The 133,104-nt window shown below is 35.7% G+C and overlaps 15 protein-coding genes, 1 long non-coding RNA gene, 1 other non-coding gene and 1 pseudogene across 26 annotated transcripts in view; 9 read left to right on the forward strand and 9 right to left on the reverse strand.

The window, feature by feature from the left end:
* LOC130747580 (pentatricopeptide repeat-containing protein MRL1, chloroplastic) overlaps window positions 1-6,042 on the reverse strand; it is a 10,019-nt gene extending 3,977 nt beyond the window's left edge. Inside the window, exons 1-13 of the mRNA XM_057600551.1 lie at window positions 5,633-6,042; window positions 4,579-5,323; window positions 4,173-4,443; window positions 3,853-3,916; window positions 3,625-3,769; window positions 3,435-3,550; window positions 3,184-3,312; window positions 2,900-3,073; window positions 2,603-2,767; window positions 2,276-2,416; window positions 1,439-1,538; window positions 152-260; window positions 1-64 (exon numbers count right to left, since the gene is read on the reverse strand). The exon at window positions 1-64 is cut by the window's left edge and continues 28 nt beyond it. Coding sequence (XP_057456534.1) covers window positions 1-64; window positions 152-260; window positions 1,439-1,538; window positions 2,276-2,416; window positions 2,603-2,767; window positions 2,900-3,073; window positions 3,184-3,312; window positions 3,435-3,550; window positions 3,625-3,769; window positions 3,853-3,916; window positions 4,173-4,443; window positions 4,579-5,323; window positions 5,633-5,947 — 2,538 coding nt within the window. The 5' untranslated portion in view covers window positions 5,948-6,042. The remainder of the gene's footprint in view (window positions 65-151; window positions 261-1,438; window positions 1,539-2,275; window positions 2,417-2,602; window positions 2,768-2,899; window positions 3,074-3,183; window positions 3,313-3,434; window positions 3,551-3,624; window positions 3,770-3,852; window positions 3,917-4,172; window positions 4,444-4,578; window positions 5,324-5,632) is intronic.
* Window positions 6,043-6,742: 700 nt separating this feature from the next.
* Window positions 6,743-9,355, forward strand: LOC130747581 (chloroplast protein FOR GROWTH AND FERTILITY 2-like). The gene is made up of 2 exons (XM_057600552.1): window positions 6,743-7,207; window positions 8,274-9,355. Exons 1-2 carry the CDS (start codon window positions 6,926-6,928, stop codon window positions 9,090-9,092), a joined length of 1,101 nt encoding a protein of 366 aa, XP_057456535.1. The 5' UTR covers window positions 6,743-6,925; the 3' UTR covers window positions 9,093-9,355.
* Window positions 9,356-14,392: 5,037 nt separating this feature from the next.
* Window positions 14,393-15,529, reverse strand: LOC130747582 (uncharacterized). The gene is made up of 2 exons (XM_057600553.1): window positions 15,058-15,529; window positions 14,393-14,969 (listed from the first exon to the last, which is right to left on the reverse strand). Exons 1-2 carry the CDS (start codon window positions 15,235-15,237, stop codon window positions 14,667-14,669), a joined length of 483 nt encoding a protein of 160 aa, XP_057456536.1. The 5' UTR covers window positions 15,238-15,529; the 3' UTR covers window positions 14,393-14,666.
* A 620-nt stretch (window positions 15,530-16,149) lies between these two features.
* On the reverse strand, window positions 16,150-20,290 carry LOC130747584 (CDP-diacylglycerol--inositol 3-phosphatidyltransferase 1-like). Of its 2 annotated transcripts, none has more exons than XM_057600555.1 (11): window positions 20,134-20,290; window positions 19,378-19,508; window positions 18,901-18,985; window positions 18,749-18,798; window positions 17,911-17,950; window positions 17,735-17,779; window positions 17,583-17,648; window positions 17,364-17,478; window positions 17,223-17,279; window positions 17,023-17,121; window positions 16,150-16,540 (listed from the first exon to the last, which is right to left on the reverse strand). In XM_057600555.1, the coding sequence occupies exons 2-11, from the start codon at window positions 19,442-19,444 to the stop codon at window positions 16,481-16,483; spliced, it is 684 nt and encodes a 227-aa protein (XP_057456538.1). In that variant the 5' UTR covers window positions 19,445-19,508; window positions 20,134-20,290; the 3' UTR covers window positions 16,150-16,480. The 2 variants fall into 2 exon arrangements, with proteins under 2 accessions (XP_057456538.1, XP_057456539.1); XM_057600556.1 differs by having other exon boundaries at window positions 20,129-20,285.
* Window positions 20,291-34,097: 13,807 nt separating this feature from the next.
* Window positions 34,098-35,399, reverse strand: LOC130743053 (probable BOI-related E3 ubiquitin-protein ligase 2). The gene is made up of 2 exons (XM_057595160.1): window positions 34,963-35,399; window positions 34,098-34,856 (listed from the first exon to the last, which is right to left on the reverse strand). Exons 1-2 carry the CDS (start codon window positions 35,182-35,184, stop codon window positions 34,296-34,298), a joined length of 783 nt encoding a protein of 260 aa, XP_057451143.1. The 5' UTR covers window positions 35,185-35,399; the 3' UTR covers window positions 34,098-34,295.
* Window positions 35,400-61,300: 25,901 nt separating this feature from the next.
* LOC130747587 (heavy metal-associated isoprenylated plant protein 26-like) lies at window positions 61,301-62,152 on the forward strand. The gene is made up of 2 exons (XM_057600560.1): window positions 61,301-61,461; window positions 61,606-62,152. Exons 1-2 carry the CDS (start codon window positions 61,378-61,380, stop codon window positions 61,990-61,992), a joined length of 471 nt encoding a protein of 156 aa, XP_057456543.1. The 5' UTR covers window positions 61,301-61,377; the 3' UTR covers window positions 61,993-62,152.
* Window positions 62,153-64,112: 1,960 nt separating this feature from the next.
* On the forward strand, window positions 64,113-66,557 carry LOC130747585 (WD-40 repeat-containing protein MSI2-like). The gene is made up of 6 exons (XM_057600557.1): window positions 64,113-64,460; window positions 64,547-64,858; window positions 64,972-65,115; window positions 65,526-65,650; window positions 65,858-65,953; window positions 66,134-66,557. The coding sequence occupies exons 1-6, from the start codon at window positions 64,146-64,148 to the stop codon at window positions 66,363-66,365; spliced, it is 1,224 nt and encodes a 407-aa protein (XP_057456540.1). The 5' UTR covers window positions 64,113-64,145; the 3' UTR covers window positions 66,366-66,557.
* Window positions 66,558-67,026: 469 nt separating this feature from the next.
* LOC130747586 (basic leucine zipper 19-like) lies at window positions 67,027-70,157 on the reverse strand. Of its 3 annotated transcripts, XR_009022429.1 has the most exons (5): window positions 70,006-70,157; window positions 69,003-69,864; window positions 67,939-68,003; window positions 67,472-67,536; window positions 67,027-67,325 (listed from the first exon to the last, which is right to left on the reverse strand). XR_009022429.1 is itself a non-coding variant. In XM_057600559.1 (4 exons), exons 2-3 carry the CDS (start codon window positions 69,823-69,825, stop codon window positions 67,975-67,977), a joined length of 852 nt encoding a protein of 283 aa, XP_057456542.1. In that variant the 5' UTR covers window positions 69,826-69,864; window positions 70,006-70,157; the 3' UTR covers window positions 67,394-67,536; window positions 67,939-67,974. The 3 variants fall into 3 exon arrangements, 2 of the variants coding, with proteins under 2 accessions (XP_057456542.1, XP_057456541.1); XM_057600559.1 differs by lacking the exon at window positions 67,027-67,325 and having other exon boundaries at window positions 67,394-67,536; XM_057600558.1 differs by lacking the exon at window positions 67,027-67,325 and having other exon boundaries at window positions 67,394-68,003.
* A 7,880-nt stretch (window positions 70,158-78,037) lies between these two features.
* On the reverse strand, window positions 78,038-82,431 carry LOC130747588 (protein kinase STUNTED-like). 4 transcript variants are annotated; one of them, XM_057600561.1, is made up of 11 exons: window positions 82,275-82,431; window positions 81,681-81,975; window positions 81,301-81,374; window positions 81,111-81,205; window positions 80,876-80,991; window positions 79,970-80,500; window positions 79,642-79,890; window positions 79,388-79,551; window positions 79,042-79,269; window positions 78,676-78,825; window positions 78,038-78,591 (listed from the first exon to the last, which is right to left on the reverse strand). In XM_057600561.1, exons 2-11 carry the CDS (start codon window positions 81,814-81,816, stop codon window positions 78,346-78,348), a joined length of 1,989 nt encoding a protein of 662 aa, XP_057456544.1. In that variant the 5' UTR covers window positions 81,817-81,975; window positions 82,275-82,431; the 3' UTR covers window positions 78,038-78,345. The 4 variants fall into 4 exon arrangements, with proteins under 4 accessions (XP_057456544.1, XP_057456546.1, XP_057456547.1 ...); XM_057600563.1 differs by having other exon boundaries at window positions 82,238-82,400; XM_057600564.1 differs by lacking the exon at window positions 82,275-82,431 and adding an exon at window positions 82,162-82,178.
* Window positions 82,432-84,067: 1,636 nt separating this feature from the next.
* TRNAS-GCU (transfer RNA serine (anticodon GCU)) lies at window positions 84,068-84,149 on the forward strand. The gene has a single exon. It is a non-coding gene; the product is annotated as a tRNA-Ser (tRNA).
* On the forward strand, window positions 84,096-86,048 carry LOC130747590 (phosphatidylinositol N-acetylglucosaminyltransferase subunit P-like). The gene is made up of 5 exons (XM_057600566.1): window positions 84,096-84,300; window positions 84,468-84,678; window positions 84,965-85,037; window positions 85,458-85,576; window positions 85,730-86,048. The coding sequence occupies exons 2-5, from the start codon at window positions 84,492-84,494 to the stop codon at window positions 85,852-85,854; spliced, it is 504 nt and encodes a 167-aa protein (XP_057456549.1). The 5' UTR covers window positions 84,096-84,300; window positions 84,468-84,491; the 3' UTR covers window positions 85,855-86,048.
* A 277-nt stretch (window positions 86,049-86,325) lies between these two features.
* Window positions 86,326-91,708, reverse strand: LOC130747589 (aspartic proteinase 36-like). Its single transcript, XM_057600565.1, has 10 exons — window positions 91,259-91,708; window positions 90,967-91,096; window positions 90,443-90,693; window positions 90,107-90,334; window positions 89,187-89,349; window positions 88,958-89,031; window positions 88,745-88,841; window positions 87,631-87,697; window positions 87,160-87,231; window positions 86,326-86,562 (listed from the first exon to the last, which is right to left on the reverse strand). Exons 1-10 carry the CDS (start codon window positions 91,498-91,500, stop codon window positions 86,390-86,392), a joined length of 1,497 nt encoding a protein of 498 aa, XP_057456548.1. The 5' UTR covers window positions 91,501-91,708; the 3' UTR covers window positions 86,326-86,389.
* A 2,080-nt stretch (window positions 91,709-93,788) lies between these two features.
* On the forward strand, window positions 93,789-95,306 carry LOC130745048 (uncharacterized). Its single transcript, XM_057597194.1, has one exon. It carries the CDS (start codon window positions 93,789-93,791, stop codon window positions 95,304-95,306), a length of 1,518 nt encoding a protein of 505 aa, XP_057453177.1.
* Window positions 95,307-99,614: 4,308 nt separating this feature from the next.
* LOC130747591 (uncharacterized) lies at window positions 99,615-101,892 on the forward strand. Of its 3 annotated transcripts, none has more exons than XR_009022431.1 (3): window positions 99,615-99,777; window positions 99,896-100,001; window positions 101,436-101,892. It is a non-coding gene; the product is annotated as an uncharacterized LOC130747591 (long non-coding RNA). The 3 variants fall into 3 exon arrangements; XR_009022430.1 differs by having other exon boundaries at window positions 101,451-101,892; XR_009022432.1 differs by having other exon boundaries at window positions 101,518-101,892.
* Window positions 101,893-102,114: 222 nt separating this feature from the next.
* On the forward strand, window positions 102,115-102,836 carry LOC130745049 (uncharacterized; annotated as a pseudogene).
* Window positions 102,837-105,071: 2,235 nt separating this feature from the next.
* On the reverse strand, window positions 105,072-107,117 carry LOC130747593 (ubiquitin-conjugating enzyme E2 28-like). 2 transcript variants are annotated; one of them, XR_009022433.1, is made up of 5 exons: window positions 106,731-107,117; window positions 106,420-106,547; window positions 105,975-106,079; window positions 105,340-105,544; window positions 105,072-105,255 (listed from the first exon to the last, which is right to left on the reverse strand). XR_009022433.1 is itself a non-coding variant. In XM_057600568.1 (4 exons), exons 1-4 carry the CDS (start codon window positions 106,798-106,800, stop codon window positions 105,401-105,403), a joined length of 447 nt encoding a protein of 148 aa, XP_057456551.1. In that variant the 5' UTR covers window positions 106,801-107,117; the 3' UTR covers window positions 105,072-105,400. The 2 variants fall into 2 exon arrangements, 1 of the variants encoding a protein (XP_057456551.1); XM_057600568.1 differs by having other exon boundaries at window positions 105,072-105,544.
* Window positions 107,118-108,027: 910 nt separating this feature from the next.
* Window positions 108,028-111,330, reverse strand: LOC130747592 (rac-like GTP-binding protein RAC1). The gene is made up of 7 exons (XM_057600567.1): window positions 111,081-111,330; window positions 110,223-110,310; window positions 110,020-110,129; window positions 109,878-109,941; window positions 108,865-108,929; window positions 108,648-108,713; window positions 108,028-108,560 (listed from the first exon to the last, which is right to left on the reverse strand). Exons 1-7 carry the CDS (start codon window positions 111,177-111,179, stop codon window positions 108,459-108,461), a joined length of 594 nt encoding a protein of 197 aa, XP_057456550.1. The 5' UTR covers window positions 111,180-111,330; the 3' UTR covers window positions 108,028-108,458.
* Window positions 111,331-115,878: 4,548 nt separating this feature from the next.
* Window positions 115,879-121,671, forward strand: LOC130747594 (beta-galactosidase 13-like). Its single transcript, XM_057600569.1, has 18 exons — window positions 115,879-116,150; window positions 116,439-116,534; window positions 116,640-116,752; window positions 117,054-117,120; window positions 117,231-117,323; window positions 117,591-117,734; window positions 117,978-118,072; window positions 118,180-118,285; window positions 118,388-118,591; window positions 118,687-118,854; window positions 119,047-119,225; window positions 119,454-119,563; window positions 119,708-119,817; window positions 119,915-120,022; window positions 120,329-120,433; window positions 120,527-120,672; window positions 120,777-121,122; window positions 121,231-121,671. The coding sequence occupies exons 1-18, from the start codon at window positions 115,965-115,967 to the stop codon at window positions 121,339-121,341; spliced, it is 2,487 nt and encodes an 828-aa protein (XP_057456552.1). The 5' UTR covers window positions 115,879-115,964; the 3' UTR covers window positions 121,342-121,671.
* Window positions 121,672-133,104: the final 11,433 nt, after the last annotated feature.

Here is a 133,104-nt window from a genome sequence, read left to right on the forward strand (position 1 = left end):
AGGGGCTGTGCCCTCCTTTTTGGCTTGAGAAAGAAGCGTTTGAGCTGCTTCTATATCGTCCTCCCTAAAAAGGTAGGCAAAATAGAAAATTGTTCTAGAGAGGACCTAATTTAAATCATTAATTACAACAAAATCCACACAGATGGCTTACTTCTCACTTGCGACTATAAGTATTGAGAACGTGATACTGTTTGGGCACAATCCTAGTCCTTTCATTTCTGACAAAACCTTCAAAGCCTTATGAAATTGATTCCCATCACCTGTACAGAATGTAAAATGTTTAGAAGTTCACTTTTTTCCCCATTAAACAGCTATACTTAAACAATGCAACTACACAGTTCAGGGAAGGGAAACTACTGTAGCAGTTCAAAAATTGAAAACAAAGTTGGAAGTAACCATATTCAGATAAAACTAAAACAGGGTTTTCACCCATGTCTATAACAGGACATGTTTTATATGAAAAGAAACGTCAACCAATGTCAAACAATTTTAACATTTACCTTAATTTGCACTTGTCCAAATTAGATCTTAATTGTTCATAGACTGTTCATAGCTATGATATTTTCTGGCATATTTAATGCTACATTTAGTTTTAGTTTCAATTAGCAAGCAGTTGAGTATAGTTTAAAGTTTGTTAAAGTTGGTTTCTCTAGTTAGAATTAGTTAAGTATACAAAAAAGAGTTCTGTTAAGGGAATCAGGCAGATTAGCAATTACACAATAAAATTCCCTCTTCTCTTTCAATTTCCCTCATACTTGCTATACACCTCTTCGTTTTTGTTCATTCTCTTTTCTTCTCATTTCTGGATTTTGGTCACCATGTGATAAGATATTAGAGTGATTGTCTTAGTTAACATTATAGTTTCCTAAAGAGTATTTTGGTTCTTTGCAATCAGGGTTTTAAATTTGGGTATTTATGTGTGTCACACGTATAAATTTTACCTTTTTCAGTTTCACAATTTAATTCGTACTTTGTTGTGGGTTCTTTGCTTATGTAAATAGTGGCTGGTTTCCTTGCCTTCACTTGTCGATGCTCAATCTCCTAACTTTGACTAGCTCTATGTCAAGGAATAATGTCTCCAAAGAGTTAGTTTTTAAAAAAACGTTAGCTTTAGTTGCAAAGCCATGTGATGCATCTATTAGGCCTCTTCTATCTCCATCTTATATAATTCTATCTCTCTCAACAATTCACTCTTTTTTTAGGGTATCAATTAATTCTCTTCAGAACGGTTTCCTTAACCAATTAAATTCAAGTTCCCCAATTTCACTTACCCTACTGCCTTGAGTGTCTTCCTTCAAATTTTCAGTTCATTTTAATAGGAAGTGTTTTTAAAGACATTGAACAGCATCCTAAATCAATCATTTAGTGGTGAAGGATAAAGATCCTGAATAAATGTAATAATAGATAAATAGAGTACAAATAAAAAGGTCAAACTTACAAAGTGCAGTGATCAAAGCATTTACTGTTGAAACTGACTGCACCAATTTAAGAGATCTAAGATACTCGTATAGCTCCTGAGCTTTCTGCCAATTTCCTGCCTGGAAAAAGCAATGGCCACTAGTTAGTTAACCACTATTCAGCATATGAATTCATGCAGGCAGCAAAAGAATTTAAATAACAAAAATTACATGGAAAAGAAACATATAAGCATGCTGTGGTTGTCTTAGGTCATATACTTGTTCTTCATATTTTATATTAATTTGTCTAAGTGCTTATCTTAGTATTAATTCAGGGTCATCAACTAGAACACAAAATCCTTAAATAGAACACTGAAAAAATAACACCTTACCAGCACACAGGTCCTTATATCTAAAATCAATAGCTAGAATGCCAGAAGAACTTGACAATTATAGTGAAACCCATTTCTCCTAATACATCATACACCCCTAAGTAGAAAAAATAATAATAGCAATTTAACATAATTAAATTTTCCTAAATTATAGACATTATTTAAAACACGAAATATCTATTTTTATTAAGCACTCGGAGGAAAAGCTTTATCATCGCCCATACTTATCCTACTCGATTTGAGCAGGATTACCTCATTTGAAATATACTTGTAGTCTAAGAAAATCCACTCTACTACCCAATAATTATACCTTCAATCCATGTCAATTCCTTTACCTACCAAACAACTCCTGACTTACCTTCCAGCAACCATTTTATTGGGTTGCATGACTAAGAATTCATGGGTAAGACCAAACTTATTTGTGATGACTCCATTTTCATGTGTGCCAATTTTTGTTTTCTTTTCATGTTACTTGACCAGAAATACCTTGCTACAGGCGCCCATCAATGAGCTATATGCCATTATTCCAATACATTTTCCTCCTTTACGGGCTTCTTGTAGTATATCGAAGGCAGCATCCAGCTTTTTAGCATGTCCAGCAACATCTATTAGTGCACTCAGAAGCATCTACACGATGAGTCAATAACTTTTGTTAGCAAACAATGGTACAGAAATGACAGAACCTTAAATGCAAGAATCAATTCAAGGAACCACCATACAAATAAAAGCAGTATTGTTATGTTTGAAAATTCAAAAAAAAACAGAAGATTTAAATAATCCATACTGCCAAGAAAACTAACAAAACAAAAATACCTCATCAGGGAGCACCCCTTTCTGGGTCATGTCATTGTATATGCTACATGCGAATTCCCAATCTCCAGTTTGGCTGCAAGAGTTAATGGCAATAGTATAAACTTCTGGAGACCCCTTTATGTTATATTTTTGCATCATGTTATACACTTCTTGTGCTCGTTCAACCTGTAGAAAACACATCATTGTTTAATTTTAAATTGATTTCATGTCAAATTGTCAAATACAGTGAAAAGTGACAGAAAACACACAAGAACTACCAAAAACTGTTGTAGGAATGGGGGAAGAAAGAAACAACACCTGACCAGCATTTGTGCATGCCTTCATCAATGCACCAAAAGTAATGTGATCAGGTTCAATGGGCTGTATTTCAGTTTCCATTTCTTCTAACACATCAAAAGCACGATCCACAGCTCCTGATTGTGCACATGCAGCTATAAGTGCATTGAATACAACGCGATCTGGCTTCACATTCTACTGCATATAAACATTACATCAGCATGACCATTAAGAATCATGGGAAGAGCTCAATTAATACCACTAACAATATAACTGTTTACAAAGAGAAGCTGCAAACAATGTACCTTTGACCTCATTATCCCATAAGCACCAAATGCTTTAGCTACTTGCCCAGCTCTTGCACAACCATCAATAAGTGCCCCATAGGTAAGAACATTAGCCTCCACTCCAGTATTAACCATCTTGTGAAACACCTAAGCATGTAGATTAACATTTTTACTAGATATAGAATGTAGAGAAAAATATCTTACACATATTAACACCATGCTATGATGAACCAATTGACAAATAACAAATCCGAGAAAGTGATATGTACTTCAAACATTAGATCAACTTTCCCACTCTTGGCACACGTTGATATCAGAGTGGTATAAAGTTTGCAGTCAGGTTCTAGTCTAGCATCCTTCAGAAGCCTCATAACTTGGAAAGCCCCTGAATGCACTAATAGATGTCACGCACTGAAAACATGAAAAGAAAGAATTGGAGGGTAAACAGGATCATCTTACCTTCTGAATCTTGGGAACTTGCGCAAACTGACATAAGCATATTAAATGTACTCAGTGTTGGATTTGGAATAAGCCTAATGTAATCAAAAGCTTCTTTAACAACTTTTTGTTTCTTGCATATGTTGAAAAACTTGGCATGATAAACCTACAACCAGAAAATATGGTATTTAAGAGAAACTTAAAATTGAAGAGCAGAATATCAAGTAACAGTCAGAAAGATGTGTGTACCTTAGTCATATCTAATAAACCCTTCGTTTCCATATCTTTAAGCAATTCTACACATTCATTTAACCTAACAAAATCATGACACTTTAGGATGAGCTCTTCAAGCTTAAAAGTAACAATAAAAGTAGACGTAGATGAGAGTGGACATCATGATCATGATATAGTCAACAAATGAGAAAGAGAAAGGGAGGAGTTTGACCACTGACTACATTGTTTCATTTAAAGCAAATCTCTGACATGTATAAAACTCCAATAAATATTGTTCCATACATAAGTTTATGTAATTTAGTTTTAATTGGAGGGGGATCAGGACAAAATCTTACCTCCCAACTTTAAGCAAATTATTATATCTGCTTAGAAGCTCTGAATGATCAATTTTCTGACTGTCATGGAACGTGGTTTTATCAGTTTCCTGATCAACATGCACCCTGATTGTGTGGCCATTCTGGGGCAAAACTCTGTTACTATTATGATCCATATATTTCTTTTCCCTGACTCTCAGGGATCTGCTGCCTTTCCTCACGTTTTGACTTACATGATGTAGAGGGTAGCCTTCTTTATGACCGGAAAATTTAACTCCTCCTTCAACATGCTCTGAATAAATAAATATCATTTATGTAAAAAGTTCTCTCTCAATTTTGGATTGTTCATCATGATAGTATGTAAAGATTTGACCAATTATATCATCAATTAAGTGATATCATAATGCATTTTCTTTCACGTAATTACCTGAACTATGTAGAGAAACATCTTTAGATAATCCTGAACCATTTAGGGTGGTGTTTCCTGTTGCTGATTGCAATCCTTTTCTAGTCATAAAAGAAGTATGAGGAGATAATGACTTTAAACTACTAAGTGGTGTCATAGAGCCGGTCACGGAGTTGTTATCCTCATAAAACATGTACAGCCCTTCCCTAACTGAATCACCAAAAAGGGCATCAGTGCTGATGGCACCAAGTTCAATTTTTTCTTCAACGTGTTCATCGATTGTCGTGAGTGCATTGTTTACATGATCAGAAGAAGCAGTATGCTCAGATTCGACCATATTTAAAGGCAACTCAGGATCCGAGTCAACCTTATCTTGACTTTCTTCTACTTGTAGTGCCATTTCCTCAGCAAAAGCTAGAGGCTGTAATGAACTTGATTGGAAAGCCACAGACATAAACGAGTCATCCAACACCTCGGAACCATTATTATCGAAACTAGGCGGCACAAGAGCAGACGAAGATGACTCTGATGCCTCATTCACCAAAGTCGCTTCCTGCACCATTGAAGACTTCAAAAACGGAAGGTGGACATCTTGGTCCTCAAAAACACTGTTCTCCTCCCCATTGTGATCCTTCAACTTGCCAATTTCACTCCGCGGGCTATCCCTCTGAAATTCCGGAAAACCAAGAATCTGGACTTCATCAATGACCTGGTTCCCAACATTACTCCCCTGCGGCGATAGCGCGAATTTGGCTTGTCCCCGTGTCTGCAGAAGTGAAAATATTAAGCAGAAGCTAATTATATAAACATAATATATGCAATCAATTCAGTATTCACAAACTACTTCACTGCATGATGATTTGCTCAAATTTGAATGCAGGTTTTGTCAGACTAGGTGATTCTTCTTAAGCATTTCACTATCAAACCAAACGAAATGAAAGTTTTGAAACATGCAATTTGCAGTTTCTAAGCAGATTCTGACTAAGATAATGTGAAGAACAAAGAATAGTGAATATAACATTGAAATGTAGAAATGCGTGATGGATCTGAAAATGAAGTGAGGTATGACAGTGACCTGGTTGAGAGTCTTGTTTCTGAAGTGGCGGAGGAGGGAAACGGCAGAGACGGTGACAACGACGACGATGACGATGAGGGAGTGAGAGTGGAAGGAGGCTTTGAAGACGAAGCGAGGGGAGAGAAGAGCTAGCTTGTTGCGTTTGGTTCTGGAGCGAAGGGAGAGACCTCCGGTGTGTGACGGTGGGCGGAGACTGTGGGCGCAGCCGAGAAAGAGGGTGCGGGGAGTGCATATTGAGAGAGAAGAGGTGGTGGTGGTTAATCGGAGAGGGTGACGGTGGTGGTGGTGGTGGTTGAGAGAGATGTTAACTTCCATGGATGGATGAAGAAGAAGTGAAGAGAGAGAGAAGGGAGAAGGAGTGGATTAGTAGAGTTGAGCATTAGCAGGAAGGAGAGGAGATTGTGTTGTAGTACCTCTAGAACCAGAAATTTACTCATCCCATTCCATGCTGATGTGGCAACTTTTTTTATTTTTAGAAAGAAAATATAAAATAAAAGTGGATAGACACTGCACTGCCTCTTGGTGAGTGAGTGTTGTTAATAAGATATCAAATATGTGGGATCAAGGTGTGTTGTTGGTTTATCTCACTCACGGGTTTAAACTTCTTTCATATCCACTTGCAAAGAGAATCAACAAAGAATTCATTTATTCCCATGCAGCAGCAAAAAAAACAGAATCAAGAAAGAAAAGGGTGAGAAAAAAGGAAATAGAGATGTGAGAATTGAAATTGAAGACATATTCTTTATCTCACCAAGCAAAAATCATATGTTTGTTTAATTAGCTAGGTTTTTAAGTGATGAATTAGATTTGATTTTTTATTTATTGGATTGGACGCCAATGTGTAATTTTTTTTTTTCTCAATTACTCAATTTGAGGAGTATTGTTTCTTTAATTTAATCTGATGTATTTGTCTTTATGACTCATTAATTTATCTGTTAATATTATAACAACTTAAAAATTTGAGGAGTAGTAATACATTCACAATCTATTTTTCTTTTCCATCTTATTTTTCACTATTTTTTCATCATATCTCTCTGCATTTATTATTATATCCCCTATCATATATTTTTTTCTCTTTTATTTCAATATGGAAATGGATGTGATGAAAGTATTCTGTGTGTAGTTTCACTTTCTAGTGTGAAGAGGTGTTGTGTATGTAATAGAAAAATGAAAATAAACCATGTTCTTGCTCCTTCCCATGACTAGTTCTTGAGACAACAACACTTTATCCAAATCCCACTGTTTCTCTTCTCCGCCGCTGAATCTTTACACTATTCAACACAGAGATCGAAGATGGATAGGCTTCTACTACAATCCCCTTCTCTCAACACCGCTATTCGCCGCAAACCCTTCACTCCGACCACCACTCGTTCTCATTCCACCGCTAGATTCAAATCATCTTCTTCCCCTTTCAGTTTCAGGATGATTTGCAAGCATCAAAACCCATCTCCATTTTCCTCTTCCACCACTCCCTGCTTCGCCTCATCGGTTCCACTCGAAGATTCTTCTGATGCCCACATACCCAAATCCCAACCCCTCAATCAGATCACTGATGGGGACTCGAAAAACCCAAAGGTACTTGCTTTCTGTCACAATTTGATTCTGTTTATAACTTTACATTGAATGCAACATCTGGGTCATTTTGAAGTAGATGATGATTCTATAGCATAAAAAGTATCTTCAAGAATATTCTTATGCTATGTTCCTTTGAAATAAAGCATAACCTGTTGTCATTGGTCTATAGTGAATCTGTATGATTGATTGTTAGTGTTATGCTGATTACTAAATTATATTCACATGTTTGATTCTGTGACTTAGAAAATTCGAATATTATTGTAAGTACATAAAAAAGTTACTCTCTTGACTTGATTTTTAAAAATTCCTTCCAAGTTGGGACGTTGCCAAAGAATGAGGGTTTGTAGTGCATGCATAAGCCTGTTATAATCTGAATGGATTCTTTCAGCTGATTTGTTCTCAAGGGTGGATAATCTTCTCTTGAAATTTAAGGTACTGTGCTTCTTAGGGGGTATAAGTGCGTCGGGAGAGCTTATTTGGGTTTATCTTGTAGCATAATTGCATAAATACTTAAACTAGTGATTAGTTAAGTTTATGGAATTATCTTATATCTACTTGGAAGCTCTTTTGAGCTTATTTTGGTAAGTTATCTTATATTAGCTTATGAATATGGCTTATAGTGGCTACCTATAGGGTTTTTTTTTTGCTTATTTCAATAAGTTTCATAAGCTTATGACTAAGTGCTTATGTAAGAAGTGTTTATTGCAATAGGAGCTTAATTAAGTTGTTTACCCAAACGCGCCTCATATATATTTATGCATTTGCCCGTAGATCATTGTCATACTTGGTGACTCATGTATAGCTGAATTGATACTCGGATACATGGAAAATTTCACTAGAATTAGAAAGTTACTTGGATAAAGTGAGCAAGTTTAACATTGTGGTTTGTTATTATTACTTATTATTCGTGATAATTATTTGTTATGAGGTTTATTTTGTTTAAGTATCTGAAGGTTAAAGGTTTGCATTCTGTAGACTCAAATGCACATAGTGATTTTGTATTAGATGTCTAAACATTCCAGTAAACCTTAAAAGTCATCCTTTATTCTTACTTTTTTTTTCTCAGGCAATAACAGCTCGGACATTTGTATTACTCTCTGCTCTTGTTATGCTTTTAATTCAACCAGCTTTTGCACCAGCAGCTTTTGCAACCTTCCAAAATGCGGCCAAGACCGGTGGTCCTGCACTAATCCGCAATGAGCTTGTAAGTAGTGCTTGGACTGGTTTCTTTGCTGGTTGCTTGCACACGCTATCGGGGCCTGACCACCTTGCAGCTTTGGCTCCATTGTCAATTGGCCGTACCCGGATGGAGAGTGCTGCTGTTGGAGCCCTTTGGGGTTGCGGCCATGATGCTGGACAGGTTATCTTTGGCTTAATATTTTTGCTCCTGAAAGATCGACTTCACATTGAAATTATTCAAACTTGGGGCACTCGAGTGGTGGGGCTTACCTTGCTAGTTATCGGTGCTATGGGAATTAAAGAAGCTTCAGAAGTACCTACCCCATGCGTTGCCTTGGAAAATGGCGAATGCAATGTCGGCGTCTATGAGTCACTTGATAATCCTGCAGTAGGAAAGAAGAAGATTGGTTTTGCTACTTTTGCGACTGGAATAGTTCATGGACTGCAACCAGACGCGTTGATGATGGTGTTGCCTGCTCTTGCTTTGCCTTCTCGCGTGTCTGGTGCTGCATTTCTCATCATGTTCTTACTAGGAACTGTAGTTGCAATGGGGAGCTATACAGTATTTATAGGATCATGTAGCGAGGCACTAAAGGATAGAATACCTAGAATCACTGAGAAACTCACTTGGGCTTCTTCTCTTATTGCAATAGCCCTTGGATTTGCCATCCTTATCAGCCAGTTTTTCGGGTTTAGCCTGTACTGATAAGTTGATACACTTCAATCAGCCATAAACCTTTTTTAGGAACATCTTTTGGTGTCAAGAAAAAAAGTAGGGACTTAGAGAGAAATTTGATTGTTCGGAACTAGTTCATCATTATGCAATATGTGGTATTGATTGCTATCTATGATTTGACTAAGCTTGTGAATGTACATAACTCTGGCAGATTCAAATATTCTGCTGCTGAGAACTATGTAGCTGTCTTATTTGCAGATTAAATTTGATATTACAATGTGCATTATGCCTCAGATTTTTCACTGGAGTATTGTTATGGTTGTGCTTCATCTTTAATGATTCTGATCTATTTCTCTTCACTGCATCTTTTTCCATCATTCTAAGTATAGCTTAAAGTATATGTGCTTTTTAATATTTCACTTTAGAGTGACCACAAAATGTGTAATTAGACAGAAATTTGCATGCACACCTTCCTTTTATGATGCATTTTCATTTGTTTTCACTGATTTGCCTACAACTTTAACTGAAAATCAAATTAAACCTGTGTATCTAATATGCTCTAGAAACCTGTAGCTAAACCATCAACACATCCATCCTAATCAATCGCTCCATCAAACAAGATGTTTACCATGCCAAAAGTTACACTGGATATGAAACATTATAGGCTTAATACATCAGAAGGCCCCTGTAATTGTAAAGGGAATCAAATCCAGGGCCTAGAAAATTTTTGCATCAAATTGGGTCCCTAGAAAAATTTTTTTAATTCAATTAAGGCCAAAGTGTGCCAGCTCTCAATTTTATCCCAGTCAGCATTTCCACGTGGCTTTTATTATTATTTTTTAATTTAAAAAAATAATTAAAAATTATTTTTAATTCCATCTCAGTTAAGTAATCAGAAAAAAAAATTAAAAAACTTAATAAATAACCTAATCTAATAATCTAACTAATAAACTAATCTAACCTAATCTAATCCCAAATCTAATAATCTAACCTAATCTAATCTAATAATCTAACCTAAAACAAAGCATCAAATTGAACCCAATCCCAAATTCCCAATTGAACCCTAACACGATTGAGAGAGAGAGCGAAGAACACGACTGAGAGAGAGAGAGAGCGAAGAACACCTTGATAACATCGAAGAACAACCACCACCATCACGATTGAAGAAGGCAAAGAAAACGAACTCCAACCGAGAGAGCGAAGAAGAAGGTGAAGATCAACAAACTCGAAGAAGCTGGTGCTGTATTTAGAAAGGTCGAACCAGGTATTACGAATATAGTTGTTGATTTGCGTATTAAAATGCTGTCTGGGATGTTCTTACTTCTTGTTGGGGATGAATGGTTGCTTACTTGTTCTTTGTTGGGGATGAATACTTGCTTAGTTGTTATTGGTTTGAATACTTGCTTAGTTGTTATGGGTTTGACTACTTGCTTACTTGCTATGAGTTTGAATACTTACAAGTTAGGTTTTCTTTTGCAGGAATGGCAGAAGGTTTGATCAAAACCAGAATCCACCATAAGGGTCATTTCAGAGGCATACCTTTGAGATATGTTGGGGGAGAGTCCATTGAAATTGATGGGGATGTTGATTTATTCTGTTACTTTTCCATCAAATCTACTGTGAAGGGACTTCTGGGATATCCTGATGATGAGTACAAATTGTGGTGGTCCTCATAAGTGAATTTAGCAAAGGGCTTGAAGAAGATACTTGATGATAAGGATGCTATGGAAGTTGCTAGGTATGCAATGGATACTGGGGGGGTGGTTGATATATACCTGGAACATACTGTGGAATTGCCTGAAGTTGTTAGGAATGAGATGCAAAAAGAAGATGCTGTGTTGGATGATGAAGATGCTGTGTTTGTGGAAGGGACTGAAGTGGAAGTGATTCCTATGACTCAGGAAGCTCCTACTGTTGCAGTGCCTGAAGTGGAAGTGCCTGAAGTGGAAGTGACTGAAGTGGGAGTGATTCCTATGACTCAGGAAGCTCCTCTTACTGTGCCTGAAGTGGAAGTGAATCCTGCCACTAAAGAAGCAAAGGGAAAATCTCTTGCTGACAGTGATTCTGATGACATTAGGATAGTATACTCTAGTGACAGTGACATTGAATGGAGCGGTGCTAGCAACATAGACAGTGAGGATGAAATCTGTAAAAACCTGGCCAATGATGGGTTTGATGATGTGGATGAACCATTTGATGTACAACAGGATGGTGATGGAAGAGATGATGTGAACAGAAACAGTGGGCCCAACAATGGTGTTCAAGATGGTGATGAAAGTGATAATAATGTTGGTTTCATTCCCTCTGAGGTTGCAGCCCAACATAACATTGATATGGAGTATGAGAGTGATGACCTTCTGAGTGATTATTCTTGTGATGAGGAAGATAATGGTTCCAGGGTCAGATACCAGAGGTTCAGGCAAGAGGACTTTGACAAAGACTATAAGTTCAGACTGGGAATGGAGTTTGCTTCCACAGAAGAGTTTAAGAAAGCTATCCTTGCACACTCTGTGATGAATGGGAAGGCTGTGATATACAAGAAGAATGACAAGAATAGGGTGAGGTTTGCTTGCAAACAAGAAGAATGTAGGTTCATTGCATACTGTGCCAATATAAAAGGGACTTCAACATACAGGATTAAGACACTTAATCCTGATCACACATGTGGAAGAACATTCAAGAATAGGGCAGCAACAGCTAAGTGGATTGCAAAGGTCATTGAGGACAGAATGAGGAACTCTAATGGGGTAATGCAAGTCAAGGAGATTATTCATGAGATGAGGACAAGGTACAGTGTTGGTGTCAGTTGGGGGACTGCTTGGAATGCAAGAAAAATTGCTAAGGAGGCTGTTGAGGGAGATGCCCTAAAGCAGTTCACCTTGATAACATCTTATGCAGCTGAGCTCATGAGGGTGAATCATGAAAACACAGCAGCTATCATTCTGAGATATATTCCCACCATACTTCAGCCTAGATTTGGTTGTTTTTATATGTGTTTGGAGGGATGCAAATCTGCTTTTAAGCTCGCTTGCAGACCATTTATTGGGATTGATGGATGTCACCTCAAAACCAAATATGGTGGCATCCTTCTCATTGCTGTGGGAAGGGACCCAAATGATCAATACTTCCCACTGGCATTTGCAGTGGTTGAAGCTGAGTGCAAAGAATCTTGGAGATGGTTTTTGAACCATTTGATGCGGGATATTAGGGATAATGGTGAGAAAAAATGGGTGTTCATCAGTGATAAGCAAAAGGTAACCTAAATTAACATATTATATTTACAGCCTATATTAAACCCGAGTCATCATGCCTTACTTAACTTACATTACAATCTGATTGTGTTGGCTAGGGGTTGCTACAAGTGTTTGCTGAGGACTTTCCTGGTATAGAGCACCGCTATTGTGTGAGACATTTGTACGCAAACTTCAAGCAGAAGTTTGGTGGAGGAACTGAGGTTAGAGACCTGCTGATGTGGGCATCCAAAGCAACATATAAGGAGCTGTGGGAGGAGAAAATGCAAGAAATCAAAAAAATCAATGAAGCTGCTTACTGGTGGCTGATGGCAATCCCTACAATACATTGGTGCAGGCATGCTTTTTCTTATTTCCCTAAATGTGATGTAACCATGAATAATTTGGCTGAGGCTTTCAACTGTACCATTTTAGTTGCTAGGGACAAACCCCTTATCACAATGTTTGAATGGATTAGGAAGTATTTAATGACCAGATTTGCTACTTTGAGAGAAAAAAGTAAAAAATGGAAGGGTAATGTGATGCCTAAACCTAGGAAGAGGCTAGATAGAGAGATAAAGTATAGTGGTAATTGGGTAGCAACTTGGGTTGCTCAAGGTCTATTCCAAGTTGAGCATGCTGGTTTTGAAGACCAGTTTATAGTTGATATAGATAAGCAATCATGTACCTGCAACTATTGGGAATTAAATGGAATTCCCTGTAGACATGTTGTGGCTTGCTTCAATGATAAGGGTCTTAAGCCTGAGAATTATGTGCATCAATATTACCTTAGAGCAACTTATGAAATTTGCTATGGGCACATGATTTCCCCAATTAATGGTGAGAATAAATGGCCAAAGATGAGTCAAGATGACATCCTTCCTCCTGAGATTAAAAGAGGGCCAGGAAGGCCCAAAAAATTAAGGAGAAGGGAACCTGATGAACCAGATAAGAAGAATCCAACCAAATTAAAAAGGGGAGGCAGTTCTTACACATGTGGTAGGTGCCACCAAAAAGGACACAACCAGAGGAAGTGCCCTTTGCCTCCGTCATCTCCACCACTTGATGATGAGCACATTGAAGAAGAGAATGAACCACAAAGAGAGGATCTCTCACATGTAATAAAATTAAGCCATGTTGCATCTGATTGTGCTTTTGTTGTGTAAAAATGTCTAAGTATGGTCTTTGTTTCTGTACAGGTCTTTGGCTCTATTACATCACAAGATGTGTCTGCTTCTGCTCCATCAACTCAAGAAGCTCCACCACCTCCACTGCTAGTGCAACCTGATTCAAGGGCAAAAAAACAAGCTCCACCACCTGCCACTGGAAAAGCCAAAAAACAACCAACACCATCTCAGCCTGCTGCAGCTGCCATAGCTACAAATCAAGCACCACAACCTCCACCATCTCCAGCTGCAGCTGCCAGAGCTAGACATCAAGCACCACCACCACCTCCAGCATCTCCAGCTGCAGCTGCCAGAGCTAGACATCAAGCACCACTACCACCTCCACCATCTCCAGCTGCAGCTGCTAGGGCAAGACATGAAGGAGAACCTGCTGCTAGATCTGCATCACAACCAAAGAAGCCTGCTGTCCAGCCCTCAAAGCCTGCTGCTCAGCCCACCAAAAAGCCTGCTACTAAGCCCTCCAAGCCTGCTGCTCAGCCCTCAAAGCCTGCAACACAACCCAAGAAACCTGTTGTTGCTGCTCCTAATCAAAGGGGAAAAAAAAGAGGGCCAGACAATGAGATTGGTCATTGGATTCCAGGAGACCAAGGAAAGAAGAGAGTTATCAAAAGGAGAAGATGGATCTGAAGAAAAAGAGGAGCACATGATGCTGCAGGACAACAAAAGATGCTCATATCTGTCTTTTTTTGTAATAGTTATGTTAGATATAGTTATTTAGTGGAACATGGGACCACATCACCAACTATTGTAATGAAATGCTTGGATGACATTACTTTGGCTCCATTACTTTTGTATTAGCTTTATGGCTCACATTTGCTATGTTCAAGACTCACATGTTTTGAGGTTGTGTTTTCTATAACAATTTGGCTTTTGTTTATTAAGCATTTACTTTACAATTATGCATCATGTGCATATACTGCCAAAACAGGGCAGCAAGTATACTTTATTGTGTGCATGAGTTATGGAACATTGCAGGGGAAAACATAACAAAATTGAAGACCATACTTTATGTTCAAAACAACCAGAACACATTGCATTTAATCATGCTGGATGTTGCATTCATTACATAGGACCTTTTGCATTCAATTCAATCCTGGCAAAATACAAAAGCCATACAATGCAGACAAAAGAAGTTCAACTTGGACAACACATAAGAACCTAAGCCCTAAATCCACCACACCCCATTCCTAGAAAAACTTTGACACTGCTACAGCCAAAGTAATGCCTAAAAAGAACAAGAGCACATTAATCTTCAATCCCTCTGTTTCCAGCTTCATCTTCATCATCTCAATTTTGTTGTCCTTCTCATTCATGTCTTCACATAACTTAATAATTGCCCTGTGCACTATTTCCTTAACATCTTCCCTCAAACTAGCAATCCTTTTTTCCATAATGTCATTTATGTCTTCATTCAGATTTGAAGAACCCTGCATACCATCTTCAGCAGCAACACCTTTATCCCATTCGAAAAAACCACAAGTCCCTTTCTCCTGGAACAATTGAAAAGTCAAACATTACAAGCAGAACCACAGCCAATCAGATGAATAATTATACATGAATCAGTAGAGAAGAAATTACCTTCCAATCAGGGCACCTCCAAAATAGCTTTCCTGGGTTATTCTTGGAATTGGATCGGTAGAGAATTACCTCTTTCCCACAGCCACAGGTCTTGCATGAAAGTGAGGGTGAAGGACAAGATGTGGATGAACGACCACTGAGCCTTGGGTTCTTCGATGCTTCGTGGTTCTGAGAATTCATCTCAGTCGACCCAACAAGCTTCGTTCGCTTCTCTTCTTGTCGTTCTTCACCCTTCGCTCAGCTCCTTCCTCCCTCCTGCAACTCTCTCGTTCGTGGAGCTGTCTCTCAATCGTGTTCTTCGTTCTCCTCAGTTAGGGTTCAATTGGGAATTTGGGATTGGGTTCAATTTGATGCTTTGTTTTAGGTTAGATTATTAGATTAGATTAGGTTAGATTATTAGATTTGGGATTAGATTAGGTTAGATTAGTTTATTAGTTAGATTATTAGATTAGGTTATTTATTAAGTTTTTTAATTTTTTTTTTCTGATTATTTAACTGAGATGGAATTAAAAATAATTTTTAATTATTTTTTTAAATTAAAAAATAATAATAAAAGCCACGTGGAAATGCTGACTGGGATAAAATTGAGAGCTGGCACACTTTGGCCTTAATTGAATTAAAAAAAAATTTCTAGGGACCCAATTTGATGCAAAAATTTTTTAGGCCCTGGATTTGATTCCCTTTACAATTACAGGGGCCTTCTGATGTATTAAGCCAACATTATATTACGTTCATATTTGGATTTCCGTTGAAGTTAACGTGTTAAAATCATACTTATCTGATTCACATTAAACTCAATGTGACTAGTTCTAACTTCTACAAACATTGAAATATGTGAAAAATTTGTGTTGGCTTAAACACCAAAACATACACGGTGCCACTGGATTGGCTTTGGGGATATGAAGATTAAATATGTAAATATATTCGACGTCTTTTTTACTTTTTGTAACATAAAACAAAATTTAAAGCCAGTCGAGACATACCATCCTTATTAGTTGCTCATTAAAAAAATGATCAACCGTGATTTTTCATATTATTGTGATAGTAAATAAGTACAAGCACAAATACTATTTTAACCAAGAGAAAATAAACTGAGAGAAATACACTGGATTTGAATATGCAAGATGTTCACAAAAAATGATTACAATTTAAAACCCGTGGAACACTATTAGCAGATAATATGGACTTGATTAGGAATTCAGAACTGAACAAATCATTGGTCAACAATAAAAGGCAACGAACCACCACATCCTACAGAAATTTGTGCTACTTGTAAAGCTAGATTCTTTAATTCATTCTATTTCTTTCATTACAAATGACAGAAACTGAACAGCTCAAGCTCAATTGCCACCTTGGGTATCGTTAATCTTTGAGCTCAAAACTTGTATTAAAAGGCAATGGACTTGTGGTTAAGGAAGAATCATCAGTTGCTGCGTTTTTTGTCCATGTCATAAAGCACACACACGTCTGCTGCTGTCTTCATCTGAAATCACAAGGGCCGTAAAGCAAATTAGAATGCAGGACTTAATTCAATGAACAACTAGATAAGTAAAAAAACATCCAATGAACACATGGTAAAATCACTCATTCAATTCTTATTCCAAGAAAGCCTTTACATAGCTAGTAGAATGTAAAAAACAAAATCTTTGAAGTCAATTAGCAGGTCACAATATGAAGTTCCCGAGTCATGCTAAAAGAATGTTTGGCTTACAGGAACTCAAAGGCTACAAATTTTCCATGACTATCACAAGATAAATATTCCAAACTGAAAAATATGAACAATTAAGTTCCGCTCAGTTTTCTTTGGAGTTTGGATTTTCTTTTGTTCTCTCATATGTTTTGCTGCTTTTTTTCTTCCTCTTTTCATTATGAGGTATGGGGTTGGTAAAAAACTAAATAGATACATTATACAGAACCTCGTCAATCATCATCTAAATATCCAGCATAAATGTATCATGAACCAACCTGAATAACATTTATAACTTGCTTGGTTGCCCATCCAAATAAAGTAGTACCAATTAGGAAAGAAATCAATGATATCTTTTGGAGATTACTCGATACAACCTGAAAATGAAAGCGTGAGAAACTGGGGTGATAGCAGGAGGAAACTCTCTAGAAACCTTACAGATAAGTAACAGCAGTAGAAACAAAGAGCGAAAACTTACATCCACCAATTTCCCTGTTTGAGTCTCCGAAAGATAAAACAGAGTTAAGTAAAGAACCTGTAAAATGTTACGAATAAGAACCTAAAAAATCTTCAATAAAAGGTGTTTCACAAAAGATCTAGACGATGGTATTAAAGTTACCTCACATGAGACGCAGCAGTAAGCCATAAACATCCTATTTCCATAATATGCCCTGAAAAGCCAATTGCTGCTGTCTTTTACATCTTTATGACTAGCCTTGCCCGCCAAGAAAGTGCTGCATTTAAAGTAAAAAATCCAGCCCAATAAATTTATCAAGACCAAACCCGTAATAGGAGAATCATCAAATTAGAATTAGGGGGCACAAATTTGATAGAATACCTGTACATTTGCAGCCAGTGGCTGGCAATATCTAAGGCGAGCAATGACAAGAAGATCAAGCCAGGCCTTTACACAAATTCAGCCCAAAAGTCAGGTACACATGCTTAAAATTATAACAACTGATGAACCGCTTAAAAGGAGAAATGTCTTACTTGTACACTTGTGAAAGAACTACAAGTAGACAAGCAGTGCTAATCCTGGTATTAGAAAGCTACATTAATTCAAAGCAACACAAGAATTGAACAATATAGAGAAGTTAAAACAGCAATAATCAACACATTTCTTTGGCTTGCATGCATACAGAGAGCAAGAGAGAACAAAGAATGACCTGTCTGTTATCATGTCAAGCACGGCTCCAAAGGTCGACACTGAATCAAGAAAGTAATGATACAAAATGAAAAAAAGAAAATTCCAGATTAATACATTGTTTAATTATAAGCAACAATTGCTTTGAAAATGTTAAAAGAAAAGGGGGAAAAAAAGAGTAGGGAGATGAGAGTTTTCCTAATTGCACAGTGAGGGCATACTACAGCCTACAAGCTTGGCTTATACTGGTACTTACACATGGCATGCAAATGAAACACTACTAACAAAATTTGAACCCAACACCGTTTCGTAGATGATGTTTGATCATACCAATTAAGCTAACCTTCTCTACCCATACTACCCCTCTAATATTTTAGGTAATACTTGCATATGGCCTACCCAGTTTTTTTTTTTTAATGTAACAAAGATTGAGAAAAATGCAGTCATGGGAGCAGAACAAATCATCCTTAATCTTGGCAGTTGGCACTTAGACTAGAAAAAGTATACATGGCCACAAATTTAAACTGTAAAAGTTTCATAGCGAAATATTTAAGCAAATTCTACCCATGGTATTTCATGTTTCAACCTTATTTTCAATCGTCAATGTTCCAAATGATTTTGAAGCATCCATAAATCAGGAAAAGAGTTAGAAAAATCAAATTTTACTGTTTTCACAAAACAGAAGGCAGCTAAGGGTAAAGAAGTTTAAAGTGATATACGAAAATGCAACGGCATCAGTAGCTGCTATGGACACAGATAAATAGTGCTCAACGTTTTTCTTAGTCAAGTAATGACATTATTTCTATATGAAATATTGTCACATAAAGGGTGATCTAACAGCTACAAGAAAGTATATATACCTTGATTGAATTTACGAGCACACCAGCCATCCACAGCATCACATACAAAGCTGGCAACACAAATTAAGCCAAATTATGCTCCCCAGCCCATAAACATTAAAGGGGAAAAAGCTCAAAACCAGAAAAATAAAATTCATAAAATTGCATCCCACCTGAAAAAATAGAGAATAGAGAAAAGGATTTTGTTTGTAAAACAAAGATAGAAGGCAACACAGTTTAAAATAACCCGGATGTATCCTGTATCATCACAGAGACAAACAAGAGTTATGACAGTGTATTTGTGGAGAACTATGAGCAAGAACTTGAGTAATGTCTATTGAACACTCTAATAATAAACAGTGTTACACTAGTACAATGATAAACTTCCTTTTGTCCAAAACATCAGCTGCTAACACATGGTATTATCCAATAAACAGTCCCAAAACTAATATTTCCAAAAAAACATACGTAGCAGCAAGGAAAATGGCCTGCATAAATTTTCTGTATTGCTGTTCATCTGCCCGATATTGAAGTTGTATCTCATTATTCTTATCGACAATAACTATTAGACCGGTACAGTTTCTACAATATGCAAGTAAACATCAGAGAATACAACGAAATATCCATCATTATTCTAAATAATTACCCACCAATGATATTCGGAATGTAAAGGTACACAGATATTTTACTGGGTCTCGGTCCAGGTTTCTTGGCCATTGAATCTTCTTTATACTCTAAACTTGTTTAACAAGTATAGGATTTCCAACCAACAAATATTCACCTGCACACACACACTTCCAGTAAGAAACCCCAAATCCACAAAGACACATGCACTGATGCACACATAGGTACTCCAATCTCATACACATATAACCACAACAGAATATGCATGAAGTTGACAATCATGAATCATCTACCTAACCATTCATTCACCCACATACATAAATTTGACAAGGAAAAAAAAAAACAACCATCAGGTAGCAAGGAAAGTCAACATCTGATAATGAACTTTCTTAGTTTATCAATCATCTCCAATAGAAACAACCAAAATGGGTAGTGTTCCATCAATTTTTCAAATCTCAATGTTTCATACACAACAGGTTAACATATCAAATCTAGGTTTGTGGCAACCTAGCTATCAGCTCAATCTGTTACATCGTTTTCTTCTTCTTCTTCATTTCGCAAATGTCAAATCACAAATCGATGCAAAATCAGAAACATGTTACCCTTTATTCCAATCTAGAAGTCACATCGAAAATTCATTGCAACCGTAACTGCTAATATGCTGGAAATTCCGATTACCCTTGGTTTTCTATAAGCGAAGCACGCAACGAATTTGAATCTATTGCAGGGAAGGGGATAGATAGGAATAGAGGGTGGGAGCAAGAGAGAGAATCGTACGATACCGGCGGCGGAGAGAGTGGCGGTGGATTCCGGCAACGGGAGGAGGTGCGTCTGGCAGTAGCGACGACGGTTAGATTCGAGCAGGGCACAACTCAAGGTGGCACTGGCTTAGTTTATTTGGATGCTGCCTCTTCTTTTTCTTTTCTGCTTTATTCCTTTTTTTTAATAATCTATATTACTTTAATTTTCAATTGTGTAAATCACACATCCTAATTCTTATGATAGTTATCCATTAAAGGAGATTGACACCTTGACTTCCAAGATTACAATTACTCACAAATCTTGTAAGTGTAAGTGGGATACTAATAGTATATCAAATCATACAAATCCTCAAAATAGAAAGATGTATTATATGAGAATAAAGTTTTTATGTGAGAATGAAAAAAGTTATTATGAGTTATTAAATCTGATTATGAACGGTCAAAATTAAAACAATTTAATTATCATGTGATTGTCACATAATCAATTAAAAATGTCATGTGTCTTTTTAAAAAAGTCACATAACTTCATGTTTTAATTGTTTTTTTAATTTCATTTTTTAATCTTGACAATTCATGATTGGATTTAATGGCTCATGATGAATCCTATCACTTTCACATAAAAGCTTCATTCTTATATGATGAATTTTATGTCCCCGAATGATAGCTCAAGTGATAAGAGCTGGGGATATAAGGGTTGGGTGAGGTGAAGGGTGAAGGATCCCGGGTTCGAACTCGGAGGAGGGATTAATTTACTAACATTTCTAACAACTAACATTTATCTATAAAAAAAATATGATACATTTTATTTATTGCATAATAAAATAAAATTCAAATAATCATGAATAATCTTCCAACTTCGTGAATAGTATATTATAGTTGTAATCAATACTTATAACTAATTAATTGATTTTTTAATGTTGATATTAAATTTTTAATTATTCAAATTTGTTGAAGAAACGCATCATTACAAGCTGAGTTCAAGGTTAAACATATAGGTACCAATAGACCCAATGCTATTCAACTCTATAAAGGCAATTCAGTTGGTCTCATCAATTCGAATAGGATCACCATTATGCAGATGTTATTGGTAGTATTGGCTTTGGCGTGTCAGTTCATGATGACATCAATTTCTCTTAGACTATCAGCAATGGTGTGTAAAGGGGGAGTTGAATGTTGAAATGGGTGATTAATGGTGTTGAAATGTGGTGTTGAAAGTTGAAAGAAGGAGAGAGGTGTTGAAAATTTTCAACACAGCTTAAACCTGAACGCGGTGACACGTGGCAGCGCCTGGTTGGTGAATGCCAGGCGCGTGCCACACACGCGCCAACAAGACGCGTTTGTTGCAGAAATGGCAGGGCTGTGGGACCCAGGCGGACCGTGGTGGGACGCGTGGCACGCGTCGGTTGGGCACCGACAGGCGCGTGCGTGCCACGCGTCAGAGGAGAGAGGGACGTTCTGATGTTGGACGCGTGTCGCGTTTTAATTCGTCCGGGCGATTTTCTTTTATCCTAATCTTTCCAACTCAATTATTTCATTAAAAAAAAAATTAAAAAAATATAAAAAAATGACCAAAATTCATGATTTTTTTTTCTCTATAAATAGAGACTTGGTTCGTTTGATTTGGACACAGAAAAAAAAACCAAGTTTTCCATCATCTTATTCATCTTATTATCTTTCAACTATCTCTTTTGCTTTGAAATGGATCCCAACAACTACCATTTCAACACCCAGAATTCTTCTAACCAAATTCCCAACAATTATCAACATCCAAATCAGTTTCCCAACAATTATCAACATCCAAATCAGTTTCCCAACAACCAAATTTCCAACAATTATCAACATCCAAATCAGTTTCCCAACAACCAAATTTCCAACAATTATCAACATCCAAATCAGTTTCCCAACTACCATCCGATTTTGAGCAAGCTGAGGGAAGTGAATCTAGTACACCGCAACCATACTCGACCGAGGTGTTACCCGCTTTTGCGGATCACGTGCGTGCTAGATCCGAGTTCCGTGATCCAAATGTCCATCACCAACTACAAGCGGATCTAGTGAAGCACATCTGGGCAAAGTTTGGAATGTATGATGATTAAATATACTTTGTATCGTACTAATTACGTTATTTGTGTGTTGTGTGTTTAGTTTGTTGTCTTGCATTTTAAGTTAAGCAAATAAAATGTATTATTGTGTGCTTAGTTTCTTTTCTTCCATTTAAAGTTAATAAAATAAAATAAATTATTGTGTATATTTTATTTAAAAAATATTAAATTGTTAAGTTTTTAATTTAATTTACGTTAAAAAAATATTACGTTAATTTAATTTAATTTAAATAAAAAAAATTAAGTTAAATTAAATCGATAATAGTTTATTTAATTTAATTTTTATCGTAAATTTTAATTTTATGAAATCATAAAACGAAAAATATAAAATTAAATCAAAATATGAAATAAAAGTGGTGGGGTAGGGGGTAGGGTGTTGAATGAAAAACCATTGGAGTGGGTAAAAGTTGAATGAAGTGTTGAACTGGAGAGAGAAGGTGATGTGGAGTGTTGGGAAGAGAAAAAGTGGTGTTGAATGTTGAAACCATTGTGGGTAGTCTTATGTTCATAGAGATTTTAATTTAGTTGCAGATTAGTTTTCACAGTATTTCTTATCCGTTTGAAAGTTGTTGTTTTCTTAGATTTGGGTGAGAATTTTCTCTTTGACCCTTTGAGTCTGGTGCCTAGTTTGTGTTTTTCGGGGTTAAGCCTCGTCGTGTTAAAAAAAAATAAAGATTCAATACCATGCGGGTAAGAGTGTAAGTATGGGTCCATCTAGATTAGGCACAGGGGGACAGGAACGAGAATTATTCTAAAATGTATGTGAGTATTATTCTAAAATACACGTGGAGATTAAAGAAATACCAACAATACACTCTTTTAATGACATATTTCGATAAACTCATTGTAATTTATTTATTTTTTCAAAAGTCAAGACCTTTTTTATAAGTGAGAGAAATATGTTAATTTTTCAAAAACTAAACCAAACACAATAACTTTATTGTAGTGTGTATTATTAGCTCTCCTCATGTACTCTTATAGTCTTATGGATGTCAAGGGTTTGGATACTCTCATGTGTAAATTCTCACATAACCACGTCATGTGAGTCATGGAAAGATCTGAGTCTTTAATTATATTTTAATGAAATTTGGGCCCTTGATGAATATATAAAAAGAGAAAATTAAAATTATGTAAAAAATAATACTAACCATCGAGTTTCATTAAAAAAAATTAAAAATTCAGATCTTTCATGCAACATAGTCTTGTGAGATTAAATTAACGCATGACCATCAAATTTCATCCGGCCTATAAAAAAATATCAAATTTCATCTAAATGTCAATGATAATTGGTCCGACCTACCAGGGCCAATATTTGCAAGTCAAGCCCAATCATACAAGGTTGCACTTGCAGGTCAAATGGGCAAATTCTCTGGTACAAGAATTTTTTTTTTGGTATGGTACATGAATGATGTGGGCCACTGAAATAATTACATCTGTAATATTCATTGTTATTAATATTATGGACATAAAACTTAAGTTAATTATAGAAAGGCCCCTGGATTTTCTGTCTCTTCCCCAAACACCTTAGCCTCCACATATGAAACCCTAAATTTGCAGAAATAAATTCCAATGCCCCTTTTGGTTTCAGATCATTATCCTCCATCCCCAACCTCCGAAACCCTAAATTTGCAGAAGCAGAAGTGCAGTGCCCAATTCCCGCTTATGATTTTAGACCAACCTCTTTCATCTCCAACCTCTGAAATCAACATCAACCCCAACGCACCACCGCATCGTATGCCCTAGAAAGGCACCTTCTTCATGTGGTTTCCTGCGGTACGTTCATGAAGCAAGAGGATTTGATTACCCATGTTTGCTATGTGCAATGTTTCATGTGATTGAAGCATCACGAAATTTATCAAAGGCATCAACACATGTTCTAGAGAAAATAGGAAGGCACTTAATGGAGTGGAATTTATTCTGGTTTATCTGTGTCGTGTAATCTGCAGGGGGGCCTTATTGCTCGATAATGGCATACTGGGATTTTGGTGGGGTGTAGGCATCTTGTCTTTTTTTTCTATTGTATATTCTGGATGTGAGGAATGGGATTTCTAGGTTTGAATGATTGAAGGGTCTTCTATTCGGTGAGAGATTTTGGGTCAGAAGGGTTTCTAGCTTTGAAAGGTTTCTGATTCTGTTATGGGTGAGATAGAGAATGAAGAAGACAGTAAAATTGGAGTGAGATTGAATTCTGAGTCTTTGAAGTAAAAGAACATAAGATTAAAAATATGAAGATGAAGAACTGTTGAATTAATATTGATATAAAAGTGGGATTTTTAAGCAAATATTGAATGGATAAGGATAAATTAGAAAAGAATATATAATCACCACTCACTTATCCATGTCATATTAAATATACTATTATTATTGGTCCATATCACTCATGTATCGTACACTCATTAGAATTTTTGGGCACCGGAGCATGCACCGGTCAAATGACCTTGCTCTTAGACTTATGTTAAAAAAACCATATAAAAAACGGTCAATGAAGCAATCTGTTTGATCTACTTCTACTTTATGAAATAAAGCATCTATATATATATGTAAAGCTCACTTGAGCTATAAGTATTAAATGCATTAAACAATTAAATAATTAATAATAAGTGGATGTAAATTGAAAGTTGAATAGAATTTGTTAAACTTTTCAATTTCTCATATTTTACATTAAATTTTAATATTAAATTTTAATATTATTTAAATTTTAATTATCAATTACTACATTAGAGAAATTTTGAAGTAATAATAATAATAATAATTGAAATTGACTAATTTTACATTAATAACAATATTAGATCATTAATAGTAATTTTTTATACTTCTTTCTAATTGTAAAACTTTCTAATTTTTTATATGTTAAAATTAAAATTAATTATTAAACTTGAGTAATATTATTATTTAAAAAGAGAACTCCAATACTATTTATTGAAAAATATTTTTTTTGAAATTATTGAAATGTTGAACACAATTGTTATTATTATTTATTTTAAAATAAAAACTATTTTAATATTAATGAAATAATTTAAATTTAAACTATAGTCATTGTTATTTAATGTTAAAAATGTTGTAAACAAACCCGTGCGTTGCACGGGTATAATATCTAGTACTTCGTAATCTGGATATAAGTTATTCACTTATTAATTAACAACATTAATAAATGATAATGTATTGTTTTTTTTTTTTCTGAAACTGATAGTGTATCGCTTTTTAAGGGAAGTACTTGTGCATTAATCAAAAGAAAATTGAAGTACATCTACTAATAGAGCAGTATTCACTTGCGCATGAAAAACATCCCACCAACAAGAGTTTGGGAAATCTGAAGCTAGTGAAGCTAAAGTATGTGCTACCTTATTTCCATCCCTATTAACATGAATTACATTTAACACCACAAATTGAGGTTCCATCATCTTACAGTCAGTAATGATAGAGTCTATCACAACCACCCTTCTCCTCCTATGGAAGCATTCCACCACCTCTAAGTTAAAGCATCGGTTTCTATCACCAAATTGTCCAACTCCAGTTGCAAAGTTGTTGTCGTCGCCCATCTTAACGCCTCTGCCTCCGCCACAATTGCATCAATTCGAGATTCCAACAATTTCATTGCAGCATATTGACATGTTCTCTCATGATCCCTCAACACCATACCAAATCCCTGACCATTAGCTTCTGTCCAGCCAGCATCAACATTTAGCTTAAAACTCCCACCTTTGGCTTATGCCATAACACCAGATTCTCCCTTGAATTTGTGGGGTCTCGTTGGGGAATTTTATCATTCAGCTATCTCCATTGCTAAGACAGAAGTTGGATCGAGAGCTTTGACTTCAAAAACAATGACATTCCGCTGTTTCCATATAGCCCACATTACCATGAAAATTCGGGATGTGATTTCAATATCAGGTCTTTGCAATCTCTCCTCCAAGTCCAACCATTGTCGTAAAGAAGATCCCACGTCATATGTTCGTATCCCCATATTTGACATAAACCAATACCTCCTTACCCAATCACACCTAAGAAACAAATGATCAATAGTCTCCGACTCATCATCTTTCTCGCATAGCACACAACCATCATGAGTTTGAATCCCTCTCCTCGCGCGCCAAGTTGGCCCTGCAAGGTATCGTGTTTCCCATTAGTCTGTACGCAAAGTGTTTAACCTTTATAGGCATAAGGAGCTTCCAACTCTTCGCCCATGTGGGTGAGTGCTCTGTTGATGGTTCTGCTGTAGTAGTAGCTTTCTGAATATGAAGTTGTCTATACAACGGTTTTACTGCTAACATTCCATCCTCTGTCCACCTCTAGATTAGCTTATCCTCAATTGGAGCCCAACTCAAAGGTATGTTCAATATTGCCCTTGCCTCCTGCCCAGCAAATAACTGATGCACCAACTCTTTGTTCCAACTTCTAGTCTCCTCGCAGATCAAATCAACAACCATGAGACCCATGTTAGAAGTCCCACATTGGCTAGAGATAGAGCATAGATAGCCTTTATAAGGGTAGTGCAAACCTCAACTCTTGAGATAGCTTTTGTGGTTGAGTATAGGCCTCCCAATTTCTAATATGGTATTAGAGCCTATCCTAGATCCATTTGTTGTTTGTTGTGGAGACCTCCCATTATTGGGCCACCCGTTGTTGTATCATAGTCAGGATCCTCTTATACTGATCAGCAGTGAAAAGATCCTCATTTTCTTTGTGCAAAACTGAGCCTTCATCTGCATCATCTGCAGAATCATAACCTCCAGAGATATTATTAACATGACTAACAACATTTGAATCAGCCTTGGGTTTAAAGTTGTAGGATAGCCATGAAGTCTATAACAAACTTCAATAGTGTGCCCTGGCTTCTTGCAATGTGTACAGTACTTTCCAATGTTCTTGTATCCTGAACCTGAAATTTTTCCTTTTCCATAAGACTTCTTCCCTTCTATTGCATTAACCAGTGCTTTAGAATCTTCATTTTCTTCAAAATCAGATTGCCTTTCATGCCGCATAGCTAGTGATACTATCTTAGCTATGGAAGGTAAAGGATGCGACATTAATATTTGTGATTTTACCACTCCAAAACTCTCATTCAGTCCCAAGAGAAACCGGATAGCATTATCTTGTTCCCTAAACATCTTAACATGCTCAATTGCTTCACATCTACAGGGTACTGCACATCTACACTGTGGAATTGGGCGATATTGCTCCAATTCTTCCACCCAAACACGAGTTTTCTCGATCAGATACCACAAAGCCATTAGACAAACCCGACAACCATGGATCAGACCACGCCTTAATCGCTCTACCATTCCCCACCCGCCACTTGATCCCAGCTTGCACCTCTTGTTTAACTCCCCAAATACTCCTCCATGTATAACTTGGATTATGCCCCAGAGCAGCTTCCAAATTCCAATAACGAGCATCGTGGAAAATATTTCGCCTTCCAAATACGGTACAACAATGAACCTTCATTGTGGTTAAGCCTCCATAATTGTTTACCCAACAAAGCCGTGTTGAAATCCTCAAAATTCCTAAACCCAAGTCCCCCATGAGACTTTGGTTTACAAAGAGTCTTCCAGCGCGACCAATGAATCTTCCTCTCATTTGTTTTTTTGCCCCCAGCAAAGTCTAGCACACATAGCTTCCATATCATGCCATACTCCCATCGGTATCCGAAAACAACTCACAATATTGGTATGAATTGCTTGAGCTACCTTCAATAAGATTCTTTTCCCATCTCTAGACAGTGCCTGCTCCTTCCATCCTTCCAATTTCTTCCAAACTCTATCCTGGACCTTGCCAAAGATAATGTATCGTTAATATATCATGATATATAAATGTTTATGTTAGAACAAGCGTTTTCCTACCAAATAAAATTTGAGAAAAGTAATACATATTTTGTAATTATTTTATTTATTTCTTAATTTATTTAAACACATTTAGATTAAAAATATATCAAACAAATAAGAAATTAACAATTAGGTCAGATGGGCCATTCCAGATTAACCCGCACCTAATTGATTAACTTTCAGGTCAAAGCAAGTGTTTTTTGTTACAAATCAAAAGGAACAAAAGCAAAAACTAAACAACAACAAAAAAAAAAGAAAACAAGGCACAACTCCAACCTAGAGCCTAACAGGCTCAACCCCTAAAGCATTGGCTAGCGGCAACCAACTCATCCCCTTGAGCGGAGTCAGAGCAAGTTGATCCAAAAAATTGAATGAACTTAATTTTATTAGTTATGCATACACTTTATCTAGGACATGTTATGCTCACTCAATTTTTACATTTATAAGTATCAAACCTAGATCACACAAAATTTTATCCCGTATTGTGAGAAAAGATCTTGCTTCTTATTTTTGACAAGGACACAACACATAAAAAAAATTGAAGATTTGATTACACGGAGACTTATATTTTATTAGTTTAGTAATTTTCATTTCATGTAATGATTGGATATGAATGATAGTATATTATATAAAAATTATTATATTTCTAAATATTTAAATAATTTTAATTAACAAAATATAAAGTAAGAGTTTAATGAATATATTTTGTCACGTAAAGAAATTTTACACTAACATTCAATTACTGTGGCAACATAGGATTAACAATTGCATTTCCTTTTTATTTAAATTAAATTAATATTAAAAAAATTTATATGGCGGAAAACTGATTGCCTGCAGTAGTATTAGAAATGTTTATACCGACAATGAACAAACATGAAATCGAAATATAATTATCTTTTTTTTTTTGTGGTACTAATGCAACGTAAGTAATAATAAAACACATCCAATACAAACTTCAAACATTTATAATGCATCATGGAAAATGTTAAAAGCCTATGCCTTCCTCTCAATGCGATAGAGTTGTCTTGCTGCATCAGCTATTAGGATATTTTTAATTGTTGGAGGGATCTTCAGTGGCCGGTAGTTTCTAGAAGAAAAACCATTGGGCAAAATTAAACCATAGCCCATGTCTGCAAGTTTTTTAGCTGCACGGTTAACTGCTCTATTCACCTCGGTGAAAACTAGATTAGGAATCTTGTTATGGTAATCCAAGATTGCCTCAATTTGAGGTTTGTAAGTACAATCGGCTAAGTCTGAGTTGTTTAAGGTATTTTATCAGCTCTTCGTCATCGATATAAGCCACAAGGTTACTCAGCTCAAGCATCACATATTTCTAATTTCATGACCCCATTAAAACCTTGAACAAAGTCACCTTCATAATCACGGGTAAGCCCGCCAATAGTAGCAATTCCGGGCGGCACCACAAGTATTTAATGTAACCCTAAGGGCCTTTGTAAAGGACTGGTACTCTGGCTCATCTTCTGTTTCAGTCCAAGCTGCAAACCCATTCCTGTACAATCGCACCAGATTTTGATGTTTTTTAGTGTATTGTGGAAATTTTCCTTGTTCCCTCCAAATGTCACTGACTTCACATTTGGAAGTGCTTTTAATTCGCTTGTGCCGATTCTCGAATCAACAATAATGTTTTGATGTCTTTGAAGAACTTCAGCTATATTTCTTGATGGTTCTTGAAGGTGCCCGATAGAACACCGCCAAGAGGTAGATATGCTATTTGTTGATACTGGGTTCTAAGCGAATGAAATATAATTATTTTAATACATTTTAATAAATAGTATTAGAATTCTTTTTGTATATATAACTCAGATTTAATAATTTTCATTTAATAGTTTTCATTGTTTTAATTTAAAAAAATTAGTTATTTAATGATATGAAAACCATTAAGTGACTTTGAAATATTATAAATTAAGTAATAATTTTTTAATATAATCAGATAAGTAATAGTAGGATCTTTTAATACTTTTATGAACAATAAAGTAATTTAAACATTAAGAATTGTAATAATTTAGTAAATTTTCTTTCAACGCTCACTACAAAAAAAAGACATATTGTGGCGCTTCTGGAAGCATTTTGCGGCGGTTTGAACCGCTGCAAAATGTATAATGAGGCGTTTCCTTGAGCGCTGCAGTTACAAGCGTCGGGGTCGTTCTGCGGCGCTTGTATCCAAGCGTTGGAGTAACCGCCGCAAAATACTTAAGAACCGCCAGAAATTGAAAAGACGCCGCTGCTAATTGACTCAAACTGCGACGCTTGGCTAAAACGCCTCCAGGACTGCCGCAGTGTTACACTTTGCAGCGGTTTTCCTGGAACCGCCGCAGAATGTCCACCTCTAAATGTTGTTTTTCTTATAGTGGCTCTTCCATAATCTACTTCCAAGTCATTTTTACTAATACATAATATATAAAATATATATATATATATATATATATATTTAAGGACCTTTTCAAATAATACACACATATTAATAGTAAATACCTTATAGACACATTTTTCTAATGTAAAAATATTTTGCATCAATTATTTATGATAAGTAATTTATTATTCCCGTAAATAATATTATATTATTTTTTAAATATATATATATATATATATTATTACTAAATATGAGAAAAAAATCATGAGAACAACCCTCTCATGATAAAAGATCGAGTAGACCATGTTACATCATACCCACACAAACATTCTATTCACACTCCTCTTATAATGACAAACATAAAGAATGAACCTCATTAAAACCTTATTAGGAAAAACCCAGTGAAGGAAAAATAGTACCCATCCTTTAGAGTTAACACAAAAATACAATGACCCCCACATACACCAAAACCGTATTTCACAAACTAACATGAAATACCATAAACATGAACGCACATCCCATGCATGACCGACCCAAAATAAGCAAAACTTCAAACACGTCTTCCATTAATTAACCATATAGGATCTGAAACACCCATCCTTGGCCAAAGCATCAGCCGCAACATTCCCTTCCATTAAAATATCATCTATCCCACTACATGATACAAGGATGTGAGAAAATCTCACTTTTTATTTAATTTCATTAATTGACATGACACATCCTTAAAATCTGATTGGTTGAATGTGTAAAAAAAAACTTTACACCGTCGGTGCATCATCATTTTTCTCTAATAACCTTTCCTATTGTTGTTGAGAAAAAGCTTAAGTGTTTTTCATGGATATATAATCCTCGTGCGTTGCACGGTTATGTTATACTATTTTATAATTATAATTTCTTAAATCACATATTAATTCTTATACGAATTTAAAGAAGAAAGTGAAAACGGAACAAAAACAAGTGAGGAAAGTGGGTCATCCAATGAGGAAACCTTCCGTAAGTTCTCTGATGATGACATCAATATGGAGGGTACGGAGGAAGACTACTTCGATAATGAGTACAATCCGAGAGCTCATTTCTACTATGATGATTACTACAATCCAAGAGCTCATGTTTCTCCTGTTGCTTATGCTGGTCCAGTTAATGTTGCTTTTGGTCACCATGACAGTGGTGTTGCCCCAGCTGATAGTGATAACATGAACATGGAGGGTAATGAGGGAGAGGAAGATTTTGTAGAAGAGTATGATTTAGATGTCTTGCTTATTATTGTTCCATTTATGATCCAACCTTGGCTTATGTCAGTGTCGTTGGTGATTCTGCTGATGATGGTGCCTACGGTCGTGGTGCTGATGTTGATGGTGCAAGTGGTGGTCGAGATGCTGATGATGGTGCCTCTGGGCATGAAGCTAATGCTGATGGTGCAAGTGGTAGTGGAGATGCTAATGATGGTGCCGCTGGTGTTGGTGTTGCTAATGCATGACAACTGGTGACTTTAGTAGTTGTATAAGGTCTAATAGCTAGTGAAGTATATAGTATAGTCTAAAGAAACAATTTCCTGAGACAACTTGAGATTTTTGCAGTTGTAAAACGTCCAATAGTCAAGTATAAGATAGTCTAAACTCTGAAGAAACAATTGCCGGAGAGTATATGACTAAAAAACGAATATACCAGAAACAATTTCACATGAACACTACACAACAATACCATAAACTATTATTCTTCTAAAAAAAAATCTTATAGGAATTTAAATATTTTATCAAAAATATATTTAAATCTAGTTTAATTGTTTTAATAAAAAATTATTCTAAACTACATCTTGTGTACACTTAAAATTTAAAATACTTAAATAATTATAATATATATGTTAATTTACTTAATTTTTTGATAAAATAACATGGACCAACATTATAGTAAATATTAAACAACATACATAATTATTTTTGAAATTTTAAAATAATTTCTAAAAATATTTACAAAAAACATTTAACCATTGAATAATTTAATGACTTAATATATTTATTTTATAAAAAAATATATTACGTGTCGCCATTTTAATTTTTTACTCAACTTTAGGTTGATAATTAATATTTTAGCTATTTCTTATATTTTAATTTTTTAGTGTATGTATAAGAAATTTAACAATTGATCTATAAATAATAATAAAAATGACAATAAATACCTAATAAATGTTGTCACTTATGCAAAAGTCAAGTCAAGTCAATTTTAAAGTTTATAAAATTTATTATTTAATTTAGGTATTTGATATATTTTGAAATTTCAATTTTCACCCGTTTTTAGTTTAATTATTGGGGGTGATATTGTCCGATTTGTTAACCAAATCCTTAGTTAACGATTGAAATATTATATAGCAGAAACTAAAACTAAAGTTATATGTAAAAGTAGGGACAAAAAACATGAATTTTATATGGTAAGACCAAAACAAAATTTGGATATAAAACTATTGACTAAATGGTCATAATATTTACCCAAAATTTATTGTCCCTCATTTATGTAAAGTTAGATCTATACTCATTATTGAGTTTGAATATATTGTCTGTCTACCAAAAAGTCATACTTCATTAATCCCTTAGTAAACATGTAATGTTTATAAGTTTCAATAAAAAAACCATGTAATGTTTATTCTAAAATTAATTTTTAATCTCAGTATAGGATGATGCTCGAGTCGTTGTGGCTCGTGTTGTTGTTTAATATAATTTGTCTAGTATGACTAAAATTTACCATTTTTACCTTTATACTTAACAAACCTAATTTTCATTTAATCTAATCAAATATTCTCAAAAAAGAAGAATTTATTAATAAAATTAATTAGGACCATATAATTTCATGATTTCTACATGAATGTGTTTAAGTATTAAATATTCCACAATGATAAATAATACTAAAGGCAGAATTTTATGTATAATATAATATTTTATTATATATTAATATATTATAATATATTGCATATATATATATTATTTTAAGTAAAGCATATAATTAATTTATAATTATTGAGCAATATCATATATTAATACTAAAGTTGAACATCCACGTCATTCAGTTTTTATTCACACTCTTGTGAGAGTTATACCGCAAGAGAAATTTATGATATGATATTTGATGTGGTGAAAAAAGAAGAAAAAAATGAGTGAAAAATGACGAAAGAGAAAATGAGATATGAATATATCGAAACTCAAAGCTCAGGTAAACATGAGTTTGAATTTGATTGTAATGTCTATCCATAAAGACTCAAATATGCTTAAATCCATAATGAAACAAATATGTTAAAATTGCATTTCTCCATTGATCTCATACTCCCTCCGTTCCTGATCTTTTGTTGTTTAAGGTTATGCACATTGTTTAAGAGTGCAATCATTGATATATTTGTTGACATAAACACCCCTATTTAATGTTCTCTTATAGTGAAGAGAGAGAATTATAGTTATTGGTTAAGAAATTTGTTATGATTTTGATTGGTGAAAATAAGAGGTGGTAGGTGAGAGGTATAGTATTAAATGAGGGTATATATGGAATAAATTGAGAAAAAATGCATTAGATTTATAAAACAACAAAAGTTTTGGAATTTAGGCCAAAAGTTAAAACAACAAAAGATTAGTAACGGAGGAAGTATTAAAATGTGTGAAATCACGTTTCCATGTGTTGGCTCAAACACGATATGTATAATTGTTGGAATTATATTCAGCAAATTATCTTGTAATGGTATTGATTGTCCTTTTTAGTACACATATCAAGATATAAAGGGAAAAGAAAAGCAACAAGACATTAAATTAAAACCATAAAACTAAAGTAAGCCTAGACTAGAAGGATTAAACAACCTATTGAAGGTTCTGTGTATTTGCTACTACTACTTTTCTAGAAAATATCATCAGCCTAGAAATTCAAAGTCTCAATGCTAGACTTCTTTTGCATTCCACAAACAGGGCAAGCCTTGAGAATAGCATCACAGGATTTGCACGAAGCAAGGTGCCTGCATGGAAGGAATAGAAAGCACGACTTCCTAGAATGACAGCTTTTACAAACCATCACTTCATCTTTTCTTGTACTCTGTTTTTGTTCCACTCTGTTCTTCTCCCCTGTTCCTTCTTCTTCATCATTCCCACCATTTGTTTCACCCCAATGAGACTCAGCATCAGCCTCATTTGCCACAAAACCATGAGATTGAGAACAAGCTATTATTTCCTTCTGCTCTTCCAAGGCTGTGTAGAGTGCCAAAGCCATGGCTTCTTTGTCCTGAGCCTCCTTCCTCCAAATCCAATTCTCTGCTTCCAATTTTCTTATGAAATGTTCAAGCTCTAACCTTTTATTTGCAGCCTGTGCAATTTCTTCATCCTTCTTCTTCAGCATCAGAAGTGATTGGGATTCCATATCTTTCAGCATTGCTTCCACATATTGGCTTCCTTTCGCTTGTACCATCAATCTCGTCTGTTCATGCTGTCACAAAAAAATAATTTAGAATTGAAAATCACAAAAATAATTCAAACAAAATAATTCAGAAATAAAACATAATAATTAAGAAATGGAGGGTATGAATCCTAACCTGATATCTGATAAACTGATCTATCTCCTGCCAGTCCTTCTGAAGAGAAGGCAAGGAATTTGAATTGTGAACAAGAACACTAGGATCAATAGGCCCCTGTTGTTGTTGATGGTGATGATGTTTCTGGAGTGAATTGAAATTGAAATCAATGGCCCCACCAGTGGAAAATCCATTGGCATTGTTGGGGTATAACTGAGATTGAATGGGCATAGGCATGACCATGGAAACACACCTCCCCAGAACCAAAGTTTGAACCTTTTTCTCAAATGGTATTTGGTTGAAACAGAGGAATATTGGGTGTGGTATTGTTTTCAAAGAAGGGGAGTTGGTGGTGGTGATAGTGCTATAGTGGGTGGTATATATATGAGCCAGGTGATGAAAACAATAAATTAAGAGTTTAATTTTAATATTAAAAATAATGAGTCAACTTAAAAACACATTAATAGCATTGAATTGATGGGGTGGATTTTGAAAGAGTTGAAAAAGTAACTGAAAAACTTGAAAGGAAAGAAAAATAAAAATTAAAAACAGAGAGGAGGAGCCTAAAAATTAAAGCTTAGGTGGATGATGATGATAGAGTTTTGTTGTCTTTATCTTTGGCAATCTTCAAAGGAAGCATTAATGAAATGTGGTAAGCAACAACGTACCGCATGCAGATTTTGTGACTAAACTATCGGGTCAGAGATTTCAGAGGCGTTTGTTCTGCTTTGAATAAATAGGGGAAATTGAATTCCAATGCCTAGTAGGTGGCAAGTGAGAAAAACTCTAGTGAAACAAACACTCTGTTTTTATTGAAGATACATTCATACAAAAGTTAAAAACATCACACAGATTTGTCAGTTTTATTATTTCAAATGGGGTGGATTCAAAGTACTATTTAATATTTATTGGTTTCAAAGAAAATTGCATGGACTTTTTTTTAGTATTTAGTAGTTTTCCTTTATCACGGTTTCCTAGCTGTCTTTTCTGCCATTTGTTATTTGTGATGATAGTAACATGATAATATCCTTTGGATCTTTTAGATAGGAAACGTTTCTTACATGGAAATAGTAGTTTTGATAATGCTGAAGAAAATAAACGGTACATTCATTTGTTAGAGGGGGAGGGAGGAAAATTTTATGTTTTTGTTCATGATAGTTTGATTTTCTTTTTTGGTCATTAATAATTCATTTGAGTTATAAACATAGTCAATGTGAGTTTTTTTTTTTGAAAGTGAGTTATATTATTCTTATACTATTATTATTATTATTTTGAGACCAGCGTATCAGTGACTAATTTATTCATCGCGGGTGTTCGCAATTGCTTTACTTTAATTAATATTTCTTAATTTGAAGTAGCTATCAATGATAGAATATTATATATTTTAAAGTTTGTCTTGACTTTAGTTATTTTTAATTTAAAGGTTTTGGGAAATTATTTTAAAACATCCAACTTTAATATATTATTTTTTCAATTAGTAACACATTAATTCTTAAAATATTTATTTTTTCAATAATATTTAATGTCACGGTTTAATGTTGCGCGAAAAAATATTAACTGTTGATGTCATATTTTGACCGTACGTATAATATTAATCATTGATTGTGAGTGCTGGTTTTTTAAAAGATAACGCCACATTTTTAATATTTATTTTTTAAAAAATATTCAATGACATGATTTAATGTTGCGCGACAAAATATTAACTATTGATGTCATATTTTGACGATAAATATTGTGACTTATAATTTATTAATAATTTTTGTGAATTACGGTCAATAGGGGTAGAATAGGGATGCTGTGAGACCCAAGATTTTAAGCTTAAAATAAATTAGTGAATTCCTTATTAACGAATAAGTTCGATGTATCGTGAAGGGAAACCTGAACAAGAGTTTATTGGATGAAATAAATTTATGAAGGAGAAGGTTCAGGAAAAGTTCAAGGATTGTATCAAAACCGATAAGAGTTATAGCACGATTAATATTCGCCTAAGCCTAGGTCAAAGACACTAGTAAATAGCTAATTTACACTTTAGGACGCGATGGAAACTAATTCCAAAAATCTTCAGAGAAATGTTAGAATTTCTCTTATTCGTCTATAAACAAGTATTTCGATGCGAATCCCTGGAATGTACGAACGTCAAATTCCAATTCTCGGAAGTTTGCCGAAACGAAATCCCTGATAGTTCAAAAACCCTAAAATCGACGGACGATGAAGACTTTTTCTATTCGGAGCTTCAAATAAAGATTTCATCCGCGCACGCCCACTCTAATCGACGTTCCAAATCTTTCTTCAGAAGGAAGTTTCTGCATCCGAGGTCAATATCATAAAGTGCATAAAGTGCATTTTTAATGCCGGTAAGCATTAAAAACAAGCCTCGAAAACCAAAAATCATACTGATATTTCTTTGAAGAATTAGAAGATTCAGCGGGAAGAATATCGTGTCTAAAATACGTTGGAATCAGTAGGAAAAATCGGAATTGCGAAATTTTCATTTTTCCGCATTTTCCATTTCCTATATATAGTATGAAAAATGAAAAAAAAAAACAAAAAAATCCCAAAACACACACACACGGCCGAGAGCTCTTGGAGGAAAGGAGGAAAAGTGTTTTTTTTTCCAATTCTTGACCGATCGTCGTTCCGTTCGTTGCTAATCGAAGACATCGAGGTATAGTTACTATCCCTCACTTCTGATCGTCAGATCTGTCGACTTTTTCTATGTTTTTCTGAGCTCAAAGTTTGGAGCTTTTTGTAAAACTGTCCAAATAACTTGATTTTAGTGTCTAAACTTATTGCCTACGTGCTCTAGAGCATGAATATCCGGTTGTTTTCTGTTGAATCTCGCCGAATTGCCGCCGAGTTTCAATTCTGCTCAAAAACCCATTTTTATGCTGAGGTTCCGCTTTTTGGATCAAAAACTCTCGACTGAGCTTAGCTTTAGTAGGATTAGTTGTTATAAATGTCGTTAGGATCGACCCCATCTAATTTGTTTTTCGAAATTCTGATTTTGAGTTTCCGAGCTAAAAATATTGACCAAAATACCCCTGCGACAGTTTTCGACCCGATAATTTTTCTGAGAGTTTCCCTGGCCTAGATATCGCCTAAGAATACCTAGGAATTGATTTAGATCGAAGAAAAAGTTCGAAAACCCTATTTTCCATAGTGGCCGAAACCTATTTGCTTGGGTACCGTGTCCAAAAATAATTTTTGAGTCTCTATGACCTGAGCCATTGCATAGCTCTTTCAATTGTCGAAATTTTGGCGCTGGTTTTGTGTCATTCCGAGTTTTGTAGCTCGAGTTATGCACGTTTTAGCGAATAAAGTGTTTTTGTACAAAACTTGAATCGAGTCAAAACTCATCCATTCGGGGGAAGCCCTTCCATTCGTGCCTAAATGTTGTACTCTGAAGCTTCTCGAGCTTTGTCGACCATTAGTTAGGATTGTTTCGACTGTATCGACTTGTGTTGATTCATTATTGCTTTGTTTGCTCAAAGGTTCAATTGTGGAAACCTTGGGATTGACTGAGCAAGCTTGTGAGCGAGACCTGCACCGCGAGACTAGAACAACTCGAGGTTAGGGCAACTTACTTACTAGCTATTTGCATTGTAGGCGTCGATAACTTCGACTTGAATATTGCGTGATATTGTATATTGCTTGGATATTGTTTATCGCTGTGAATTGGAAAATGTTTTCTGGAGGCTTCGACCGAGTGAACTTATATGAGACATGTGTCTCCGTTTTCTGAGAGGCTTCGGCCGTTTACTGGTTTCTGTCTTATCGCTTTCTAGTGGATATGACAAGGTTATGTTTACAGCACTGCCATATTGATTCATCGCTCGATAGAGCTTGATGTATTTGCGTTTATGATTAAATTGTGCTGACTATATTCGTGCATTTTGATGCCACTTTTGGAGTGTAGAATACACTTACCTTCGTCATGACAAGGACGGGTTTGTTTTGGGAACGTTTGTTAGGTCGGACCAAGGTTCGAACCTTCATTGTTCTAGGGGATCTAGTGTTTTCTCGGGGAGTTGTTTGGGTTTGATGGAAACTTTGAACTTATAGAGTTTTGGACTGAAAATAATCATAATCTGTTTTATGTAAATAAATCCATAATATATTTATTAAGAATATAATGTTTTTAATTAATGACGATGATTCAACGGAAAAGACTTAGGAATGAAAGTGAGTTGGAAAACGGGAATGGGTCGGTGATCCTAGCTTTGGGAACTTTATTTTGAAAGGTGTTGGAAATGAAAAACTGAACTTTGGAATTAACGACATAATGGACTAATTCACGATGGAACATTTTGCCTAATAAGAGAACTATTGTTTTAAGGGAACTCATTTTATGGGAAAGAATTTGAAGACGGGCTTTAGCCAAGGGTCTGGGCGTTAGTAAGGTACCTAGTAGAGTACACTTGGCACAACAGGTAGTGACGGTCAGCCGTGTAGAGTTGTATCGTGCCTGTTGATGTCTGGCGTAGCAAGCAGAATGGTTAAACCCGTGGGGTCACAACCGACTTGACTATAGCCTAGGTTTCTCATTGTAGATGCCTTTGGTCAATGAACCAATTTTACCTGTGAGGACGAATCGTTGTTTAGCTAACCATATTGCACCCATGCATACACGCGATGAAGTGCCAAGTGGAGTACTTCGGTATAGCAGGAAGCAACGATCAGCCGTGTAGAGTTGAATCGGTCCTGACTATACCTGGCACAACAGGAGGTAACGATCATCCATGTAGAGTTGTATCGTGCCTGTTGATGTCCGGCATAGCAAGCAGAAATGGTCGAACCATGTAGAGTTGGATCGTCTTGACTATAGCCAAAGGTGATAAGCGACGCCCGAGCAGAAATGGTTAAACACGAGGCCAGTGTTACGACCGTCTCGAGGTGCCCAGCCTTTAAGTGGCAATACCATTGGTTTGTCCCGTCGCCAAGCAGAGTGACGTTATTCGGGTTTGTGTCAGCATATTCTGCATTGGCACACCATGCATCTTATTATGATTACCGTTGTATGACATATCATGCACTCTAACTATAATTGTTGAGACTTGATGATTTGATGTTGATAAACATCGTTATGTGTTTTGATGATTGAATTGTGTAAGAGATTTGATAACATGTCATGTATATACCTTAGGGTAGGCAACGCATAACTTATATGTATATATACAACATATATATACCCCCTTTATCGCATGTTGGTTGTATATCTATTGTATTCTGTAAGTTGACCCTAGCGCCTTGGCTTTGTTTGTATGTTTGTGTTTGGGCGGTCGGCCTGCTGCCAGGCGTCCGTCAGCCGATTCGTGATGACTCGTCACTCGAGGAGGACCAGGAGCGTAATGACTATTACTGAAGCTTTCGACGAGGACCCGGACTTCAGGCCTGATCGAGGAAGGGTCGATGAAAGTAGTGTGGGATATGGGTGGTTAGAGTCTTTGAGTTGGTTGTTAGAGTCATAGCTCTGATTGTCATTCCTTATTTTGGGGCAGGGCAGGTCCCCGACTATTAGCTTTTCGTGTGATTCCCTTCCATGAGGATCACAGGGAGTTTGTCGGACGTAGGAAGTCTTTTGAGGCCGTTTTGGGCCGACTTACTTTCGTTGGAGGACTGTATTCAGAATACTTGACCTTTTGTTTTAGTTTGTACATAATTGCCCACGGGCACTACCTTTCCGTCACTGGAGGTCACTCGTGACGATGTTTTTAGTTGCAGCGAGGGCTGTGCTTGTATTGTATATTAATCGCTGTTAATCGCGATTGGGTTGAGTCTTTATTTCGACAAGTCTTTTTATTTAAACAAAACGAAAAAAAATACCTGCTTTTCGGCTTTATTTTATTTTGAGTTACTAAAGTGACGCCACCGAAATCGGGGTGTTACAGATGCACACATGGGTCGGGTATTCCTGCCATACTCGAACTGATAACGAAAGTATAGATTTAATTGTTTAGGCAAATGTGTCCAATCAGATGGATTTCCTTCCAATCCGACCATGTTCGGTTCATATATTAGGTTTGAGAAAAAAGCTATCTGAACCAACATGATACCGGGATACACAATAATAATTTATGTAATAATTTTTTGTATTTTTCGGTGAATATTAAATGTAAAATTGTAATTACTTACTAACCCTAAATATTTCTCTCACTCTCAGTTTCTTGGTATTTTGCTATTTTATGTTATTATGTGATACTATTTCATGAAATTTCGCACAATTCTTTTTTTTTGTCATTTTCATGATATTTCGTACTATTACAGATTTATCAATTTTGTTTTTTTTTTATTTTCCATGATTTAATTTTTTCATATTCAAGATTTTTTTTCTATAATAAACGCTTACAAAACAAACAAAAGAAAAACTAGACCCTCATGAACAACGTGCCATTCGGTCTTCCCTCAACAACGACACAGCACCCTGAACATGAGTATCCCACGTACACTAGCAGCGCAGACTCAAATGAAGCTCCGTGCTTTGCTAGATAATCCGCCACAACATTCCCTTCCCGAAGAACATGTTGACAACGCTCTTGTCACGGTCTCTGATGTTGGGTCCAGGTGGGCCAGCATCCTGCCTGCAGGTAGCATTCGAAACGGGGCGCTGTCTGCTACGCTATAAGAAATAACGTTGCGCCCTCACTAACACCAATTGGTTTTGGCGTAGTGGTAAGCGCGTGATCCTACAAGTGGTATCAGAGCCAGGTCCCGTGTTCGAATCCCACGGAAGGCATGCTGTGCAGCTAGTTTGGCTGGCAGGTGCTGGGGGGGGGGGATTGTTGGGTCCAGGTGGGCCAGCATCCTGCCTGCAGGTAGCATTCGAAACGGGGCGCTGTCTGCTACGCTATAAGAAATAACGTTGCGCCCTCACTAACACCAATTGGTTTTGGCGTAGTGGTAAGCGCGTGATCCTACATCTGAAGCAAAGCTTTAACCCGAACAATTACCGATCCATACCTATGAAAAGGAGGATGAGCCTCTGTGATCAATTCTAAGGCTAACAAGGAGTAAGAAAATAAATCAACTGCCCTGAACCCATGTTCCCAGCAAAGCATTAAACCATGGAGGATAGCAAACAATTCTGCGCACAAGCTATCTTCTATACCAAGATGGCAAGATGTTCTGCATAACCCAGAAGCTAGCTCCCGTCAATGCTGCGAACGACGCCACCAAACCCAGCAGCTCCTGGATTTCCCAACGAGCTTCCGTCAGTATTCAGAGCAACTGACCCCTCCTTTGAAGGCTGCCAGCAAACCCACCTCACCGCCGGTGGCGAAACATCCCGATGGTACACATCTGCGAGGAGAAATTGTGGACCACGAGTGGCTGACGACGAAGATGAACCGACATCTCTCCTTCCAAATAACCCACGCGGTAGCCAACACGATGTGCAACTCGAAGCCATCAAAGATTCGAAGAACCTCATATTCAAGATTTAGTTTCACTTAATAAATATAGTCAATATATCAAATAATATAAAGCAATTGTAAGCATTCGTGATGAGAAAATATAGTAACTAATTTTCAATAAAGTAGTATCATTTTTCACTATTTTATTAACATGAAAAATAAAGTGATAGCATTTTATAAAACAATGAATCAAAATCATACTACATTTAAACAAAATTTACATTAAATCTTGAAAATTTTACTTGAACAAATAGAATAATGTTGCTTTCACACCTTTCTTTGGATGGATAGAGGTGGAAGGAGGAGAAAGATGGGAAGAAAAGAAAAAGTAAGAGATATAAAGTATGAGATGTGATAGACAGGGCCGGCCCTGGGCCTGTGCGAGCAGGCCCACAGCCCAGGGCCTCCAAAAAATAAGGGGCCCTAAAAAAAAATCGAATACTTTTTACAGCGTTTATACTTAAAAAAGCGCTGTAAATAGTCAATCTTTTACAGCGCTTCGAACGCTGTATACTATTTAACAGCGGCGAGAGGTCTGAAGCGCTGTAAAAGACCTCTTTTTGGCTTAGTATTCCTATTAAACTTTCTCTAAAAAAAAATTTAAGGGTCCATTTTTATTATTAACTCAGGGCCTCCAAAATGTCGGGACCGGCCCTGGTGATAGATAATAAGATGAGAGATATAAGAATAAAAATGAGTTGAAATGAAGTGTATAAAAATGGCGTGTGAACATATCATTATTCTGAACAAATAACACACTATATCCATTGTTTCAACTCTCAAAACAAAAAAATAACAGAGAATATCACACCTATGCTTACTAGGAGATGTTTTCTCCTTTGTAGTTGACAATTCAGTATTGTGTAAAGCATTTTACAAAACATTCAATTGTAAACAAAATTTCTTAGATTGTTGCATCTCTCAAAAGAAATCTCGGATGGTTAGTTTTTGTATATATAAAATTAATTTTTGTTTATTAAATTTAAATTTTATAACAAACTATAGTAGTATCTTTTACTAACAATTGTAAAGGATAAGGTTTTTGTGGAAGTGTTAGGTTGACAGTTTCTATGTATGTAGCCGAATTGTCCATGCAAATGAATTTACCACGATATAAACAAATAGCTTTTATCAGGGTTTCACTTTCTAGTAAGATCATTTTCCTCATTTTGAAAACAGTGGCATCTTGTTTTTTCTGAATTATATTCAACCAATTTTGTCCACAATGATGTGATTTTGCAAACACGAAAATGAAGTGGTTGAAAGCGTGTATAGATAGATAGAGCTTATTATTATACCGTCCATAATAAAAAGGCACAAAAGCCAAAAGAACACGTAAATTCCCTTGTGTTACACAACGTTACCTTAGATATAGGAGCCCACCATATACCAGAAAACTAAGACTGGAAATTAGAAAAGACTTAATTAAATTCAATTAATTTATAGGAGCTAGCTACCTCACCATGCAGTGCATGACACAAATGAAAGTGCCAAAACGATGCAGCGCATAATTATAGGTTGGATGACTTAGGTTTAATCTACCCAAAATTAACAATATAATAGTCACAGCACACGTCCGCATAGCCTTTTTTATTTGGGCAAGCAAAAGGGATAATAGAGTCTAAAGAGAATCCAATTTGCAATAATTATTGCGTGAATACAGTGGCTATTTAGATAATCAATTATAAATTATGTTAAAATTAAGTCCACAAATCATAATGTGTGGTGTTGTGGTTGTTCACCTTATCTCTTAATCATGAGGTATGATTAAAACTTCACAAATTAAAATGAAGCACAATTTGTTGCCCTCAGTTTATCAAAGAGACTAGTCATTACTGTTAGCGGTTAATACTTTAGTCTTATATAAAAAAGATAAAAACAAAAAACTCCCACTAGTTCCTACTTTTTTTTATATGTTTGTTCAAGTTCCTTAACAATGAAATGTGACTTAGATTAGGCATCCTCCATATATAAATATACATATTTTTATTGGATAGTGAGGATAATCTTTTGAACTTGGGACGTTACATTGGACCTACCTTCTTGGAACCACACACCACAACCACATTGACACAAAATTCCTAGAGAGAAAAAGTCACTATCGGTTGAAATTTTCTTGGTTGGTTTCCTTTGGAGTGAACATTATTTGGGACCCATCCACATGAAATCTTCCATCTCCGGCGGTTCTTGTGCAACTGCAACCAAAGGTACAGTTCACTCATGCACACACAGTACTCACATTGAGTCTTTGACCAAGTTTTACAATATAATTGTCATCATGCCAATGTTATGAGACATACCCTAAAAGTAAATAATTTTATTAAGGGGATGGACAATATTTACAATAAGTGGGTTAAAAATTATAGTATTTAATTATTTTTTAAAATTTTCATAAATAATATTAATGCATGATACATCTATAATTGGGTTAAATATGTTTTTGGTCCTCTTTAATTTTTCATTGGTTTTTATCCCTTAAAATAACGAATTATTAATTTAGGTTACTCCATCCTTTTTTGTGACGATTTAAACTGCCACTAACATATAGCGACGGTTTATAAATCACCACATAATGTGTTAGCGGCAGTTTATCAGTAGTTATAATGGACCAAACTCAATAATTTGCTATTTTAGGGTATAAAAATCAACACAAAATTTAAAAGGGGATCAAAATCAATAATTTATTACTTTAAGGGACAAAATTAAAACATATTTAACTTTTTATAATAATGTTATTAACTCTAGGAAAAGTAATCAGCTCCACATTCTCAAGAAAATCCATGATGAAGATGACTTATAATAAGAAAAAACTACAAAATGTAGTCTCTACTTTATAAAATTATCGTGTTTTGAACTACTTCTATGTTTCCTTTGATTCAAACACTTTTTGTATACTTTGTCATGTCCATCAAGTAATTGAACATTTGCTAATTTAGTCTCACACACACACATTAATGGTGTGTTCACGTGGGCTAGCTGAGACAATGCTAATTAAGCACTGAACCTACTCATCATAATTAACCCTCACCGGCTAGTTATGCTGCTGCTGAGGTACAATACATCAAAACTTTAAGCTTTGTCCGACTCCATTACGTACCAATCTATGTATGTGTACATTATGTAGAAAAGTAACCACTCACTTTTGGTAGGTCTCATCCATATTAATTAAAGCTCTGGCTTGGTTTGGTTAAAGCAGAGGAATTCTGTGTGCTTTTGGTAATCTTATGAGGACCACCCCACAAAATGCATATATAATTGGAGGACTATTAATTTGTGGGTTGATCCTCTTTAAATTCTTTGCTTTGAAACGTTGCCAAAGGAGGATTGACCAACAAATTATGGTATGTGTTTAATTTGGTGATCGGTTGAGTATGATTTGGACGAATTATTTGTATTTTAATTTATAACAAAAGATATGTTAATTTTTTTTTCTTTAAGTGAATGTATAACGTTAGTTAATCTGAATATGTCGGTGTCTCAACAAATATATAAAAGCGCCTATAATCTCTTACGAAAATTATTTATAGGCGTAACTTATTGATCATGTGGCGATATGTGTAGTGTACGCTCGCCAGAAATAGCATATGCATGTGTTTCCAGTGCCGTTGAAAAGTAGTGTACATGAATCATTTTTTATTATTGATATGCATACGCACGATGGTAGACACCTTATTAATATAAAGATTTATGACCGTTTTGAACTGTCACAATTAATATACATACAAAAACGTGAAATGAAGATGACTATGGGGTTAACAAATTTCACTATATGTCTGTTCCACATGCAGTATGTCTATGCATGATACTGAATCTCTTAATACTTTTGTTCATATAGACAAATATAATGATAGTTGTTATATGGATAATTTAATTTAAATTTTATATTATGCATTGTTAGTCAATCACTCAATCATTTCAACATCTAGTGATCAAAGTACATTGTGATTCGTTAACTGCCAGAGTTTCTATTGTTGAAATTGATTTGATTGGTTTAACTATTGAGAAAAAATATATCCACAGATGAACAAGCTCAACTTCTTGGGTCACTGTGATGTAGCCTTTTTACTAATCGCTTTCGGCAGTATTATGCAATCTTCTATAAAAATCAATAGCATGTCGAGAATGCAAATTGTTATTTTAATTTGATATGCAACATCATTAGACAATATAGTAAATTGATAAACATCATCAATTATGCAGAGGATTAGAAAACGTAATTAAAGACAGACTGATTGAGCATATAATTTTTTAGTCGGTTAACAAATCTGGTTCTTGTTCATTATCAGCACTCTGCAGGTCCTACCACAAAACCTAATTTGTCACACTATACACAAGCTATGTCGTGAATGGCATTACATTTTTGGCATTTAGGCAACTGATAACAACTACATCCAGATAACATTTGTTATTATTATTTTATTTTATTATTCTGGTCATGAATTGCAATCCTACTATCAGTAACTTACAAGTAATTGCAACAAATCAGGGTATGCAGATAATAGCACCACTATTTTTCACATAAAATATTGAATTGAATCCCCATTGTATACAACTAGACTCAGAGAGGCACCGATTGACTTCTTGATTAGATCAACTTATTTCATTCAGTTCTGGATTAGATTAAATTATTACAATCTTTGCTTCTATAATTGGTTATGGTTTAGAACATCACCTTACATGCAATATAGTATAATTGAATCAACTACTTTATCTTAGAATCAATTATTATGCATTGAAATTTGTCTAATTTTGACCTTCAACCATAACTATATATAGAACATGTTAGTTTTCCAAACATGTACGTATGCGTCTGTATTTACGTTTAAGTTTGTGAAAAATGCGATACGAATTAACTAAAAACAGATTTAAACTCTGCTGGAATGTTTATGTTTAATTTTCCAAATATGTAAGTGTGATCAGATGTGTGTGTGTGTTTTTTTTTTTTTGACGTTGATCAGATGTGTGTTGTTGAACTTACATCTAATGTATTCTTTCTACATTGAGGCCGGTACACGCAAATCATGTGAATCATGGATTTGTCTTTTATGAGTGAAGGACACATCCCAATCCTATGCATGCTTTACTCTTGCGCATATACATCTTGTTCTAAGGGGTCACTTTTCTATGCTCCATTAGCATGAAAGGAGCTAATTAAGAACTAAGCTTCTGAGTGGTTCTCGTGCAGCTTTGACTACACCCTCTTCCCTGCTTGTTATTGTGCAGTACGTCTTTGATTTACCAGTCAGACTCAGTCAGTACTAAAGCATGTGTAAAAAGCTGAAATTGGATATGGATGCATGGTGTAGTCTTTGATTTACCAATATCCACTTTTTTTCTAGCTGAAATTGGATATGGATGCATGGTGTAGTCTTTGATTTACCAATATCCACTTTTTTTCTCAATGATTTTAGCCCCTAAACCCAAAGCAAAATATGCAGAGTTCATGTATGTTGTCTTTGTTTATTCTATTATTGTCTTGCATTGACACTTGACAGTATCTTAATTGTTTCCTGGAAAGTTCAAACTAAGGACAACTTGTTTTTTACCTCCTTCTCTGATTCAAAGTAGAACAGAAACAGAAAAAGGACTTGGCAGCTAACTTGGGTGAGTTGGGGTGTCCATATTTGAAAGGCTTAATACATCAGAAGACCTCTAAAATTGTAAAGGGAATCAATTCTAGGGCCTGAAAAATTTTCGCATCAAATTGGGTCCCTAAGAATTTTTTTTTAATTCAATTAAGGACAAAGGGTGTTAGACGGTGATGTGGCTTCAATTTTAGCCTACTCAGCTTTTCCACGTGGCATTTTAAATTTTTTTAATTGAAAAATTCAAAAACTTTATTTTTTAATTCCAACTCATATATTAAAACCTAAATTAAAAAAACCCAAAAATTTCCTCTTCTTCATCATTTGCAATTCCAAAAAATCATCTCCGTCATCCATTATATTTTTCCATCTTCAACCCCTAAACTTAAAAAACCCATAAATTTGCTCTTCATCATTTCCATCTTCAATCTATAGCTTCTCCTCCTCCTCCTCCTCCATCTCTTTCTTCACAGGAATAATCCCAAACTAAATACCTTCACCACTGGAACCACCACCACAGTGAACGTTGTGAGCAGGAAGAGCAACTTTGTGGGGTTTTTGTTCGTTGACCCCAAAATCTTCATTGAGAGGTGGGAGCTGCTGGTTGAAGTAGCGGCTGAAATTTTCAAGACTGTTGAAGGCAAGGTGGTTGCTTCAATTGACAGATCCGAACCCTTGTGCTCTGGTACGACACCATCAGATCTGTCACGCTTTCATTCCCTCGATGGTGGTTGCTGGTAGAACAAATGGATCTCGACGTTTCCTCTTCCAAGCTTCGATCTTCTCTCGATCTCACTCTCTCTTTGCAGAGGTGCTCTCTTGGAAAAATAGGAAGGGAAGGAAGAGGTGGTGGCGCTGGTGTGGGTAAGGTTTTGTGGTTGGGGAAAGAGGAAGAGAAGAAAGGGGTGGTGGCTGGAATGCTGGCTTGGTGGTTTAGCCGTTTAGGAAATTTATGGTTCACCAGATTAGGGATTATTAATTATTAGATTAGGTTTTATTTAGATTAGGGATTTTATTTAGGTTAGGTTTTTATTTAGATTAGGTTTTTTATTTTTTTTATTTATGCTTTAATATGAGTTGGAATTAAAAAATAAAGTTTTATAATTTTTCAATTTTAAAAAAATTAAAAATGCCATGTGGAATTGCTGAGTAGGAAAAAATTGAAGTCTGGCAGCATTTGGCCTTAATTGAATTAAAAAAAATTTTTTAGGGACCCAATTTGATGCGAAATTTTTTCAGGCACTGGAATTGATTCCCTTTACAATTTCAGGGGCCTTCTGATGTATTAAGCCTATTTGAAAATGACCAGCTTATCATTAATTATTGTTCCATAAGTCATGGACCAAAGGGACATAGGAACGTACCATAATGATAATGTGCAAGTGACCTTTACCAAAAGTTCTCTATTTTCAGATAAATATTAACTCCCTATTTATCTACCCGACCAAACCTAAAAGTGGATCATATGTTAAACTAGAAATTAAACTCGTGCGTTGCACGGGGTTTTTTTTAAGTTATATGTTAAATTTATCTTCGTATATGTACTAATATAGTAAATGTATTGTGTAGTAAATAATTAAAAATAAGATAAATATATGAAATGTAATTACATTGATAAAGTTTAATAAAATATTTATTGTAAACTAATTTTTTAGTATATTAAAAAATATTTTATGTTGCTTACTAAAATTAATTTTCAATTCATTTTGTGATCATATGTTTTCATAATAGTACACTCTCTATAATAAGTAAAAGGAGGGAAATATATAATTAGAGTTGAATAACTTAGTTTGTGTTTTGTGCAAAATGATGTTTCTCTCTTACTTTTATGCATGTTTTCACCTTGAAAGCAATGTTTGCAATTGAATTTTTATGGAAACAATGGTATAGAAAAAGTTTAATTATGAAAAATATTTTTAGTGATGCATATAAAAAATTATATTATTTATTGTTTAATAAGCATTTAATTAGTTAATATGCAGTTTGTAAGAAATTATATTTTTTAATTTAATTAGTTGATAAATGAATTAAGATAATAGTTTAATTATCTTTTTGGTACATCAGAAAGATACATTGCACCCTTCATGGATTGATATTTTAACCTCCCCCACCCTACCCACATGTCCTCTAGCTCTTGCCACTTGAGCTATCATTCGATGACAGATAATAATTTATCTTATTCAATATAAACTTTTTACAATTTTGAAGATAGTAAAAAATTGAAAAAACTTTATAAGTGCAATTTACAAACACAAATCGTTCTATCTGATGCATATCTATCATAGTGGTTAAAATTAACTCTTTAATCCATAAGGTTCGATCATTAAGAACTGTACTCTATGGGAGACCTTTGACTTTAATCACACTCGAGTAGAACATGGTTTCCTCAGTAGATGATACATGTGGCTAAAAAACTAACAAAAATTGTAAAAACTTAGTTAAAAAACTTCATAAGCTCGTCTACTATGAATATAAAGATAAAAATAAGTGGAAGTTGGTTAAGAATAATTTTTATTTTTTATGAATTAAGAAAAATTTTAAGTATACCAAATATAATTGCATTTAGGAAGTTCATTAAACACTTTATTGTATACTACTTTTTTTTTCCTATTATAGGTGAGTGCAATAATAATAAACCTCAGGAAAAGTTAGTGCAATATGTCTATACTTATGTAAAAATCATATTAAATATTATTACCAAAGACATATTTTTAATATAAATTATAATTATTATCAACCAAAAATTTCAAAATTAAACTATTTTGAAAAATGAATTTATTTGAGTTATTCTTTTATTTTTTTTATAATAAATATGATATGCATAATATTTTAAATATACCTTCTAATTTTATTAATTTATTTTTAATATATTTAATTTATTTATTATCACATATGTATTTAATTAGGAAAATTACTCTATTATAACCAATAATTACTTGATAAAAAATATAAAAGTAGCAATATTAAGAAGAATCATTAAATGATAACCACAATATGTAATTAATGTAAAAACTCAAGTGAGCTTTACATATATATATATAGATTTGCTGCACCAAATTATACTTAAATGTCTCTACCCAATCAAGGAATTTCAAATTTGAAATTCACCTTAGACCTCAAAATCACGTTAACACAAAAGTAGAAACATGAAGCTCATCTACTAATATGCTTTGGAGTATGTTACCAACACACATCCAAACAACTAGTTATACGTTAAGGTATGTAAGAACTTGACACACAACTGCCACAAGTTGGGCGTGTTTTAAAAAAAAACCACGTGAAACATAATTGTAGCGGTTCAAACCGCCAAAAAATGCTTGTACAGTTCACATGAGCATATTTTGTGGTGGTTTACAATCATCACAATTATATTTTGAGTGATTTTTTAAAATGCACCCAACTACGTGTGTGAGAACTTTAGTCAATGATTGTCATTTACTTGCAGGTAATTTTGACTATTGTTGATCTTTAAGTTCCTTTGTTTGTCAAAGCAGCAATAGTGATGAAGATTGATTGGCTAATAAAATATTATATTTTCAAAACTTGATTTAGATTGAGAGGTCCCTCCAGGACTTAACCCTCTTATCCCACGTGATGTATAAAGTAAAAAACAAAAAAGCCATGGGTCAATGAAGATAGTGGATTATCCCTGAATAATAGCTCAAGTGATAAGAGATAAATGACATATAGGATGACATATATATGCATGTCTAGAGATCAATCCTTGAAAAGTAAAAAAAATAACCCTTAAAAAAAAAGACTGATAAAAAAACAAAAGCAAGTGAGTGGATTAATTAGAAAATTTTACACATTAGAAAGTCTTGATTCAAATTTAGTATATATAAGTTAATAAGTTAAAAGTAGATTTGGAAATTAAAGGTTAAAAGTACATTTGGTCTCTCACTTATATCTTTGGCGTGCAAGTGGTCCCTAACAAAAATCAATTGCACTTTGGTACTCCGACATAAGCCTATGTTTGCCACTTTGGCTTTCAGTCCAATTTCGTCAAGAATTTAATGGTAAGTTGCCGTTGGCACTGGAGAATAAACTCTCTATGGGCTCGTTTGGTAGACAGGATAATCAGATATGATAGGAAAGTGTAAGTATATCCTACTCTAATATGTTGTTTGTTGCTCTAGTAGGATAAAATAACACAATCTTGTCTCTTATCCTATCATGTCCATAATATGTAAAAATTATCTTGAGGGTGGAGTTAGGATAGAATTATCCCGATAGGATAAGATATCAATTTCGATTTTTTTAGTACCATAACCATATATTCAATTATTTCAATATTTATATTTCATATTATTTATATAATATTAATTAATAAATATGAAAATATAAATTTTAGTAACATACTAATTTTATTATCTATCAATTATTAGTTGTTATTGCAAATTTAATCTTTTTTTAGTTACTCATTAATTTAATTAAAAATGAAATAATTTATTTTTTGGTAAAGAAATGAAATAATTTATTAACTAGAAATAATACCCGTGCGTTGCACGGGTTTATTTACACTATTTTTTTAAATATAGTATAAAAATTATTACAGTGTAATTAAATTTCTTTTGTATTAGTATTAAATTAATTTTAAAAACTTTGGTTGTAATATATTTTATTGATTTGGGTTCTCTGTTTTTAGGTTTATTATTGTGGTTTCAATTGCAGAGGTGCTGATTTATCATATATTCGGTTGTAAACATTGATACTCAATTATTGTCCCCATATGTTATTCTATTTTTCAATCATAACTAATCTTTAAAAACCAATTTAATTATTTGAAAAATCCTTAAGTGAATTTAAAATATTTAAAATTAAGTAATAAGGTTTTAATATAAGTTATAATAACATATCTTTTTTATTCTTTTTTATCAACAATAAAATAATTTTAACTTTTTTTGAACTTAAAATAATTTTAACTTAAAAATTATAATAAGTTATAATTTTAGTATCGTAAAATATTATTTAGTAAATTTAAATTTATTCAACTTTTGTTATAATTATTTTTCTCTATTATGCTTCCTCAAGTTATTTTTACTTCTATATAATAGATCAAAAATGGTATTAATTTTTTTTTCCAAATAATATACACATTCGACATAGTAATAATAATATCTTATAGAGACATTTTTTTTTAATTTTCAACTATTTTTTCGATATTAATTATTAATAAATATTTTTTTATATGTAATAAATAGTAATAAGTTTTATTTTTTAAAAATTTCTCAACTTATGATTAGTAACCAATAGGATTTATAATTATTATTATTAAAAATAATGTAAAGAATATAAACAAATTACTATTAACAATCTATTATTATCATTAATGTAAGGTAGTCAATTTCAATTATTATTATTTTTTAAAAATTCACCTCAAGTTTTAATGAATAATTAAAATTTAAATAATTTAAATATTTCATTTTAAATAAGAGAAATTGAAAAGTTTTAAATTTTAATATTTACTTTGAAATATGAGAAATTTAAAAGTTTAACAATTAATAATTAATATAATGAATAATAAAGTTGATGTAGTTTTTATTTTAGTTTTCAATTTTTTTATTTAATGTTTTAATTCAAAATAAATTTACTATTTTTTTATGTGTTTAATGTTATTTTTTCAAGTCTGCTTCACATATGTATGTATATATATATAATTTTATTTTAAAATTATTTTATCTAAATTAATTATTAATAAATATTATTTTGTTTTTAATTTTGATTTTTTAAATGCAAAGCTTAAGTCAATTTTAAGTCTATGAATGTTGTTATTTAATATAAGTAGTTGAATAGTTTTTTATCATACAAAATTTTTCAGTTTTAAATTTATTAAGTTATTTATTTTTTAATGTATTTAATATAAAAGTATGTGAACTTTTATAATTTAATGCATTTATTGCATGCAAAAAACACAAGTGTGCTTTACATATATATATATAGATATAGATGGTGAAAATATTAAATTTACTCACATAAAATAATTAAATTATCATTATGACTTGCTAGTAATTAGTTAATAAATAAAACTAGTATTCACTAACAACTTCTAACTTATAGATTTTGATTTATTAGTTGCTATTATTTAAAATTATTTATCTACTTATATAATAATTTTTTAATTTAAATATAAAATAATTAAAAAAATAATATTAGTAATAATATTTTTTATTTTGTTATCACTTGCAAGTTGCAACTACTAAGTTAAAAACAATTGGTTAAATATATAGTTTTTACATTTAATAAAATAAACTCCCTTTGGAAAAAAAACTAAAATAGGCTGATTAATAAAAATTAATTAAATTTTAGTTAATTTTAGAACGTGGGCTCATTTATAAAAATATAAAATTTTTATTTAATAGAATTATCACTTTTTTTTTGAAAATATTAATTTAGGAAAAAATTAAAACTATTATGTATTTTTTATTGAAAGGAATTTTCACGGTTTATACCATATCCTATCATTATTCTGTCCACCTCAAATATAGGATATGATAAGAGTTTATTCTACTATTATCCTATCCTGACCACCAAACAAGCCCTACAAGTATATGACCGTGCAAAGACTTTTTTTGGGGTAAATCCTTGCGAAGCCTTTAAGAGCATCAACTGAAATTTTTGGTCATGATTACAAAGAACAAAAGCCCAAAAAGTAAGACCAAAAAGGCTGCCAAACAAAAACTTTACCGCTTAGATTAATGGCCACTGGCCCTTCTTAGCTTTGGGCTTTGTATTTGTTTGGCCCTTTGGAATGCAAAATACCCATCTTCGACAAAAAAAATTATGTCCACTAGTATCATTGTGTTATTTCTTGTCTTTATGACTAGTATCTCACTTTTGTATAGTTTTCCTTTGTTGGTTAGGATCAGACAGGGTTTTAGGATATAATGCTTATTGCCTATATGTGTATCCTCAATTCCTAGTCTTTTGATCCTGTTGTTGTTTGGGCTTGCCCTGCGTTTGGGCCTTTCTTTGAATGAACCCTCTTTGACAAAAAAAAAGGATTAATGGCCGCTAGTGAAACATGGGATTCAATTGAAAAAAAAGTTTTTGATAAAAATTATTAATCTTGACAGCACAAAAATTATGTGATTAACTCTTTATCAAAATTCGCACATTATAATGTCATGATTCAAATTAAATAATATAAAAAATAAAAGTGGATTCAACAGAAGTTGTAGTTCCTTCATCAATTGGAACGGTAGACCAACCATGTAAAGCCTTTAGGAGCATATTGACAGATTAGAAACTTATTGTCATGAGTAAAAGGAACCAAAGCCCAAAAGCCCAGGAAAATAATACCCGTTAGATTGAGGGCCACTATTGAACATGGAATCGAAAGGAAAGAACAAGGTTGTTTGATTCCAATTTTAGTTTTCAGTTTTAAAAAAGTTTTTAGAAATATTTTTTAAAAACAGTTTTTAGAATAAAAAAAACAGTTTAAGTGACATGTTTTTCTAACATTTAGAGAACTTATATCTGAAAACTTATTTTAGCTGTTTTGGTTTTTAGTTTTAAAAACTGAAAATGAGAACTGTTTGATAAAATACTGAAAACTGTTTTGAAAACTGCAAACAAACAAACAAGTGTTGAAAGTTTTTGAAAGGTTTTTCTGATTTTTAACAAAAAAAATATATATGAAATATTTTTTTGATATTTTTCTTTCCGATACTCTACTGATATATTTTAAGAAACAGTAATGATACGTGGAACTCAACTCTCTTCCACATAAACAATATACGCGTTTAACAACAATATACGACTGTCGTTAAATGCAAAAAGTAAAAGAAAAAGAAAAGTGTTTATTGATCGGCGGGGGTAAATTTGTGGTTAGCCCAAGGATTTCAATTTTTTTATATAATTTTGTAGATTGTAACAGTGAGAACATACTTGATACTATAGACAAATTATTATTGTTAAAGAAAAATGAAAGTAGCAAGGGATGAATGGATGATGCATCTTGTCATGGAAGGTGTCTAAGGTCCACATACGCAGCACTCACCCACATGCATCGTCCATCACGGCACAAACAAATAAAATTGATATCATTATTAAATGAACAAGTTAACAACTGTACTAATCTCTTATTGCATTCGCTTGTGTCATGATCACATAGCGGACTTTAGCTCAATAACCCGACAGAAATGGATGATTAAAATATAACCAAAGATAGATGAATCAATTAATTAAGACCACATATTCTCATAGTTTGGTGCAATCTCGAAAGCTTCATGTCAACTTATTTGAGTCTTCTTTGTTTTTAGTTTTTACACATATAACATAATTTTAGTCATGTGTTCACATTAAATCATAATTGTAACTGTCTTGTTGGTTGTGGAAAGTAATTTTATAAACTTTTTTGTCGTTGCTTGAGTAGTCTTAGGGAATCTATAGTTATATACTGATATTTCCTTTGTCTCCCCTCTGAAAATTTCCATATAGGAAGATTTTTATATATAACATATACTAAGGTCTTGTACTCTTGTCTATATCTATATCTATATCTATATCTATCTATCTATATCTATATCTATTTATATCTATCTATCTATATATATAATAAAAGATAAGTTTTTGCAACCTTAGGGGTAAATTAGTAATTCAATTATTTATTGCATTGCATTAAAAATTTGACTATGGATATTTTGGTAAAAAATACAATTTATTCTCTTAGATTCAATCACAACCGTCCGTTTCATAACAACCTCATTGTCTTTCTATCTTCCCAAATACATTAACTAAGCTTAATTGTAAAAATCAATACTCTCATTCATAGGTGATCTTAAGTACTTTTTAAGAGACCTTCAATCTTCTTCAGTTTTTAGACTTTTAATCTTCTTCAAATATGAAATTAGAGGTATAAATACCCCTTTGACACTTACTTTTTCACCGGTTTTCTTCCCCATTTGTTTTTGCTTCTTATTTAGTTTAAAGTAGATTTGATCATTGACTCTTCAAGCATGACCAAACTCTCAAATGGTGAATGCTCTTTCATTGTATCTTTTACTTTTTCCTTCTATTTCATCATTTCTTTATCTTTTGCCAATTTTTAAAAAAGTTTGCAGGTTTATCAACTCTTGAGCTTCTATTTTCAAATATCATGATTTAGTTTTTGTTAATTGCAGGTTCAAATTATGCGAGTGGAGAAGATGATAAATGAGATTAGTATAAAAGAACAAATGTGCATACAATCATGATTTGAAAGGTAACTAATGAATTTGTATTTCCTTCCTTTAAAATGTAGTTCTTTTAAACATTTATACTTGAATTTACAAATTGTTATTTTGTTGGGTAAGGACTCAACTCGCGACATTTTTTGGCATGGCTTTGTAACACAAAAAAAAAGTAATTTGTACTTGAAATTTGGTTTAAATAACCAAGATGAAGGAGCTTTTGCTGCCATAGGTGAACAATTTGAAAAAAGTTTAGAAAATATTATGAATTAATATTATTTAGGAGCAATATGTAAGTTAGAAAATTTAAAAGTTTAAAGATGAGTTAAAATCAAATCTCACCTTAAAGTGTCTAATGATGACACAAAAATAAAGAACTTCATGAGGCAAAAACTTTTTCATTTCTCCAATCTGAATAACATGTGGTTACTATTGTGTAGAAAATATAAAATAAAATTGGTACGTCAGTTTTTAAAATAAAAAAACATAGAATTCAAAACTAATTTAATTTAAATAATAACAATGTAATATTAAAATTTAAAAAGAACGAAAAAGTTATTCCTGTTATGTGTGGTTAAACTGTGTTTATTGAAAAATATAGTAATTAATATATCAGTTAAGAATTTTGAAAGGCATGATTAATTAGTTAGAATTTATACAATATATTAATCCTAAAAATTGAAATTTGATAGTTTTAAATTTTAACATAAATTTTAGATAAACTCCAAATAATTTATTCATGTTGTGATGTTGATATTTTAATTTAAAAACCACACAACACATTCATGATCATAATGATAAGATAAAATAATTTCTTCTTTAATGATGAATAGAAAAATAACCTTTGCACTACAAAAGTTTCAGTTACATGTGGCTAATATCATAATATGTGTTTATTGAAAAATTTAATGGTTAATATGTGGTTAATAACACTCAGGAATTCAAAAGGATATGATTAGTTACTTAGGATTTACAGGAAATATTAATATTAGCCTTTTAGAAGTGAATATTTGTAACAAGATTTCATAGGACATGACAACATATTTAGATTTATATAATATATTAATTAATATTAATATTAACCTTTAGCAATTCACAACCCTTTCACCTACTGAATTATTTTTTCTGTTTAATTAATATTAGTTGCACACTAAATAAAAAAGTTAATATTAGTTATAGAATTTCATGAGACATGATAAATTGTATTTGATTTATATAATATTTTAATTAATATTTATAATAATATTTAACAACTAAAGGTGGGAGTTTTAGGAGTTTTAACATTAAATTTGATATGAATGTCAAAATAAATATGGACTAACCCTTTCACTTTCACAATTTTTTTTTAAGATTATAGTTAATATTAGTGTCACACCAAATAACCACACCAAATAATGAGGTTAATATCAGTTACAAAATTACAAAAGACACATATAATGAGTTTTGATTTATTGAATAATAAATTCAATAATAATTAATATTAATCCATAATTAAAAGTTGATGACAATGGTTTTAATACTAAATATGATATCCATGCATAATATAACCTTCTCACTATCCATTTTTCCTTGAAGTTATATTTGAAAGTTTCAGTTCTCATATAAGTGTCATGCTATATTCTTCTTATATTTATCTCGAAACTATTTAAAATGGGTTTATCATTATTTGATTCATGAGTTAAGAAATTCCAAAGGGCACACATATAAAGTTACTATTAGTTTGTTTCGATACCATTTTATTTGAGCTTATTAGAGATTGGAGATTCTCTACTAAAAAAAACACTAAATAAGCTCTAATAAGTGCTTTTTATTTACATCCAAACGACTTCTGTGATACCTTCAAGGACGTGTGTTATACAATTGGGTACTTTGCAGTTATCATATCAGTTTTCAATGGTAGAATTTGTTTGGAAAAAACCTGATAGTATTTAAGTGATGATATTTTGAATAGATAAAGACTTCTTATGCAACGTAGTGATGAATATATTTTTAATCAGAACTCATACAAAAAACGTAAATGTCAATCCCAAAATAATAATAAAAACTTGCGTTTCTATAAAATAAAAGCAAACACGTTCATCAAGGAAGAGAAACTTACAAAATTTTATTTTCTTATATCTAAAATTAATTTCATTCTTTTAATTCATAAATTTTCTTTCAATAAACAACAAAATAACACAAATTTAGATAAAAATACACAAAACATAAATAATCCCCGTGCATCGCACGGGTCAAAATACTAGTTATATATATAAAGTAAGGTTAATTAGTGATGAACTAAAGCTTTGAAATATTGTTACCCTCACGGATCTTTTAACTTTCCCCAAACTTAATTAAGTGTGAATAAAATATATCAAATAAATGATGACAATGACCAACTACAAGTGTGGCATATATTATTGGAATTTGGAAGGGGAAAAAAATAATCTTCAAACTCTTATCTCACCTTCACCTAGCTAAGAGATAAAGTGAGATACAATATAAGACCATATACAATGGTTAAACAAAAAATGTTTTGTTTAACCATTTTCTACCCCATTTTTTCTCTTCCCAACACTCCACATCATCTTCTCTCTCTAATTCAACAAACTCTCAACAATTACTCACTCCAATGGTTTTACTTAACTCTCAACACCCTACCCCACCACTCACCACTCACCACTCACCCTACCCCACCACTTTTTTATTTCACATTTTTATTTAATTTTATATTTTTTTTTTATAATTACATAAAATTACAATTATCGATTTAAATTAAATTAAAACAATAAAAGCTTAACAATTTTTTTTTAAATATAGACTATAATTCTGGGTGTTGAAATGGTGATTGTTGGGATCCATTTCAATACAAATACTAATATATATAGATAAATAAGATGGTGAGAGAGATAAAGAGAGTGAAAAAACTTGGTTTTTTTTTCTGTGTCCAAATCAAACGAACCAAGTCTCTATTTATAGAGAAAAAAAAATCATGAATTTTGGTATAATTTTTTTTTTCAGAAAATATTTTTTTTGATGAAATAATCGAGTTTAAAATATAAGGAAAAACGAAATCTGGAGCAACCAATCAGAACGAGCCACGTGTCAGGAGCAAAAAAAAATAATTTCTCTTTCCTGCAGACAAGGCGCGTCACGCGCCTTGTCTGCGCGTGTGGCACACGCGCCTGCGGTGGCCACTGGCCTCGCGCCACGTGGCACACCGCAGGATCTTTAAACTTGTTGAAAATCTTCAACAAATTTTTTCTCTCTCCCCCCTTTCAACAAACTTCAACAACCATTAAACCATTTCAACAAAATTCAACATACTTAAACAATAGTTTCAACCATCCATTGTATATGGTCTAAGAGATAACAACACGAAAAGAAAGAAAAAAAAAAGAGAAAATGAGATGAAAAGTAAGAGTATAAAGCAAAATTTTGGATAAGTTAATAATAATGTCATTGTTTAACCTCCTTCTTTATGGATTGTTTGAACTTTAAAAAAAGGTCGTATCAATATAACATTATAAAAAAATGGTTTATTTAGTCTAATAATTTAGTCTTGGTTTTTTTACATAAGAAAGATAAATTACACATTTAGAGATTGATCTCTGGATCTCCCTCATCCAACCCACATACCCTCTAGCTCTTATTACTTTAGTCATCATTCAAGAACAAAAATTAGCATTGATTTAACCGACCTTACTAATTAATCATCAATACACATGCATGGTTACTAGTTAGACACTTATATATGGGTTTTCACTTTTTTTCCATTAAATTTGTACACATTTCTTATTTATCTCTTTTATTTTCTGATCATAACATTGATTCGGTGCATCTCTCTTCTCTATTTTCCTTTTCTATTTCTATTTCTAGTGTAATAAAATTAGGGTGTGAATATAAACTTACTACCATACAAACCGGCCTTCCTTACATCCTTCCTGTTCCTCATCCAGTAACATCAAAATCTTCCAACAGCCACCCCCATACTCTTTCTTTCGTACCTCTATCGACATGTAACAATGTATCATCATGTACCTGAGACCAATTAGCCTGAGGCACGTGTCCTGAAAACATAGAATCAAGACAAAAATATTATTAACCGACATCGGTGAGTATTTCATTCGGATAATTACTCAATTCAACCATATATATTTAACCCACCGACCTGTCAGACTCACTCTGTCACATACTTCCTCGCTATAAATAAACGTAGCAACAAACAAACCAACCAACCAACCAAGTAACCAACCATTCAACTGCATAATTTCATTCATACACAACAACATGGGTGCCCTGGATCACATCTCTGAACTCTTTGACTGTTCTTCCTTTGGAAATTCCAAATACAAGAAGCGCAAGCAATTCCAGGTACATATAATTTTAATTCAACTATTATATTGTTTGATTAATACTACATAGTAGCATGTAACTATGCATGATTGTATAAATGAAACTGGTATATATTATTAATTGTTTGATTGGAATATTGATTGATTTTTGATGAATGATCAGACGGTGGAGGTGAAAGTGAAGATGGACTGCGAAGGATGCGAGAGGAAAGTGAAGAAATCGGTGGAGGGGATGAAGGGTGTCACCCAAGTGGAGGTGGAACGAAAAGCAAGCAAGGTTACAGTTACAGGCTATGTGGAACCTTCTAAGGTGGTGGCGCGTATTGCTCACCGCACAGGTAAGAGGGCGGAGCTGTGGCCATATGTGCCGTACGATGTGGTGGCGCATCCCTATGCTCCCGGTGTTTATGACAAGAAAGCGCCATCTGGTTATGTTAGGAATTCGGAGTATGATCCCAACGTGTCCCACCTCGCTCGTGCTAGCTCCACCGAAGTTAGATATACAACCGCTTTCAGCGACGAAAACCCCACCGCTTGTGCTGTTATGTAATTTCGCTGTTTCATTGCTTTTTTTTTTTTTCTTGTATCACATCGCAAAGGGTGGAGAAAAGAAGATGAAAATAGTGAAAGTATAATAGGATTAGGTGATAAACATGTTATGTTTGGGTTTTTATTTTTTGCTAGGGAAATATATTATCTTTGATTGCAAATTATTTTTATTTTGATTAATTTGAGTTATTGCATGTTTTTGAGTTGCTTCATTTAAAAAAAAAATTCAGTTGTACTACCTTTCACAATAAACTTCTTTTTGTTATTGCACATGAGTTGTGTAGTAGGAGGTTGTCTATCTCGTTCAATTTACTTTTAACAATGAAGTTAAATGTATAATCGTGGCCGATGAGAATAAAGCACACTTTCTAATGGATTATTTATCATCACATCAGAAAGATTAGTCACTGATTTTGATGGTGGATATCCTGGTTTAAATTAAAAAATATTATACACATTATTGCGTGGATGTTGTAGTTCATTTCAAATTTCAACTACAATTTTATCTGAAATGACTTTCTTAAGGTGGCAAGTGGCAACCATCTCATTTTCTAACACCTTCCTTTTGGGGAAAATTCAAATATGTTTGAAATTCGCATGGCTCTAATAATGCCTAAAATAGGTGCCCACTAGGGTGGGCAAGTATCAAAATGGTCCACCGGTGCACCATTGATTCAATACCGTTAGATCTAAGATTCTTAGAATATTCTTCAAATTGATGGTTAAGATTGAGTGAACAAGAAAAGGGTACAAATGTAAATTGACCATCCTCTTCCACACCCATTCTTGCTGCAGCTCTCGTTCATCTTCCTCTTCGGCATCAACCACGTCGACAAGTTCTATTGCAACAAGAGAATCGTCCTACACCTTAAAAAACTGAACATGTTCAAGGAAAAGGAATTGCATCGGTGGTTTCAGATCTGTGTTTGATTGACTCCTCCCTTCAGAACTGGGTTTGAATCACTCAATCGAGATCTACTCCCACCGCTCTGCCTCACCGCGTCACTACTTGCATGTTGAAAGCTTTGCACGTGATGTTCTTAAATTTAATGGATCTGCAAATTCATTTGATTGTCCTTTGAGTCCACCATAAAAAGGAAAAGGATGAGATCGAAGCTTTGGTTTCCACAGCATGATAAATCTGGAGTTGACATCCAAGTTTATATATTTGAAATATGGAAGATGTGGTCCACGCATGCCTACTTCTGGATTTCAAATTTGTGTAAAATGAGAGATTTGATTTTGTTGATGGATCTGCATCTTGAAGCTAAGAACGGTGGTGACTGGTGACAGCTTGAAGTTCCAGAAATAAAAAAATAATAAAAGGACCCCGAACTCAGAAAGGGGGAAACATACGAGAGAAAGAGGGAGAGAGATGAAGGCATGGCGACACAGTCGTACCTCGGCGGCGGCCGCGCGTGAAGGTTGTCGCGGTGGTGCGATGAAGACAAAGTTGCTCTACCACTAGAATCAACATCTTTAATTTTTTCGATATATTTTAATATATTATGAATTACTGATATAGCCCTCGGTGCACCGATGGACCAATTTTTAAAAGGTCCACCCTAGTGGGAACCCCTAAAATACATATAAGAAATATGTTGGTGTTAAAACAGGATAAATGTTATAAAAGAAAATGTTAGGACCAACATCCTCTTACTCATAAACTCTCTCAATTTCTTTAAGTTAAAATTTTGTGTTTATTTCTTTTCATATCTATTAAATAAATGAACTCTTTAATATATAAAAAAAGATAAACAAAATGTTTCAATTGACAGTATCAACCCACCTAATGAATCTTAATCCAAATTTTCCAGTGAAGAGGTATTTGAATACCAATTTTCAATGGAACCTCTCTAATTGATTGCTTTTAAAAGGAGAATGAATGTCACCTTCACAACTGTGAAAGCAAAACGAAAAGAGGAAAAAGCAATTGCATAGCACCAAAAAAAAGTGCAAAAGTAAAAGGATGAGATTTAAGAATGATATTGAAAAAGAAAAAGAAAGGGCTAGAACATGGATGATGGAGCAGATAATGGGCTTTGAGATGAAATTGAAGCCCAGCCCAGTGAAGCCCAAGTGTATCCACTATAAAAACGTTGCATCATTTTTTGGCGCGAGAAAACAAGGGCTTCGAAGCACAGAAAACGAAAAATGGCGGAAGAGCACGAGAATGCACAGACAGAGGCAGAGGTTGAAGAAGAGTTCTCCGTTTGGAAGAAGAACACTCCTCTGTTGTACGATTTCTTCATCTCTCACCCTCTTGTATGGCCTTCTCTCACCGTTCAATGGCTCCCATCCACTCCTCAACCCCACTCCAACTCTTCCTTCAACCTCCACTCAATCCTCTTAGCCACCCACACCGCCGACGACGAACCCAACTTCCTAATGCTCGGCCAAGTCACCCTCCCTGTAAACACATTGCAGCCCATCGTCGCCGCTGATCCTCAAAACCCCATTTTACCTAAGGTTTGTGCTTGTTTCTATTAAAGTTTGCTTGTTTTGTTTATGGGTACCAACTGTTCGATGAAATGCCGCAATGGTTTTACTTGCAGGTGGAGATTACCCGGAGGATTCCTGTTGATGGGGAGGTGAATCGAGCGCGATCCATGCCGCAGAACGCTGATATTGTAGCTGCCAAGACTTGTAGCTCCGAGGTTTATGTGTTTGATTTTGCGAAGCAACGAGGGGATGGGAATGAGCCTGATTTGAGGTTGAGGGGGCATGATAAGGAAGGCTTTGGCTTGTCCTGGAGCCCTTTTAAGAGTGGGTATCTTTTGAGTGGTTCAAATGACCACAAGGTTTGCTTGTGGGATGTGCCGGCTGATTCGAAAGGGAGCGTGCTTGATGCGGTTCATGTTTATGAGGTAACACAATGTTGATTGTTTGATGCTTGTATGCTGTGCTGAATTGGAATTTCGCCTGATTGGTTGATTTTGCTGCTTTAGTGATAGAATTGAACTTTTGATTGTCATGTCAGGGCCATGAAAATGTGGTGGAAGATGTATCCTGGCATTTGAAGAATGAAAATTTATTTGGGTCTGTTGGGGATGACTGCAAGTTGGTAATTTGGGACCTGCGGACAAACAAAGCCCAACAATCTGTCAAATCACATGAGAAGGAGGTAATGTTGTTACTTCAGAATCCTTGCAGTATCTTTTATTGTTCTTTAAGCATGTAATAGAGCAGAAGTTCATGTTTTCTATCAATTAGAATTACCTGAATTTGTGATTGAAGATCTTTATACTTTCTACTGATAGCATAAGATTATGAAAACATTCCCATTAGGCTTTTTGCATGCTATGGGTTTGTTAAACACTGCAATTTGTTTGGACCATGAGGGAATACTGTTTCTTGTACTGTGTTCGATTATGCCTTCATTTTTGGTAGTTTGTCGCTGTTGTTTAAGTAAAGCTGATAATATTTTCCTGATGTTGTTTTGTACTTTGGCCTTGTCTTCTCTTCTTTTTGACCCTTTGCTGGATTATAATTTTTCACTGACAATGTTATACTCTGCTTTCTTTTTTGAATCAGGTGAACTTCCTTTCTTTCAGTCCATATAATGAATGGATTTTGGCTACAGCATCCTCAGACACCACCATTGGTCTCTTTGATACACGGAAGCTGATGGAACCGGTTCATGTTTTAAGTAGCCACACGTACGTACTTCATCTGTTATATTGTGTTTTTCTTGGTACTGCTACTAACTTGCAGTAACAATGGCTAGGTTTGCTGGTTAAGTACTTATCTTTGTTGCTCTGTAGATACTCGATACCATTTCTTATGAGAGAGAACTGTTAAGTTCTAAGCTTAGGGAATTCCATTATTTTTTTTTCTCACCTCTTTGGTTTATTCATAATTTACAGAGATGAGGTATTCCAGGTAGAGTGGGATCCTAATCACGAGACTGTATTGGCTTCTTCTGGTGCTGACAGACGGCTGATGGTTTGGGACATTAACAGGTAGGAACAGACTCCTCAAGAATGCTAAGTTTTCCCCCTCCTTCTTAGAAAATTGTTACTTTAGTTTGATTTGTACTAAAAGATTATTCAGGTGCACATGTACAAACATACTAGACACTTCTACAAACTGAGTATTAAAATTGGCCCTGCACTTCATGCTTAATTTTCATGATAATTCAGGGTTGGGGATGAGCAGATAGAGGGAGATGGTGAGGGCGGTCCTCCTGAACTACTCTTCTCTCATGGTGGTCACAAAGGGAAAATATCAGATTTTTCATGGAACCAAAACCAGCCATGGGTCATCTCAAGTGTAGATGAGGAAAATTCTCTCCATGTCTGGCAAATGGCTGATAGCATTTACAATGATGGTGACGACGAAGATATGTGGTATGCTGCTAATGACCAACACTAACCAGACCCAAGCTCGGAGGCCATGCTTTCCATGTCATTGCTTTCAAAGCTTTGTTGTTTTGTTTGAATGTTTTGCTATCTTTGAAGTTTACTACCAAATTTTATGCTAATGTATTGCGATGGTTAAGAGTTGAAACAATTATGACATAACATTATCATTGTTAAGGCAATTTTTTTCCTTTTATGGTTTAAACCACAAGTATCCTCGTACTGTTCGATATAAATTTCTTCTGTAGCTCACATGTTCGATATAAATTTCTTCTGTCATCTTCTGAAACTTCAGTTTTATATGACATTTTAAATGGTGTTAACTAATTAAATAACCCTCTCCGCAAGTCGATAACTATGACGTTAGTTTCGGCAATATCAAACATTTCTTCCTATTTTGCGCCAACCAATGCTATCCTAATTCATGATGATTCACGAGTTCCTAACAACTAAATTATGGTTATATAGGTGCTTGGTTATTTTAGTGTAAAACGTATCCCAATCTTGATGTCTGAGAACTTGAGACAGTAAGCTATAATGGTGTTAAGTTTACTTCGTCTTGAAACCCCCAATGTGCTGTACTATACTACGTTTCAATTAGCAACTAAATGCGGGGAAATTTTTACAAACTTTATCCCCAACGGTGAACGAACAACGTTATTCGAAGTAAAAGATACAATCATCAATCATGTGTTTTATTCATCATTCCAAGTCCAATATAGGATTGTCAAGAGGCTCTGGAATTAGCGAAATCATTGCTCTCTAAAGGTAGCAAAGTTCCATCTAACCTCCACTTGCGTTCTCAAATTCAAACTCACTTGTTTGTCTTAAATTGTGGAAAACAGAAGGCCACACGCAAAATCTTCACCTAGACGACAACAGTTCCTTCTGGATATAAACTACAATCATCGACCGATGTCCAGCAATTCTTCCGGATATAAACTACGGTCATCAACCGATGTCCAGCAATTCGCTAAAGACAGAAGTAAATCTACTCAGAGGAATAGAGATGAAAAATATAAAATCATAAAAGCAACGCCGTCGTCAACCGCACAAGCCAGCTTTATTGTTTCACTCACACAAGAGTTTATATTACACAAAATGACATTGGTGTCTCACCTGCCCACAGCACAAAGCCACAAAGTACCGAAAGATGAAACACAGCCCCCCATCATCCCCAAGTTCTGTAATCCAGCAATAAAAAAATTGCGAACTTAGAAAACATGAATCACCACTTAAACAGCATTTGCATCAAACGGAACAAAAAACTAATAAAATAATTAGCAGATTTAAAATTGTATCAGCAGAAAACAATTACGATGTCAGTTTAAGGCGTAATCAAAACACCATGAAAAAATTGCATTGAAAAGCACCAAATTCGCCTCAGCCATAAGCTATGCTGACTACTGATCAACTCCTGCTTTTGCTTAATAAAACATCTATCAACTACTAGCCCTCCATAGTAGAACAGCCATCCAGAGCTCGACAATGCAGTAGCGGGTCAAAAAGAGAAGATAATTTACAAAAATGACTTGATGGATAGCTGATGCTGCAACTGGTAACAAGTTATTCGAAGGAGATATTACCATGTCAACAACGAAAACCACCACTTTATTAATTCTTCAGCCCGCTGTTGCTGCACGAGATCCCCCTAATGTATAAAAGTAAGTCCATCAGATCACTTAGCAAGATAAGGACAAAAAATATGCAAATTCCATGTCCTAAAGTCATTAACATCAGATTCAATCCAATTAGAAAATGGATAACACAGACGAACACCAAGACAAAACAAAACTAAGAGTGGGTGGAGAGACCCACAGTGACATCAAGTAGCAACTAGCAACGAAGCCTCCCGACTGAGGGAAAATGCAACCACACTTTGATGGACTCAATCTCAATTCTTTTGGAATGGGGATAACCAGATAAGAAATTAATATTATCATATTAAAAAAAAAGATTCAGTCTCAGCCTTCCTTGTTAAAGTTGGAAAGAATGTTAACTCATACATGTATATAGCATCATGTAGTTTACAAGATTCAGTGAGACTGGTAATAACTTAAAAATGTGGCACTCTCACATCAGCTAACAATCATCCTATATATAAAATCTAGCAATCAGATTTCAGCACTAGAACTTCATGACAATTATGAATTTTAGCAATTAAACATAATGCAAAAAGAAAATAAAATAAAACTGTTACTGTATGTGTATGAACATCTGATTTCTTAACTAGTGACTGTTTAGGACTTAACAGAAAACAAGCAGCAAGTCACATTCAGAGCAAGCAATGGATGCTTCATCCATTTTGCACTCTATTTCTTTCTCTCAAATCTCAGGGCTTTCTATATTGAGCGTTTACAAGGCCAAAACTAGATAACCAAACACACAATTTGTACTAGATCAGAGACAATGACCAAACATTCTAGGCAGAACAATCATCAAATCATGCACCAGCAATTTAGTGTCCCTTCGTATATGCGTTTTTCTCAAAGCAAGTAATTCTAGAATCAGAAATTATGCGCGTATATGGCCTCTCACACGCAGTCACAAACATATCCTATAATGAAATCAGGTATGAATAAATATGAATTAAGCACCAAAATTAAAATCAGAAATTGAGTGCAATCAATCAGCCATCAAGTGACCACACCTTTTCTTTTATTAGATGGAGCAGAGTTGACATTAGACACAGCCTGCCCACCTCCACAACCACGAAGATCCTTGAGCCCCAGATTCTGCCCTGCAAGACACTGGATGCCCTCAAACTCACACCCACCAAACCCATCCCCGTTCAGCGACGCACCGCCTTCAGCAATCCTCCCATCTTCTGATTGAAGGCAATACACCCGGTCTTCACACTGCAAGTTGCAAGGGTTCATCACATAAGAACCGGGCATATTCACCCCCGCCATGTTCGAATTATTCGATTTCTGATAAGGAAACGACCCAATCTCCCCTTCAATCCTCCCCCTGATATCAACCAACAAACACTTCAACCTCGCAACCTCGGCCTCCAACACAGCCTGCCCCTGCAGCTTCCTCATCAAGTGCTGGTTCAAAGCCCTCAGCTTAACAACCTCATCCTCCAACGACGCAGCCCTCGCCTTCTTCTTCTCGCGGTACTTCCGAACCGCTTCCTTATTCCCAATTGGCCGTTTCTTGCTACCCTTCTTACCACTGCTTCCACTGTTATCCCCATTTCCATTCTCAGCAGACTCAGCAGTGTCATCAGTGTTGTTCACCTGATCCTCCGAAGTCACAGGCACGATCTTGGTGTGAACATGATAACATGTATGGGTGTGTGAGAAGTCAGGTCCAGGAGGGTTGCACGTGTGGGTATGGGTGCAACCGTGCGTGTCCTTGAGAAGCTCGTCGAAGAAACTGTCCATGGAACCGCTGCTGGGAATCTCGCCGCCAATGTTAGGACTCGAGAACACTTCATGGTTGGAGAAATCGAGCTCGCCGTCCTCCATCGCAACCAAATCCGCCGCCGCCGCTGCAACAACCACCACCTGGTCGGAAAAAAAACACCGTTCGTGAATGGGAATTTTCTCCAATTGAATAGGAGCAAAGTGAAAGGGTTGAATTGATGGAGAAATTAAGCGTGATTGAATCGAATTGGAAACCCTAATTGAGAAAAAAAATGAACGTACCAGAAGAGAAGACAGAGGAAGAAGAAGCGATAGGTTGAGATGAGAGATTGATTCCACGATGATTTCTTTTTCTTTTACTTTTTGGCTTCCTTTCAACTCAATCGCTCTCAATTTATTTATACGTGTTTCAACTTTCAAGCAATAATAATGTTATTTTCTCAGGTATTGAATGAATCAAATTCAATAATTCCCAATGGGGGCCCCAAAAACTTTGGTTCCACACACACATGCACGCCGACGCCGTACGAGTACGACTATAGCTATATACTCCTAGAAAACCTAATTTTTTGTGGTTTCAAATTTCTCATTTTATTAAATCTATTTATATAAACTATATTACCGAGGGATAAAAAGTAATTGTCTGAACTTTACATCGAGAGTTTGGCTCTAAAAACTTCATTCTTGAGGAGATCTTTGACCTTTACACCTGTTTACATGGATTTTTGGTAAACAAATATCCTCTTAGTTCGACTAAAGGAAGTTTAGATTCAGGGTCCTTTTGGGAAAACGCTTTGCCAAAGTGTTGTGTGCGTGTGAGTGTTTTTCGACAACAACGAATCAGTTTAAATAGAACTGAATTTCATTAAGCACGGGTCAATTACAAAGAAATCACATACATCAAAATAACACAAAAGCTACAAGAGATATGGATCTCGACAGGAAAATGCATAAAGGAACTGGGAATTAAGAAGCTTAAATACAAGAAAACTAAAGTGTTGGTTCTGCAACATACTCCTCCATCATCACGTTTTGCTCCTTGAGTCTCATTGATGCGGACATTCGAAGCTTGTTTGGTGAATTTTCAGAGTTTGAGTTGGGAACCCCTTTTTCTGCTGCTGCTTTTCCTATTTATAGTGCTGCTTCTTCCTCCACGTTCTTGGCGGTTTTTTTTCAATGCATGATGGCTTCGTGGGTTTGAATTTTGGCGCCTTACCCCACGTTCAGCCGGTGGATTTGTGCACGTGACTCTGATTGGTTCGCTTGCGACGTGGGTAGCCTGGAATCGTGGGTAACCACCGCTGCTTGTGGCATCGTGGGTACGCACACGTGCTGATAATTGTCCACCTTTGGTAACTGCCTCTTTCGTCGCGTTTGCCGGTTTGTCGAGTTTTCCTTCACTTCCCTGACTTTGAGGAAAGTGTTGCCTGATGGGTTTCGAGCTCCGTCGTGGTTCTTTCTGTCGAGGAATCATCCTCCTGACACCGGTATCGATATGTTTAGAGCTAGAATTTTCAGCTCAACAACACCACACCGAATCTGTTGCACAAACCTAACAAAACAAATCTGTTAGCTCACGCAATAGTCTCACGCTGGAGATATCGAAAACACACACGCCGCGAACAGGGAAAATATCAACAATCTTCACACAAAAGCTCTCAAGTGTGATGTCAAAAATGAGGAATCCAACCTCTGAATAGCATCAAAATAGTTACTCTCACAAATAACATGTGAAAAATTCAACTCTCTTGCTAAAAAGAATTTTAGGTTTGATGACCATCAACTCAATTGAGAGCATACAAAACCCTTAGAGCGCGTAGACGAACAAGTATAGAGAAACAAAAATTAAAAATTTATCTTCATCTTAAACTAAAATGGAGAAAAAATCAAGAAAAACTAAAAAAAATATTTTGAATTATATTTTTCCTTACATCTATTTATGGGTTGGAAATGAATCACATTTTGATTTTAGAATTAAATATGATTTTTTTGTCAAAAATTAAATATGATTTATCCCTCAAAGAATCATCTGTTAATCTCTAATATTTTAAAACTATGGTTAGTCACCGTATATAGCATATAATAATGCAGTTTTTGGATCCCTAAGGCCAGATATTTGTCATCATTTGTAGCCATGTGAATGTCAACTTGTGGTGGTTCAGAATTACCAAAAAAGTTTTGTGGGATATAATTGATATTTTAATATCTCAGCTATTTGGCCATTTTTCACTCTATCTTGGTTTGGAAGTTATTCTTGGGAGGCATCTTGGACCAAATTTCGAGATATGATACATTCACATTAACATTTCATTTTTTATACTCATTTTTTTTTTCTCTGTATTTCCTATCACAAAATATATTTTTCCATACATTGAAAAAGACCGCATCATATATTATATTACTTATTTTTCATATCAATATCAATCAATCAATATATATATATTAAAATGAAGTACTTCCATCAGGCTGATTTAGTGACGTGTTATTCTCACGTTAATTCTCAGTGACGTGTCATTCTCACATTAATTCTCATAAAAAAAAATTCATGTGTCAGGTTAATTCTCATAAAAAAAATACATTTTTAAATTTTAGATTTGATTAGGATTTAGGTTGTTTATTTCTTGATTTTATCTTAATTTATTTTTGATTTATTTTTAGAGTATTAATTAATTTTTATGGTATTTTTATTGAATTTTTGGATTTTTAATTAATTCAGGATTTTATGAGTTTTTATTGTTATTTGCTAGATTTTGATAGTTTTTATCTATATTTATTTAGTACATTTTTAAATTTTAGATTTGATTAGGATTCAGGTTGTTTATTTCATGATTTTATCTTAATTTATCTTATTATATATTTTTAGGGTATTAATGAATTTTTATGGTATTTTTGTTGAATTTTCGGATTTTTAATTAATTCAGGATTTTATGAGTTTTTATTGTGATTTGCTAGATTTTTGTAGTTTTTATCTATCTTTATTTACTACCTTTTTAAATTTTAGATTTGATTAAGATTTAGGTTGTTTATTTCTTGATTTTATCTTATTATTTATTTAATGTTAATTTCAAGAAATATTTTATTTTATTTTAGAGTTATTTTTAAAGTATAAATTAATTAGGATTTAGGTTGTTTATTCTTATTTTAAATTAATTAATACTCTAAAAAAAATCCCACGTGTCATTCTCATATTAATTCTCATAAAAAAAATTTCACGTGTCATTACATTAGATAGTTTCTCTTATATTGTGTTATTTTATCTTCAAACCGAATTCTAAAAGATTTGCCCTAATTATCTAAGATTTACCTAGATTACTCCTTACTAAATTTATTTCCAAAACAAATCTTGAAACCGTTTTCATTATTTCTTTAAAGATAATTTTAAATCTGAGAAATTTTTTCATAAAATATTAAAACCTTAATTATCTAAAATTTACCTAGATTACTCCTTACTAATATTGCATCAGCCATCTCCTCCCCTATATGCCTCTACTGTGAACCGTTGGCATGGAGGAAAAATGAGGAAGATCACTCGAGTATGCATAAGCCAAAGCTCTTCTCCTCCTCCACCTCTCTTTCCAGAATCTTCTTCTTACTCCACCGCACCGCTTCGCTTAGTTCTTCTCCTCCCCTCAAATCCCTCTCTTTAACTCTCTCACATTCCTATCCCTCGATTCGGCGTCGCCGCCCACCACGTCGCCACCCAACCAGGTATTTTCCGTTTTCCCTTTTTCCCCGATTGCATTGTTCAATAATTCTCAATTCATCTCCTAACAAAGTCCATGAGCATTCTAATTTCTATGTTTCTTCTACTACGAAATTCTCAATCAGACTGACCAAGCATGTGCAAAGGCTAAACACGTCTGAGTAAATTCTTATTTGTGTTCTCTGTTTTGTGTTGTGTTGTTGTGTTCATGGATTAATTGTGAGATGGACATATGTACATTTTGTTTTATTGCTTCAAGACTTTACATTTTTCAGTTTATATATAGCCTTAAGTTTTCCTACAGTTTTATTTCAGAACCTGCCAAGGAAAAATGTCAGAAGTACAAGGAAGTGAAATATGTTCTTGAATGGTTAGTGGAAAACTGGAAATGTTATTTAAGGTGATTTATTTGTGTCCCATTTGAATCTTGGTTCAAATATTTTTTTCAGGTGGTAGCTTAACATTCACCGAACTTCCTCTACATGAAGACAAAAGGTGCAATTGTTATTGCCAAAACAAATTTTGTGAAACGAAAAACATAAAATAATACTTATGAGTATATTTGATTAAATAGATCCATATGTTATTTGATTTCTATGTAAAAAGTAAAAACTAATATGCCTATATAGACATTTATAGAGGGGCTAGGAAAAAGGCCACCCTTTACATTTCTTACAAAATATGTCATGTTTTTCGATCTCTTGGTATTATGCTTCTTTCTCTGGATCCCTACATCTCACTTCCAAGTTACCATCTTTGCCATTAAATGCATTCTTTTGTTATGGGTTTATGTATTTCCTTTTTAACTTTCTTGCCTGCCGAATTATTCCTTTTGTTTCCCTTTGCATTTAATCATGCTTGCAAGCCCTAATCTAAACGGAGGGAGTCGTGGTTTACTTGATGATCTTCAATGTTAGGTATCACCTGATGATATTTGATAATTTTCTTTATCCATTTCCTTATATTTAAGTTCCAATGTCTTTCCTTTGTTTTTTATCATAACCAATTTTTGGTTTTACTTATTCCTCTTTTATGCATGATGATGGTGAAGTAAAAAGTTGATGACAAGTAAAAAAGCAACTAACTAGCAGGATGATTGATTACATGACAAATTTTGTCTCTGCTCTGTTCTGTCATCTATGAATCCTAGCTGTTTGGATTTGATGTTAACCTTTTTTTTTTTATCTATAGTTATGGATGACTTATTTGAAACCCAATAACTTCCTAAATGTAAGGACATTGATCATGTACAATAAGCATCTTAGTTAAGTGGTTTTTTGTGCACCAGCTTGGCTTCTTCCCACATTTATGTGTTTCTATCTATATCTTTGTAATAGTGATATTTTTTTAGATGTGCAGGTTGGGTTCTGAGTGATATTTATGAAAAGTTTTTAATTTTCATGTCTCATCATTTAGTGCTTATAGTTTTCTTTTTTGATTTCTCTCACTGTTGAGCATACCTGTAGAATGCTAAGATAGTTTCTCATTGATAGATTTATGCCACTATTTCAACTGAATGAGCTATCATTCGGATACCATCAATCAATACATTGATTATGAAAAAGTTGAAATACTAAGAATACTAACAATAAAACAATCAAAATAAGAATGAAGATATTTTAGAAATATAAATTGTGAAACTCAGTTATAGTATATTGTACTAATACACCCATTTAACAAATATAAAAATTCATAAAATAAAGGAATCAATCGGTAAAAATCTTCATATATGCACATGTGAGGTACAAAGGAATTTTGCTTACCAAGATGAAAATACATATGTTTTGATCTACTATGTTGTGGATCTACAAAATAAAACAAAATTATTAGTTTCACATGAAAGGATAGGTTGCTTTGTTACCCGCCTAATCTTTGTTACATGTTAAGATAATTTTATCTCAACTGAGTTTGTAAAATTGCCAGGATGGGTAAAAGATTTGATGACCCCATGGTTCACCGAAGTAGAATATATTTTTGTTTATCAAATCAGAATATGGAGATGAAATTTTATTGAGTGTTAGCAACTGTCTTATCTTTATAAGCCAGAAGTGGTGGCGGTGGGTGTTGTAGCTATATCATTGATAGGTTGCTTTGTTGCTCTGAATTTTATCCATTTATATTTATTATCCTCTCTTCTCCACCATTTCTTCTTCTCCTCCCTTCTCTCTCGGCTAATTCTTATCAATCATTATCTCTTTTCTCATTAATTCCCATTTTGTTTTACTTTTTGCTATTGATTACGGGGAGTAAGCACGGGTTTTGTCTCCCAACAGATCCGTCTCGGGGAGAATACGCTTTTATGCAGCACATGTAGCATCTTTCATCTAATTTAGATGCACTTTCAGCTCTCGGCAAAAGGAAGAAAAGAGAGAAATTCAAATGCGCTTTTGAAATTTAGATGCACTTTCAACTCCTGGCAAAAGAGAGAAATTTTACGGAAAGAGTCCTTTGGAACTGTGTACGAAGGCTTCACTAAGAAATTATTTTTATATATTATGACATTCTAATTTTTTGTCAGTCTCTAATTTCCTTCTCTTTAAATTCACATTTTCATGGTTTCTTTAACCTCATAGGTTCACACCTACATGTACAACTTTTATTATCTGATTTTATTTACACTTATAAAGATCAATGCACTTATAAAGATGGATAAATATATATTAGAAAAGAATTAATAAATATATATTAGAAAAGAATTAGATAGCTTCTCTTTTATTGACACATGTTCCCTGATTCCAAAACAAAGCAAAAATCACGCCTTTTTAGCTTGAAATATGAAATAAAAAACATGAGTTGTTATTACCAAAACCCTTCAAACAAAGTATATGACCATAATAATAACCCCACTTAGCATCAATAACAATCCTTGAAAAAAAGAACTTCTGAATAACTGTCTAACTTTTTCCAAAACTCTAGAAAAAGTTTTGTTTGATACTCATTAAGAATTATTTTTTATTAGTTATTCAATTATACGAATTTAAATCTATCCAACAAGGATTTTAATTTAAGTTTTTTTGTCGAATTTACTCTTCATTTTCGATTCTTCTATTTCATTTTTTGTTTAGTATATATTTGATAATCAAGATATTCATTGTTGTATCAAATACAATAGGCATACCGTGCGTTCCCCGTGCAACGCACGAGTAAAAAACACTAGTTTCTCTTCTCATTTTAAAGAGGTGGAGTTGGAAATTGATGGAAAGGAAAATTATTCAAACTAAACCGTCACTCTTAATATTTATATCAACAAGACAAAACGAATCATATCAGAGCCAAAAGAATTCTTAGATTGGTATTACTTTTTTTGTTGTCTTTAGCTTTAGGTGGTTTCTTTTGTAATTTAACAATGAATTCTACTAACAGTGTAACACTGATGGTGGTGCTTTACAAAACCTTAATAAAGATAGATTCTCCCCCTAACTTTTCTTCGTAGTGCACGACTCTGTAACAAGTTCTCTACTATGCTCTAGTTTGATTTGTATCTAGTTTTGTCCAGTGGTAGATTTAGTACATTTTTAGCTCGAAAAAGTAATTTTGTAGAATTGATTCCCCATAACTAATTAATTATGTTAAAGATAAATTGAAGTGATGTGATTTCTAGTTAAATATATATAGGAAATTAAATAATAGAAATATCTTTTAAAAAGAGTTAAAGTCATTTAGATTGGACATTTAGAAATTTAATTTAAGTTAAGCTATAATCTATATCCAACAAATTTCTTAAAATTGTGGGTGAAATAGTTGGAGATATTTAATTTACAAGAAGAAGTAGAATAAATGTTCATTGTGAAGAGCCAATTTTTTAGGTTAGATGTAATAAAATTATGAGGTGTGCCGTGGGCTCGCTCGTGGCACAAGAGGTTGGGAACTGGATTCTCACCCACGTGAATGAGCACAAATCAATTATTTATCAGTCGCAGCGAGATGATTAGTCACTCGAATCGGTAGTGAAAATCATGGTCTAAACTGATTAATTATTAATTTAAATTAAAACTTTTTAATATTTTATCCAACAATATAAACTACTTTCTAATGATGACTTATATGAATGGATCATGCTGTGTCTCACGGGGCCTTGTCATTTCTCCAACTTTAGTAACGCAAATGTTTTCTGGACATACGGATGCTGAAACATCCATCCATGGAATGTGTATTGCACAAACACGGGTCTATCATCTATGGTATAAGGACTTATTTAAGAAATCTTCTTTGACATAGTAAATGGAAACATAATCTTAATTTACAAAGATGTATATGGAAAATGTCAACTGATTTTTATTTTACTATATACTTTTTAAATGTTGTGCAAGGAAGAGTGAAAAAAACAACTTTCTAGTTTCTTTATTAAAAAAAACGATGACTTATATTTTAGTTAGCTCTCGTATGGGATTGCAACTGATGCACTAGAACTACATGTTGTGCGTAACCAAGAAGGTTATAGCACCATTGACCAAAAAATAGCCAAAACATTTCGTACAAATTTATGGTTTATGGTCGGTTTCAGCCAACGATATTTTGTTCCCAAAAAAAGTCAACAGATATATATAATGGATAAGCAAAAAATGATGGCATATTTAATTCAACCATTACGAATTAGGCATGCGCACTTCCTTAATTAATACATTATTCTGCATATAAATTCAAAACAATTTTTTTTTGGTGCTATTACATGTATCTTCATCACAGACAATCTTGTTCGAACTGAAAAAACGAAAACATAACATACACCTTACCTTGCTACCTACATTGCTTGAGGGGAAGTAAGCAATAAGCATGTATTGTTTGAACTAACCAACAATACCAAGCATTGGTCAAAACAAAACTTTACCGTCTATATTTGTACCCAACACCTTTCTAATCTACAAAGTCCCTTATTTAAAACAAAAATGTACAAGCACAAACTAATGTTTTAAAAGAAACTAATTAAAACTTAATGACCTGCTCCATTGTTCTTTCAAGTATTCACTATAGCTGTGGTCTGTACTGCTACATGATGTACTATCATCTTCAGCACCAAGTAATGCAAGACTCAGGTGTAACTCTGCACTTGAATTTGGATACACTTCATCATCAATGTTTTCTTGATTTTCTGAATTCTCAAGATCATTCCCATGGGAGTTGAAGAAATGTTCAACATTCTCATCCCCTTTTAGGATCTTCAGTATCTGTGCACCATGGAAGAGATAACCTTTAGAAGCTAAAAGCTTCACATTGAGAATTTGGAAGCTTCAGAGTGATTTGGTATTTACCTGGTTCAGTTTAGGACGAAGCCTAGCAGCTCTTGTGATGCATAAAGATGCTGCTTGAACCATTCTTTGCATTTGAGCCTCATCAAATTTCCCTTCCAAATCTGGGTCCAACAAGCCTTTAATATCCTCACTTTCTATCATTGGCTTTGCCTGAAAATGAAATAATTGTTGTTTATAATTCATAGATATCAAAGTATTGAATCAAAATAAATTAAGCATGTTTGCATCAGCTTCTCTTTTTTCATAATCAATTCTGACATTGAGAAGCTATTTTATGAAGCTTTTTTCCTATAATTGATTTTGACTTTCGAATCAATTAGCGTAAACATTAGTCAATATTTCATTCTAAATGGGGTTAGCTCTTACCCACGCAACCAAGCTCTCCTGTCCTTTGCAAGGTTCCGAGCTGATAGGTTCCCTACCTGATATTAGTTCAAGTAGAACCACACCAAAGGCATAGACATCTATCTTGTCACTGACCTTTCCATACATGAAGTATTCAGGAGCAAGATAACCAAATGTTCCCACTACATCTTGTTGTGTCAAAAAGGATGAAGTTGATGGTCCCCATATTGCAAGTCCAAAATCAGACAACTGCGACAAAAGGAAAATCATGATTCATGTCACATAGTGTTTTACTTCATCTGAATGCTAATAGTATCAATTTACAAATGTTCTTTTCAATGCTAATGATCTTAAATTTTTTTATTACCTGTGGTTCAAACCCATGGGAAAGAAGAATATTTGAAGATTTAACATCTCTATGAATAACAGGTTTTAAAGCTTCCCTGTGTAGATAATCAAGAGCTTCAGCTATCCTAACAGCTACTTTAAATCTCACTTCCCATGACAAGATGGATTCATCCTTGTTGTTTCCTGCATCCATCTCAAAATTCATATCAACATCACTTTCATCTTTCAAAGTGATGGGTAAAAAGTGAAAGCAAAAATCTATTGAAACTATACCATGTAAATTTTCCTCTAAGCTCCCTTTGGGGAAATAATCATAAACAGATATCAAAGCATTGTCCTCTATGCAAATCCCAAGTAGAGGGGTGATGCTTGTGTGCTTTAATGAGGATATTATTTCCACCTCAAGGGAAAAATCTTTCAAGGCTTCTTTTGATGTCCTCAATACTTTAACTGCAATTGGCTTTCCATCGGGAAGAACTCCTTTGTACACGCGATTGCTCCCTCCTTTCCCAATCAAGTTTTCTGCAATGGAAAGCAAGGTTATGTGTCAGCAAAACCTGATGAAGATCATAACAGTCAATGTAAGAAGCAGTGGCTGAACCTGAAGAGAATTGGCCAGTGTAAGACTTCAGAACCTCAAGGCTGAACCTCTTGCAATTGAGTGAGTTTACATTTAACATCCGCTCTAGGTTCTTTGGTAATTCAACTTCAACAGATGAAGGTGAAGAATTTTTAGAGCTCTCATCCTCAATGTCACTGATACCCCTTTCGGATGGGCTTTCCTCAATGGAAGAACAGACAGAACTTTTTTGTGGTGAACGATTTGGTAAACTCATTACCCATTGTACTACTGAAATGTCCCTTGCATTAGAGGTTTGTGAGATTCCTGAATTAGCTCTGCGAAGAAGAGGCCAACCAAGCTGCTTCTTAGCAGGATCACCTGCATGCATAGATAATGACCTTGGCTTTAACCTTTGTATTCTGTCCAACGCTTCTTGTTTCGGTTCTATGGAATTTTGGCTTGTTGATATCTCATTCTTCTCCACAGAGTTGTCAAATTCAGACCGGATCACAGTGCCACTAAGGAATTTTGTGCTTGTTAAGCTTGGTCTTGGATCTTGTATAGGACTATCTGTCACAAATGGAAACAAGCCTTTTTGGTAAAGTTGATTATAGTAAAAGTTAGTTGAAACTTGAAAGTGAAGTGATTTATGATTAAATACAATAATGAAAAAATTGATTATTGTAGGGTAATGTTGTGAAATCTAGTGGTACAATCTGTCAATTGATTATGTCCAACGCAGGAGTTACTCCCTCTAGCTTCTAGGAAGATTGATTTTGGACTGAAATCAATTCTCTAAAATGACTCTCAAACATATAGAGTCATCCAAAATTGATTTTACTATATCAGAATTGATTTGGTTCATAAACAGGGAACTACTCACACACTAAGAGTCTAATAAGACTTGGTTTCCTTTTGCCTAATTAAGGACACACAAATATGAACCTGATAGTTGTTTATTGGTGCACCTCCTGAAGACAATTCTGGAATCTTGGATGGCTAGAACATTGGTGGTGAGTGGAAGCTGTTTGGCACAATATTTAGCTGTGGTAGCTCCACCCCTGCAATTGAAATGTGTAAATAGTCTTTTAGACAAATCAGAGAAGGAAAAATAAGCAAAATGGATACATCAGATAAACTAAACCCAAAACAGAAGTTGTGAAATGCATGCTCTACATACCCTACCACTAGAGCCATAGCAGCATGGTTTTTTGCTTCTCTAACAAGGATGTTTCTAATGGAGCTACCTGAGAAGATTTGACCTGTGAGACCAACCTGAAATCCAAATAAGCCACATCAATAAAATCTATGACATTGCCGAATCCAATGAATGGAATAAACAACAAGGTCTGGGAACTTATGTGTAGTACCTTCTTCAGACCACACAGTCCTTCATAAACTTCCAAATAGCCATCTATTAGGCTCTTGTTTTTGGAAACATAATCTGCATGAAAGAAACATTTTTTTACAACAAAATAGAGGAGAAAACTTAATGCATGTTTGGAAATCCTAGTACAATTGACTCTAAAGTTAAAATTAATTATGAGGAGAAGCTTATGTGAGAAGCTTCCGGGTGTCAGGATTGGTTAAGAGTAGCTTCTGCTGGTTTTGAACCGAGGACCTGTTGGTGGTAGGACATTATCCAAACCAACAAACCACTCAGGAAACTGGTAGGATTGGTTTTGAGAAAAGAAAACCTGATCATTTAAGCGGGAAAAAAAACATATGCAAAAGTTCTGAATTTTTTTACCTGAACTTTTAACTACATGGACTGCAATAACACAATCCCCAGGTTCAGCAACTTTGACAAGAGCCCAGTTGAGGATCTGCCTGCTACGGCTATCGAATTTAATCCCCACCAAAACAAACCTCCTTTCAACTGTCATTGAGTTTTTCCCTTGAATAAATCACCACCTCACCTGTTCAGTGCCAGAACACCACCTCTTGATTCAGTTCCTCCTTGAATTCATAGAAGAATTCTTGCAAATACATGCCATGTTGGACCATAATCCTCTCAGCTCTTAAGTGAACCAACACCTTTTTCTCTGCAAAACAGACCCATTAACAATTTAACATGGTAATTGGAACTTGAATTTACTTGAGCTAATGTTATAGTCTAGATTCTAGAGTGTATAAATGAACTTATGAAAATAGATGAGGATCTGCGTGTATGCAGATTAGAGCTTGTTTTAGTAAGTTGTTCAAATTAGCTTATAAATAAATTGTTACACCTATGAGCTATTTTGGACGAGGAACCTTCTCTGTGAATTGCATAAATGCTTAACTAAACTATTCAATGAAACACACCCTATATCTCTAATGCCCCCAGAACTAGACCCATTACCATAGTGATTGGAACTTGAATCTATTTCTAATGCCCCCAGCACTAGACCCACATGGAAATACTAGTTTTTGAATATAAATAGCAGCACCCACTAACACAGTCCCCTTAAAAGAAGATATTTTTATGGAGAAGTAACAACATTGAAAATCACATGGCTCATTGGATGAAACGATAGCCACGAAACCTTCAACATTTTATTAAACTTTTTTGAATAAAACCAGAAGAGACAAAGAAATGCGTACCTAAATGTTGTAAGCAGGCATGCTTTGAGAAGAACAACATGATGTTTTTTTAACTGAATTTAGCGCCAAATTGCATCACCCAGCGTACCTGCTCCAACTAAATTTCTTGCGTGTATTCTGGTAGCATGGAGATAGAAGAACAGGGATGGTTTAGATTACGTATATATTATATTATATTATATGCACCTAGAAAAAATGTTGTGTGTTTTCTTAAACTAAACAAATGTGCTAGAATTGGAAAGGAAAAGATGTTGAGGGGTGAGGATTAAGATGAAGAAGGAAGTGTCGGCAAGGAAAAACATTGCTGCGAAAATTAAGGATAGAGATGATTAAGATTAATTTTTAATCCCCGGATGTTTTTGCGGGAAACCCTTCATATATATCTGGTCTTGTTGCATGAACCGATGAAAGTGTTCAACGATTTCTGGCGTCCTGTTCCACCGCTGACCGCACCACTTCCACTAAATTTATGTTTATTTTTACATTGGAGTGAAATACGTAATTTTCATGTAGATTTTATATTGAATTTAAGGTGAATTAGAGAAATATGTTGACCATAGTTTAAACGAACAATAATAACATTTATGTTTAATTATTTTGTTTTTTTAACTAGTAGTTATGTGACTAATTCCTCGCTACACGATTTGTGTATTAAGGGGTAAGAAATTGAACAAGAAATAAACTTCATTTAAAATTGTTGAGATTCAAAATTCTAAACACTTTTAAGAACGAAGTACTAAATCACTACATAAATATAATTAGTCAGGGAAAATTAAATTAAGTACATGTGTGTATACAATGAAAAACCACATTGAGTTGAAATTAAGATGGAAATGACTATCACTATGATTTTGGTTTTGGTTTAAATTTTCACCATGTATCAATACATGTATTATATAAGCACCAAAAAAAATACATGTATTATATAAGTTGTGTGTAGTATAATTAATTTTGGGTGAGTTAAACGCATATACAAAACGGTATACAAAATTTAAATGGGGAAAAACTAAAATCATTACTTCACATCTACCATCATCATCCCATACCTTGTAATTTGGAGAACATTTTTCCAATATCGCAAACTTAAATGCAGTGTGTATAAATTTTTTCAGGTTGCTCTTCCTCAAACACAACGCGGTATGCTGGTATCTAAAATTGCTCATTTACATTATCCATTTTTTACTTTTGTATTTTTGGCTATATGATCTTGAAAGAGGTAAAGGAGATCTTAAGGTCAAAATAAACAACTTGGGTAATTGAAGAAAGCCAATAAGAAGCACCAACTCTAAACTTTCATAAATTAGACAAAAGTAGGGAGTGGATTTCAAACACCACATCATGGTATCATTTCAGAAAGAGAATGAGATTATCTCCATATCCCATTTTGTTTAGTTGTGATCTATAAGACAATATCTTTGAGTCCAATAGTTAGTTTTATAGTACTATCATAATCATCTAGTGAAAACCCAACTAGTCCCCTAAGTAGTGTTATTGCTTTACCGAGAAACAAATTTGTATAAATTATAGACAGGAGAAGAACATAACATCAGTGTCGCTTTGGCCGAGTGGTTAAGGCGTGTGCCTGCTAAGTACATGGGGTTTCCCCGCGAGAGTTCGAATCTCTCAGGCGACGTTTTATTATCCTTTTTCTAATTTCGCGCATTTTTCTAATTTTAAATAATTACTATAACTATTTAGGGTTCTTCTCCGATCCGATGATGAAATCGAATGGATCCCGTCTTTCATCTCCGCTAACTGTCGATTTCGATGCTGAAACGATAAAGGTTCACTTCAATTGCTTCCGCTTCATCTTTTCTAATGCATCGATTTTGATCTCATTTTAGCATATTTTGGATCTGGCGCGATATTGAAACGATTAGGATGAGAAATTCATGTGGTTGAATTTTATATTCAAAGTAAACAGTGTTTAAATTCTGGTCTGCTGGTTCAGGTAATTTTGTGGTGATTGTAATTCATGGAAAGTCCCCACTCTGTCAACAGTCCTAGAAGAACGCTCAGTTTGTCAAGACAGCGGAGGCCATATGCATCCTTTCCTGACCAAGATGACAAAACCTCTGGCTTTGGATTGTCTGGCGACCATGGTCCTAAGCCTTCTGAAGTTTATGGTTTTCTGGGATCCATAACCACTGTTGTTGCTTCAGGTTTTCTCTCCTTCCTGCTTTTCACAATTTCATATTCTCTCGTTTGACAAAATATCTCCTGTTTAATTATAAAAGTACTGATTAGTCCCCGTAGGAAGGATAGCTCAAGTGGTAGGAGATGGAGACATATGGATTGGGTAGGGGAGGTCCAGTGATTGATTCCTGGCGGGTTCAAAAAAAATACTGATTATGATTAGTACAATACAAACTTTTTAAATCCAAATGTCTCAGATTTATTTTGATTTTCATATTGTATTTTATGTTTTTGATTTTCCTATGTCAACAGTTATTTTCTTGGTATGGGCATATGTTCCAGAATCATGGCTACATTCTATTGGCATCACTTACTATCCTAGCAGGTTCGACAGCTCAACTCCTTTTAGTATTTTAAGCTTGGGCAATATCTTAGCTCTCTACCATATTGAATTGTTTGAGTACCCAAAATAAGAATTTTGCTTTGAAAAAAAACTATGGAGTGTTAATTTAAAGGTTGTAGTTGTACAAATGTCTTCTCAGTTATGGTGCATGGAATGGGCAAACAACTTAGCTGTAAAATCTAAGCAGAGATTTGGGAGAGGAATGGAGGGAGGTCAGCCAACTTTTTCATTCGGAGTGCTTAATAATTATGTAGAAAAGGATTGTAAATTTGAAAAACTCACATCAGTTTTCACTTTCAAGCTTCCAAATTTCAGGCTGGGGAAATCAGCTCAGACTTATGGAAATAACATTGTGAATCCAACTGTTCATGATAAATGATAGAAATAACTTTTGCTTTTCAGATATTGGGCTCTGGCAGTACCAACTTATGTGATGGTGAGCATTGTATTAATGCTGGGATTCTACATTGGTCTTAACTTCATTTCAACTCCTTCTCCTGCATCTATATACACAGTTTTTGGTGAGTTTGCTACTGAATTCTTTAGTGATACTGGTGTGGTGAATTTCGATTGCTAGATTACTTCATTTGTTTCCTGCACATGTGTTCAGGATATAGTGCAATGTTTGTTAGTTGAAGTTTTTTGATTACTGATATGGACATATATTTGTTCAGATGAATTCAGTAGGGATCCTCTGAGTCTTGATTGCTCGCTAGCGGGAGAGGAGAAGCCTATCGACCCTATATCTGATATTGGTATTGACAGAATCAATGATGTTATGTTCAATAATGCGGCCTAACGATTAGACCTCACTCCAATAGTTGCTGCTAAACAGGTGCTGTTATTGGCTTCTCTCACATTACATTGAGAGGTTTAGCTATTAGAAGAGTTGTCTTGTTAGAGAATCTCAGAAGAGATTGAATTGTCTTGTTAGAAAATGATTGATTCTATTATTCTTTATTGTCACCACCCAAGAATGGTTTTGCGACCAAACATTGTCATTCTTATTTTACTCCTTTTTTTTATGCTTTGGAAATTTTAATTATTATTTTACTTTCGTGTTGTACACCTAATAAAAAAATAATTAGCTAATGAATTAAAGATGTATACATGTGGTTCAGTTTGTAATCTTGTGAAGTACTTTACAAAAATAACGAGTAATGATCTGAATCTACAAGCTTGATAGTGTCCGATGGAATCATTTGAAGCTAAACCATACAAATCTACTCTACTGGAAAAAAGCACAACCAACATTCAAAATAATGTGGTCTTGTCAAATGTCACAAAATTACAACATACATTGCAAAAAGAATATATTAGTTAATATACAAATGCTATAAAAATACAAGGTAGCAAATCAGTATTATGTGAACGAAGAAAGCTACGAACCCTGTCTCTGTCAACCTAAGTCCATCACGTAAAGAAGTGCTTCCACCTATCTCTCCAGCATTCACAAATTCACTTCTGCCAGTGCCCATTGCGGCAGAGACATTAACCGTCAAAGAACCTAGATTGTTGAATTTAAATTGAAAAGCATAAGATGATAATGTTAACTGAAAAAAGATTTAGACATACAACAGACACTCGGAGTGAGAAATGAAGTGAAGACACAAAAGTAATGAATTTGATATATGATTGATGCGATAAGAAGAGAAATATAGAGAGGAAATTTAAGTGTTTGTTGAGTTTTAGTATTGTTTGTGTGTACAAGTATCACTGTTGATGTTAAATATAAACAATGGTAGTCTGAAAAATGATTAAGAAATAGAAGTAAAGAGTTTGGATGGCCTGTAGTTATATAGCCCCTAAATTTACGCAGTCAACGAATCTGAGTTGTCTGATCTTTGATCGAATGACTTAAATTGTAAGATAAAAAGTCTATACTGTCTGATTTTGGAGAAAAGTATTAGTCGGTTGGTCATGATCATATAGTCCAAAGTTCGTGAATGCGTGAATGTAAGGGATCGATTGGGACTGAGGAAACTCAAATCCCTTTTTTGTGGGAGAAAAAAAGAAAGAGCTTGAAGGAGTGGAAGAGCAATAAATTGAGAGCCTAATGAAAAGCAAATATTTCATATTGTAGTGTAGTGTAGCTGAAACTTACAGTCATAGTTAGCCCATCCAATGCGTTGACCAGCCAAATCATAAACAATAATTTTGTCTTTTAATACAAGATCTGCCAAAACAGAAAGTAATGTTGTTAGTATCCTTAGGAAGAGATTCCTAACAGATGACAAACAATGTTTTAAATTGATACTGATAGGATGTTTGGATAAGCTTACTCTTCTAAAGATTCAATTATATCATCCAAGCTACTTAAAGAAGTTTCTTTTCAGAATTTACTTTTCCTTTAAAATTAATTGTAGAAGAATTTCCAGGTAAAGAAAGAGAGTGTTATAATTTGATATATATACCATCCGTGGGGATAAAATCTAATGAACATAACAATTTTCTCTCTACATATATATATTCAAGCTTAATTTTTTGAGCTGACCTTCAATCAAATGTGTAACCTATGTTATGTATCCTTGCAAGAATCACAATATAAATGCCGGATATATGACTGATATTATACCTCCTAGAATTGTCACCCCTTGACCCTGGATTTTCTGAAAGCCAATACACCACACTGCTGCACCACCCTGTAACACGCATAGGTTTACCATAGCATTTAGCGACTTAAAGTCCAGTATATAAACATAAGATATAATGAAGCAATAAGATGCATATGAAGAATAAATGCATTATTCAGGATCAAGATCTTCTGTCTCTAAATGATGTCTCATTTCCTGTTACATTAATGAGATTGTGCCATGTTAATTAAAAACAACTCATGTAAGGTTATGAATGTCGTATACTTGTATTTTTTAATTACATGTCACAACCTCATTTGTTGGGAGTTGGGACAAGAAATGAAACATCATTTCAAGATAAAAGATCTCAATCACATTAATCAAAGTTATCAGCAATGTCCAATAATGTACATGAAGTATCTTTAGAGATGTCTTTAAAGTTTATCTACACTATAAGGGGCTATATCAGTTGCAAAAGGATATGTACTTAGAATTAAAAGAAAAGTTTTGTCTTAAGGAAGTACAATGGAAAAGGCAAAAGAGTTTAGTTATATTGGAGGATAACTTGGACAGAATCACATGCTTTAAAAAGAAAGGATTAGTTCTATACAAGAAGTTATCATGGAATTTGCCTTAACAGAGAGGCACATGGGGCACCTTGAGAAACAAAAGTAAATCAAAATCAGCTTTTTAAGGGACAAACAAATGGAAGCAATGGAAAGAATCAGATTAATAGGCACTGATTCTTCAACCATTCTCAAAGGCAACTCACTCTGACTTGAAATCAATAGCTTTAAGGAGCTAATTATATTGGGGGATAATTTGGGTAATATCACATGCTTTAAGAAATGATTAGTTCTGTACAACAAGTTATCATCGAAATTGTCTTATAGAAAGCCACATGGGGCACCTTTAGAAACAAAAGTAAAATTAAAATCAGCTTTAAAGTGGCAAACAAGTGGAAGCAAAGGAAAGAATCAGATTAACATACACTGATTCTTCAATCATTGTCAAATGCAACTCACTCTGACTTGAAATCAATACCTTAGAAAACCATGTAATCCAGACCATTCCTCATAAAATTGAAAAATTAGAAGTTGAAGGTTGAGTACTTACAATAGAATTCTGTTGTATAAGGTAGTCTTGTGGTCTTAAAACCATTGATGCCCCACCAGCAAAGTTCAGACTTGCTTGAGGAAAAATGTCAGTGACACTAAACACAGTAGAGAAAAAAAGGTGTTGGTGAAAGAGTGAATCAAGATAATATATTCTTTAGCTCCTATTCAGAAAATTAATCGAGCGGTAAAGCAATTCAGGAAAATGTCTAACCTGGTAGAGATTAAGTAACACGGAGTTCCCCTGGAAACAACACTGCGTACAGATTGTGGGATTGCAGCTGTAATCTACATTCACGAAAAACATTTTGCAATCAATATTTAGTAAACCTCAAACGAAAAGCATGCCGTCATTTGACTCATTTCTAATTAGTTCATGAAGCAACAAAGCAACATAGGCTATTGATGAATTGAATAACATGCAAGTACCTAATGAAACTCACCGCATTAACAAAGGGGTCATAAGCCTCTTCTGCAAGATATGCTAAAGTTGTTCCAGAATCAACAATGGTGCCTCTATTGTTTGATGTTGCGAAAACTGACGGATCAATTTGTAATGTCTGGCCGCTGACAGAGATGCTCTGCAGTTCTAAATTGTAATGAGGCCTGAAATATTTGCAAAGGAGGCAGTTAGTCTGAATACCTTTTCAGATGGACATTCTTCGAAGCCACTTAGTTCAAAGAGCTAATGTGAGTGATAACTTGTTTAAATTGTTCCATTTCTATTCAATTTCTACATAACACTTTGACGATAAACTGACAAATGCACATCTAACTCAGCATGGTAGAATATATTTCCTTCTGCGTTCTGAGGCCTGGTTTCTACTTCTTCCAGGCTTATCCTTCTTCAGATATTAAATAGATAGGATCGAATGCCTAATCAAGCATGGATTAAATTTAGCATTGACCTTTTCTCAAGGGACTATTCAAAGGGCAGGCACCCAAGATAGCTTTAATCGGTGCAAAAATTCAACATCTTCATCTAAGTTATCCATTCTTCACATTTCACAATCACATTCCTAACCTACATGCTACAGAATATACTGATTTCAACATTCAATATTGACAGACATGAACTTTGTTTTAACATCTTGCTTAGATAATAATTATAAGCTTTGAACACAGGATGACATACAGTATTGAAGGCTTATCCATCTATTAGCAGGTTTGAAACTTTTAGGCAAACATTTTATTACTCCTAAGAACAAAGGCACAAAGGTACATTTACTAGCTAGTAGCTACCTTTACCGAAGAATTCAGATTACCTTCAGCATGGATTTACTACTTAACAACCACTATATATAAGCTTAATTGCTTAAAGGATATTAAAATGCAGCATTTGTATCATGATGAAAGAACTTACTGTAATGGAACAAGTGGAGTATAGATTATGTTTGGCTCCATAATCTCACCAAGAACCAATATGCCGCCACCACTACTGTCTCCTTTAAGGCAATGGGAGAATACTCTTGGGGCAATCCCTTGTGAGGAGAGCTGAGAGATCACAGACATTTCCTGTTGCCCAAATCCAAATATTCCATCAACTGCTCTGTCAGATTTTGTGAGGTCTCCACTCTGCTGATTACTACAACTGCTCCACTCAACAAAGCAATGCTTTCCAAGATTAAACCAACAAACATGAAAAAAAATAAAAATAAGGATGCTATGCTATCAACCATCTCAGGCTAACAAACCTCACCCAAAAACCACAGGAGCTGAAGAATTTGCGACCACAGAACCCTCAAAGATAGTGGTGAAATGCATCATGTCCGACACGTAGTAGCCTGATGTCCCACTACCATCTCCATACCGGAAATCGTAAGAGCACTGGCCGTCCCGACCGGAGCAGCTGGCATCTGATGTTTGTATTCCACCATTGCACCTCTGGTCAGAACAGGAGATCAATGAAGATGTCGATGAATGCCCGGGATCAAAAAAATCTAGCTGAATCTGTAACAATTAACAAAATCCAGAAACCATTACATTGACAGATTCCATCAACATATTGAAATTTATCTTACTGTTCTACAAATATGATACTGATTACTGAATTAATACATAAAGAAACAAATCCCATTATTTAGATACACAAATGGTATCACACCTACATACATCTCCATTTTCCTCTTCCTATCAAATCATATCATATATCACATCTATCATTTCTTTGTCGACACTCAAATTGGGTGTCTACGAAACATTTTCCTAGAAAATTGAATTCACCTGAAGCCCACTTGTCTGAGGACAACCATTGCAGGAGCTGCAACTAACCCATAGAACATCACTGCCAGTGTCAATCTGCACATAAAATTCTACTGGAGGAGTTCCTATCTGCACCCTTGTAAAGTAGAGCCTGAAATAACCCATTAATTTCAAAATTAAACAAAAAAAACAGAAAATATAATGCAAGAAAGAAATTAGTAAAGTTGGTTGATTTAGAAACCATGTATTTATTTGTCTACCAATAACTATCAGGGAGTTAATTAAACTAGAAGTTGAAAAGAGAAATGCTCACCCGACTTGAAATGGATCAAAGGTACCCTGAACGGAGAAATCAGCGACACCGTTGTTAGAAGACTGCAACAACATCCTACGATGCCGGAGCATGTCCCGAGCTCTGAGCTGACTCAACTCAACTCCATGATTCGTGGGAAATGCTCTTTCCAAGTTCAGAGTCGCCGGAGATCCAGAGAAAACCGCCGCCGCTGCCGCTGCCGACAGTAGCAAAACGACGGAGACAAGAAAAGCAGCCGCCATTTTGTAACTAGCTTTTTTGGTGCTATAACTTACACATGTATCATCATGGTAATTCCAGAAACAGAAACAGGGAGAGAATGAATGTATACTATTTGAATTGTTTGAAGAAAGTTCCAACACAGAAGAAGGTTTCTTCCATGTTGCAACATCCAATCCAACTATGGATTACGTAAAGTTGTTGTTATTCTGTATTATGTTGATTTCTTTTGTTGTTTTGTTTTGTAAACTAATAATGATACATGTTACGTTATCATGTTCGTGCGTCCTTTCCACGCGTTTTTTATGTTTTTCTTACTCTCTTTTCTTTTCTTATAATACTAATAAATTAAGATTTTGCTTTTGCTTTCCTCCTCAACCTTTTGTTTTGGAGTTGTTGGTGGTCAACAACATTGAAATCTCACAAACGGCCGTTGAATACATAATAGTACATGTTTAATTCTGTTGGAAATAAAGGTTTTGGAATTGGCTCTTAGAAAACTTTTGCGGGAAAAATTAGCTTTACTAGTATGTCAATGTTCCCACTCATTAGAACAAGTGATTTGCTGATTGTATCTCTCGACTTTGGATCCCCAAAATTTGGATCAAATAGGACTAAACTTTAAGTCTATTTAGCTAAACTGGGGTTTATGACTAAACTTCTACGTTAAGGACCACTACATCATTTTATTCTTTTAGCAACTAAGTTTCATGCAACGGGAAAAATTGTTGCTCTACGGTGCATCAAGAATTAGTTTATGCATGTTGCCATAAAGGATATGTTCTAGACAACACATTTTTAATAACACAAAATAAGTATTCTTATCTAATAATAGAAATCAGTTATTACATGGATTATATTGTTGTATTTTCCGCAATAAGTTACATTTTTCATTGTGTTATCATAGAGTGCAAAAAAGTGTAATTGAAAGGAATAAGTGACATTAGAACATGAGACAGTTCAAAACTGTTGCATAACGTTTATGAAACATTTTTCATGTCTATAGCTACACTTTTTAGCTATTGCAAAAAAGCAAAAGTTAGGCTTAAAATGTATATATGTTGTTGCGGTCTTCGAACTAAGGAAAAGTTAGGCTTCAAATTCATTCAGCTAGGTGCTTTGGTGAATGTGTACTTCTAGAGTTTGGACCACAAAAACCCTTACTAAAGGATGGGTTAGACTTCAAGTCCATCGAACTAAACGTTAAGGATTTAGAGGGTTGTGGAACTCCTGAGTTTAGAGCCTCGAACTTGATTGAAACAATGAGAGCATTAGACTTTAGGTTCATTAAGCTAAATGTTAAGACTTAGAGGACGTACCTCTTTAGTTTGGAGTCTCAAACGCGAATTGAAGGAAGAGTTAGACTTAAATCACCATCATTTTGTAAAAACTACACTGAATGCGACATACAAAAGGTTACAAATCTTATATTATATGAAATGTTTGTTGATATCATCGAAAATGTGTTATTACTTATTCTCATTCAAACATTAATTTTTATTAGAGCTTTATACCCTTTATTTTTAAGTAGACAATTTTTTATTTTAAATAGTTATTGAGTCATATATCTCACTTGCTTGTACTAGCACACATCATAATCATTATACAGAGGAAAAGTTATAGGCAATAATTGCATTTTCCTAAGCATCCTTTGTTTGGAACTAGAAGGAAAAGCATAAGACGAAAAAAGAAGGGATTATAGAAGTACTTTGAGCTTTAACTTTACTTTACTTTCTATTATAGGAGTATCATATTTCAACTAAGTCCACTGTACAATTAATTATTTCAGTTCCACTCTTTTAGATGGTTTATTTTTTAAGAGGAAAAAGCAATTCCCTTCGTCGACCAACCATCTTTTGGAATGAATGGTTAAATTCATTTTGAAAAGTATTGAGCTCCGGTAAATTCATCATTGTACTCAGAAATATTTATTCTGTTTTTTTGAAACAATATTTATTCTTGATTGTATAAAATATTGGTTAAATTAGTTTTTATTGTAAGATAAAGCGTCGATCAAATTACTCTATAGTTTTACCGACATTTAATAAATATTTGACTGTAAATGTATTTAAGGGATATAATTTTTTTTGTTGAGATTCTGAAAGATATTTGAATTAGATATTTGGAGGCCCGTATCGCAGAGATCAGCTCCTTGGGCCTAATGTTGAGTCCAAAAGGTTGGTCCATAACAATAGTTAATTTTTTAAATTTAGATTGCTTGCGTATTTTCCATTTTTTTAAGAATCATTTTGATTATATATCTGATTAAAGTGGAACCTCTTTAACATTCTATCTAAAAACATTGTGGAGGATGGAAGACACGTTCATGTTTACGAGCGAACCGCCGCCGCCACCGCCGCCCACGCCGCCAGATCAACAGAGGCCGACGTTCAAGGACAAGGTGATGGGGAATGGACCGACCAAAAGAAGGGAGCCAAGGCAGTTCCAAAACCTGGTGACCAAGGGAGTGCTGGCGAAGGAGAATGTCAACGGCGATAGGTTGTTTCCTAGCTTTGATTTTGTTGAAGAGTCAGAGTATGAGAGGATTTGCCAACCATGGCAAGGCTGCCTGGTAGTGAAACTATTGGGCACGCATATTGGCTATACTGCCATGTGTGAGAAGCTGCGCCTGCTCTGGAAACCAGTGGGAGGCATGGAGGTAACAGATGTGCACCATGGCTACTACATGGTGAAGTTTGATATAGAAGCAGATCGGGATAGGGCTGCGACGGGTGTGCCGTGGTTGATTTACGATCACTACTTGTCGGTTAAGCCGTGGAATAAGGATTTCGTGGCTGCGAATGATAAAATCAACACAACAATGGTGTGGATTCGTATACCCGGTTTGGGCATGCAATTTTATGACGAAGATATACTGCTAACCCTAGCTACTGGGGTGGGCACTCCGATCAAGGTGGACATACACACCGCCGACATGCGTTTGGGTAAGTTCGCTCGTATATGCGTGGAGATCGATTTGGATAAACCAGTTGTGGGCACCCTGAGGCTGAGAGGGACATGGTATAACATCGAGTATGAGGGCTTACACTTGCTTTGCCCAAAATGTGGTTGCTACGGTCATCTCTCGCGGAAGTGCAAGGTTGAGACACCGACACCGGTGGTGGTTCAAACACAGACACAAACGGCGGCACCTACAACCAGTGCACCTCCTGAACAAACCCTAGGAGAAGCAGTCAATCCAGCATTGAATGCTGACCCCATGCAAGCCGAGATTGCTGCACCAAAAAAGGCAGTTTCTGTTACATTGGCTGCACATGGAAAATGGTTAAATGTAGAGAAACCAAAAATGAAACAGAATCAAAACCGCCATACAGGGTTTGCGAAATCTAAGGAGGCCAGGAACGCTAACAGATTCCAATCATTAGCCAATCTTCCAGAAGGGGAAGGAGATCCCGTGGAGGGCGCGCACACACCCGTAAAGGTTGGTAATGATAAGATGAAAACAGGGACATTTAATGCGAAGAAACGTACTCGTCGGGATGAGGGGAAACCATCCCTGGGGGTGGCCCACACTCCATTAAGAATTATGGAACGTGCTTCGTCTCATACTCCAGCACCTTCGGGGACGGGGAAAGCTCCAGGGAATGTCAAGATTATACCACCAACAAGAATGATTGGGGATAAGGTAGTGTATGATATCGGTGGGGGAGCAATGTCCACAGAGAACATGAGGCCAATGGGGGGTGGCAGGTACCAGTTGCTCACTGATGCCTCAGCAAGGGAGGGATGTGCAGTCGGTGAAGCTGTAGCAACAAACCCAATGGACCCAGGACCGGTGAATCAAATGATGAGAGTATCTCAACAATAGAGATACTAGCCGTGATCTCCTCGCAATGGTTTTAATGGATAGCACACCATTTCAAGTCATTACGTGGAATATAAGAGGTGGCGCAGGAGCGCGAGGGCATCGCAGAACAAAGGAACTGGTTAGGGCTCACAGGCCCTCTATGTTCGCTTTATGTGAAACTCATTGCAAATTTGTGAGGGTTCGGAATTTCTGGGAGCAACAGGGATACGAGCTTATTCATGAGGTGGAGGCGGTTGGGCATAGTGGTGGGATTTGGCTTTTAGCCCCAATCACCAGAACCTTCCAGGTCACTGTTATTGAAGCGTGGAGTCAAGCAATCTCTGTTGAGGTTCATAATGGGGGTCGTAGGTGGGTTTGTACGGCTGTGTATGGAAGCCCTAACCCCGTACGTAGGCAGGAGTTGTGGTCGCATCTAGCTAGCTTTCGTCTACGTTGCCAAGATCCTTGGTTAGTATTGGGGGATTTCAATGAAATTTGCAATCCCTCTGAGGTATGGGGTGGAGAGTTCAATGATGCGCGAGCTATGGACATGTTGTCGATGATGGATGCGTGCTCCCTGATTGACTTGGGTTTCTCTGGGTCGAAGTACACTTGGGAGAGACGAGCCAATGGCAGACGAGTAATGGCGAAGCGACTGGATAGGGCAATGAGGGACATAGCGTGGAGGCTACTGTTCCCGGAGGGGTATGTGGAACATCTGACGAGGGTTTACTCTGATCATGCACCCGTTCTTGTCCATTTAGAAGCAATCCCAGGGGAGAGGAGACAACGACCCTTTCGCTTCCAAGCGGCGTGGGTGACACATCCGTCATTCCAGGACGTGGTGGGGAATGCTTGGGGCGGGCAAGGGCTTCTACTTAGGGATAGGTTGTCCAACTTGCAACACGCTGCCACCAAATTCAATAAGGAAATCTTTGGACGCATCAATGACCGCAAATGGCGTGTGGAGCGTCGACTACAAGGGCTGCAGCGGGAATTGGACAACAATGCTTCAGAATCCTTAGTCCGATTGGAAAGAGAACTTCATAAGGAGTATGATGATATTTTACTGCAGGAAGAACTCCTCTGGTACCAGAAATCCAGGGAACAATGGGTTATGTTCGGGGATCGGAACACAAAATTCTTCCACCTTCAGACAGTCATCCGGCGTAAGAGGAATAAGATTCATGGATTATTCCTCCAAGATGGAAGTTGGTGTACAGATCCCAGCATGCTTCAAGAGGAGGCCAGGGGATTTTTTATTAACTTGTTTTCTAATGATGTACAGGTTACAAGGAATGCTATCATGGAAAACCCAACCCCTACGATATCAGAAACTGAGAGAAGGAAACTGATTGCGCCGGTTAGCTTGGAGGAAGTTAGAAGTGCAGTCATGGCCATGCACTCGTTCAAAGCACCAGGTTCTGACGGGTTTCAGGCTTTCTTTTACAAGCAATTCTGGCACATAGTAGGAGGTGACTTACATCAGATGGTGGCAAGAGCCTTTCAGGAGGGGAAATCAGATCCAGCACTCTTAGACACCTTGCTTGTTCTTATTTCGAAGGTGGAGAATCCCAGCCGCCTTAAGGAGTTGAGGCCAATCAGTTTGTGTAATGTAGCTTATAAGGTGATCACCAAAGTGCTAGTGAATCGCCTTAGACCGCTGCTCACAGACCTTGTGGGACCTCTGCAAGGGAGTTTCATCCCAGGAAGAGGCACCCGGGACAATATTATTCTAGCTCAGGAGGTCATGCACACCATCCATACTCATAAGAAAGGAGGAGGACTGGTTGCTTTCAAGATTGATCTGGAAAAGGCGTACGATCGGGTGAATTGGGACTTTCTCCGAGCTACGCTGCATGATTTTGGGATCCCTCCCCAGTTGGTGGCGCTGATTATGTGGGGAGTCCAAGCTTCTAGTATCTCGGTTTTGTGGAATGGTTCCAAACTTGAGTCATTTGCTCCCCAAAGAGGCCTCAGGCAAGGTGATCCACTCTCACCATACTTGTTTGTTCTCTGCATGGAAAGATTGGCAATACAAATTCAGAGGTTGGTGGATCAAGGAAGATGGCACCCGATCCGTGTTACGAAGGAGGGAATCGGTATTTCTCACCTATTTTTTGCAGACGATGTACTGCTGTTCTGCCAAGCTAATAGGGAGCAAGTGCAGCTTATATCCGACACTCTCAATGCGTTTTGTGAAACTTCCGGTATGCGAGTGAATTTAGATAAATCCCGCATGTTTTGCTCGACTAATGTAGATAGAGGACAGCAACAACTTCTCTCTTCCATCTCTGGTATGAGTAGAGCTAGTAACCTTGGTAAATATTTAGGGGTTCCCTTGCTCAAGGGGCGCGTCACGAGGGCTCAGTTTGCTCCCATCATCGACAAAGTGAACTCGAGGCTGGCATCATGGAAAGGGAAGTTACTTAATAAAGCAGGAAGGTTGTGTTTGGCAAAATCTGTTCTGTCTTCGTTACCCATGTATACTATGCAAGCCCTTTGGCTCCCTGACGCGGTGTGCAATCATGTGGATAGGATGGTTCGTAACTGTCTTTGGTCCAAGGGAGATAGTACTCGGAGCTGGAACCTTGTCGCATGGAATGATATTACGCAAGCACGGGACAAGGGAGGACTGGGCCTTAGGTGTGCACGGCAGAATAACCAAGCTTTGCTGGGGAAAATGGTGCAGAGTCTTGTTCAGGAGGAGGATTCCCTATGGGTGAAGGTTATGGCAGAAAGGTACCTGAAAGGGGACTCGATATTGCTTGCCAAACATAAAGTGGTGAGTCTTACGTGTGGAGGGGCATTCTCAGGGCTCGAGACGCGGTGGCACCTGGATTCAAACCACGATTAGGGGCGGGTGAATCCTCCCTCTGGTACACTAACTGGTTGGGAACAGGACCGATAGCACAGCGGATCCCGTTTGTTCATATTACGGATACGAATTTGCATGTGGCGGATCTATGGAACCATGGAACGTGGAATTTTAATCAGTTATATACTCAACTGCCAGGGGAGATCATACAAGAAATTACCAGTGTTGGTGTTCCGCTGCAGCCTGAGGGTCAGGACCGTCTCTTGTGGTGTAGGGAGAATGATGGTCGATACACACCAGCTTCTGCCTATGCGATGCTGACAGAGAACAATCATCCCACATCTCGTCTTTGGAAGCTTATATGGCGGTGCCGTGCTCCGGAGAAAGTTAGGTTCTTTCTTTGGTCTGCTTCACGGGAAGCCCTACCTACGAACCAGAGGAGACGACGATGCAATCTCACAGCAGATGAATCGTGTCCTCACTGTGGAGTGCTTGTGGAGGATGTTGAGCATATTCTCCGGCGTTGTTCGAAAGCCCAGGAGGTGTGGAACCACTTCCGAGCGGGTTTGCCAAGACTCCCAAGCACTATCAGCTTTCGAGCTTGGCTGGTTGGGCACCTTCAATATGAAGACCACGCAATGTCTTGTGCTGTACTATGGCTGCTGTGGCTTTGGCGAAACAACAAAATTTTTGAAAGCCAACCGTGGCCGCTAGCGGTGGTGCTGCGGAAGATTCAAGTGGCGGTAGTGGAATTCCAGAGGTGGGGGCGTCTGAGATTGGCTACAGGTCCTGAGATGCGTGAGGATGAGGACTTGGATGCGGGCACGGTTGAACTGTGCACGGATGGTAGTATGGATCTCGGAACTCAGGAGATTGGTGGAGGTGGTGTGCTGAGGGATAGGGACGGTCGTTGGTTGACAGGTTTTGCAACTTACTAGGGTGTTGGGGATGTGCTCTCAGCTGAGCTCCGAGCTCTCCATGACGGGCTAAAGACTGTGTGGGGATATGGCTACCGCAAGGTGGTATGTCGTTCTGATTGCATGGAACTCGTGGACGTGGTCATGGGATTGCAAGACGTGGATCAGTATTGGCAGCATGAGCTTATCCAGCAGGTTCGTGCTTTGATTCGTCGTGATTGGAAGGTCAAAGTTTGTCATATCGCTCGGGAGAAGAACATGGTTGCGGATGCCCTAGCTAAACTTGGCAACAGAATGCGATGTCAGCTGAAGGTTTGGCGTTTACCTCCGGCGGATCACTACAAGAAAATTGGCATTTAGCGACGGACATTCTGCGGCGGTTACGCATAAACCGCCGCAAAATGTAAACTTGAGGCGTTTTTTCAGGCGGTTAAGCAAGCCGCCGCAGTTTTCATACATTTTGCGGCGGGTTTTGTTTCAATTAGTGGCGGTTTGCTTGACATTTGTGGCGGTTATTTCAGGGGCGGTTCAACCAGGCGCCGCAGAATGATTAAATTAAATTAGAAAACCTAAAATTAAACCCCTCACCTAAAATTAAACCCCTCATCATCGCGTTTCACTCTCCTCTACCTCACTTCGCGTCTCAGCCTCTCTCTCAGATCGCGATTCCTTGACTCCATGGCTTGAACCTCTCTCAGCGATGGCGAACTCCATGGCTTGAACCTCTCTCAGCGATGGCGAACTCCATGGCTTGAAGGTAAGCACTTCGTCCTGGGTTTGGTTTCTTAGATTTCTTCCACTTCGATTTGATGGTTTGGTTTCTTCGATTTCTCACGATTTCAGGTTTGTGATTTGGATCTGTTTGTTTTGGTTAGGAATTAGGGCTCGAATTTATCTTGTTTTGGTAAAATCGAGTGGTTTCCTGGGTTTGGTTTCTTCGATTTCTTCCACTGTGCACGCTCTGCTTCAGATCCAAACAAGGTGAGCCCTCTCTGCTTCGATTTCTTCTATTCGTTCAAATTGAAGATGATTTTGATTTTGGATTTCGTTTTACTTTATTGTGTGATGTAACCCTGTTGTTGATTCTTTGAATAATTGGAGGATCTCTTGCTGCTAAAATTGACAAAGCTGGTGTGGTGTCTTACTGATTTTCATTTAATAGCTTGAGACTTGAAACTGTTTGATCCTTTGATTGGCAATTTTTCCTATTTCCAAGTTGTCATTTGATATGCAATGCATCCAAATTTCAATAGGATTTTTTAGTTTTATCCTGTCAAAAAATTGACATTGGGATTGAATGAGATTTTTTAGCTTTTCATTCTTCATTGGGATTGAATGAAAAGCTATATTAGTACATGCTATTTCTAAGTGTCTGATTTTGTGCCATGAGTTTTTGAATGAGATTGTGACATTGGGATTGAATGAGATTTTTTAGATTTTCTGAGTGTCTGATTTTGTGCCATGAGTTTTTGAAATGATTACAATAAATCCATTCAGTGATGTTAAATTTCATGACCTCCCTTCATGTGTATTTTAACTGGACCCTATGTAGTTTACTCTCTATGTCTTTAAGTTTCTGTAAGATTTCACTCTACATGAAGAGAGGCAGTTTGGATCGAGGCTCGGCAAGAGAGGAAAATTGACCCCATACTTGCAACAAAAGAGGTGTTGTTTCAAATTTTATTCGGTTAAGTGAATTCAAATGCAGATCATATAATGAGAGAATTCGAATAAAGACAAATTGGGTTCTTATATACTTGAATGCTTGGGCAATTAGTTCAATATATTAGTTCAATTAGTTCAAATTGGGCTCACTCACTGTCATGATCAAAAGGAAACAGATGAATAATTAGTCCATTTTTTTTATTTCATGGATTTTAATTACTATTGTTTTTTTTAATTTCCCTAGTCTAATTTTATGACAGTGACACAATGACTATTGAAACTATATGATGGAAGGAAATGGAGAGGGTAGGGGAAGTTGTAGGGTGAATAGCGGTGAGCTGAGTAGTTTATTATTAGAGGATGAAGGCCATGGGGTGGGGAAGAGTAGATTTTTCCACTAGCAGGTTCAAACCCTGCTTCTCAAGGATGCCTCACCCACTCTTTTACCACTTGAGCTATCTAGAGGGGGACTAATCAAATTTCATTATCTAAATAGAAGAACTGAAAATCAATTGGCTTGAAAGTGGCTTTAGTTATGCAGACTTGTATTGCATCACATTACGGAATTCTAGAATGAGCATGATTTCTGTTTAGTTTTCTTTTCATACTTGAAGTAATCATTGTTATTGTATTTCATTCTATATATGCAAGCACACATGTTCCTGGAAGCCTATTGTTAGTATTTTGTTTGGTTTTGGTGTGGTAATTTTCAATGTTACATGTGCTCGTGTCAATTGATATTTTCTGAAGCTTCATTGTTTTTAGTTTGCGTTTGGCTTGGCCGTGCTGCTGGTGTCTCATATTATGCTCAATATTATGGTTCTATCTCCAGAAAAGCTATTATTATAGGCCACGTATTGATGTCATATACAAAGTGTTGGTGTATACCTATTCATGTAAAGCCAAGGGACCTATATGACATGGGTGGGGAAGATGAGGAGATCATGGCGTCTAATGAGACCTATCCATCACAAGATTTGGAGCAATTATTTCCTGATGATGATACTGAGAATATACAATTGGCTAGAGATGTTATGGATGATGATCCTTCAACTTGATGCCTATGAACATGATCTGACTTGTATTTAATTTCAGTTGTTAATGTAATTCAGTTCCATTTGATGTCTATGAACATGATCTGACTTGTTTTATGTGAATGTTGACTCTTGCTTGAGTTTTAATGTAATTCATACTCTTGCTTGTTTCATTCCTAAGTGCAGTTAAACTTGCATTTTTTTGATCAGTTACTACCAACTTATGTTCTCTGATTTGTTATCAAGATAGCTGAATGTAATTAGTTACATGAAAATGTCTCATTATTTGAATCATGCATTTCATGTTAAACTTTAACTCATGCCTCTTGAATCATGCATTTAATTTCATCATTCCTAGTTGTTTCGAAGATTACTAACATCTTTGTTTTATAGGAATGGCTAAAAGAAAGAGGTTCGCTCCTAGAACTCTTTCTACACCAACACAAATTCAGGGTAATGCTTCTACCATTAGTGAAAGTGCATCCCATGCTTCAGCACATAGTGAGCCCGTAGTTCCTACTAGCTCATTCATCCCATCCATTAGTGTTGCATCACAAAGCCCCCAAACTGCTTTTATCATTTAGTAATTAAATTTGTCTTTTGAAGAGAAAATTCCTAGTCAATGATGGGCAGCATAAGAAGTGGATACTAAAAAATATTGGAAAAAAGTGGAGGGATAGTCGTGCGCGGTTGTTTGCTGAATGTTATAAACCTGCACTTGGAAAAGTGATGGCTCTTTTGTAAATGAAGAAGCAAAACAAAAGAGTGTGAGTATAGTTACAAGTTTCTATTTCCTTTGAAAATTTTATAACTATCAAATATGCTTTGTATGTTTGATTGCATGCACATGTTTAATTTTTTGTGTAGGATTTATTGGAGAAGGAACTTGAAAAGAATTGTTCTGAAGAGGCTGCCTATGTTAAAGTTTTTGGGAAAGATCGCTCAGGATACGTGAGAGGCATGGGCTTTGGTGTTTGTCCATCTCAAGTGTTGGAATCTGCTAGCAGCTCTAGTAGCTCGCAATTTGCTGGCATCACATTGGCTGAATGGAATGCCATGAAATCAGAATTGCAGGAGAGCAATGCGAAATTTCAAGCTTTAGAGGAACGAATGAATTCTTTCATGCAACAGTTTGGAGGTCAAGGGCCACCTAACCAGGTATTGAAGCTTTAGATTTCAAGTGTGTTCATCTTGTTTCAATGTTTCCCTAGCTCTTCACTGTTTTCTATTTCTCTTTCACTCTTATCTTTGTGACTGGACACTGGAAAAGTTGATCAATTTATGGTGATAATGCTAATGTGACCTTACTTCTACTTTGTAGAGTTAAGTACAAGTCCAATTTATAAGTAAAAATTTCCAAGATTGTTGTATGTGATGTTTACTTCAGATTGATTCAGACTATAAATTGAACTTGTACTAAGAAAGAGTTAAAGTGATTGAGTATTGTTTATTTGAACTAGTAGTAATCTTTTTCTTTTCTTGGTTTTTACAGGTCAATTTGCCATGACTGAACCCTCCAAGGACATCCTACTTCTATTTTGTCATATTTAGTATTTGTATTAATCCCCTATCCACACTTATTATGTGATAAACACTTATTTTGTAAGTTGTACTTGATCATATTATACTTCTATATTGTAAGTTACTTTTTATGAATCCTTTAAATACATTTGGGTGGATGAAAGTGCTAGTACATTTGGCATATTTCCAAGGTGTTTGGAATTGGTTGATTTCTTTGCTACTGTTTATAAATATTATAAGCTTCATTTTATTTAAAGAGATCATTTTACAAAGATTATAAGCTCTATTTTATTTAAAGAGATCATATTATAAAAGATTATAAGCTTCATTTTATTTAAAAGAGATCATTTTATAAAGATTATAAGTTTTATTTTATTTAGTGATTAAATATATAATTTGACTTTTGAAAAAAATTGAAGAACTATTTTAAAACTCCCTGTAGCAAAAAAAACTCACTGTAGAACTTTGCGGCGGTTTCTAACCGCCGCAAAACAGAGGCGGAATGAATTCCAGGTTTTGCGGCGCTTTTAACCGCCGCTATATACTGCGGCGGTTATTCCAACGCTTGGATATAATCGCCGCAGAACGGCCCCCGACGCTCGTAACTGCGGCGCTCGAGGAAACGCCCCATTATACATTCCACGGCGGTTTTAACCGCCGCAAAATGCTTCCAAAAGCGCCGCAAAATGGCTTTTTTTTTATAGTGGATATCATGCCTCTGCTTTGTCAAGACGTCCTTTCCTAGTCTTGTTTGTTTTTCCGTATGTAACCAAAAAAAAAAAGTGGAACCTCTTTGACCAAAAAAAAAAATAAAGTGGAACCTCGATACACCACATATCATTTTAAATTTGAATTGGGTGTAATTCAGCTATGAAAGTTTTTTTTTTTGAAATTCAGTATGAAAGTTGACTTATGGGATGCAAATTGTTCAATTATGATTTTTACCTTCATAATAATTTTAGTCAGTATGAATATTTTTTTCATTTGGTTGTATGGTCACATGATATTACTTAACTCAAAATACAAATAAGGCTTAACTATAGTTTTAATCACTTATTGTAGTTAATATGTGATATTAGTCTCCTTAGTCCCGATAAAAAAAATTGAGTAAATTTAGACTCCCATTTATTAAGTGAAATTTTCACAAATTAATTTGATTACATCATTTTAAACCTTCTTCCACTAACAAAAAATTTGAATTTCACTTAAAATTAAAAATCCCTCTTTGATTATTTTTCATGCTTCTTATAAAATCCTTCACATTTTATTAAATTTACACTAAAACTAAGCCTAAAAATAATTTGTGAAGATAGTACGTTTAAAAGAAGATAGTGCCATGCCAAACTTTCTCCAAGCTTTATCATTTTCCCCATTTTTTATATTAGTGGGAATCAGGCAGTAGAAAAAAGGATATTGGATTGGTCTTGAAAAAAAAGGCAGTCCAGATGCATTAAAATTCCCGCAATGGGCAGGGTTTGGAAAGGATTATTCTGATAATTAAAAATATTTTGCTACATAATGATGGTAAAAATATTACTCATTGTAAAATTATTCAATAACTTTCCGTTGAAAAAAAAAATCAATGGGAAAGTGCAAATGGAGAGATAAGTATAAGTCTAAGGCAGAGAAGAGAGAAGCGGGGGAAGCCGAAACAACATGTAAAATAGTATATTTGATTTCACGTAAAAAACTTTTAGAATCACTTCTCCTTCACAAAAGCTACTAGACATGGCTTATTTTTATTACATATTCAGTTCTACTCCCAACATAGAATTCTATCGAGTTTTGTTAGGGATAGAATTAGAGATAGGGAAAGAAGAAGATAGAATCAGAGAAAGAATAAAGAGGGGTTCCATTACAGGATATCAATCACAACATAGCAAATACAAGGACTGACTCTGGTATATATACCCTCTCCCTAAATGATGTGTAACAAGTTTCCAAATAGAAAAGCTCCAAAAGAGAGTAGCATTTATTCATAGAGAGCATGCTCCAGTCCAATTACAAAGGTAAAGCTGTTGAGAACAAATCTTATATGTAAGTAAATTGTTCAGTATTGCCCTCATTTCAAGGCCTTAATATTAATAATACATTAATACCTTGTAAGTGCAAAAAAGGCAATTCCAGAAAGTATTGGAGGAGGCAAGAGTGCAGAGATTATTATCCCATTGCATACTTCTGGGTCCAGCTTCTAGCAGTGGACTCATACTTCACTTTGTCTGTCTTGCACATATGAGCAATTTCAGGCACCAAAGGGTCATCAGGATTTGGATCTGTTAGCAGAGAACATATAGAGAGAAGCACCTGCATCATCATTTTTTTCAATCAATCAGCATATAGATAAAGCAAAAAGAAACTGATCGCATCTAATCAGGATCCTTTCATGTTGAAACTTCACATGAGATTGTCATGTTGAATTTTTATGTTTGTTTTTATGTAATAAATAAGTGGAAGTGATAGACACAAAGGTTAAGTGACAATTAATTGTATGTGGCATGAGGGAAATGGATTATGTGCAGTTAATTTTTGCTGCAGTCATTAATTATAATTAAGGAATCTCAGTCATTGGATGAAAATCAGGCGACTAAGATTTTGAGAATATATTTTGCATATGATTTATTGAACTGAAATCGAAACCATCCGATCTCCACCCTACGCCTGAGGTCCCTTAACTGCAGGGACTGAATAAAAAATTGACCGCAGCCAAGCCAGAGAAGATTGTGATCCACATAACCTTGGATATGGTGAGAGCAGGGCTCCATTGTTCTTTGAGTATGTCCAAGCAAATATTGCCATTGCTATTGATGTTGGGATGGAATACCTTGGTCCTGAATGCAACCTGCAAAATAGTTTTTAATACTAGCCATCAATTAGATTCAGAGCTATAGTATATATTAGTAGCAACAACAACAATAACAACAAAAGTCTTATTTCACGAGGTGAAGTCGGCTATATGGATCACATGACCCATTTATGAAAGATATGACAATTATTTTGCTGCCGTAGACTTAACACAACCTTCGTCCTTACCCGAGCTTAGGAAACTACAAAAAATATATAATTGAAGACAACATATAGCAAAAGGTAGAGACTTTTTGCCTGTCCAGAATCACTTGCAAAGGAGTAGCTGAAATGAAGAAATTGGGTGTGAAAGTTCAGCAAAAGTTTTTTGTGCATACCTTGGGAGGTTTGAAGGGATAATCAGGAGGGAAATGAATGGTCACAAGGAAAACTCCACCAGAATAGGGGCAGTCATTTGGACCAATGATGGTTGCTTGCCAATGGAACATGTCCTCTCCCACAGGGCCTGAAATCAACCATAACAAGCATGTCACGAAGTGTGTTTGGATATCGGTTGAGTGCAATATGAATAGACTTTCATAACTTATAATTTTACCTCGAATTGAGAGGTAACATTCGTGTGTGCTTCATAAATAGTGTGGTTGGTTACAGACAATATGAAATGACACAATACAAATTTCTCTTTTACCTGCACTGCATGAAGTTGGTGGATCTCTCTGCAAGTCCTTGAGCTCCTTCAGTATTCTCTTGGATGCCATTTACTTGATTCTTTTCTTCTCAGAACGGTTCTTTTCTTCTCAGAATGGATTGGTAAGCCAAATAGTTAGAACACTACAAGAAACAAAACAGGTTGTAGGCATATTTAATGGAGCATACATATGGGTGGGGTTGGAGAAGTAAGATTGAAGAGAATCAAGTGTTTCTTCCACTTGTCGTTTTTGACCAATGGAAGTGGGAACAACATATATTCCTTATGGAAGGGGAAGACAAGATAATAAGAATCAATTAACTTTTAGAAATGGAGGGATTGATTGAATAAAGAATGTTTGCCATATGGTTTGTATTTGAGCCGCTTTCGTTGGAGATATGATTAGTCCTCCATGTGGTTCTACCATAGTACAACTGCCTCTTGTCCATCCAATTATTAGCGGGTTTGATTGTGCATCTTACACACAATCCAAAACACATTATTTCTTAAAAGTTATACATTACAGCTTGTGGTTCTCCATGATTTTCTGGTCAGATGTAGTTTATTGAAGTGAAACCAAATAGACACTAGCTGTATTTTTTTTTTTGGGTAAAAAATAGTTTGGGTCGGCTCAGCTCCGGCAATCACCGCAGATCAGCATGCTTCCAAGACCTCCACCGACATCAGATATCGAACACACAATTTTCTGAGAGGAAGTGGTATATTCTTAGTTCTTAACAATTGAGCCAACATGTGTTGGCACACTAGGTGTACGTCTCAATTGATTCTAAAACCGAAATTGATTAAAAAAAACTTGTATGAGTAGTTTCTGTATGCAAGAATTGATTCTGAGAAGAAAAAAAAATATCCAAATACAACTCTACTTGCCGCCACCTCTTGACAACTTCAAACCTTTCTCTTTCCTCCTTTTTGCCTTCAGGTACCACTTCCTTTGTGGCATGTAGCGATGCCAAAAACTAGATACCAAATTATTGGACGCCTAATAACAGCAACTCACGTCCAAAAAGAAGAAATGAGATCCACACTTTGCTCATCGACTTAGATAGTCCACACATTAGGTATCTGATAAAGTTACAAGAACAAAATGAGAAATTCGGTTGCTCAATGAATCGTTCAAAGTAATGTATATTCCCCATGAAGGCACAAAGTTGTTGACAGCTCCATGATATTCTTTCCTTTATTTAACAGCTGACTTTCCATTTTAAAATTAAGATTTGATGAGTGCTGCAATCATCATAAGATTTTATAGTAAAAACAATGCCAAAAGAACATTGGATAACAAGTTAGAACTTCAAGTACTATATGACCTTTCATCAAACCAAACTATATTCAATCTGTTAAGAAGCTAACATAATTAATTACATACACTTAGTTCACATTCAAAGCCAAATAAGAAGGCACTTCCTAGATTAGATTACAATGTAAATAGAACCATATCCACGGATGAAGATAGCCATTTAATAATCAATACAAGTAAACACCCTGAGAAACGCAATAAGTTATGCACGCCAAACATGTCGAAATAAAGACTCTATAGATCCTACAGCCAGAGATAGATAAACAGCTTGATGCTTATGAGTGAACTTTGATGTAGACAGTCAGACATGGTGATTGATTCCTTTTTTAGGTTGGAAATAGTATACGGCATAGAATGGCGAAGACTACCAGGAAATGGCTACAGTCATGTCATCCTCCAGGAAATGAAGTTCACAAAATGGAACAGGCCTTTTGTCCCTTTCTCTTAGTTTTCTTCTGCTTTGGGGGCTGGAGAACTACTTTGATGGCCGCATCGAAAACAGCCTTGACATTCTGCATTCAAAGGAGAATATATAGATGAGGACTCAAGAAATTCTTTAATCTTTCAAAAGTTTTAAGGATTTGAAGAAATATATGTACCTTCTGAGTCTTAGAACTACATTCAATGTAAACAGGAGCACCGATAAGTTTCCTCAGTTCCTCACCCTTCACAAAAGACAGTAAATCAGACCAATAACCTTTCAAGAAGCTGATGCTCAAATCATGAACAAATGAAGGCTAAAAGGCAAAAAACAATGAAGTAGAAAAGAAAAGAAAAAAACGAATTAAAGGTATCAAGGAAGAACTAGAAAAATACCTGTGCAGTGGTGATTGGCACCGCAGCAGGATGGTCTTGAAAGAACTGCTTATCATCCCGAAGATCTACAAGAGAAACATTTTGTTGTCATGAAATGCTCTAGTAAAAATATCATGAGAGCTTGATAATGGAACTGTCAAATGCATGCATTTAAAACCTATGAGTATGATGTGTATGAGGAAACACATTCAAAAAGCAGCTATGTAAAAACTATCAACAGATAACTTTCATCACAGAAGCTCTATTTTCGTTATAGACTACTAGAAATAGAAATTTTGGTGAGTCATAAAGCCAAGGAGTTATTATGTCAAGCACTGCCTCCATCAGAGCAAATAACTCATGGATTTTAGCTCCTCTAAAACGTAAGCTGCACTTTAGAGGTGCGCACATCCCCTAACCATTGATAGCAATGAACAGTGAAGAAGATTACAAGTCATATAAAGAATATCTCTGCTTACACTTTAGAGGAGCCAAATCCATTACTCATGTACTAAGTACTAGCACTGTTCAGTCATCTTAAACTTCATAAGCCAGACTTCTCAAGTTTTATCAAATATCAATAACCACACGTGCAGCACTAAAAATAGCTACTGCAATTGTCTTTCAAATTCATTGGTATATCTGAACCAATTATTGGTAAACGTCCTGATTGAGGTATATTGGAAGATAAGAAAGAACTTGATTCTCTCAATCTATACTGAATAACAAGCCATCAATGGCAAGATTTAACACCAGTGGCATCAGAATCTAGAACTTACGTGAAGACCATCTAATTAGAAGATTGGTATAATAAATAACTTCCCAACTTTAAACCAATGAGATATATAGTGTGAGTAAAAAACGGCAACGTAGTGCGAGTAAGAGATGGCAATTGACATCATCACCAAACAAAGAAACTTCACAATATCATGAAACCACTTTATGCTGAATGTTATCTACCACATAAGGAGCAAACCAACCAAATCAACAGTGTAAACATAGTTCGAGAAGGTAATGAAGGAAAAAAATCTAACCAAGTTTAGTTCCAATAAGAATAATTGGAACACCAGGAGCATAATGCCTCAGCTCAGGAATCCACTGGAAAAAAGAGAGGAGAAGTTTAGAGTAAAGTGAGACAAGCTGAAAATAAAAAGCATAATACTGAGCCGAGCTTACTTTCTTGGCAACATTCTCGTAGCTAGCCCTGCTTATGAGAGAAAAACAAAGCAGGAATACATCTGCTCCGCGATAGCTCAAGGGTCTTAATCTATTGTAATCTTCTTGGCCTGTTTCAAGAGTTGAAAACATCAAAACAATGACAAGACAAGACACTCCTCGCATGCAAGAAGAATGAGATATAACCAGGAAACTAAACTTACCAGCAGTATCCCACAACCCCAGATTCACAGTGCTCCCATCGACAACCACATTTGCACTGAAATTGTCAAAAACAGTCGGCACATAGTCCTGTTGCCAATTGATCACAAAGAAACAAAAGATGTCACAAATACTATCCCAAAGTTATTCTTGTCTGTAAGACAATTGTAAGTCAAACAGCACATAAACATACATAAACAAAATCCTTATCCCACTAAGTGAGGTCGGTTATATAAATCGCATGATTCATATTGAAGATACGACCAATTTTACATTGACTGCCGCAGACCTAACACAACCTTCCTCTTTTATTTCGGCTTATGACAGACTATGACACAACATAGGCGGAGTTTCAAGTCAAACAGCACATTCGGAATAGTTTCGAAGATTATCGTATCAATCCAAAAACAAGAAGGATCAAAGTCCTAATATCCTAGGACAGCATTTTGAGTAAAGCATCTTACAATGGAGGAATCATCTCAAATTCTCATAGTCAAAGTCAGCAAATTGAAAGACAGCATCTAAGAATTACAGATTCAATCATAAAAATCCCTCTTTTCCTCTTTCCACCCAATGAATTTCACACAGGCTAGTCTAAGAAGGGTATCTTTGATTGATAGAAAAATCCCAACTTTAATCTAATTTGAACAAAGTTTAGCATCAGAAACTCAAAATGAAAATTGGTTCAGGCAACAGAATCAACAAAACACAAGGAACCAAAATTACAAGCAAGCAAACCCATAGCTTACTCACATGCATTTCCAATTTTCCATCCCAATTCAAAACCCAGCAACATAAAAAAACAAGCTTTCTTTGTGTGAAGCAAAGAGCAATTGAATTTTGATCAGAGAAAGACTCACCGTAGGGAAAGTGTTGCTGGTGTAGGAGATAAGCATACAAGTTTTGCCGACCGCACCATCACCAACAGTGACACACTTGATGAACCTGGAAGCACTCATTTTTGTTCAGTTCTTCAGAACCCCAGTTGAAGTGTTGTCAATGATTCATGAAAGAATGCAACTTTGTGTTCAAGTTCGGAGCTTTGTGCATGATCAATTCAAGGGAGAAAGGGGTTAGCTTGGTGGTGGGGCTGATTGGTCCTGCTTGTTGTGGAGCCAGCTCTTGCCAGCTATTATTTATTTATTATTATGTTTATCTTATGTCACAATTTCACCTCTTATCTTTCAACCAAATTTTAATTTAATTTCTATATAATACTACATTATCTCATCTTAATCAATCAAAGATATTGAAGATAAATGTATTAGAAATTTTACAATTTATTATAAAAAAATCATATTGATCAACTGGGTTTGTAAGTGATAACAATTCATAATACCATACTAACACTTATTAAATCTTGATATGATCATCTCACTTTCAGTTTCACCCTATTCCCCTTTTTATAACCTTTCGAATAAATCATTAATTAATCATCAAACGTGTAGATCAATTAGCACGATGTTGTTATATCTTAAACAGATGTCATGAGTTGAGTTTTTGACAAATGCAACTACGCTAAATACTTAATATGAAGAATTTTGTCGTTCATAGTAATTCCACAGAATTCGAACAAAATTATCTTAGCGAAGACATATGCAGTTTAACAAAAAAAAATCACTAATATCATTATTTTTATTTAATTTACTAATATACACTTGATTTCCTTGATTATTTTTAAAATGATGGGAGATAATCATTGAACCTGAAAGATTTACGTCATTTTGATGAGACTCGTATTTCAAAGTGTTTTTTCCATTAAAAAAATTAATGTTTTGTTCTCACTTCTTATTCATCTCCACCCTGAATAAAAATGAATAGAAAAGAGATAAATGAGAAATATGATATTTAATGTGACAGAAAATGCAAATAAAGATAAAAAGAAAATTGTGTAGAAATAAGATAAGAAAGAAGGTGAGGTGTGAATGAATCATTACTGAAAAATTAAATCATAATCTTTGTTTTAAGATAATTGTAACCAGCCATTTTTTTACAAGGAAATTCGTAACCAGCCATTCGATGCTTTTACGAATTTTTCTCTCTCTTGCTTTAACAAAAATAAAGATATAATTGATAAAATTATTATTATTAGATGATGAATAAATATAAAAATCTTCCTGAAAATCAACACACTTACAAATGTAATGAAGCAAGTATTTATGCGTGTCATAAAGATTTCATTGCCGATGAGCCATGATGTATTGTAGAGGGCACCCATTATTGTCGATCGTGATATGCATTTAATGTCATATATGCTTCATTATTACTATATTTTAACTCTTTTCATAAAGCTTGATAAAATTAAAAGTTTTTTTTTTGAACAAGATATATAATGAAAAGCTGGTGCATATTTGTTTGGATAAATTGAAATTGGTCCAACGTGAATTTATCCTTTTATCAAACGCCCGTTGGGTAAAAGCAAAAAATCCTTCATTTTCCACTTGTTTGGATGTACACATTATTTTAAAAGCTACATATATTATAATGTCAAGTTTTCCCTGTTGTTTTTAATCGGTGATGCAGAAGGTAAAATTAAAGTTGTGTTTAAGAACGTAGGAAATTCGCATTCCTTAGAATTTTAAAGTTTGTTTCACATTGGTGACCATAAATTTCAGTTCCATGGCCACTTAGTTTTATATATGCCTTCATGGCTTAACTAATTACGTCTAAGACGTACTCTTGCTGAGATAATTAATCAAGGTTCTGATTCCACAATGGAGTTTTAAATTTAGAGCTTAGAATACTTGGCATTATAGGTGTGAAAGGGAAGAAATAGATAGGGATGGACAATGCATCTTCCATCAAATCCACATGGAAGAGTGAGACTGGTGTTAAAGAAAGCAACAACTCTCACCACAATTATGTCATAATTCACAACGGCTAAGGGAATGGACCACGCTTTTCCTTCATTAGGAAGGAACCATATGCATATGCCATGGTTACGTATGGACAGCATTTAGAGAACCATTAATTGAAACATAAAAAAAAACTCATTTAGATTTATGTTATGGTATAAGTATTTATAATAAATGTTTTTTCGGCTCTACAAGGCTACTAGGCCCAATATCATCAAAGGCGGCTCATTGAATCTACAGTTAATTAAGTGAACTTCATGTTGGTCGGTCAGCCGAGACGATCAGAAGCGAACTTCATCTCGTCCAACTTATAACCAAGCGGACTTAAGTTGGCATGCTCGTAATACCATAGAAGATCATATCCAGTAACTCAAGATTTTAGAAAGTGACTAAAGCGGGGGAAAGCCACTATGTGAAAGACTGAAAGTGAAATGATTCATGATCAAACCAACTTCTTTTGCAGCATGCATTGGCCCTTCATGGCTCATCAAACATGCTTAAATTTCAATTGGAATAATATCTAAAAACTTTTTTCACTCAACTAGCTAGCATCGAGTGTAAATTTCATTTATTTGCCATAAAATTGCTTAAAATGAATGGTTTGTTGAGCATGATGGCTAAAGAAAGTTGTAGTTGTTGTTGTTGTGGGGCTAGTGGTACTACCCTCCACCTAATGAGATTAGTTGTGTAGGATCTCATAGGCATGAACATCAGCAAATATGACATCTCACTTAACCATTGGGTGTGAACAGGTGGTTTCACTTTCAGGTCCATCTGCCACTGATTAAGCTAAACAACTTTTTGATTTATTTCAGTTCAAAGAGTAAGCTCAACCAACAAGTGATCACAGAGACAATTAGATTAATAAATTAAGAAAACTCAAGTCAATGGCTTTTTATTTTATTTTTGGTAAACAAGACATGGGAGGAATCTCTTGGAAATTTTAAACTGAATTCATACCTAAACCAATGTGAATCAACGGTCTACGACCTAATTTCATGCAACCACCAAGATATATTATATATTTTACTCTTATTTGAAAGTATTGTTTATTTGTACGGCATTGTTGCACCCATGAATAAAAGCAACCTAAAAACATGAATCTAGATATCAATATTGACCACGAGAATAAAGGCAAGTTAGAAAGAAAAAAAATAAGAGTTAGAGGGCATATAAATTGGGTATAGGAGGTGCATAGATCAATCCATGTAGGATGTAATTTATCTTTTCGATATAAAAAAATTATTATTATTATAATTATGTGATTTGGGTTTTGAATTTTTGTGACACTGCCAATTTTGATATGTCGGTGTCAACTTCTTGTCCAATTTTTACTAAAAATCTCTTGCTTATAAAAAAAACTATAAATCTCTTAGTCGATTAATATTTTATTATATTTTGTTCCACTAAATCATTAATTTTTCCTTTTCATTTAATTTATTTTATCATATCACAATCAGCAAAAGCCCTAACCTCTTATCCCTCCTCCTCTCCACTGCCTCCCTCAACTAACAACCCCAACCCTACTAAAAAACTCGAATAGATGAAATTTGCTAACGAGCAATTTGAGTTTCAAATTTTTATGACCCTAATAAAATTTATAACAATACAAATTTATTTTATACATTATTAAATGGACATATTACATTGACATTTTTTTTTTGAAATTATTACATTGACATTCACTTTTATTATACATTCAATAAACATATGGTTTGGTGGTTGTTTTAAAAAAAAAAAAAATAGCAGCAGTTAAAAACCGTAAATATATGTCAGATTGAATGTTTGTGGAAAGGTGAGTGAGTATTCAACTATTATCACCCATTATTAAATTATATTACCCAAATTTCTATTTTCACTTTATTTTTTTCAAAGAATCCAATTTTTTTTTATCATCCAATTTTTTTTTTATCAATCCAAATTCAAATATGACAAGATACCCGTGGCTTCTACCTGTTGGGCTTTATACCCAATCCATTTGTCCAAACCATAGAATACAGAAGATTTTTTTAGTATTGGGCGTCATTTATGTGGGCTTTTATACCAATTTTTTTGGCTCTTTATTCAGCAGCATGTTTTTCTATCGATCTTTGACGGATGTTGCCATAAATGATTGCTTGCCTCTCTAAAATCTGAATGATATTTTTTTTGAAACTCAAACTTGAACTCTCATCATTTTGACATTCTACTTTTTTTTTTAAAAAAAAACAACAAAAGTGAAAAATAATGTAGTAATCAGATAAAAAAAAATCATTTCTAATATTTATAGACAGCCAAATAATATATCTATCACACACATATCCAAATTTTCTTTCTATCTTTTTTTTATTACATCTCATCAAATATATTATATTTATCATTTCTTCCTTTTCTTTTCTTTTCTTTTCTTTTCTCTTCTCTTCTTTTACTCTCTTTCTAAGGTACAATTTTTTAATCTGTTTTTCCTTAGTCTGAAAATAAAAGAAAAAACACTAAAATATTCTTAAAATTTTCGCATTATTCACTAATTTTACTATAAAATAATATTTGACATCAATAATTTGTAAAACATTAGAAAAGAAAATCTCCAAGTTATTAGCATCAGAGAGATAGCAACAAAAGTCCTCATATTAGAGTTGACAGTAAGACAAAGAAATTAAGGAGAAAACTGACAGTAAAAAAAGGAGAAGACAGCACATAATCTCTTACACATTGAAACATTCACAACCAATGATTCCAAACAGAAATTCAAACCGGGAAACCGAGCTTTTCTCGAGTCCATATACACATGTCTTAGTTCCATCTAAGAAGGACAACCTCGTGTTGCTCTTGTAGCCTCACTTCATTAATGTATACCACTTTTCAATTTTTTTTCTCTGTTTTCAACCTCTGCACCAAATTGTATAGAACATGTTGATGTCAACTCTCAAACTTCTCTTCATCACCTTGCTTTCCATCATTGTTTCGTCGGCCATCATTGCCACCGCCGATGAGGCCAAGAACTCTGTAACTTATGATGGCAGGTCACTCATTATCAATGGAAAACCGGAGCTACTCTTCTCCGGTTCCATTCATTACCCGCGAAGCACCCCAGAGGTACCTTCTTTCTCAAGTAACATCATGCGTGTGCGCACTCATGTGTGTGAAAAAGAGATACCGGCCTGAATCGTATCATCTTCTGTGAAATGACCACTTGAGAGAATGTTTGAGCTTTCCAAAATATTTTTTTTGGAACATTTTGGACTTTCGAATTTTCTTTCAAGTGATCACCAAAATATCCAATTTTGTTGTGTACTATATCTAATTCATACTAATAATATTAATTGATCATTGCTACAATATAGCTAAGATAATGATTTTGTTATTCTTGTGTGTATGTTTCAGATGTGGCCTGATCTTCTTGACAAGGCAAAACATGGAGGTTTGAACGTGATCCAAACGTATGTGTTTTGGAACATTCATGAACCTGAGAAAGGCAGCGTATGTAAATTAATATTGGGACCAGATGCAAACTCTGATTATTTCTACTCCAATTTTAATAATCTATGTTTTATCTTGTAACTTTGGTTTGTTCCATTTTTGCAGTTAAAATTCGAAGACAACTATGATTTGGTAAAGTTCATCAAGCTCGTACAAGAGAAAGGAATGTATGTAACCCTCAGGGTTGGGCCTTTCATTCAAGCTGAATGGAATCACGGGTATGAGTTTTGCACAAATTAGAAAATATTGTACAACTGCATCAATATTTGCTGCCCAAATTCACACAAAGAAGTTCTGTTAACGCGTTTGGATGTGTGTTGAACACTCACTCTGAAACAATGTGATCAAAAAGCTACATATTGTTGCTTATGAATGAACTTGATTGCAAATGTGCGACCAAACACTCACTATTGAGCTTTGGTTACTTAGTGTTACTATTAGTTTTTCATCTTTTTTTGGATTATTTAATACCTTTCTCTCTTATAATATTCTGGTTTTCACAATGTTAATATATTTCAGAGGCCTTCCATATTGGCTAAGAGAGGTCCCTGACATCATATTCCGTTCTAACAATGAACCCTTTAAGGTAATCATCACTGTATTGTTCTCCACATATAACTAGTGAGCTTTAAGTTCATGAAAGTTAATATCTATAATTTAAGGTCACTGAAATGTGAAATGTTTTCCAATTTGCAGAATTACATGAAAAAATATGTATCAGCCATTATAGAAAAGATGAAAGAGGAGAAGCTCTTTGCTCCCCAAGGAGGCCCCATCATCTTGGCACAGGTTCTGATTTTCCACATCCTCACAAGTCTATCTGATATGTAATCATATGTAAACACAATTTAATTACTATGCACGAATAATCATCCAATTAGAATCCATCAATTTCTTGTGTCATAATTCAATTTGAATTTAAAAATATTTAAAATGAAAAATAGATAGATATAATTAGATAAATGTGTACAACTTTTTACCTTGTAATTGCATATCAATTAAATCCTATAAACACTCCTCACAACTTACAATTTTTTTTTTGTTTATATCCTGGAGATTGAGAATGAATACAACCATGTCCAACTTGCTTATGAAAAGGACGGGGATGATTATGTGCAATGGTCTGCAAATATGGCAGTGGCAATGGATATTGGAGTTCCATGGATCATGTGCAAGCAGAAGGATGCTCCTGATCCAGTGGTAAGTGCATATGAAGTTGTTTATCCAAGATTTTCCTACAATTCAGGTAATGCATTTTACCTCTAAGGCGACAATCAACAATGCTATATGGTACGAAGAAGAGTTACTAGAAATGTTGATGTGTCACCGCTAACTATGTTATTTGATAAAAAGTCATGGGGTAGTAGGTGATAATTACCTCTTCTTGTGTTTCGCATCGTAACATTAGTATTTTCCTGTAATAATTCTAACTTCATTTGGCAGATTAATGCATGCAATGGAAGGCACTGTGGTGATACCTTTACAGGCCCAAACAAACCATACAAGCCTTCCTTATGGACTGAAAACTGGACTGCACAGTGAGTATTCCCCTTCATCCTTGTAGTGAACATTTAAGAGTCTTTGACAAACAGGATTGGCAAACATATGATCACTAAGAACATTTGCTGGTAATTTGCAATTACAGGTATAGAGTTTTTGGAGATCCACCATCCCAAAGATCTGCTGAAGACATTGCCTTCTCAGTTGCCCGCTTCTTCTCTAAGAATGGGGCTTTGGTCAACTACTACATGGTAATAGAATGGTCTAATTTATCTCCAAACTTGATTTTGATGAAATTAATGGGTATAAAGTTATTGTGTTTCTTATTTAACTCATATGTGAAACTCTTGTAGTACCATGGAGGAACAAACTTTGGTAGAACAACCTCTGCATTTACAACAACTCGTTACTACGATGAAGCTCCTCTTGATGAGTTTGGTCTGCAGAGAGATCCAAAATGGAGTCACCTGAGGGATGCGCATAAGGCTGTGAGCCTATGTAAAAAGGCTCTTCTCACGGGAAAGCCTAGTTCCACAAAATTAAGCCGATATCATGAGGTAATTAACCACTTGACACACAATGTGAAGCACAGTAACCACAGAACCAAACACGCTAGTAGTTTATAAGGTGACAATATAAATTAACCATGCAGGTTATAGTGTATGAGAAAGAAGGAACTGATTTGTGTGCTGCTTTCATCACAAACAACCACACCAAAACAGCAAAAAGTATAAACTTCAAAGGCTCAAAATATTATTTGCCACCGCGTTCCATCAGCATCCTCCCTGATTGCAAGACTGTTGTGTTCAACACCCAAAATGTAATCACTTTTTTCCCTTATTACAAGAAAATAGCACACATTCTTGAGCTTTGAAGTCTTAAAATACATCTATATGTTATGCAATAGTACAGAAGAAGTAAATCAGGTGTACTATTGTATAGCATATAGATGTATTAAGTTCTTTGAGGTGGTTGCTAACTTTTTTTTCAATGCATCCACAATTTGGGGCAGATTGCTTCACAACATAATTCAAGAAACTTCGAGGAGTCAAAGGTTGCAAACAATCATAAGTGGGAGGTGTTTTCTGAGAGCATTCCAACCACCAAGGAATTGAAAACTGATAGTGAGGTTCCTGCAGAGCTTTACAGCTTGCTTAAAGACACCACTGACTATGGATGGTACACCACAAGGTGAGTTCTTCTTCCTGTGACTAACTGAGCATTTTCTTCTTTCATTTTGTGTCATACCACTACATGATATTGGTTATTTTATGCAAATGATATCTCTAAGACCTTGTGCATGTTTAGAAATCCATCTAAAATTGATTTTAAAGCCAGAATCCATTCTAGGCTGAATCTTCTACTAGCTTCTGGTGTGAAAATTGATTTTGAGGAAAAATACTGATATATTTACTGCAGCGTGGAATTAGGTCCAGAAGATTTGCCAAAGAAGAATGGTGTATCCCCGGTTCTTCGAATTATGAGTCTAGGACATACATTGCATGCCTTTGTAAATGGAGAATACATTGGTACGCAAGCAATCAGAATTTTGATTAGTGATTAGCCTTCTAAGAGGAAATAGGTCAAATCCAATGCACTTGGATTGATTCATGGCCTATTCTTTCTGATAAGATAGATGTTAATATTTATTTAATTGTCTTGATGGTCTTAAGGATGTGGTCATGGTAGCCATGAGGAGAAATCTTTTGAATTCCAGAAACCTGTAGAGCTAAAGGTTGGAGTTAACCAGCTAGCTGTGCTGGCTACCACAGTGGGACTCCCAGTAAGAGGCTCAAGTTTTTTCCTTCTTTCAAATTTGCAACACTTCTTTAAGTTTCAAGGACAATAGTAAAAAAAAAAATATCCCCTTAAATGTGCAGGATAGTGGAGCATACATGGAGCACAGGTATGCTGGGCCCAAGTCTATATTCATCATTGGTCTTAACTCTGGAAAAATTGATCTAAGTCTCAATGGTTGGGGTCATCAGGTATTAATTTGTCATTAACATAGGAAAAAAACATGAAAGATGGCATAGAATAACCATACTAGAAAAAATATGTGAAGAAAGCATGTATGAATCTGTGTTTTCATAATTGATTCTGAACAAAATTGTTTTGGTAAAATTGAGTTGAAGTAGAAGTGTTTAATGTTTGAATAAATTTATGATGAAAGTGATATTATAGTGATATTCTGAAACACAGTTGCAAAGTCTCAATGAGTTGAAAAAAGTTATATTGATTATATTAAACGCAGAACGAAAAACCAAACAAACTGAACAGTTTCTAATTTGCAGGTTGGTCTCAAAGGTGAGAAGAATAAAATTTTCACCGAGAAGGGATCAAAGAAAGTAGAATGGAAGGATGTCAAGGGACCTGGACCTGTTCTCTCATGGTACAAGGTAAGGGCTATTGATAACTTGTCTTATTTCTGAAAAGATTCAATCAAAAACCACCTTTTCAAATCTTCTATGATTCTGTATTCATTATTTCAGACAAATTTTGCAACCCCTGAGGGAAGGGATCCAGTTGCCATTAGGATGGAGGGTATGGGGAAGGGAATGGTTTGGATCAATGGTAAAAGCATTGGTCGTCATTGGATGAGTTACCTCTCTCCCCTTGGGAAGCCTACACAGTCAGAGTAAGTGTATCACTGAAAAAATGCAAGCAACTCAAGTTTTCCACTATCTTTATACTTTTCATTTTTCTTTTGTCCATTTTATATTTGGTACTTTTTTTTTCCAGATACCATATCCCAAGATCTTACCTCAATTCAAAAGACAACTTGCTTGTTGTGTTTGAGGAAGAGGTAGCTAGTCCAGAAAAGATTGCCATCCTAAATGTCAACAGAGATACAATATGTAGTTTCATTACAGAAAACCATCCCCCCAATGTAAAGTCATGGTCATATAAGAACAATAAATTTCAATCTGTGGTGGATAATCCAGCCCCAGAAGCTACACTCAAGTGTCCAAACAGAAAAACCATTAAGGCTGTGGAATTTGCAAGCTTTGGTGATCCTGAAGGTTACTGTGGAGAATTTACTATGGGAAAATGCAATGCACCTGACACACAGAAGATAGTTGAACAGGTATAGTTTTCATTTCCTTGCAAACTGAATTAACCAACTCTTGAAACTTATATGCTATGATAATATGAAGCATTGAAGCTGATAACAAATTTCTGTGACCTTGAGCAGACATGCTTAGGAAAAGAAGGTTGTTCAGTTCCATTGGACAAAGCAACCTCCCATGATGCTTGCCCAGATGTGACAAAGGCACTTGCAATCCAAGTGAAGTGTGGTTTTTAGAAACCTGTCTTAAGGTGAGGTAGAGTTGAGTGTCTAAGTTAGTGATTTGATTAGTAAAGTGGAATCCATATATGCTCAATTTTTTGTTAGTTTTTGTAGGAAATGGTGCCTGAAATTGTTTCCTTTACTTGACAAAAAATTTACTCATCCACTTTACTCATTCACTATGAGAATTCAATTTTGTTTTATATTGCAAAACAATTGCTCCTCGAATGATGAAGTCTCTTGCATTCCTTCCTGGCTCCTTAAAATGAAGCACTTCAGGATTGCAATTTTATAAATGTTCATTGGCTCAACGTCATTATTTATGATGTTTAATGAAGAATGAAACAGCATGACTGAATAAACAAACTATTTCAATTTTCTATATAAATAATGTAATTATTTAGGTAAATAGCCAAGTTGGTCCTTGAATGTGTCAGCCGCCTTCAAGTTGGTCTCTAAACTTTAAAAATCCATCACGCGGTCCTTGAATGTGGCAAATGTCATTCAAATTAGTCCCTGAGAGCAACTCCAACCCACAATTTCTTATTTGGTTTCTTAACACACTATTCGGCACTATTTTGCACTATTCTGGTGGGCCCGTACTGCCACATCAGACTTAAGGAACTCTTAAGGAACTGAAGCAGATTTTGCTCCAACCCATGGTTTCTTAAATTACTATTTGAAGGGTCTCACTCGTGTCCCACCATACAACATAAATTAATAATATTTATTTTCACCCAATTTAAATTTAAAATTTAATACTAAATCAATATTTCTACTTAAAAATAATTTAATTAATATTTATACGAATTTAATTTAAATTTAACTTTACTAAATATTTAAAATAATTAAATTAAAAAAAACCGGTCTAACCGGTTAAACCACCCCTAAACGGGCAGAAACCGGCTATAACCGGTCAATAACGGTGGGCTGACCTGCTAAGTAGGTCACCCACTATATAAACCTTATTTTCCTTTCTCACTCTCCATAACCCTAGCCGTTCTTCTTCCTCTCCTCTTCTCCCTTCACGCTCCTCTTCTCTCCCTTTCTTCCTCCTTTCTTCTCCCCTTTTCTTCTTCTTCCTGTCCTCTTCTCTTCTTCTGTCTTCCTCCAGGTCCTCCTTCTGTCTGCAACCTCACCGCCAACGAAACCCACCTCACCGCAACCAAAACCCACCTCACCGTCGTCGAAACCCACCTCACCGCAACCTCAAATCGCTCTCTTCCTCCTCTCTCGCTCACCCACTCACTGCCTCTTCCGGCCACGACGCAGCCTCCACCGCCCCTCTTTCACGCATGCAAGCCGATTTGAGGTGAATTATTGTTGATTTTGTTGGTTTTGTTGATTTTCGTCAGTTCCATTACTCTTCTATTGAATTTCTTTCATTTCCCTTTCAGATCGGAGCAAAAACGACCGGATCGGAGCTCCTGTTATTTCACACAGTCAAGATCGGAGCAAAAACGACCGGATCACACCCTTTCAGCTTCTGTGTTTTTTGGTTTTTCTTTTTTCTATGTAAAAAAATTCATCTTCTGAACATTTCATTATAGTTTTGTAATTATTTTCTTATTTTATTGTTGAATAAAATTTCAGGAATTGTGGTTTATGTTCATGTTGTGTGTGTTGATGTTCATTCTGTTTTTTTTCCTCTGAAATCTGAAGCAATCTGTTGAAGTAAGTGAGAGAAAATAATATTTTTTTAATGCTAAGAAACCAAAAGCAGAGTTCCAAGGAACTCTGGGTTCCAAGGAACTCTGGGCACTGTTCAGAGAGTTAAGAAACCATTAAGAAACTGCTCCAATGCAAAAGAAACTGTCCCTTGATTTCTTAGCAACTCCAGCTGGACTAAGAAACCAGCGTTGGAGTTGCTCTGAGGTTAAAACCATTGACGGACGTTAACGGAAACGCTGAGATGGATTTTTTTTTTCATGGTGGAGTGTCCACATGTAAAATGAGAGCCGGGTAAAAAAATTAACCTCAATTTAGTCCCTCATTAAATTAACATAATGCATCATCTTTCTTTCAACCAAACCCATCAAATCAAAACCCAATCCTAAGAAAATCAAACCCATCCCACAAAATCAAACCTTTCAAAACTCCACTGTGAGAAGCAGAGAAGTAGATTCAGATCAAAGAGGATGGAGGAGCAGGCATCTCATATTCAAATCTGCATACACATGACAGAGAGAAGATAAGATGAAGCTGAAATGAGAAACGAACTGAGATGAAACGGCGGTAGTCTGGGTCGGAGGTTTGAATGAGGAAGGAGGCTGGTTGGTTCGGTTACGAAAAGTGGGTGTGGCTACGGATGTTGGGTTTTCAGTGTTTGGTGAGAAAAGCTTCAGATTGGTGCTGAAGAGGGATTGATTTGGCTTGGAGATGAGGAAATGAGGAAAAGTTGTAAGTTTTACGGTTGTTTGTGGCTTGGATGGAAATCGTTTGGAAGTGGTATTCTGGACAAGAAGATTCTCTTTGTGTCTGAATTGGGTCATGATGAAATTGAACATAAAGGACTTTTAGATTGGATCAGTGTGTGCGATTTGTGTATTTGATTATGCAATTCGATAGTAGCTATAATATTTAAGCAAGTGCTTTAGTCTTATGCTCAAATTACAGATTTTCTAGCCACTGGAATGTAAGTTGGGGCTATGGTATTATGTTTTTGAAGCTAGGAATGGGTTAATTATTTCTCTTGTTTGATTGTAATGGGTTGGATATTTTTTTCTATCTAGTTTTGTTATGCTGATATTCCTCTTGTGTTCATCACTAATATATTTGGCCTATAAAAAAAAGGTAAATTTCCGGGTTGAGAGGGAAGAATTTCTGGGTTTTTTTTTGGGTTTAGGGGGAAGAATTTTTTGGTTGAAACTGAATGAGGAGAAAGAGAAAGAGAATGAAGTTTTTGATTTTCTGGGTTTAAAAATGGTGAATTTTACATTGGGGACTAATTTACCACATTCAGGGACAAATTAGACGTCCAAATGTTTTACCAACACTTCAGTTCCACGTAAGTAGTTCAACTAGGAAAAAAATTTAAAAAAAAAAAGATTTTGTTAACGTCCCGTTACATTTTTTAATGTGAGGGACTAATTTAAATGACGTTTGCCACAATCAGGGACCGCGAGATGGATTTTTAAAGTTTAGGGACTAACTTAACAGCGCCTCACACTTCCAAAGACCAACTTGGCTATTTACCCGTAATTAATTCATCATGTGAACTTCGGTAAATAGTTCAAAATCTAACCATTCATGATTGTGTTAAGCTAAAAACTACAAGGACTACGATTCTCGACATCATGGTGCAAAGGGGGGTTTCTCGACGGCAAGGGTTATGGCGAAACCGGCAACTCAGCATACGGTGCCCCTCAAAGTCAAGTTAGTAAGAGTTATATCTCGACAAACTCAGCAGATGAAGAAATCTCGATCATCTTAATGGAAGAGGCAGTTACCGAGTAACAAGCAACTATAAGCACGTGCATATACCCACGATGCCACGAATAGCAATGGTTGTCCACGACTCAGAACCATCCACGTGGCAATAGAGTCACGTGCTCGAAGACCAGCGGCTAAACGTGGGGCATGGCGCCAAAATTCAAAACCCACGAAGCCATCATGCATCCAAGAAAAACCGCCAAGAACGTGGGCAAGGACAGCACTATAAATAGAAGAAGCAGCAGCAGAAAGAAGGGTTCCCAACTCAAAACTCTGAAAGTTCACCAAAAAGCTCTAAACGTCCGCATCAATGAGACTCAGAGAGCAAAACGTGATGATGGAGGAGTATGTTGCAGAACCAACGCTTTAGTTTTCTTGCATTTAAGTTTGTTAATTCCCCAACTTTTCTATGCATTTCCCTGTCGAGATCCTCATCTCTTGCAGTTTTTATGTTATTTTGATGTATGTGACTTCTTTGTAATTGACCCGTGTTTAATGAAATTCAGTTCTGTTTAAACCAACTTGGTGTTGTCGAAAAAGCACTCACACACGCAATACTTTGGCAAAGCGTTTTCTCAAAAGGACCCCGAATCTAAACTTCCTTTAGTCGAACTAAGAGGATATTTGTTTACCAAAAAACCACGTAAACAAATTGGCACGCCCAGTGGGACCGTTTTTGTGGAAACTAAGTTTTACAGAAGCGTTTCGTGTGTTTTGTTTGCTGCATGCTATTTGGTATTTGTTACTTGCCTTGATTGTGATTTATATGCACCTGAGAAGTGGTAAGACTATAAGTATGGCGAGCAATCGAGGGAGAACCTCTCCTCAAGGGTCTAACGTGGGTAATCAGAGCAACCCTGGGGGAAGTAGTGGTAACAATAATGAAGAAGTGTCTACTGGAATGGGGCATGGCACCACTATACCAACCCAGAATGTAGCAATTTCTGCAGTTGCAGAAATGCCTGTATCTACATCAGTGCAGGCACAAATTGTTCCAACAGTTACGAGGGAAAACATGCCTTATGGTATGCCTACGTCCATGATGCAAGGCATACAAGGCACGTATTCGACGTTCCCTGAAAATGTTCCCCCATTCAACATACCCCCTTTTGGGGCAAATGGAACAATGCTAAATTTGGGGAGTCGAGTTAGCCCTCCTATTCCTGGATCTAGTTCACAAGTTTATTTATCTACAGGTATGAATACTGGTTCACTTCAAGCCATTAGGAAACAGGTAGATGACAGTAACCATGAAATGGTTAACATGTTGTCTCGATAGATAGGTGAGCTAATCAACCCTGTGCTCCAAAATAATAATGCCAATAACCAGCATTTGGCACAACAGATGGATCGTTTGGCGACAGCCCTGGGGGCACCAGTCGAAATCCAACCGGCACCAGGGATTAACCAAATCCCGTTGCCTAACCATGTCCCTGCCCCTGTGCGCTATCAGGCGCGGCAACACCAGGAGATGAGGGTAAACGCTTTGTACGAGGCAGTGCAGCCGCCATTGCAAAATGTATATATGGTAAACAGGGAAGAACACGCTGATGGTGTGCTAGAAAGAATTCGACACCAGAACGCTGGGGGGCAACAAAATGTTGCTGCTGTGGTAGAGCAATTGTTGAACCAACATGGTTTCAACGTGGGTTTCGCGAATAGACCCCATTTTGTGTCAGCCTTTACAGAGGAGGTTCTCGAATCAGAACTTCCTCGAGGCTGGAAGGTCCCCAAATTCACTAAGTTCTCGGGGGATTCAGGAGAGTCCACTGTAGAACACATAACCAGGTACCAAATCGAAGCAGGTGACCTAGCCATCAATGAAAATTTAAAAATGAAGTACTTCCCGAGTTCTTTAACCAAGAATGCATTTACCTAGTTCACCACCCTCGCTCCTAGGTCAGTCCATACATGGGCCCAATTGGAAAGGATTTTCCATGAACAGTTCTTTAGGGGAGAGTGCAAGGTGAGTTTGAAAGATTTGGCTAGTGTTAAAAGAAAGCCAGCAGAGTCAATTGATGATTACCTAAACAGGTTTAGGATGCTTAAATCTCGATGTTTCACCCATGTCCCTGAACACGAGCTAGTTGTCTTAGCCGCTGGTGGTCTCGAGTATTCCATTAGAAAGAAAATCGACACTCAGTATATTCGAGATATGTCTTTACTCGCAGATAGAGTGAGGCACATCGAATTGCTAAAGGCCGAAAAGTCTGAGGAAAGGGCCAAGACTACTAAGTGGCCAAAGAAGGAGAAGGTAGCGTACATAGATGCGGATCCAGTATGTCAAAGTTCATGTGTCTATCGAGAAGTTCCTGAAGACGTCGAATTAAATGATGTCAATCTGGCAGAACTTCAGCCAGGGGATCCTTATGTTTGTAAAGCATTGAAACCACGTGAAAACAAACTTGGGGAGCAAAACCCCAAGAACACGATTCCTGCTGTGAAAACTTATACTTTTGATGTGACCAAATGTGATGCAATTTATGATATACATGTGTCTGATGGTTTGCTTGTGGTCCCTAAAGACCAAAAACTTCTTTCTCCTGAACAAAGGAAAGGGAAGAAATATTGTAAATATCACAACTTTTTTGGTCATTGGACCTCACAATGTGTTCGTTTCAGGGATCTTGTGCAGGGGGCATTGGATTCGGGAAGGCTCAAGTATGACGAGAAAGCCAAAAGCCAAATGAAGATTGATTCCGACCCACTGCAGGTAGCTGAAGCCAACTACGTGGAACCTTTCTACATTGGCATGGTCGACATTTCTGAGAAACTAAATCTGGGCCTAACACTCGAGGAAGCAAAGGAGGAAAACATGGCTGTCAAAGAACCAGAGGTCGCGAAAGAGGTGAGCCTAGAGGAGGTTTACCCCAAGGCAGGAGAAACTCTTGTTGAGTTTTTGTCACGAAACAAAGATGGCGAGAAAGAAGTCATGCTTTGTCCTCGATGTAGTGCCGTTTTCAACAAGTCAGCAGCTAAAGCCTATCAAGATTCTGAGATGAAGAGGCATTACCAGAGCAAAATGCCTGTATCCAGAAGGTTGAAATATCCCCACGAGGAGTGGATTGAAAGGGATCAAGGACTCGATGGCAATAGAGGCCAAAAGTCAAGAATCAAAGACAAGACTTATGTCCCTGATGCGGGTTTGCCGAAGAATCAATGGTTCAGGCCAGCACCCCCAAAACCGAAGCATCACCAGAAGTGGTCGAAGATCGATTTGGGCCAGGGGTCTTCCTATATTAACAACTCCTGCGTATCACGGAGCTACTCCTATGGCTCTGGAAACTACTATGCCCCTGAGCAAATGACCAGAACTCAGTTCAGACGTTTCCTGAGGAAAAGAAAAGCTGAGAGAGAAAGAGGTGGCAAGTTCCGTTCCTTATGGGACATAAAGCCAGAAGATAACCCTCGCAATGAACCTAGTGTGGCGTCGATTATTAACCAGCTCGACCACGCCATCAAACAAGGAACAGTTGTGCCACCAAACCCGGCCAAAGAAAAAGGGAAAGATGTGGCTGAGGATGAGGATGAAGACATGCTCGACGATTTCGACGACAGTGATGGGGAAGATCTTAACATCATCTGCATAGTGTCTATCTTACCCGCTGAATTCGACAGAATCTCGGAGGTAACCGAGAATGAAGAGGACTACTACGACGAGGAAGAGCCGGATGACAACCCCTTGTGCTACTACGTGATGAAAAAAAGGATCCGTCGAAGACGAAAGAGCTATTTTCCAGAGGCCAACGGAGCAGATGAAAAGCCATTTGAAGCCGTTGTTCGTTTGGGCAAAAGTCGACGAAAAAGGAGTCAATAAAGTTCTTGTCGACGGAGGAGCCACAATCAATTTAATGCCTAAGTTCATGCTCAAGAAGTTAGGCAAAACTGAAGCAGACCTAATCCCTCACGACATGGTCCTTTCCGACTACGAAGGGAAAACATGTTCTTCTTTAGGAGCAATTATGTTAAACATAACCGTAGGAACGGTGGCCCGTTCCACATTGTTCATCGTGGTGCCCTCAAAAGCCAACTACAACCTGCTATTGGGGAGAGAATGGATCCACGGCGTGGGGGCAGTGCCCTCAACCCTGCACCAACGTATTTCCATTTGGAAAGCAGATGGAGTCGTCGAGAACGTGCAAGCAGATCAGAGCTACTACTTAGCGGAGACAGGTTACGTCAGCAAAAAGAATTTCGACAAAAGTTTAGCCACAATTGCTCCTCTCGACACAGTGGCCTCTCAATATTTCAACCCGTACTCGGAGTACTCAGTGACATTAGATCCCATCAGGGGTTTGAACCTTAATGAAGCATACAAACCTGATGCCATGAGTGGATGGCACAGCGATGAAGAAAAGGATGCCACAACTGAGTGGCAAAATGAGGTTAAAGATGATTAATTTGAGCCTAGCTCGAATTTCGGCTTATGCAGCCGAAAACAGAATAAGGACGACCTTAGAGGCCGCAAGAATAGCCAAAGAAATGGCTACTGAAGAAACCAATGCCTCAATTCTGCCTGTCGAAATGACATCCCAAGAGGAGGCAACAACAAATAAGGATAACACGTGCATAAGAAAAAACGAGCAGAGAGTCGATGAATGCGAATTCAAGGATCTTCGCGATTTGAGACTGGATTGCATCTATGATGACGGTCCATTAGGTTTCGAAAAGCCAGTGGTCGACATTTCCAAGAAAATGGAAGCACAAGACCCTTTGGAAGAAGTGGACCTGGGAGATGGCTTAGAAAAGAGGCCAACATACATCAGTGCTCTCATTGACCCAGAGTTGAAGGACAGGATGGTGAAATTACTCAAGGAATTCAAAGACTGTTTCGCTTGGGATTATGATGAAATGCCTGGCCTCAGTCGAGAATTGGTGGAATTGAAGTTACCCATCAAAGAAGACAAGAAACCAGTCAAGCAATTGCCCAGGAGGTTCCATCCAGATGTGTTAGGGAAAATCAAGGAAGAAATTGAAAGACTCCTCAGGTGTAAATTTATCAGAACGGCTCGATATGTGGACTGGCTAGCCAACGTGGTTCCAGTGATCAAGAAGAATGGAAAGATGAGAGTTTGCATCGATTTCCGAGATCTTAACGTTGCCACTCCAAAAGACGAGTATCACATGTCTATTGCTGAGATGATGGTGGATTCAGCTGCTGGTCACGAATATTTAAGCTTGTTGGATGGTTACTCAGGTTACAACCAAATCTTCATAGCAGAAGAGGACGTGTCGAAAATAGCTTTTCGATGTCCTGGTGCCTTGGGGACATACGAGTGGGTGGTCATGCCATTTGGATTGAAAAACGCTGGCGCGACCTACCAAAGGGTAATGAATACCATTTTTCATGATTTTATCGAAACTTTCATGCAGGTTTACATTGATGACATTGTGGTGAAATCCCCATCAAGGGATGACCATTTGTTGCATCTAAGGAAATCCTTTGAGAGGATGAGAAAATATGGCTTAAAGATGAATCCCCTTAAATGTGCCTTTGGTGTTATTGCAGGTGACTTTTTGGGTTTTGTGGTGCATAAAAAGGGCATCGAGATCAACAAGAACAAAGCCAAAGCCATTCTCGACACAAATCCACCAACCAGCAAGAAACAACTGCAATCATTGTTAGGAAAGATTAACTTCCTAAGGAGATTTATTGCCAACCTCAGCGAGAAGACCAAATCATTTTCCCCACTTCTTCGACTCAAGAAAGAAGACACGTTCCGCTGGGAAGCAGAGCACCAGAAAGCATTCGATGAACTCAAAGCGTACTTGTCCAGTCCACCTGTAATGGCACATCCTATAGGGGGAAAGCCAATGAAGTTGTATATCTCCGCCACAGATGGAACCATTGGGAGCATGTTGGCTCAAGAAGATGAAGATAGCAAGGAGAGAGCCATATTCTACTTAAGTAGGGTGTTGAATGATGCAGAAACTCGATACACCATGATCGAGAAATTGTGCTTATGCTTGTACTTCTCTTGTGTAAAGCTGAAATATTATATAAAGCCAATTGATGTAATGGTTTTTTCTCATTATGATATAATAAAGCACATGTTATCTAAACCGATCTATGTTATCTAAACCGATCTTGCACAGTCGAATTGGCAAATGGGCTTTGGCCCTAACCGAATATTCACTCACTTATGCCCCACTAAAGGCAGTTAAGGGGCAAGCAGTCGCTGATTTCCTAGTAGATCATACTTTGCCTAAAGAAATTGTAACCTATGTGGGTGTCCAAACTTGGAAGCTATTTTTCGACGGTTCCAGCCATAAAAATGGCACCGGAATCGGGATGTTCATAGTATCCCCAGGGGGCATCCCCACGAAGTTCAAGTTTAGGATTAAGAAGAAGTGCTCGAACAATGAGGCCGAGTATGAGGCTTTGATATCAGGCCTCGAAATCCTAATAGCCTTGGGGGCAAGGAACGTTGTCGTAAAAGGAGACTCTGAGTTGGTAATAAAGCAACTCACCAAGGAATACAAATGCATCAGTGAAAATCTAGCTAAGTACTACACGAAAGCTAATAATCTGTTGGCCAAATTCGACGACGCTAGGCTAGGCCATGTTTCCAGAATAGACAATCAAGAGGCCAATGAATTGGCACAAATCGCGTCAGGATATATGGTCGATAAATATAGGCTAAAAGATCTTATCGAAGTCAAAGAAAAACTAAACCCCTCTGACCTCAACGTCCTAGTCATTGACAACATGGCACCTAAGGATTGGAGAAAGCCAATTGTCGATTACTTGCAAAATCCTGTGGGTACCACAGACAGGAAGACGAAATACAGGGCAATGAGCTATGTCATCATGGGAAACGAGCTATTCAAGAAAAACGTCGACGGAACACTACTGAAGTGTTTAAGTGAAGACGACGCGCTCATAGCAATCTCGGCCGTTCACGATGGGTTATGTGGTGCCCACCAGGCAGGGATCAAGATGAAATGGATCCTATTTCGACAAGGGATGTATTGGCCTACTATTATGAAAGATTGTATGGAGTATGCCAAGGGGTGCCAAGATTGCCAGAGACACGCAGGGATACAACATGTGCCAGCAAGTGAATTACACTCAATCATTAAACCTTGGCCATTCAAGGGATGGGCTTTAGACCTAATTGGCGAAATTAACCCATGTTCTTCTAGGCAACACAGGTACATAATAGTGGCTATAGATTACTTTACCAAGTGGGTAGAGGCAATTCCTCTACAAAATGTTACCCAGGACACGGTGATCGATTTCATTCAGAATCACATAGTGTATCGTTTCGGGTTACCTGAGTCACTTACTACAGACCAAGGCACAGTATTTGTGGGCCAAAAAGTGGCATCATTCGCGGAATCTTGGGGCATAAAACTCCTAACCTCGACTCCCTATTACGCTCAAGCGAATGGTCAGGTAGAAGCGGCCAACAAAACATTGATCTCCTTAATTAAAAAACATATTGGTCGAAAACCTAAAAGATGGCATCAAACATTGGGTCAAGTGCTTTGGGCTTACAGGAATTCACCTAAAGAAGCTACCGGGGCAACGCCATTTCGATTAGCGTACGGCCAAGAAGCGGTGTTACCAGCAGAAGTATATTTACAATCATGCAGAATTCAAAGGCAAGAGGAAATTCCAAGTGAAGATTATTGGAATATGATGCTTGATGAATTAGTCAATCTCGACGAAGAAAGACTATTGGCGTTGGATACCTTAACCAGGCAAAAGGATCGCGTTGCTAAAGCTTATAATAAAAAGGTTAGAGCTAAATCTTTTATGCCCGGTGATTACGTATGGAAGGTTGTATTACCAGTCGATAAAAGGGATAAACGCTATGGAAAGTGGGCCCCAAACTGGGAAGGCCCTTTCACAGTCGAGAAAGTACTTTTACACAACGCTTATTCGATTAAAGAATTAGGAGGTCGAAATCGACAAATAACGGTAAATGGCAAATACTTAAAAACGTATAAGCCAACGTTGTATGAAGTAAACATCGAATAAAGAAGCAAGAATAAGGAAATAAACAAAGTAAATTGCCAAACTCGAATGTTTTATTAATTGGAATAGAGCATTTACAACTATGGCAAAGAAGCTTTAAAAAGGGGGATTGGCCCTATAACTATCGTATTTAGCCCTAAGAGGCTCCATGCGCCTCAAGACATCCTCTTGTTGGGATTCCAGTCTCGACTTCTCCTGTCTAAGATCCAGCTCCTCACGGGCAGCGGAAGAAAGCTTGTCCACCAAGGCTTTCAGAGCTCCCACACTCCCCTCAGGGTCCGCTTGGTTCAGAGCAGCCTTCAACTCTTCAAATTCTTCCATCTTCTCCTCAATTTGGTGTTCAGCAAAGAACACTCGAGCAG

The sequence above is a fragment of the Lotus japonicus genome, chromosome 3 (genome assembly GCF_012489685.1).
Source record: "Lotus japonicus ecotype B-129 chromosome 3, LjGifu_v1.2".
NCBI lineage: Eukaryota > Viridiplantae > Streptophyta > Magnoliopsida > Fabales > Fabaceae > Lotus > Lotus japonicus.

Excerpts from the sequence above, each read along its gene's own strand:
- LOC130747581 (XM_057600552.1), top strand. The coding sequence starts at position 6,926 with ATGGATAGGCTTCTACTACAATCCCCTTCTCTCAACACCGCTATTCGC. Across the intron at positions 7,208-8,273 it reads GGGACTCGAAAAACCCAAAG|GCAATAACAGCTCGGACATT; the intron begins GTACTTGCTTTC and ends TTTTTTTCTCAG.
- LOC130747582 (XM_057600553.1), bottom strand. The coding sequence starts at position 15,237 with ATGAATTCTCAGAACCACGAAGCATCGAAGAACCCAAGGCTCAGTGGT. Across the intron at positions 14,970-15,057 it reads GGAGGTGCCCTGATTGGAAG|GAGAAAGGGACTTGTGGTTT; the intron begins GTAATTTCTTCT and ends CAATTGTTCCAG.
- LOC130747584 (XM_057600555.1), bottom strand. The coding sequence starts at position 19,444 with ATGGCCAAGAAACCTGGACCGAGACCCAGTAAAATATCTGTGTACCTT. Across the intron at positions 18,986-19,377 it reads TTACATTCCGAATATCATTG|GATACATCCGGGTTATTTTA; the intron begins GTGGGTAATTAT and ends GTGATGATACAG. Across the intron at positions 17,649-17,734 it reads GTTCTTTCACAAGTGTACAA|GCCTGGCTTGATCTTCTTGT; the intron begins GTAAGACATTTC and ends ATTTGTGTAAAG.
- LOC130743053 (XM_057595160.1), bottom strand. The coding sequence starts at position 35,184 with ATGGTCATGCCTATGCCCATTCAATCTCAGTTATACCCCAACAATGCC. Across the intron at positions 34,857-34,962 it reads ATCAGTTTATCAGATATCAG|CATGAACAGACGAGATTGAT; the intron begins GTTAGGATTCAT and ends TTTTTGTGACAG.
- LOC130747587 (XM_057600560.1), top strand. The coding sequence starts at position 61,378 with ATGGGTGCCCTGGATCACATCTCTGAACTCTTTGACTGTTCTTCCTTT. Across the intron at positions 61,462-61,605 it reads AGAAGCGCAAGCAATTCCAG|ACGGTGGAGGTGAAAGTGAA; the intron begins GTACATATAATT and ends ATGAATGATCAG.
- LOC130747585 (XM_057600557.1), top strand. The coding sequence starts at position 64,146 with ATGGCGGAAGAGCACGAGAATGCACAGACAGAGGCAGAGGTTGAAGAA. Across the intron at positions 65,116-65,525 it reads TCAAATCACATGAGAAGGAG|GTGAACTTCCTTTCTTTCAG; the intron begins GTAATGTTGTTA and ends TTTTTGAATCAG. Across the intron at positions 65,651-65,857 it reads CATGTTTTAAGTAGCCACAC|AGATGAGGTATTCCAGGTAG; the intron begins GTACGTACTTCA and ends CATAATTTACAG.
- LOC130747586 (XM_057600559.1), bottom strand. The coding sequence starts at position 69,825 with ATGGAGGACGGCGAGCTCGATTTCTCCAACCATGAAGTGTTCTCGAGT. Across the intron at positions 68,004-69,002 it reads TCCATCTAATAAAAGAAAAG|GGGGATCTCGTGCAGCAACA; the intron begins GTGTGGTCACTT and ends TTTATACATTAG.
- LOC130747588 (XM_057600561.1), bottom strand. The coding sequence starts at position 81,816 with ATGACAGTTGAAAGGAGGTTTGTTTTGGTGGGGATTAAATTCGATAGC. Across the intron at positions 81,206-81,300 it reads GACTGTGTGGTCTGAAGAAG|GTTGGTCTCACAGGTCAAAT; the intron begins GTACTACACATA and ends TTTGGATTTCAG. Across the intron at positions 79,270-79,387 it reads CCCATGGGTTTGAACCACAG|TTGTCTGATTTTGGACTTGC; the intron begins GTAATAAAAAAA and ends CTTTTGTCGCAG.
- LOC130747590 (XM_057600566.1), top strand. The coding sequence starts at position 84,492 with ATGGAAAGTCCCCACTCTGTCAACAGTCCTAGAAGAACGCTCAGTTTG. Across the intron at positions 84,679-84,964 it reads AACCACTGTTGTTGCTTCAG|TTATTTTCTTGGTATGGGCA; the intron begins GTTTTCTCTCCT and ends CTATGTCAACAG. Across the intron at positions 85,038-85,457 it reads ATCACTTACTATCCTAGCAG|ATATTGGGCTCTGGCAGTAC; the intron begins GTTCGACAGCTC and ends TTTGCTTTTCAG.
- LOC130747589 (XM_057600565.1), bottom strand. The coding sequence starts at position 91,500 with ATGGCGGCTGCTTTTCTTGTCTCCGTCGTTTTGCTACTGTCGGCAGCG. Across the intron at positions 89,350-90,106 it reads ACTCCACTTGTTCCATTACA|GCCTCATTACAATTTAGAAC; the intron begins GTAAGTTCTTTC and ends CAAATATTTCAG. Across the intron at positions 87,232-87,630 it reads AGGGGTGACAATTCTAGGAG|ATCTTGTATTAAAAGACAAA; the intron begins GTATAATATCAG and ends CTGTTTTGGCAG.
- LOC130745048 (XM_057597194.1), top strand. The coding sequence starts at position 93,789 with ATGGAAGACACGTTCATGTTTACGAGCGAACCGCCGCCGCCACCGCCG.
- LOC130747593 (XM_057600568.1), bottom strand. The coding sequence starts at position 106,800 with ATGGCATCCAAGAGAATACTGAAGGAGCTCAAGGACTTGCAGAGAGAT. Across the intron at positions 106,080-106,419 it reads ATCCCTTCAAACCTCCCAAG|GTTGCATTCAGGACCAAGGT; the intron begins GTATGCACAAAA and ends ACTATTTTGCAG. Across the intron at positions 105,545-105,974 it reads CTGCTCTCACCATATCCAAG|GTGCTTCTCTCTATATGTTC; the intron begins GTTATGTGGATC and ends ATGATGATGCAG.
- LOC130747592 (XM_057600567.1), bottom strand. The coding sequence starts at position 111,179 with ATGAGTGCTTCCAGGTTCATCAAGTGTGTCACTGTTGGTGATGGTGCG. Across the intron at positions 108,930-109,877 it reads TCTTATTGGAACTAAACTTG|ATCTTCGGGATGATAAGCAG; the intron begins GTTAGATTTTTT and ends TTTCTCTTGTAG. Across the intron at positions 108,714-108,864 it reads TGCCAATCACCACTGCACAG|GGTGAGGAACTGAGGAAACT; the intron begins GTATTTTTCTAG and ends TCTTTTGTGAAG.
- LOC130747594 (XM_057600569.1), top strand. The coding sequence starts at position 115,965 with ATGTTGATGTCAACTCTCAAACTTCTCTTCATCACCTTGCTTTCCATC. Across the intron at positions 117,121-117,230 it reads CTAACAATGAACCCTTTAAG|AATTACATGAAAAAATATGT; the intron begins GTAATCATCACT and ends TCCAATTTGCAG. Across the intron at positions 119,564-119,707 it reads TGTAAATGGAGAATACATTG|GATGTGGTCATGGTAGCCAT; the intron begins GTACGCAAGCAA and ends GATGGTCTTAAG.